The sequence below is a fragment of the Pipistrellus hanaki genome, assembly GCF_964339955.1.
Source record: "Pipistrellus hanaki genome assembly, chromosome: 4".
NCBI classification, from domain to species: Eukaryota; Metazoa; Chordata; class Mammalia; order Chiroptera; family Vespertilionidae; genus Pipistrellus; species Pipistrellus hanaki.
In genome coordinates this window covers 77883555-78026666 of record NC_140506.1, presented here as the reverse complement: position 1 = coordinate 78026666, position 143112 = coordinate 77883555, and the positions used below count along the sequence as shown (strand labels likewise).

Below are 143112 nucleotides of genomic sequence, written 5' to 3'. Positions count from 1 at the left end.
TTTGTTCTTTTTCAAGATTGATGGTCTTTTGTGATTCTATACATATTTTAGGATTATTTATTCTAGTTCTGTGAAATACACCATTGGTATTTGAGAGAGATTGTTTTGGGTAGTATGGACATTTTAATGATGTTAAATTCTTTCTATTCATGAGCACCATATATACTTCTATATATTTGTATCTTCAGTTTCTTTTTTTAGTATCATATAATTTTCCAAGTACAGCATTTATCAGTTCCAGAAGTTTTTTGATGAAATCTTTAGGGTTCTTTATATACCATATCATGTCATCTGTAAATAATGGACAGTTTTACTTATTTCCAATTTGGATGCCTTTTATTTCTTCTTGTCCTGTTGTTGTGGCTAGAATTTCCAATACAGTGTTGAATAAAAGTGGTGAAAGTGGACATCCCTGTCCTGTTCCTGATTTTAAGGGAAATGCTTTTAGTTTTTCCCTAATGACTATGATGTTAACTTGGGTTTCTCTATATTGTCTTTATTTTATTGACATATGTTTCCTCTATTCCCACATTGCTGAGTTTTTGTTGTAAACTAGAGGCCTAATACATGAAGATTCGTGCAAGAATGGGCCTTCCTTCCTCTGGCTGGAGCTGCCTTTCCACTCCAGCCTGGAGCCACCTTTCCACCTTCCCACGCTGCCCAGAGGCCTAGAGTGGCTGGTGTGATGCAGAACGCCTGTGTCATCACCATGGTGATGACACAAACATCATGGGTGCCTGTGTATGCAAATTAACCCACCATGTTTGTTGGGTTAATTTGCATACTCACTCCTGATTGGCTGGTGGGCATACAGGATGTTACTCTTTTATTAGGTAGATGGATGCAGGATTTTGTGAAATGCTTTTTTTCACATTGATGTGAAAATCTGTTGATATGATCATATGATTTTTATCCTTGATTTTGTTTAAGTGGTGTATCATATTAATTGATGTGTGGCTATTGCACCAACCTTGCATACCAGGAATAATTTCCATTTGGTCATGGTATATAATATCTTTAATGTATTGCTGAATGTGGTTTGCCAATTTTTTTTTATATGCGTGTGTGATAGAAAGGTTTATTTGCATGAAATTATATCCCTTGGTTTCCAAAGTCCCCTTTCCTAGAAATCAATCCCGGAAAATGTGCAGCTGTGGCTTCAGCAGAATTAAAAGCAAAGCCAGTGTCCAGAGTTTCCATTCTATAGTGGAACTGAGTACAGCAGAGCATCAGGCTAATGGTAAATTTTGTTGAGAATTTTTGTATCTGGGTTCATCAGGCATATTGGTCTATAATTTTCTTTCTTTGAAGTGACTTTATCTGTATTTGAAATTAGGATAAAGCTGGTCTCATAAAATTAGTTTGTGAGTCTTCCCTTTTTTTGAGTTTTGTGGAGTAGTTTGAGAAGTATAGGTATTAATTTTTCTTTGAATGTTAGGTAAAATTGACCTGTGAAGTCATCTTGTCTAGGACTTGTTTGTTGGGAATTTTTTTATTTGCTGCTTTGATTTTGTTCATTGTAATAAAACAAAAGTATGTTCAGATTTTGTTTCTTCTTGATTCAGTTTTCGAAGATTGTATGTTTCCAGGAATTTATCCATTTCTTCTAGGTTGTCCAGTTTGTTGGCATATACAGGCAGTCCTCGGGTTACGTCGAACTCGACATACGTCATTTCATGGTTACAACGCCATCTCCCATTTATTTACATTAAAAAAAAAGTTCCGTCATTTCAACATATGTACATATGTACTTTAGTTTTTTTTTAAAATATATATTTTATTGTTTATTTACAGAGAGAAAGAGAGAGAGTTAGAAACATCAATGAGCGAGAGACATCGATCAGCTGCCTCTTGCACACCCCCTACTGGGGATATGCCCGCAACCAAGGTACATGCCCTTGACCAGAATCGAACCCGGGACCTTTCAGTCCGCAGGCCGATGCTCTATTCATTGAGCCAAACCGGTCTCGGCATACTTTATGTTTTTTATTATTCATTTACCACAAGTAAAGATCAGAAATTGTTATCTTTTAAATTTTTTTTTTTACCATTTCACTTCATTACTGCTGTGTATGTGCTCCATGTGAGTGATGTAGGTGCTTGTGTAGGCGAGTTCTGACGTACAGTGAAAATCGTGGTACGTTGTGCTGTAGGAACGGATCTCTGACGTAACCTGAGGACCTACTGTAGTTATTTGTAACATTTTATTGTAACCCTTTGTATTTCTGTGGTACAGTTATTTCTCCTTTTTCATGTCTTATTTATTTGAGTCCTCTCTCTCTTTATGAGTCAGTTAAATGTTTATCAATCTTGTTTCTTTTTAAAGAACCAACTCTTGGTTTCATTGATCTTTTGTTTTGTTATTTTATTTTATTATTAGAGGCCCAGTACGTGAAGTTTGTGCACTGGGGGGAAAGGGTCCCTCAGCCCGGCCATTTCTCTCTCACAATCTGGGATCCTTTACTCCTTACTGCCCACCTGCTCGCTCCTTACTGCTCGGCTAGCTACTCCTTAAGGGCAGGCTCCTTACCCCTCAGCTTGCTGTTCCTGAGCACTGCCACAGAGGGGGGGGAGGTTCCCGCCACCGCTGCACTAGACAGCCGTGAGCCCTGCTTCTAGCTGCGTGGCGCTCCCCCTGTGGGACCACATTGATTACTAGGGCGCAGTTCCTGAGTTGAACGTCTGCCCCGGTGGTCAGTGCGCATCATAGTGACAGATGGGTTGTTCTGGTCATTCCGCAATAACGGTTGCTTAGGCTTTTATTATATAGATTTTTTATTGATTTCATAGAGGAAGGGAGAGGAAGAGAGGTGGGAACATCAGTGAGGAGAGAGAATCATTGATCGCTGCCTCCTGCACACCCCCTCCTGGGAATCAAGCCCACAACCCAGACATGTGCCCTAGACGGGAATCCAACTAGGGACCCTTCAGTTCCCAAGCAGACACTCTATTCATTGAGCAAAACTGACTAGGGCTTTTTTTTTTTTTTTTAAGACTCTATTTTGTTTAGTTCCACTCTGATCTTTATTTCCTTCCTTTTACAGTAAAACCTTAATATAACAGACTAACTCGGGTGAGAGGTTGTCTGTTAAAGCCAAAAGTCCAATATAGAATAAAGTAGATTTTCTGAATGTGTATGTTAAAAAGTGGATAAATTAGTTAACCTGTTTTTGTAGATTCACTTGTGTAATTAAAATTAAGTATATATGAGAAGTTCAATTTCACAGATATGTTTTCTATATGTATTAGTGTTTTTAATTCATACTGAATAGATCGAAATGTGTGCCTTCACCAGTCATCACGAGTAAACAAATGCACACGGGTGAAGAGTGACTTTGAAACATCAGCCACTACAGAGCCCTGGCTGGTTAGGCTTAGAGTGTTGGCCTGTGGACTGAAGGCTCTCAGTTTTGTTCCTGTCAAAGGCGGTTGCAGGCTCCATCCCCAGCCCTGGTGGTGAGGGTGTATGTGGGAGCAACCAATTCATGTGTCTCTCTTACATTGACCTTTCTCTCTCTGTCTGTCTCATCCCCTCCCTTCCACTCTCTCTAAAAGAATAAAACAAAACAGCAACAACAACAAAAAACTACTGCAGAAAGTTACATCATGGGACAACAGAACTAATTACCATGCACGATACAGTGTGATCACAAGCTAATCATTCGCCAAACGTTATTTATGAACAACGACTCTTGGATTTAAATATGTAGACTGTAGTTGTAGATTAGTGATATTTATGTCCACGAAACGACTACAGTGTTTTTTCCAGCATATGGCTTATTTGCTAAAATTTAAAATTAAAATAATCAATACCAAAAAAGAACTTGTTCATTTAATTGTAAACAAATCTTTTAAAAGCATTTAAAAATTAACAGCGTGTTACTTTTCACATATGACATACAGACTAGAAATTTTGTCCATTAAATCTGAAGTCCGTTAAATCAGGGTATATAAAATCTAAGATTTACTGTACTCACTTTGGTCTTTGTTCTTTTTCTCATTACTTTAAGTATAAGGTTAAATTGTTTATTTGAGATTATTCTTGTTTCTTAAGGTAGGTCTGTAAGGCTATGAATTTTCCTCTCTGGACTACTTTTGTTATGTCCCATAGACTTCCTGTTGTGTTTTTATTAACCCTTTGCACTCCGCTGTCCCCTCTCAGGGGACATTGGAATTCTAGCATATCACTCGGATGTCCCCTCTCAGGGGGGACATTGCAGTTAATTAGTGATTACGGGGAATTGAGTTAATTCAACGCACGTGTCTGCCGCAAAGTAGCGTCGAGTAGCTGGTAGCCAATGTCCAGAATGGTTCGGAGTGCAAAGGGTTAAAGTTTTGAGATTTTACAGCTCAATGCTAGACCATGGCAAGCGCACCAAACTAAAATTGGGGGCGTATGTGGCCCATTTATAAACCTTCAGATTTTAATTTTTGGCTGCTTATTAAACACTAAAGGCCAGGTGTACAAAATTCATGCATGGTTGGGGGGTCGCCTCAACCCAGCCTGCACCCTCTCCAACCCAGGATCCCTCTCACCATCCTGGACCATTGGCTCCTAATTGCTCACTTGCCTGCCTGCCTGGTCACCCCTAACTGCCCCCTCTGCCAGCCTAATTACCCCTCGCTGCCTCTGTGTGCTTGCCCAATTGCCCCTCAATGCCAACCTAATCGCCCCCAACTGCCCCCCCACCCCCCCGCTGGCCTGGTTGCTCTCACCTGTACCCTCTCACCCCCACTGGCCTGGTCACTCCTCATGGCCCCCCTGCCAGCCTGGTTTGCCCTATGCAGTCTGCTTCAGTCTTTTGATCGTCCCTCACTAACCCCCCTGCCAGCCTGGTTGTAGGCAGCCATCTTGTGAGGGTGTGAGGGTTAATTTGCATATCACCTCTTTATTACATAGGATAATTATCTGTGTGGCTCAGATATATGTGAAAATTCAACATGTTAAGCCGAAACCGGTTTGGCTCAGTGGATAAAGCGTCGCTCTGTGGACTGAAAGGTCCCAGGTTCGATTCTGGTCAAGGGCATGTACATTGGTTGCAGGCACATCCCAGGTAGGGGGTGTGCAGGAGGCAGCTGATCGATGTTTCTCTCTCATCGACTTTTCTAGCTCTCTATCCATCTCCCTTCCTCTCTGTGGAAAATTAATAAAATATATATATTTTTTTTAAAAGAAAAGAAAATTCAATATGTTAAAAGTAAGCTCAATCATCTATGGTTTCTTCCATGTTCTTTGTCTCATATATGGCCTCACAATCTACTCAGTCATTCTAGAATCCTAGGAGTCAGTCATCCTTCCTTCATAATTCAGTCAGTTATCAAATCTGCCTATTTTTAATTTTTTTAAGTAACCTCCCTACTATTTTCCTTAGTAGCTGCACCAGTTTGCAGTTCCACCTAAATCCCCTTTTCTCTACACCCTGCCAATACTTATTTGTAGATTTATTTATGACAGCCTTGCTGACGATATTTCATTGTGTATGATCTTTTTAATGTATAACTGAATTTGGTTTGCTAATATTTTGTTGAGGATTTTTGCATCTTTTCTCACCACTAATAATGGCCTGTAATTTGGGGGGATAATACCTTTGTCTTATTTTGGAATCAAGGTAATACTAGTCTTATAAAATAAGCTTGGAGTCTTCAAGTCTCCTGACTTTTTTGGAATAGGCTGAGGAAAAAAAAGGTATTGATTATTTGAACCTTTGGTAAAATTCGCCTGTGAAGCCATCTGATCCAGAACTTTTGTTTGTTGGGACTCTTTTTAAGAATAATTTTTAATTTTTTAATTACTGTTGACATATAATATATGAGTTTCAGGCTTACAATCCAGTGATTAGACATTTATGTAACTAATGAAGTTATCATCCCAATAATTCTAGTACCCATATGACACTGTGTATAGTGATTACAATGTTATTGACTATTTTCCCTATGCTGTACTCTACATTCTCATGACTATTCTGTAACTACCAATTTGTACTTTTTAATCCCTTCACCTTTTTCACACATTTCCCAAACACCTCTCCCATCTGGCAACCATCAAAATGGTCATTACTAGAATAACTTTTTGCACAAATAACAATAGTTTTTAAGGTGTTTATGACAGTTAATCATGTCATTTCTCTTTCTGTAGTGCATCCTATGGAAATAATGTAATAGACAGGCAGACTTTTGCACAATATGCTCAGTTAATGCTTTATAACGGGTGGGGGCCGTATGGCTCGTGGGCTGGATGAGGCCTGTGAAATCATTTGGCCTGGCCCTGCCAAGTCATTAGAGGTGAGTTAATTGTTTGACCAAATATAGCAGACTAATTTATAATTTTGTATGGCCTGTGAATGATGCTATAAATATACAAATGGCTCTTGACAGAAAAGGTTCCCCATACTTGCTTTATAATCATGAGGAATAGAAACAGCCTAATAGTCACCAACTGTTTTCCCACTACACAAATTCTTAAAAGAAATTTGCTACAAAATTAAACATTTTAAAGTATATATTCAGAGCTATCTAGTAGTACACTTGCAGTGTCTCACAACCATTGTTGCTCTGTGTATTCCCAAAATATTTTCATTACCCCCAAATGATACTGTACCCACTAAGCAGTCACTCCTCACTCACCTTCCCCAGCCCCTGGCAACCACTAATATGCTTTCTGTCTCTGGGTTTGCTTATTATGGACATTTCATATCAATGGAATCATACAATGTGTGACCTTTTGTGTCTGACTTATTTCAGCATAATGTTTTCAAAGTTCATTCATAAATCAGTACTTCATTTTTATGGCTGAATAATACTGCATTGTATGGGTGTAGGACATTTTGTTAATCCATTTTTCAGTTAATGGATACTGAGTTGTTTCTACCTTTTGCCTATTGTGAATTGTGCTGCTATGAACAAGTACTTGTACTTGCTTGAATACCTGTTTTCAGCTCTTTTGGGCATATACCAAGGAGTACAATTGCTGGGTCATATGGTAATTCTATGTTTAACTTTTTGAGAAATCATTAAATTGTTTTCCACAGCTATGGCACCTTTTACCCATCAACAATGTACAAGATTTCCAATATCTCCACATCCTCACCAACTTCTGTTATTCTGTGTTATTTTAAAAATAATATAATAGCCATGAAACCTTTTAAAAATATAATTTATTATAACACATATTGGTTAATTATTTTTAAAAGTTCTGCCTACTCTATCCCACCCCAATTTTTTTTTAATTTTATTTATTTATTTATTTTTAATATATTTTATTGATTTTTTTGCCCCCCTCCCCCTTCCTCCCATACATACCCTCCCTCCCCAGAGTTTTATGTCCATTGGTTGTACTTATATGCATGTACACAAGTCCTTCGGTTGATCTATTATCTCCCCCAGATCTTCCTCCCCTCCCCACTGTAAATTTGACAGTCTGCCTGTTGCTTTACTGTCTCTATATCTGTCTCTTGGTTCATCAGTTTATAATGTTCTTTATCATCCACAAATGAGTGAGGTCATGTGGTGTTTCTCTTTCATTGACTGGCTTATTTCACTCAGCATGATGTTCCCCACCCCAATTTTTAAAAGTGGTCTAATGTGTTCTTTGGGGGCAAATTGGTTGAAATTGATTTTCAAACTTTTGGGTCTCAGGACCCCTATTATACTTTTAATATTTCTAGATGAACAAACTGCAGGGACAAATACTATAAATAGTTTATATTTGTGTGTGTTATATCTTTGGTATTTACTGTACTAGAAATTAAAAACAGAAATATGAAAAATAACTTTTCCCAAACACATATACATACAAAATAATGAAAAGGGTGAATAATTTTCTTTTACCAGAAATTTCTTCAACTTCCGCCATAATAGAAGGCTGTTGGATTCTCACATCAGATCCTCATTATCACATGTCATCCATGTAGCCTTCGGGAAACTTCCTTATGCACTTAAGAGAGAATAAGAATGAAAGAGGCAAATAATGTCTTAGATTTATTCTCTGGGACCTAGGAGATTAGAGTTGGAGAAATGTTGGTTTTATGATGTGTTTCTGGCAAAATTAGGAGTGAATTTTCACCAATTTCTCATTCCGACCTTAAGGAAGTGGTGTTGGTTGTTTATGCCCCCAAATACAAAATATTCAAGGACAGTATTATTTGGGTCAGAGATGAAGAACCTTTTTTAAGAATCAAAAATGAAAAAGAGCCCTGACCGGTTTGGCTCAGTGGATAGAGCATTGGCCTTTGGACTGAAGGGTCCCAGGTTCGATTCCAGTCAAGGGCATGTAACTTGGTGCATACACATCCCCAGTAGAAGGTGTGCAGGAGGCAGCTGATTGATGATTCTCTCTTATCAATGTTTCTGGCTCTCTATCCCTCTCTCTTCCTCTCTGTAAAATAAATAAATTAATTAATTAATTAGATATATATTTTTAAAAGCTGAAAAAGAAATTCTTTTGTATAATCACTACATTGACGTTTCTATTCTGAAGCAAAATGAACATCTGTATAAATGTCAATAATTTTAAGAAAGCATTTTTTTTCAATTAGTTAATTAATATAAATAGGACAAAAAGAAATGGTTAGAAACTTAAGATAAAACTAGGAATAAAGGTTGCATATAAAATCTATAATATTAAAACGTAATATGCTAATTAGACCGGACATCCTTCCATATGACCTTCTGGACAAAGTGGGGCTGCCAGGGCCGAGGCAAACCACCAAGGTTATGAGAGCCAAGCCCCTTCCACAAATTTTGTGCATCGGGCCTCTAGTATATTTTATATACCCTGTTTCCCCGAAAATAAGACAGTGTCTTATATTAATTTTTGCTCCCAAAGATGCGCTAGGTCTTATTTTCAGGGGATGTCTTACTTTTCCATGAAGAAGAATACGGTACACATTTATTGTTAAATGAAAATAAAGGAAATTTATTACCTGTATACAGTACGGTAGTACGGTAGTTGTCAACACAAACCAGACAAACTGTGAATCCTACAGTATCAAGAATTTACTCATTTATTCAATGACAATCATGTCACCATCTTCTGGAACATCATCATAACAATCCAATTCCTGAATTTCCTGGTGAATTTCTTGTGACTCCATTTCTTTCAGAATCAGTGGACCAAATCTCTCATGTTTAGCAATAGCACTGTCTTTAAATGAGTACTTCTTGTCAAGGTAGCCTGCTCGCAGTGCATTTGCAATGCAACTGTCAGTGATTTTCTCCCATGAATTCTTCACCCAAGTCACAACTTCTTGCAGTTTAGGTTTCACAAAGTTTCTGAGACAGAGCCTAGGGGGAGCCTTATTTTCGGGGGGGGGGATGCCTTATATTTCACTCAGAAGGAAACCTGTAAGTAGGTCTTATTTTTGGAGGATGTTTTATTTTCAGGGAAACACGGTAGTTCCATATAGGTTTTAGAAACGGGAGAAAACTATAGTGTTTTCAAATGTTCCAGTGTGGAAAAAAATTTACTGAAATGTTTTTAACTAGAGGCTGGGTGCATGAATTCATGAGCAGGTGGGGTCTGGCTGGCCTGCCCAAATTGGGGCTGATTGGCCGGGCTGGCCAGGGGGAAGGGTTTGTGGGGGAGCCAGTTGGGGGCAGGGCCTGGAGAAGACCCACTGAGCTGGAGCTAAGCATGAGCCCCAGGCTTCCCAGGGAGGATAACCTCAGCAAGGATACAGAAATCACCAGCAGGCTCTGAAAACAGGCTCTGAGCTCCCTTTGGCCAAGAGGACTCAGAGCTGGTGTCTCTGTGAGTACATTAAACACAGCCTGTCACTCGCCTTTGTCTGTTGGTCAATTCCATTGCATCGAAAACTGTGTTCCCCTTCTTTTTGGACCCTTACAACAAACACAGGCCAATTGGAAGATGCGGGCCCCAGTTGCAGAACCAGGCCCCACAATCACCCAGAATTTAGGCCTAAGATAACTGGGTAGCAACCTCCATGGACCAGAATACACTATTTTAGAGTCTTAATTTTCCCCTAAAATGTGCCTAGTGCTCCTCTTTAGCTGGGATGGACTGAATTAAGGAACCAAAGACCAAGTTTTCTTTGATGTGGGATCCACTGGTAGCAAGACCCCTCGCAGGAGGCTGCCTTCCCCACAAGCTCAGTGTGCTCTGAGCTGGTCCATTTCTGGTGGTGCTGGGTCCTGGGCTGCTGGTTGGGCAGAAGGTCCACTGGGTTCCTCTCCACTGCCTCCGTGGAATCCCAAGCAGTATCCTCCGGCCCTGTGCTCCAGGTGGCTGTTGTTAGAGCTTGGACTTTGAGAGTGAAGGAGCTGGCCTGCGCCAAGAAGGACATGCAGGTGGACAGGCCAGGCCCCCACCCTGCTTCTCAGTCTTGCTCAGGCCAAAGCCCGCGCCTGAGACTGGCACCATGTGGGGAGGGTTGCAATGGAGATGTCCTGACCTGCCAGCCTTGGTAACGATGATCTTGTGGCCCAGCTGATTGAATTTATCCCACAGAACCTTCATCTCAAGCTGCATGCTCACACTGGCCTCCTCCGCATTCTTTACTAGTACCTTGGCGGCAGCCCCCCTGCAACTGGCCCTCGGGCCCTTGGCTCGGCAGTGGCACTAGTGGCAGCCAGAGTGTCCGCCATAATGGTTGCTGGGCTTTTTTTTTTTATATAGACTAGAGGCCCAGTGCATGAAAATTCGTGCTGTGAAGGGGGTCCCTCAGCCCGGCCTATCCCTTCTCACAGTCTGGGAATCTTCAGGGGATGTCCTACTGACGGCTTCGTGGGAGGCAACTGGGCCAATCAGGGGAAGGCGCCGCCCCATCACCCCGCTGCTCCTGCTGCCACTGCCAGCCCTGCTGCCACCCCTCCTCGGCCCTTCCAGCCGCTGCGCTTTGTTCGGAAGAATGTCTGGAAGATGTCTGGTCTATCGGTCTAATTAGCATATTACTCTTTTATTAGTATAGATTATCCCATCCTTAGCAATTTTAAAGTACAGTGCCATTTTTGAAAATCTGCTTAATCACCTTTTCAAGGAAAATAATCTTGTATGTGTAATACCAGTTTACTTGTGAATTGACTTGCTAACACTTATTACATCAACTTTATCAAAGTTTATTAAACTTTTAATACTTTTTATATTTATCAACAATTAAATGATTATTCTGATGGTTGAAAATGCTAGAATTTGCATTTTATAACTTAACTAGAGGCCTGGTACATGAAATTCGTGCAGGGGGGTGTGTGTTCCTCAGCCCAGCCTATACCCTCTACAATCCGGTACCCCTTGAGAAATGTCTGACTGCCCGTTTAGGCTTGATCCCAGTTGGACATCCCTCTCAAAATCCAGGACTGCTGGCTCCCAAATGCTCACCTGCCTGCCTTCCTAATTAACCCTAACTGCTTGCCAGCCTGATCAACTCCTAACCACTCCCCTGCCAGCCTGATTGATGCCTAACTGCTCCCCTGCTAGCCTATTTGTCCCTAACTTCCCTCCCCTGCAGACCTGGTGCCTCCCAACTGCCCTCCCCTGCTGGCCATCTTGTGGTGGCCATCTTGTGTCCACATGGGGGCAGCCATTTTTGACCACATGGGGCAGCTATTGTGTGTTGGAGTGATGGTCAATCTGCATATTACTCTTTTATTAGATAGGATAGAGGCCTGGTACACAGGTGGGGAGTCAGCTGGTTTGCCCTGAATGGTGTCCGGGATCAGGTTGAAGGTTCCCTAGGGGTGTGGGGTGGCCTAAGTGAGGGGCCTGAGGTGGTTTGCAGGCCGGCCACGCCCTCTGGTGACCCAAGCAGAGACCCTGGTATCTGGGATTTATTTACCTTCTACAATTGAAACTTTGTAGCCTAAAGTGGAGCCAAGCTTTCTGCTTGCTCAGTGGCAGCCGCCATTTTTGTTTGGATTTGTTTACCTTTTATAATTGAAACTTTGTAGCTTTGAATGGAGGCTTAGGCCAGCAAGGGCAGGTGGAAAGCTTGGCTTCCTCTGTTGCCTGGGAAACCGAAGCCTCACTCCTGTTGTCTGTGGCTGTAGCATTCTTGGTTGGGTTTATTTGCATACTCGCTGCTTGACTGGTGGGTGTGGCTTTGGTTGTAGCTGAGTGATGATTAATTTGCATATTACTCTTTTATTAGATAGAATTATTGTTATTGAATAATTGTAGTTAGTATAGACAGCTTGTCTTGTTCCTACTCTTAGAGTGTATGACACTGTCATATATAGCCTTTATTAAGTTGAGGTAAGTATGTTCTACCCACTTTATTGGAAGTTTTTATCATAAATGTGAAAGAAGAGACAGAGGGCTGAAGACCAGGACTACAGGCTTTATTAGAGGAGAGGGATCCCTGCCGGGCTGCCTTGCGAAAGAAGAGAGCACACATGCAGGAGTGAAGACACTTTTTTTTAAAAAATAAATTTTTATTGTTCATATTATTACAAATGTTCCTTCCCCCCTCCCCCACCTTTGCTCTCCTTCACCAGGTTCCCACCCCACCCTCTACCCTTTCCCCACTCTCCATTGTCCTCATCCATAGGTGCACAGTTTATGTTCAGTCTCTTCCCACATCCCCCTCTCCCCCTTTCCCCAAGAATCGTCAGTTCACTCCCCCTCCATACCTCTGATTCTATTATATTCAACAGTTAATATTGTTCATCAGATTTTTTTTTTAATTTCCTTGGTTTTTAGATTCATTTGTTGACAGTTACTTATTTGTTGTTCATAATTTTTATCTTTATTTACTTTCTCTTCTGAAAGAACCCCCTTCAGCAATTCATATAATTCTGGTTTGGCGGTGATGAACTCCGTTAGCTTTTTTTTATTAGTGAAGCTCTTTATCTGACCTTCGATTCTGAGTGATAGCTTTGCTGGGTAGATTATCTTTGGCTGTAGGTTCTGACTTGATTCTTGCGATCTTCACTTCTGTTTTTAGGACTCTATAATATTTTTTATTTCAGACAATGTATTCTTTATTTCTTGTTGATCCCTTATCATTTCTTGTTGATTCCTTATTAATTCTAGTTGATCTCTTTTCATATCCTCATAGGTCTTATCAATCTTTTCTAGGAAATTCTTGAAAAACCTTATAAGCATAGATTTGAACTCTATATCCAGTCGCTTTTTGTCCTTCATTTTTTTTTGTTTGTGATCTGTTTTGTTGTCGCATTTCGCAGCTACAGATGGGGCGGAGTTTCAGGGTGGAGCCTACAGCCTTGGCTTCCATCAGCCCCGCCCTATGCGGCTCCTGTGTCTCCGGGTCCTTCAGTACTCGCTGCAAGCGCCTCTGAGAGAAAGGTGCCCTCGATTTTCGCCTGCTACCAAATAGTCGAGACTCTCCCCCAATGAGCCTGGAACTGGGGTCCAGTTCAGTTGGTAGTGGGATTGGAGGTGGCGTTCAGAGCAGACTGGAGCCCCTGTCTCCTTCCCGCCGGGGCAATCCCGCGGCACAGCCAACTGTCCCTTCTCTTCGCGCAATGTGCGTGCTGCTGGGACCTCCTTTCGCCGCTCCCCCGGGGTTCCGCCTTACAGCCCAGCTCCCTCTGTTTGAGCCTGGGTCCCCGGGGTCTGGCCTAGAACTGGGGTTCAGAGCAGTCGGAACTGGGGCCCAACACAGTCGGAGCTTTTATCTCCTTCCTGCTAGGGAACGCCAGCCAGGCACTCAGCTGCCCTCCTCTCTGGCTCCATCCTCTCCGCGCGCGACACGTGTCTCCGTACCTTAAGCTTTTACAGCTCCTCCGCGCTTCCTTCTGGTTTTCTCCTTGCTTCTCGTTGTAGAATTTCCAGTCAGTCAACTTTCCTGTAGTTCTGGGTAATGTCCATTTTATATTTTAGTTGTATTTTATTGAAATTATTGTGTGCGGCTGCAGCTAGGTGTTTACCTGGGCAGCCAGCTTGGATTCTCCCCTGAAGACACCTTTTGAGGGGAGGAATGGGAAGGGATGGCTTAGGGTACTCGGCACACGATGATTGGTGGTTTCATATAAGGCACATGATTAGGCACTTAAGTACTAAGGAATCAAGGGCTTAGGTATTTGGCAGATGTTGATTGGTGGTTCATTGTACAGTCTATATAAGGTGCCTGGTTAGGTGCTCAGGGATATCCATGCTGCAGGTGCAGGTTACTTCATACTCGGTCCATCAGTTAGGGGAAGGGAGGATCTATCAAAATGGATGTTGAATTGTATGATTTTTATCCTTTTGTGGATGAGATGAGTAACATTAATTATTTTGTGGGTGTTGAACCATCCTTGTATATCTGGTATAAATCTCGAACGTGTTATGTAATCCTTTTAATGCATTGTTGAATTTAGTTTAATAGTATTTTATTGAGAATTTTTGCCTCTATGTTCATCAGGAATATTGGCCTGTAATTCTCCTTTTTGTAGTGTCTTTGACTTTAGTGTTGGATAATGCTAACATTGTAAAGTGAGTTTAGAATCATTCCTTTCTCAGCTTTTTTTTTTAATAGTTTGAGAAGGATAAAGTATTTTTTAAAACATTTTATTATTTATTTATTTATTAAAATATATTTTATTGATTTTTTTACAGAGAGGAAGAGAGAGGGATAGAGAGTTAGAAACATCGATGAGAGAGAAACATCAACCAGCTGCCTCCTGCACACCCGCCACTGGGGATGTGCCCGCAGCCAAGGTACATGCCCTTGATCAGAATCAAACCCGGGACCTTTCAGTCCGCAGGCTGACACTCTATCCACTGAGCCAAATCGGTTTCGGCAGAGAAGGATAAAATATTAATTTTTTAAATATTTCATAGAATTTACCCATGAAGCCATCTGGGCTTCTGATTGGTGGGAGTTTTTTGTTTTTTAAATATATTTTTATTGATTTCAGAGAGGAAGGGAGAATGAGAGAAACATTAATGATGAGAGAGAATCACTGATTATTGCTTCCTGCACGCCCTCACGGGGAATTGAACCCGTATCCCTTACTTTTTATTTGTCTGGGAAACACTATCTTTCCTTCAGTTCTGAATGATATAGCATTCTAGGTTGTAGGTTCCTTTCAACTCTTTATTTCCTGCTACTTCCTTCTGGCTTATAGAGTTGCTGCTGAGAAATCAGTTGATAGCCTATGGGGTTTCCATTGTATGTGGCTTGTTCACTCTGGCTGCCTTTAAGATTAACTCTTTATCCTTAACTTTTACAATTTTGATTATAATGTGTCTTGGTATGGGCCTCCCTTGGATTCATCTTGTTTGGAACTCTGCTTCCTTGACCAGGATGTGTATTTCCTTCCTCAGATTAGGAAAGTTTTTCAGCCATTATTTCTTCAAATATACTTTCTGCCTCTTTCTGACTCTTCTCCTGGAATTGCTATAATGTAAACTTTAGACTGTTTGATATATGTTATCACAGAGGTCCCTTATACTCTAATTAAAAAACTATATTTTTTCATTTTGCTGTTTTAGGTGGGTGATTTCCACTATTCTGTCTCCCAAGTCCCTAATCTTTTCATTTATATTAACTATATTACTGTTGACTCCTTCTAATGTATTATTTATTTCAGTTATTTTGTTCTTTAATTATTCTTTGTTACATTTTCTAACTTTTTAAAAGCTCTCTGGTTCCTCTATTCTATTCTCAAGATTGTTGAGCATTCTTATGACCATTTCTTACAATTTTATAGCAGGCAAATTACTTATCTCTGTTTCATTAGTGTTTTGTTAAGTGGGGTTTTTCCCTGTTCATTCGGGGCATGCTCTCCATCTCCCCGTTTGTTTTACTTTCTGTGCTTATTCCTATGAATTAGATAAAATAGTTTTCTAAATCTTGAAAAGTAGCCTCTGTGTAGACTGCATACAGATGGTTTTGGCAGGCTGGTTGTAGTGTGTGTGTGTGTGTGTGTGTGTGTGTGTGTGTGTGTGGTGCCTCACGTGCTGCCTGACCAGGAGTGGGTTTAGGGCGGGCTGTCTGGTATGGGCCTGTATCCTATTATCTGTAGCCCGATTGGGTCTGGGCCGGGCTGCTCTGAGTGAGTGCATCACACTGTCCTACTAGCTTCACATTTCTCTGGATGGAGCAATCCCCTGTGTGCAGCAGTGCCCACTCCTACCATAACGCTTTGCTACCTTCACACTTTCTCCCAGTGGGGCAACTCCGTATGCATGAGCAGCAGCACCCCACTGTCTCTGCAGTTTCTTTGGACAGGCAGCAGGTACCACAGCATTTTGCTAGCTCTGCTCTCTCCCTGCCATACCCACTGGCTCAGTCTGGGTGGAGGGGCCCCTGGTACGAATGCTCTGTTGCCTTCCTGTTGTGTTTGAGCTAGCTCTTGGGAGAGCTGGCTGGCTGGGTACATGCCAAGGCAGCACTGCAGGCTGGCCAGAGAGCCTGGATAGAGCTCCTCCTGCTGTCCCAGGGCAAGGGAAAGCAGACAATGGCTCTCACGGCTCCTCTGTTCCTGAACGGTCCCGCAACTGCTGGAGAGCTCCTGTGTTTCCCAGCCTTCTCCATGTGGTTTCTCTATTGTTTGTTTTGCAGAAGCTGTTCAGTTGTCTTTCAGGAGGAATTGATCTAAATATAGGTGTGCATTGGATGTGTTCTTGGGAGGGGCAAGCTCAGCATCCTCCGATGCCATTTTGGATCTGCCTCTCTGCCTACATACTTTGAATGAACAAACAGGACAACTTACATTAATGGCTTTCAGTTGGGGGTGTTTTTGCTCCAGAGGACATTTGGCCATGGTTGCTAAGCACCCTGTGATGCACGGAACTGCCCCTACCACAAAGAATTAGCCCAAAATGTCAATGGTCCCACTGCTAAGAAACCCTAGCTGAAATTGAGAGAGCTGGGCCCTGGCCAAGTAGCTCAGTTGGTTAGAGTGTCGTCCTGAAATGCCAAAGTTGTGGGGTTTCATCCCTGGTCATGACACATACAAGAATCAACCAATGTGCATAAATAAGTGAACATCACATCAATGTGTCGCGTGCTCTCAAATCAGTAAATAAAAACAATTTTTTTGAGAGTGTCCTTCTGTAAATACATTAGTAGCCATCAGAAAAAGAATACTTTGTCCTACCTTTTAGAAAAGAGGCTACATAGAAATTGGCAATTTAGAGATACGGATAGGTATATTGGCATAACATTCTCAGATAATTTTTTATATTTTCAAAATAGGAAAACTCAAATATAGGGTTACTGGTTTTCTTATTTTACAGATGGGGCCAAGGATTTGGTCTTTTGGGTTCCATTTTTGGAAAGGATGGTGCATTAAATCAGCCAAACAGTGTCTTTGGACTTATATTTTATATACTACAGTTATTACTTGGTAAGTATTATACAGCAATACAAAAATAAATTTTGTTATATTCCACTTAGTACTTTGTATCTTTGCTCTGATGCATGTGTCTTTATCTTAAATAAAAGCATATATTAATGACAGAACCAATAGTTTGTTTCACTTTTTTTTTGTGTTGTGAGACTTTGTTCACTCTAATTTTGATGAAGCTAATGCTAAACTTGGTATCTGCTGGTATTTAATTTAGTCAAAGATAGTGGCATCCCATGATGTCTATAAAAACCAGTCCTATTTAGAGAAATTATTACTCCAGTCTTCCCTATAAACCTTTCTCCTTACTATTTTATATACTTATTAGCTATTTTTAAATATATGCTTTGGGAAAACATTGATGGTTAATGATATTCATAATTCCACCACCTTTACCTTACCCACTATTTTCCATTGTCTTCTGATTTATTTTTATACAAACTCTTACATTTTCTACCCTCTTAAATGTTTTGTATTGTTGACATCAGGTTTCAAAGTTTTTTATGTCTAAATAATACAGATCAATTTTTAAGTCCCGTTCCCCCCACCCCCCACCGCCTTCCCTCCCCCCCCAAACCTCCCCCTCCACACCCACACACCCACAACCTTCCTTCTTTGAATTATTTCCGTGGAATAAATTTCCAAATGTGGGATGAATGAGACAAAAACAAGATTTTTAAATGGAGTTTTAGTAGGTATTAACAAACTGCTTTTCCCTCAATTGTCAGGTTTCCCAGAAGCTCCATCATCTTCATTTTAAGAAACTATTTTCTATAAAATATCTAATATAAGTTATATATTAGTAGCTATTATTTTTATTTTACTATATTTTAACTTTATTTTCAATTTATTATTGGGATCCTGATATAGTCCATTTTCATATTTGTTACAAACATTTAACCGGTTCTTTATCCTTTTATTATGTTAGTTTTGTGAATTTTGATTGTATAAAAGTTTTCACATTTTTAAAGTTAAATTCATTTATTTTTGCCCTTGCATTTCAATTATTATTATTTCATCCTATTATCTGCCAGCTCTTCTGTGAAGTTGATTTGTTATGAGGCAAACTGTGAATCTAAAGTTTTCTCAATGTCCTAGTAAGTTTTTCAATTCCATACTTATATGTTCTGTAGAAATAGAAAAACAGGCACAAGAATATTCATTGCAGAATAGTTTAAAATAGCAAAGAATTAGAAGCAGCTTAGCAAAACATAATGGTTGAATAAATTAAGTTACATCCATACGAGAAAACAGTGTAACCATTAAAGGAGAAAATAGGTCTACATGTGAAAAGATAAAGGCATAGTTTAGTGAAAAAAGCAAATTGTGGTATATAATATAATATATATATATATGCATGTAAATGTATAAGGGTGTAGTGGTTGGGGGTCAAGGGTGAGACTCTCACTTTTTATTCCATTTATTGGTTTTGTTTGGATTTCTAAGCCCAAATTAAAATAGCCTAAGAAATGTTTTTTTTGGAGATAGAGATGGTACACATTTCTATTATATTTAATATCATTATGTATAGATATTTCAAATCATGTATTATAAGTATTTTTTTCTATTTGCATTTTATGCTTTTTTGTTTAATCCTCACCCAAGGATATTTTTCCCATTGATTTTTAAAAAGTAGAAGGGCAAGGATGGAAGGGGAGGGAGGGAAAGAGACATCGATGTAAAAGACACATTAATTTGTTGCCTCTCTCCCAATCAGGGCCTGGGAACAAACTTATAACACAGGTAAATGCCCTTGACCAGAATCAAACCTGCCACACTTCGGTGCTGGGCTGACCTCTATCCATTTAGCACCACCGGCCTTTTTAATGTCAGGGTCTTTATCATTGGAGGCACATTTGAACTCATCTAGTTTTCAGAGCACATCATCTTCTAAGTTATTTGAGATACAGTATTTTAAATTAATTTATTTATAGGTAATTCTCATGATTCAAAAGGTTTTTTTTAAATGTATAAAATTCTACACAATAAAAAGTCTGTCCCACCCTTGTTCCCTTCTGCCCACTTCCCACTGCCTCTCATCCAACTGGTAGCTTCTTGTTGCTGCTGTTAGGGGATTTCTTTAGGCATATAATACAAGAAAACACGGATACATAACCTTAATTTTCTTTTTCTTTTTTTTTTAAAAAGGACAAATGCTATACACACTGTTTTACGTACTTTTTGTTTTGCTGACTGACATATCATGGTGATCTTTCCATAGCAGAACATTAAGTCTTCATTCTTTTTCACAGCTGCAGAATATTCCATTGCTTTTTATTGTACAATCCTCTATTCAGAGTTACAGCACATTTTAATTCCACTGGAAGTTTATCCCAAACCACCATTACATTACATTACATTAGAACAAGTTTGGTACAATAGTATTTAACTAATAGCTAGTGTTTATAAAGCATTCTGAGTATTTATACCTATTAGCTCTTTTAATCTGCACAATGGTATTAGTATGTAGTCATGATTATTATCCCAGTTTTACAGGTATGGAAATAACTTGAAGTGTTAGATATTTAGTTTAGATAAGATCACCAAACTTTTAGCATAGAGCTGGAAGAAAATAATTGAGGCACCTGGCCCATGTGGTTCAGTGGTTGAGTGTTCACCCATGAACCAGGAGATCCTGGTACGATTTTCAGATAGGATATATGGCTGGATTGTGGGCTTGATCCCTAGTAGGGGACTTGCAGGAGGCAGCGCATTGATGATTCTCTCTCATCTTTTGTGTTTTTCTCTCTCTTTCCCTATCTCTGAAATAAATAAAAACATTAAAAAAGAAAATAATTGAAGCTTTGCTAACTGTGTCATAACTACTCAACTCAGCCACTAGAGTGTGAAAGCAGCAATAGGCATTACATAAATCAGTTAGTGTAGTTGGGTTCCAGTAAACCTTTATTTATTTATTTATTAAATATATTTTATTGATATTTTACAGAGAGGAAGGGAGAGAGCTAGAGAGCTAGAAATGTCGATGAGAGAGAAACATCAACCAGCTGCCTCTTGCACACCCCCTGCAAGGAAATAATTTGTTCATGTTTCAAATAACATGAACCAGTTATTTCCTTACCTGTAAAATTGGGATAATAATCATGACTACATACTAATACCATTGTGCAGATTAAAAGAGCTAATAGGTATAAATACTTAGAATGCTTTATAAACACTAACATTTAGTTAAATACTATTGTACCAAACTTGTTCTAATGTAATGTAATGGTGGTTTGGGATAAACTTCCAGTGGAATTAAAATGTGCTGTAACTCTAAATAGAGGATTATACAATACACCCCCTATTGGTGCATGCAACCAATGTACATGCCCTTGACCGGAATCGAACCTGGGACCTCTCAATCCACAGACCGACGCTCTACCACTGAGCCAAACCGGTTTCAGCCAGTAAACCTTTATTTACAAAACCAAGTGGCCCATCAGATATGCTAGTCCCTGGCATTAATAATCCAACAGCATCTTAGTCCTGAAAGCTTCCCTTATTTTATAAAAATGTTTTTATCGATTTCAGAGAGGAGAGGAGAGGGGGAGAGAGTGCGAAACATCATTGATAAGAGAGAATCACATCACCTGAGCATGTGCCCTTGACCCTTCAGTCTGCAGGCCGACACTCTATCCACTGAGCCAAACCAGCTAGGGCAAGCTTCCCTTTTTAAAAAAAAAATGCTTACCTGCCCTGACCGGTGGCATGGGCAAGTCAGGCCCCTGTGGCTAGCTGCGTTCCTCAGGCCACTTCTCTTTAACAGGCAGCATGGATTTTAGCTCCGTAACTAACTTCTTCAAACCTACCGTCACCTTTTTTTTTTCCGTTTGTTATTCTGACTCATTAGTTGTTGGGTAAGAGGGTAGTTTAATATACTGTGCTATTTCTTTAAAAATAAATGCACGTGTTTTCAGTACTGTTGGATATAGGAAATTACAAAACAATACATGTAAAGATGTCTGATGGCATCAAGAATTCAGGCAAGGTTTTGTCAGGAGGGCCGCAACCTAGCACACATAACTGCCTTTTTTCTTGATCTGGTTTGACCCACATGTGGTCAACTGGCCAAATGTGGTTTCCTTATCCTCCAGGGTGAGCTCTTTCTGCATGATTTTGTTTGTTTGTTTGTTTGTTTGTAATATATTTTATTGATTTTTCACAGAGAGGAAGGGAGAGAGATAGCTAGAAACGTCGATGAGAGAGAAACATCGACCCGCTGCCTCTTGCACACTCTTTCTGCATCTTTTATTTTTTTCCTTCTTCAGCATGCTGGTGTAATCATCTCCCATTATGGATTTTTTACAAATTTGGTTTAAACATGAGAAAGCAAATTTTATTTCCCACATATGAGGAGCCTGTCGTGAGAAGGCCAGGGAAAATGTGTACTTCTTGGAAGAAAAGGTTGTGGTCCTAAGGTTACTTTACTCATTAAGAAAGGTGGCACTATAGTTTCACACATCGTCTTCATTGCATGTGATTGCAAGATTGCATATTTTCTTTGGTGCCATAACGAAGGCTAGTTTATGAAATAAGTGACGTCATCTAGAACAGCAGTCACCAACCAGCCGTCTGCTGGTGGTCCGTGAGCTTCAAAAGGTTGGCAACCGCTGGAAGATCAATATTTTCAACAGTAGCAAATCACAAAAGGCTACCTTTTAACTCAGAAACTTCCCATCGTCGAGGTCTGACTGAGCCAAGTGTCTCTTTCTCTTGCAGGCATGACAGCAAGTGCAGTTGCAGCTTTAATCCTCATGACATCCTCCATCGTGTCTGTAGTAGGGTCTTTGTACCTGGCCTACATTCTGTACTTTGTGCTGAAGGAGTTTTGCATCATCTGTGCTATCACATACATGCTGAACTTCATTCTTCTTATCATCAACTACAAACGACTAGTTTACTTGAACGAGGCCTGGAAACGGCAGCTGCAGCCCAAGCAGGACTGACGGCCTGATGAACTTACCTTCAAGTCCCTTCTCCATTAAGTTAATTTCGCAGCATTTTTTTATTCTTCACAACAGACACTTTCCCTAAGAATCTTAAACTGATTTTTTAAAATCTTGTAAATTAGAAGGGTATTTTTTGTGTCAATCTTCATTTTAAATATGGATACAAAAAAAAAAGCATACGCCGAGCCAATCAAAGACAAGCTTTAACTTTACTTTGAAGATGTTTCTGAAATAATTAAATGTAGCCCTCCGTTGTAAAGTGAGCAACCATTGCTAATAACTCTCCAATGTGTATAAATTCAATTTCAGGTATAACAAATGTGATCATGACATGAAAATATTTTAGAATAGATACTGTATTAAGTATTGCCATGTTTACAATATGTAATATGTTTTTAGCCAATGGATTTAAACATGTAGATTCAACTAGAATTCATTTCTGTGACATTTGTAAATAAAGGTAGAAATATTGGATCCATCCCTGCAGAACTTGCTGTACAGTTGAGCTGAAGTGTAGCAATGAAGAACTGTCAGCTCAACACTGACTGAAGAAAAAGTGAAAATAGTTCAGTGCATACAGAGTCTTGTGAAAAGTACTGACAGCCGTGGGTCCAGCATTGACAGCAAAAATAGGGTAGTTGGTTCCCTTTCATCTCCTTCCTCCCCAAGGAAGAAACTCTTTGGACATTCAAGTCAAACTTGTGTCTAGTCATAAAACTGGATCAGTTCTACCTTACAGAGTGAGTCATGTGACCAAACCATCAAGTCCAAAGCCTTCAGGACACTAAAGATGGGGAAATGGGTACATTTCTTTGGAGAAAAGCTGGAAATATATGAATTTTAAGGTAAAGTCTCCTAAAACAGTTGGATTTTATTTAGATACTTTTCCTTAACATTGGTGCCAACCCAACAGTATTATGGCTTTGAAATAATCAGTATAAGCCCATTCACTCCAGAGTAGGATTGCTCTTGGATAGCTCTCTGTTTCCTGTTTCTTTCTGCACTAACTAATCGGATTTTTAACTTAATGGTTTTAGAGTAAAATATTGGCTATGTAAACTTTAGGGATGATAACGCTGCTCAGTTAGCTTAATCGGGAGTATTTTAGGTAGAAATACCTGACGGTGAAATACTAATGTTGTCACTACTCTTTCTATAACTATACAAGTGCAGAATTTTTTAAAGTGGTTTGAATTAACCCAAATAAAATTGTGACAGTATGCTTCTAAGGTTAACATATCAAAATGTTAAAAGTGCCTTCTGTCTTAAATCTCAAACCAAATATTTTCTGTTGAACTTGGGCAGAAGTGTCCTTCCTTCCTTTCTTGGCATGAAGTAGATAACTTGCATTCTATATAAAGGTTCTGTATGATCATTTTATTCCTTAGATTGAGAAGTAGTAGCAACAATTTTGCTTTCAATTTGATTAATCATTATATTAAAAATAGACCGGTAATTTAAGTGCATATTTGCCTTTTTGAAGGAGAGGACAGGCTCTGCTCTGTAAACCTATGTGTAGCGTCAGCAACTGTTTCCAACTAACCGTCATAATTGATGCAATGTATTATTCTGGTCCAAGGCAGGTATAAAATCTGAATTGTAATGAACTATTGAGTTTAAACCAGTTTTATAAAAAGAGCTTAATTCAGATTTCATCCAGGCTGATGTTTTCCCATGAATGTGAATATTTCAATGCCTGTTTTATTATGTATGTATTATTCTTATTTCTATAGTTAAAGAACTCTAGAAAGCATTGATTAGATGCCCCGTGTGGATGGAGAAGCGAATCCTGATATTGAAGTGAACTGTACAATGAGGTCACGTCGCAGTGCTTCCAGTTCGAGCCGTTCACTGCTTCTCGTTTCCCAGCTACGGTGGCAATGGCTCAGCGGTTAAGACTTCTGTGGTACATACAACACTGGTCGTGCTAAAGTTCCTCGTGTCCCAATTTAAAATGTGGTGTGTTTTTTTCCTCATCATATTTTGTATCAGTCGGCAGAGTTTAGTTAAAGCTTGTCTTGATGTCCTCTTGGAAATATTTGTCTTCAACTCAGAGAGAAAATGTAAAAATGTTTAGCCAGACCCTTCAAGTTTTTCCTTTATTTTCCTACGCCTGGGGGGAAACACCACTGTTTCAGTTGTCTTAAAAAATGGCCACATTCCTATGACCCAGAACTACTAATCACCTTTTTCCCACTGAGCAGTGAACATGTGCTGCCTTCACTGCAGCTCGTAATGCCGACGACACAGTAAGCAACAGGGCCTACTGGGTGCTATTGGTACTTGTGCCCCAGAAGAGTGTGGGCTCCCTCCACAAGCTCTGCGGCACCCCGGAACAGGGGGAAGAAAGACACCATGTTTTAAAATCCCAGTATTGTTAGGACTATGGTAAAATTACTAGCCACTGACATTGAAGAACAGATTAGGGGGAAAACTGAATTTCTGGTTTTGGCAGTAATTCCATGCTTCTTGAATTTTGAAATGATTTGTATTATAAATGAAGTCTCTTATTAACTTGACAGTCACATAATTTGAAGAAATAAGAGAAGTTGTGGCTAAATGATAGGGAAGCTAGGTGGTTTGGAGAACCTCATTTGGTATTTCATTACAGCTAGTTGCTGTCAGTAAGGATACACTAAGTGAAATTACTCAGGTTTAACTAGCTGTGTGCCAGGAATTACTTTTACTTGATGTATGTGGCCTCTTCTTAAACCCATTACTTTTAAAGAGGTGAAAGCAGTGACTATTTGCTTTCTAAGCGACAAAGATCTTTTGGTACAAGAGATCTCTGGATCAACAAGATAGGATAGAGGACCAAGACTATAGTGAAATTAAAATGATTTGTTGCCTTTAGTCTGCTTATATTTCCTTTTAAGACTATCAGCAAAAGTGCAAGGTTACCTTCAACAATTACTTTGTAACTAAGATTGGTATCTCTGCCTGACTCCAGGGAATGCTGACAGATCGTGAAAATCAGTATTAAACAGATGCCAACAAGAAACCCACTACCTTTTTTGGTAACCTATTTGGGAAGAAGCACCTAATATGCAAACACTGGAAAAATCTCTTGCTGCTCAGACATATTAGGCAGCACTTAGGGCTCATTATGAGAACTGACCTTCAACAAAACAAAAGGGATTAGTGTGGTGGGAGCCCAGGCCAATTGGTTAAACATGTTTTTAACAAATTATCCCAGAAAAGATGAAATGTTTTCTTATAAAACTATTAAGCATGGCCGAAGTATGAGGTATAGTATGATCTGTATAGTATGCCCCATCAAAAATATTACTAGTGCTTTAAACTCCAGAGTACATTCTTTTAAAATGGAGTTCACTGGACAGATATCCCCTTTAATATTAGATAGGAATATTCTTTATCAGAGATTTAGGACACAGTTTTGTTAACTGGTAAAAAAAAAAAAAAAAATGTAAATATGTAAGAATGTTTATTTGTTGCACATAACTTTTTTGGTATAAAATAAATGTAGAAGTTACCTGTGGAAGTTGTGCTGCCATCATTCTTTTACTGCAGTATTACAGGTCAAAAAGAAGCGGAACGAATCCACTCATAAACTGTTCTTAAAGTAACCTCATAACTGGAACCTCACATCTACAGGTATACCAAGTTGGTTTTTTTCCTCTTAAATCATATATAACTTATAGAATACACAAGCAGGATTCTCAGAGATTCTAGTTCCTGGGATTTCTGTAGGTTTATAATTTATGTGGTTAAGCATGAAAAAGGTGTTACAGCCACGTGGTAGTAGTTCTTACTTTACCAAGTAAATGGCTCTTTCCCAGATACCATGGCCTCTCCTGGCGAGTGGTACCCTGACTCATTGGCAAGTTCCAGAAGCACAAAGAATGTAGGAACCAACTGTTTTTCCACTGCTCTATTTTAGCTCACCTTGAATACTCCATTTTTACAAATTTCTAAAAGTCACACCTGCAATTTGGAATGCAGTTTAGCCATATTTTATTGACTAGAACAAATGTGTTCTGTGCTAGACCCTTCGGACTTAAGAAATGGGCCTGACAGACACATCATTTGTTTTGATCATTGAAATGTTCTTTGTGAGGATACGTTCCCTCTACATGAAAGGCAATGTGGGAAGTATAGTCTGAAATTCAGAACCACTTTTTCAAAACTTACCCGTTTCCTTTGACCCAATTTGGATATTCATTTCAGAAAACAGAAAATAAAGGAAGACTAAAAGCCTCAAGTGAGCCTTAGAACTCTGATTAGAAGTGATGGTGATAAGGCATCAAAGTGAACGGGACACCTAGATTGGAGAAGATAAAATACTTTGGTCCAAGAATTGAAGTATATTAAGAATTTACCTAAATGTAATGATTTGCCTGCAGGAAAACAAAAAATGGCATACCCTGTCTGTAATTTGGAGACATCTCTCGAATGAAAATAATGTTCTACCAGTTGTATGAGAAAGTGGACGATCTAAATAGGAACAACACGGGGAGAATTTGCAGTGAATGACAGTGCTAAAGGGAAAAGCAAAAGGGTAATGGTCTGTTTTGGCTTTTAGAAAACAAAAAGGCTTGAAGATTAATTTTTTATTTTGCTTCATTTTTGTTAAGGACAGAAAAATCCCTGATAGGCAACAAATATCAAGTTTGCAGTTTTATTCCTTTGGTACAAAACAGTGGAATGCCAGGCTAGCAAAGCAGCCAGGCGCTCATTTATGATTAAACTTTTTTTATTAAGAAGGTACCGTCACCCTACCATAACTAGGTGGGTATTTCTTCCACTGTAATGATTGGGGGTTTGGTACAAAGCTGTTTTATGTGTTAGCCTCTTGCCCTCATCTGAGCAGTCCTGGGGGAGGTCACCCCTGAAATCCCAGAGCCATGTTTTCTACATGGTGTTACATTTTGGGGGAAGAAAAATGGAGATCGAAGTTAGCCACCTTGCTAGTGTTCTTCAAAATAAAGCTGCGACAGGATGACGCAATGTCCTGGAAGAGCTGGTTTACCTCTGAGCTCCCAATTCTGACATTCCTCAACTCTTACCTGTGGCAACTAGTACGAGTGTTCATTATTTCAGCTTATCACTTTCTGTAAATTTGTTAGGATTGCAGCTCTCATCTGTGGAGTTTTACAGGCTGGCCTGGTTTGGTACGTGAGCAGGACGGCCCTAAGGCAGGGGAGCAACTCCTACGAAGCAGTCTGTAACCAGCAACTCTGAACTTGTGTGAGTGTTGAAGCAAAAGTTTCTCAAAAGACTATACCCAGTTAAGGCTATGTAAACAACTTGACACAAAAATAACTTCCGATGCTTTTCAGCAGTACAGATCATCATTCAATTTATGGAATGGTCACTTCTGAGCCAACTCTTAATTCCCATACTACAAAATACTTTATTTTCACTTCTAATATTCCCTTCCAGCAAATGACTACAAAATCCAGACCAGAAACTCCTTTCTGCCACACATGGCCAGGAGGCACTTCCTCTGTTGGCTGTGCCACACCCTCACCTGGGAAGGAGGGGCTGACAGCTGGTGTCAGCCAAGAGGTAGTTCTTGCTTTACCAAGTACAGGGGCTCTTTCCCAGATACTGTGGCTTCTCAGCTGGTGGGTGGCACCCAGTCTCGTTGGCAAGTTTCCAGTATCTCTCTCGTAAAAGGAACGCTGCACCTTTTGGTTGTCTCTGGCGAGTGAAGATCCCCTTTTTATTTCCCAGAACTCTGAACGTTGCTAAAAACAAGCAAGAGACGTTTTAGATGACTCCAATGGGCCAAGCTGGAGCCCAGCTGGGCACTAAAAAATAGCCTTACAGTTTAGGGTTGTTGGGTCTGATGTGACCACTTAATGGGTTAAAGATTTACTACCATTTCCCCAAAAATACCTTATATTTCCCCCAAAATACCTTAGCTCCTGGGAGTCAATTTTTCATCCGTTAGGGGAAACTACCCAAAATGGTTTATCTTTTACTTGCAAACTAAGGACTAAAACATTAAGGTACCCAGATGCCTGGTAACTGGAGGGAGCAGAGATAAAAAGTGGGAGCCAGCGTCCTGACCAGCCTCGGTGCCCAGGTGGGACCTCCCAGCAGATGTCCATGTCCTCCCAGCACCTTCCAGCCGGACTCCCCCTCCTGCTGGCGGGCCTGCCAGAGCTGAAGCTGGGAGGGAGCGGAGCTGGCCACAGCCAGGCAGGACTGCGCTCGCAGCACACCTCCTCTCCAACCCTTCTGAAACCAGTTTCCGTAAAACCAAAGGAGATCTTTCCCACCAAGAAGTTCAGACAACAGGGATTTCTTCCACAGTAAGCAAATGGCAGGCACTGTACCAAGCACCTCATCAAATGGATCCCTACATCAACCTGCAGGGTGGTAGCTCTGTCCCACTGTACAGGTTCATGAAACTAGGTAACTTGTCCAAGGTCACAAAGCTAACTCGCACCACACAAAGCTGGGGCACCTGCTCAGGAAACTAGACTGCCATGCAGGGTATTTCCAGAAGCCGTTCTTCTCATTAGCCAAGCAGAGTAGAGGCTCATGTTCCCATTCTTCTGTTTAACTCGTCCCATTCAAACTTTAATTAAACTTGAACCTTCCAAAGACCTGTCTCTCCCCTTAAGTAATGCACTGTAATTGCTACTACTACTAAACCCTTCCCCACTCTCCAAATTGCCATCCTTAGTTTATGATCTGGAGCAGCCCTATCTATCCCACTTGAGAAAGGTGTACAGATGTATTCTGGAAGACGTTTGAACACTCCCACACTCAAAATGCTTGGACATGCCCACTGTGGACTCAATCCCAGTGTGGGGCATGCAAGAGGCAGCTGATCGATGATTCACTTTCATCATTGATGTGTCTATCTCTCTCTCCCTTCCTCTCTGAAATAAAAATATATTTTTTATCTGGGGGAGATAAGAGATCAACCGAAGGACTTGTATGCATGCATATAAGTACCAATGGACACAAAACTCTGGGGAGGGAGGGTATGTATAGGAGGGGGGGCAATGTTAAAATATGTACACATAATTTAATAAAAATATTTAATATATATATATATATATAAATATAAATTTTTTTTTAAATGCTTGGACCCTTCCCTGTGTTTGACAAACCTGCCTCGTACAAGTGAATATCTTAAATTTCTCAGGCTTTGTACCCTCCTCTGGAATAATGAGTGTATTTTACAATGCCCACTTTTTCCTCCGACTGTTATGAAACAGACATGGCAAGTTAGCCATTCTGCCTCCAGAGAGTAGGCTCTCCCATTTGCTTTTTTACTGTAAAATGGGGAAGCAAGCAAGCAAGCAATTATTGCTTATTAAAGGCAACTTACTTTTTCTACGAGACCTACATTGGTTAGATCCACTTTCTCCCTCTCCTTTCCAATGTTCCTACCACCAAAAGGCCTGAACTGAGAGACCGACCTGAAAAAATTAAGAATCAGTACATTCCATAAACCAAGTCACCACTTACATTGGTCAGTCATAAAATCGGCAAAATTCCAGATGAGCTCTCCAACCACATATTCTTTGCGTTTTTGATCCAGAACCAAATGATACTGCTCCAGCAGACTTTTCTGGTACTCCTCGCTGAACATCAGAGGTGGATCCTAGAATTCAAGGCAAAGAGAGAACTTAAGAATCAGAACTGGCAGAATTGTAAATGTCAGATAAAAATAAAGATCCATGTGATAAGGACCAAAATATCTGTCCTCAGGGTGGGCCGCTGGTGGTGTAGAGACAGCCAGGGTATGAAAAAAAAGATTTTTTTAAAAGAAACTTAATCAGTAACTACTTTATCAATATGATTTGCTTTATCTTTTCCATCTCTATTCACCAACTCAACTACACTGGAAGTAAAAATGTCTGACTAATTTAAAGCTCAGGTCTTCAGCAGCTGCCACTGTATAATTTGAGAACTAGTGACTCAGATTTACTCACCTCAGATTCACCTTTATCTGGTTTAGCACATTCATCATTCAACAAATAATCATTTAGTATGTGCTTATATGGCAGGTGTTGGACATGAAGTGATAAGCAAGAAAGATAAGTGGCCCCACCTTCACAGGCTTTCCAATCCAGTAAGAAAGACACAGGGAAATGTAACGAGGTGAGCGGGAGAGCAAAGGAGCCGCGGTGGTTTGGCTGAAGGAGATAGTGGACTCAGGGGCCACAGAAAACTCCCCTGAGGAACATCTAAGCCAGACCTGCCAGGTGAGAAGGCCACGCCAACAGACCCATCCAGCCTTGGTGAAGGGCTGTGTGTCCTGTACTAGGACAGAGATCTTTCAGATGTTCCTGGGTCTAAGTTTTCATCTCGTGGGAACCTGGGGCGGTGGGGGGTCAGGGAGGGGCTCTAGTGTTAGATGATGAGGGATGGGGGATCCAGTCATTTGTGAGAGCACGAAGCCCTGTTGGCTCTGCCTTTCTTTTCCAGTGAGAAGGATTAAAATGCTGTATACGAAGCACTGAGAATACAACTGTACAACTGAGGCACAGTTTTGTTTCCGGTCCAAAGTTGAATTTGAGGGCAGGGCAAGATGTAGATTTTCTTACTTTGCTTTAATGGAAATAACCTTGCATTGTCTACTATGAGTCACACGTGGCTGTTTAAATTTAAAACTAAATTAGCTGAAACCGGTTTGGCTCAGTGGATAGAGTATCGGTCTGCGTACTGAAGGGTCCCAGTTTTGATTCCGGTGAGGGGTATGCAGGGAGCAGCTGGTCGATGTCTCTCATCAATGTTTCTAGCTCTCTATCCCTCTCCCTTCCTCTCTGTAAAAAATCAATAAAATATATTTTTAAAAAATAAAAATAAATTTAAAACTAAATTAAACCCAATCAACTCGGGCAAACTAGTCACATTTCAGGTCCTCAAAGGCCAGGTGTTGCTATGGCTGCCCTTGGGGGCAGTGCAGACACAGAACACTTCCATCGCTGCAAAGGTTCTAGCAGACAGTGCTAACCTAGGCTCTCTCAGTTTCCTAAAAATTCAGAGTTGGCACCTTTTCAGAGAGGGAGAAAAATATGCATAGACACTGTCTTCATGAGCTAGTTCCCTCCTTTGCCAGTTTGCAGAAGTGTTATTCTGTGTAAGCAAGATGAATTTAAGGGTGTGAACAGAATAATACAGTTCATATGGGTAGCTGTTAGACATACCAAGAATCAGCCTACTAAGGATTGTGTGGCAACAAAGAATCCCAGTAGTCGTGATGGGAGTGTGAGGTGGCTGGGGTGGAGACGAAGGGTTGGCTGTGGTTGAAGAATCCCCGTGAAAAAAAGTCCCCACAAGATGCCAGAAGCCAATTCCAGCATGTTATGTATTCAGCAGGGCTGACTCATCTGGGAATGGCTAAAGGCATTTCCTTAAACCTGAAAAGGATACGTAAATTGATTGCTGGCTGCCAGACAGCTAAGGGCATCTTAATCTACATTCTATCGCCTCCTCCTGGCCAAACACCTGAACAGCCGAAGGCAATTCCCCAATCTGACAATGGATTCTGTACCTAACCCTACCCTTCAATGTGTATACCTCCACCTTTTCTTAGGACAAATTGTGTTAATAAATAGCAAGGGGTCCTGAGACAAGGAGAACTAAGACTCATCTGGCACCCCAAATGCCTTCCAAAATTATGTCTCATCTCTGGACTCTTAATTTACACACAGCGCCTTCTCCAGATTACAGAACCCTTCTAGATGCTGGATCAAGACCCACTGGCAACAAGACAAAGCAGCATATCTCTGGTGAGGAAATGGATAACACAATAAGAAAAGAGCTAGTGAGTAAAACTTGCTCCAAGATTTCGTGCATTCCCTTAGCAAACACTGTTTAGCACCCATGGTGTGCTGACCACTGCTTAGTGCTGGCAAAGCAACAATGAATAGGGTTCAGTCTCCCTCCTAGAGCTCACAGTCTGGTCAAGGCAGAGCCAAAGAAATGATGACAGTGCACAGTGAGAGACAGCAAGACGGAAAAGTCGAGGACAGGGCAGTTTCCTCTGCCTGGCAGATGGGGTAAAGGCCCCACAGAGGGGTCACTGGTTGGACTGTCATGCTAACAAGGGCATTCCAGGCAGAAGGAGGCCAAGAGCTTTAAAGAGGCTGCCTCTGAGAACCAAGTGAGGGGAGGCCTGCATGGCAGGCAGCATGCATGTGGAGGGCAGGCTGGGAGAGGCTAAAGAACTGCAGGGAGGTTGTCAGGGTAGGTGAGGTGGGGGAGGAAAGGAGGTACATTTCTAACCTAGGGCAATGAGTGACATCACTGCCCAAGACAGAGAAGGGACAGAATGTTCTGCATTACTTACATGGTGAAACCCTGAGATGGCGTCCGCCCCATACTCGCTCTGAATAATCGGCTTCTGGTAGGTCTTGTACCAGTTCTCAAACTGGGTGGCCAGCTGCAGCTGAATCACCTCCAGGTGCCCAAAGTCATGATACCAGGAGAAGTAGCTATTCACACAGATGACATCCACGTATGGTGCCTAAGACAAGAGCATGAAAGCTTGTCCCTGCACCCGAAGATGGTGGAAGTCAGGACTCTCCTGCTCAGGAGCCATTCTGACAGCAGGTAAAAAGGGGACATGGAAAATGACCTAGATGCTTACATGTGTAGTCAAGGAGTGACGGGAATGGACAAGTCTACACTCCTGGACCGACGCTCCTGACCTGGCTAAGGTTCTGGCGAGGGCTGAGGCTGAGGGAGCTGCCCTAAGTGGAAGCCTAGGGCCCATCCAACTGGATTCTGTTCCTCTCTAGCTAGTGAACTGGATTCTGCTCCTCTCTAGCTACGCTCCTGTCACTAGCTAGAGAGGAACAGAAGACAGGGCTGTAGTCCTCCCCCATCTGGCCCTGGAGAAATATTCCCAACCAAGATGCAGTTTTCCCCGGAATGTTTCTGAGCTTGTACTGTGGGCCCTAAAGTGGCTGGAAGATCCCCTCCTAGCAGGGTAGCCACGATGATGGAGCGAAACAGCCTGGAGTCTAACCAACAGAGCTCAGGAGTCGGCAGCAAAGACTGGAAAGCCCAACACTGAGTCTCTAATGCCAGGCTCGCCTCCAGATCCTGCACCGGGACCGGTATGGGCTGTCTTTCCCAAGTGACCACAGCCTCTTTGCAAACCGTGGTGGGGAATGCAGAGGGAGAGGAAGCTGGGGGCACCTCTGGGGGGACACGTGTACATGATCACACATCCCGCCAGGTGAGCCTGCAGCCCAAGGCGGCCCTGCTGGTGCTTCATCTTTGTGCCTCTGTCTCGACAGATGGCAGCGGAGCACCAGGGCTGTGAGCTTCTTTCCATTGGGCGATCACAATTTATGTTTCTATAGTGTTTTCTCATCCATTCTCTCTCTAGATGACTTCTCCTTCTGTGGCATTTCCCTCCTAAGTGCTGCTGTCAGTCCTCCAGGGGAGCATTTTCTTTGTGCCCATGTTTTTCAGCTTCCAGTGCAAGTGAACGCATTGTTTCTAAAGGGCTGCTGTCCCAGGGCACAGGAGCAGGGGGGGGGGGGGGGGACCACGGTGAGGGAGGCTGTTGGGCCAGCCAGCTTTGGGGTCCTGCGCTTAGATCCTCAATCTAGATCTAGTCAATGGTTCCCAAAGCTGGCTGATGACCGGAGTCACTGCAGAGCTTTTTACAGCTCAGATTCCCACCCTGGACTGACTCAATCAGCATCTCAACATCAAGACACCTTAGTGGTCCTGATGATCAGCCAGGTTTGAGAAACAATGGACAATGATGACTTGAGTCTCCCTTAAAACTTGGCCACTGTGTGAGCACAGTAAACAGAGGTGCATACAAGTAAACGGAGGCACCTAGAATCTGAAACGAGGAATTAAATCTCCGTGTGCCTGGCCTCCTTGGATTAGGAAGCCACACTGCCCAGTGAATAGCAGGCAGTTATCTTTGACCTACAGCCCGTCTATGAAAACGCTGGACTGGCCGTTCATGATTCTTCCCAGGAGCCCCCCACCCACCTCGAGGATTCTGCTGTACAAGGTGTCTCCCTAATGACCTGGGCCCACATCAGGAGGAAGGACTCGAGGACAGGAGAAATGAGAGGTGTGGGGAGCCCCCCGGCTCACCCCGAGGTCTGCGTCATACTTGGAGTTGGTCACGAAGGTCACGGGCCGGGAGGGGTCCAAGGCTTTGGTATGAGCAATCAGCGTCCTGTCGTGGAGGCAGAAGACGGGGCTGCTGACAACTGAGAGGGGCTGTCAGCCACCTCTCAATCCCTCCCTCTCATCCCGTCCCCACAAATCCACTGCTCCCCTCCTTCCTCTAAGAGTATTTCAGGTTTGAAAACACGTCCCTCTAGTTCCCTCATGCTCGCTGACATCATTCCTTCTCCCTCCCCACATCCGAGCTTCCCCTCCAAAGAGGCCGCCTCGCAGGGAGACCTGGGTCGTCAGGCAGGGCACTGCCAAAACCTTGGTTCTGAATCTCTGAAAAAGCTCTTGACAACAGGATTGGACGGGGTGTTGATTAGAACGGCGGTTAATTTAACAAATAATTAGGGAGTGGTGCTGGGTAGCAGGGTGTGTGCTGTGTGCAGGGCCCTCACACACGCTTCACTGCTGTGCCGTAGCTTGTGGAGCGTGGGAGCAGAGGCACTTGCAGGTGTGAGAAACTGCAACTGCACATGGTAGCAGGAAAGGGGGTTCTAGGAGACCATCAGTCCCAGGCCCCTCACTGACAGGGGAGTCAGCGCGGGCCTCTCTGAAGAAACGGCATCCATGCTGAGTCGCATGAACAGAGGAGGGAGAGCAAGGAGAGGCTTCCCAGCAGAGGAACCCGTCAGAGGTCTCCCAGGGCAGGTCACCCGCACTCCCTGGTTAAGCCCATGTTCCTCTATTCCTTCCTCACACCTTTGCTTTCCTTTACACCTTCTCCTCATAATCGCTTTTCTCATTCGAAGGCTCTGCTTTCCACAGGCCAGGACTGTACCCCTTACCCTCAAGCCTCAAATCCACGCCCCGAAAGGGCCCGTTTGTCCCCTGGGAAGGTTCAAAGCCCAGCTGAGCTCCTCCAGCCCGGGCGGCTCTACCCACGCCCTGCCCCATCCTGCTGCTCCCAAACTCATGCATCTCCCTCGCCCCGCCTCCCAGAAAAGCCCGCCTGGAACCTCAGGCGCCCGTTCCGGGGAGCCTATCCTTTCACCCTCACAACAAAAATTCTGTCCACCAGCCCTGACTCAACACACTACGGGGCCCCATGCACTCTGGGGCTGGTGTGCAGAGCTGTGGGTCACTGTGCCCAGGCGGGCCACTCCTCAGAGCCTTCTCCAGGTGTGGCTCAGCTGAGAGCACTCCATGAAACTGGCATGCAGTGTGCCTCAGGGAGTGTTTTGATAGCCTCTTGCAGCAAGTGAAATGATTTTCCTCTGCAGGCAAAGTTATAACAGGCAGGACTGTAAGGACGAGAAGGAACCCAAGTGCCGGCGCCAGCACCAGCCTGCCTTGCTTCACAGCTGGGCCTCGCCTGGGCACTTCACAAGCCCAGTATAAGTATCAACCATCTACAGATCTCTCTGTAGCTCCTGCCCGGTGGCCCCAGGCAGTGGCTGACTCAGAACCTCCTGGTAGGCTCCAGAGCCAGTGCACCAGGTAAACAGCTTCAGGTTATACCAGATTACAACTCTACACATCCACAAGCAACACACTCAAGGGGCACTCAGTGAGCACCAAAACCCCTCTGAAGCAAGTCCTGCTTCACAGGGAAATCTGCACAGCTGCTCTTCCACTGCAGTCATAGCTGGTCTTCACAGCCAATTGGGTTGGAGGTCAAGTCCTCCCAGTGATACTAATAGTAATCAGGGCATACCTAGAATGCCCAGCTCAGGTGACTGGGGAGGCTGAGCCACTGGGCTCTACAGGACACCTACTTACAAGGCCCCCTACAGATTCCAGGAGACATAGCAGCTCTACCCAATACATAGAAACAAATACAGGGAAGTAGCCAAATAAACATGTCAGAAATGGAAGCAAGCAAACTACTGGATATAGAGTTCAAAAGTATGATTTTAAGGTCACTCAAAGATCTTAATGAGAGCTTCAAGGGACTCAAAGAATGCTTCAAGGAACTTAGTGAGACTTTTAAGTATCTTAGTGAGAATGTTGAAAATATGAAAAAGGACCGGTCAGAAGTTAAGCCTACACTACTGAAATAAAGAATAATTTACAGGGATTCAACAGTAGAGGATTCTGAGAATCAAATCAATGCTTTGGAATATGAGGAAGCAAAAACACCCAATCAAAAGAACAGAAGAAAAAAAAATCCAAAAATATAAAAATAGTGTAAGGAGCCTTTGGGATGATGTCAAGCATACCAAAATTTGCATTATGGGGGTACCAGGAGAAGAGAGAGAGGAAGATATTGAAAACCTACTTGAAGAAATAATAACAGAAAATTTCCCCTATCTGGTAAAAAAAAATAGACTTAGAAATCCAGGAAACACAGAGTCCCAAACAAGAGGAACCCAGAGGCCCACACCAAGACACATCATAATTAAAATGCTAAAGACAAAGAGATAATTTTAAAAGCAGCAAGAGAAAAGCAGTTACCTACCTACAAGGGAGCACCCATACAAACATCAACTGATTTCTCAACAGAAACTTTGCAGGCCAGACGGGAGTGGCAAGAAATATTCAAAGCGATGAATAGCTACAACCAAGTGATGAATAGCAAGGAGCTACTCTATACAGCAAAGCTATCCTATATAATACAATAAAAGCCTAATATGCTAAGTGTCCCGTCCGTCCATCCGACCAATCAAAGCATAATATGCTAATGATATGCTAAGGCTGCTCAACCGCTCACTATGATGTGCACTGACCACCAGGGGGCAGGTTAGCTTCCTGCTGGGGTCCAGCTGATACCGTGTTTCCCCAAAAATAAGACATCCTCCGAAAATAAGACCTAGCACATGGAAAGATAAGACATCCCCTGAAAATAAGACCTAGTGCAACTTTGGGAGAAAAAATTAATATAAGACACTGTCTTATTTTCGGGGAGACAGGGTAGGAACTGAGCGAGACAGGTTGGACATGCCCTGAAGCCCTCCTGTGGTCCCTCCCCTGCTGGCCAACTTCCCGGGTCCCTCCTTGGCCCTGATCATGCATCGGTGGGGGTCTCTCGGCCTGGCCTGCACCCTCTTGCAATCTGGGACTCCTCAAGGGATATTGGAGAGCCAGTTTTGGCCCAATCCCGCAGGCCAGGCAGAGGGACCCCCTGGTGCATAAATTCATGCACTGGGACTCTAGTCATTTAGAACTGAAGGTCAGATAAAAAGCTTCACATAGAGGAGAAAGCTAAATGAGTTAATCATCCACCAAACCAGTTTTATGTGAAATGTTGAAGGGTATTCTTTATGAAGAGGAAGAAGAGATAAAAAATATGAACAATCAAATGGCAATAAATACATATCTATCAACAATTGAATCTAAAAGTCAAAATAAACGAACAAGAAATCTAATGAACAAAATAAACTGGTGAATAAAATAGAATCAGAAGCATGGAAACATGGAGCAAACTGACAAATCTCAGAGGAAAGCTGAGGGGGCCTGGGGGAGGAAATTAGCAAAAGATCTTACATGCATATATGCATTACCTATGGACACAGACAATAGAGCGTGAAGTCTGGGGTGGGCTGGGAACCGGGTGGAAGGTGACAATGGGAAAAACGGGGCACATCTATAATACCCTCAACAATAAAGATTTTAAAAAAGAGAGACAGAACCAAGGAAGACAGGGAAAGGAGGATCCCTCCCACTGTGGAAACACTGCCCCCAGTGTTCTTTCCATTGCAATGCAGGGAGAGGGGAGCAGGGAGGGAGGAGCTTCTTGGAACCATGAACTTTAGATGGCCTGGTCCTATCCAAATGTAATACTTTAGAATACTTAGACGTTGAAAAGCCTGTTTATAATTATGTGGGCAGATAAGCTGGTTTTATGAAGCCTAGCTCCACTTCACAGATGAGCCGAAGCATGACAAAGTGGATGGGTTTTTTTTTTAGTTTAATATACTAAGTTTCCCAGGAATGGACACACCATTAAAGGTGAGGGTAGATTAGCCCTAGCCTGTTTGGCTCAGTGGACAGCACTGGCCTGTGGACTGAGGGTCCACAGTTCAAATCCAGTCAAAGGCACATTCCCGGGGTTGCGGGCTCGAACCCCAGTGTGGGGTGTGCAGGTGGCAGCCAATCAATGATTCTCTCTCATCGTTGATGTTTCTATTTCTCCCTTCCTCTCAGAAATTAATAATTTTTTTTTTTTTAAGTGAGAGATTATACTTGGTTTCGTGTGGAACTTTACCTAGAGTGGTTCACCATTTTGGAAATGCGTGACACTGAAGGGAACTGCTCGGGGTACCAGCATATAAATGACTCCCCTTGATAGCACAGTTAGGCCATGCCACTATTTTTTTTTAACTTAAAGTTATATGTGTAAGTAGGTTAAGTTACCTCTGGATTTCATTTCAGGTGTGAAAAGCAGACTCTGAGTCTCACTGGGTTGAAATTACAACAGGTGGGAAGGGATCTGGTCCCCTGAACTGAGCACGTCTGGACGCACTCAAGTCTGGGCTGGGAGCTGGCTGCTGGCTCCCCGACAGCACACACCCTCCTCGGGGAGACCTCAGCTCTCCATGGCCGGCGGCAGGGTCACTTCCCCGGCCCAGGCCAGGCCAGGAGAGGGCACTCACTTGAAGTAGTAACCCGCAGGTCTCAGGGAGGAAGCGGGCTCGTTGGCCACGGACCACATCACGACCGCCGGGTGGTTCTTGTCTCTGCGCACCAGCTCCTCCATCACCTCCAGGTGGTGCTGCAGAGACTGGTTGTTGTAGCTCTGGCTGCGGGTGGGGAGAAAAGGGAGTGTGTCCTCATCACCTGCCCCGGTGGCCGGCGGGGCAGCCTGGCAGCGGGCACTCACCTCAGCACGATGCCCACGCCAGGGCTCTCGTCGATGACCACCACCCCGTACTGGTCACAGAGCTGCATCACCTCCTCTGCATAGGGGTAGTGGCTGGTCCGGAAGGCGTTGGCACCAAGCCAGCGAAGCAAGTTGAAGTCCTTCATCAGCAGCGGCCAGTCGAAGCCCTTCCCTCGGATCTAGAGGACAGCAAACTAGAGTGGTCCCTGCCTCCTGCCCCTGGTGCACTTCCTTCCAGAGCTGGGCCCATCGGCCCTCTACCCAGCCGCGCACGGACCCCATCAGGCAGCAGTTTTGAGCAGTTTGCTTAACTGCTCTGAGCTGCCCTCAGCTGCTGCGGGGGCACGGGGAAGGTAAAGATGAGGAACGGCCCCACAGGGACCCGGGAGCCCCAACTCACGTCTGCATCCTCATGCTTGTTGACCCCACGGAAATAGAAAGGCTTCCCGTTAATGAGGAACTGGTTCTTGGTGACAGCCACAGTGCGAATCCCCACGGGGAGCAGGTAGAAGTCAGACATGTACCCAGCTGCCGTCTGCACAGTCAGCCTCGCCTATGAAAGCCAAGCACTGGAGTGAGGCATCCTTAACGGCTGAGTCCCACACAGCCGCCCAGCAGCAGGACGGCCGGTGAAAACACAGCAGCCCACCTCTGGGACACACGCAGAGAGACTGGGAAATTACAGGCTCCTGCCATTGGCAAGGAAGAACCTTTCCCAACCCTTCCTGCCGGAAGCCAATTCCAGCCTGTCAGCAGGGCTGAATCATCTGGAGATTGCTGAGGGCATTTCCCCAAATCTGAAAAGGATGACTGCTGGCTGCCAGACAGCTCAGGGCATCTTCATCTACATGTTACTGCCTCCTCCTGGCCAAACACCTGAACAGCTGGAGGTAGTTTCAGCAATCTGACAATGGATTCTGTGAACTAAACCCAAGCCTTCGATGTGTATATCTCCACCTTGCCTTAGGACAAATTGTGTTAATAAAAAGCGAGGGGTCCTGAGACAAAGAGAACTTGGTTTCTTTAGCCGAGCTCCTCTGACTTCCCATGATGCCTTTCAAAATTATGTTTTGTCTCTGGACTCTTGTTTATTTACACACAGCGCCTTTTCCAGATTTCTGAACCCTTCTAGATTCTGGATCAAGACCACCGGCACCTGCCCCTCGAGCCTGCTCTTCAAATCTGGGCTGCCCCACCAAGGGTTGAAAAAAACTTGGGCTGAGAATGCTTCAGTCCAATTGACTAGGAAGCTCAGAGGCCCATGCCTGCCGGTCCATCTGTCCAATCACCTGCTAAAGCCAGGTAAGGTTGCTGGAAGAGGGCAGAAGGCCTCCCACAGCCTCAGCCTTAACCGCCATTACCTCCAATGTGTACAGGTAGGCAGGGTGCTCATGCATCAGGTATGGCCACCAGAGGTGCGCATTGGGCACCTGCAGCTGGCCGTGGCCTCCAGACCCCTGGGCCACAATATTGCCTTTCTCATCCCAAAGGAATACTTCCAGCTCGAAGTGTTCACTGCCCTGGATGGAAATCTGGTAATCCACCAGCCCTGTGGGAGACAAGAGATCAGAAAAGAGAGAAGGAAAGATGTGACCTGGGTCACACAGGTGGGAGGACCCTGAAGCCACCACCAAGACCCCAGCCAACAACTGTTTATTTTCTGAGCTTGACCTGCAGTGAGGGGACTGAGGGCAGCACACTGGGGAAGGGACATGGGATCCCCATGTAGCCTGAGTGATGTGATTTTAGGCAAGCCCATTTCTCAATGGGCTTTATTTCCTCATAAAATGAGGTCAGGCCAGATGGTATTTCAGAAGCCCTTCCCAGCTTACACAGGCTGGATTTTACAATAGCTCCTTAGGTAAAGGGGACCCTGTGAGGGTTAAGAAATGCAGGAAGAGCCTTTCTCCTGCAGCATCTTTCAAAGCTGGGAGCAGAGCCACTCTGAGGCCGGGGGAGGGAAGAGCCTGCCGGAGCCCTCACCGGTGCCTTGGTCCACGCTGGTGGTGACGTCGATGTCATCGATGTAGGCGGTGGGCGTGGTGTAGAGGATCACGGGCCGGTGCAGTCCCGCGTAGTTGAAGAAGTCAAAGTGTGTGTTCTGGACAAAGTAACTGTTGGGGTACCTAGAGGGGGAGGACAGTGGCCGACTGGGGTCTTGCCCTGAGGCAAGAGGGAAGGCAGGAGGGAAGGCCACGGGCAGGGTGGGGACTGGAACGGGGAGCAGGTTCCGCTCACTTGGAGGTATCGGTCTCGTAGACGATGGTCCCCGGCGGCAGGGTGTGGGGGGTGAGCGTGTTGTTGACGGCGATGGTGATGCGGCAGGAGGACATGGGCCCAACCTGGACCAGCTTGCTGATGTCAACCTCGAACGGAAGATGGCCCCCCTCGTGCTGGGCCACATGGACCCCGTTCACCCACTGCGGACACAGGAAAATAGGGGGGAGGGGGCCGGAAGGAAGGGCCACTGCCATCTCAGAAACCCCCTCACACAGCGGTGCCCTGCCCGCGTCTGCCCGCCTCACCAGCCTGACGGGAGGAATGGAGCGCCAATGGAGATCAGACAGCCCCCCCACCCACCCCAGAAGGCAGGCTGTCGGGTGACAGCTGGGAGTCAGGCACCCCAAGGTGGCCGAGCCTGCCCGCTCGCCCTGCCTGCCGCCCGCCGTACTGACCACGATGGCGTAGTAGTGGGCGCTGCCGACCCTCAGCACCACTCTCGTGTGCGTGTCCTGGGTCCACCGCTGGGGCAGCACCGCCTCTCGTTCGTACCACACCCAGCCGACAAAGCCACGCAGCCGCCCGTCCTGGCCCACGTCATTGAAGCTGGAGGGGACAGGCATGTCCAGGGTGGGACCCGACTGGGGAAGGAAGGGCCGGGATCAGGTCCAGACCACCCGGGAATCTGAGACCGGGGCCCACGCAGCCCCCTTCCCCAGAGGCCAGGCTCCCCGGCAGCCCTGTCTTCAGACCCCGGAAGTCCAGGCCACCTCGCCATTTGTGATTCTCTGCCAGCAACTGACCAATGTCTTTTACGGAGCTCATTTCATTCTCACAGCTCCATGATGTGGACACGAGTCACGCACTCACTCAGTGGACAGCGCAGGGAGCGCCTGCAGTGCTGTTCTGGGCACCAGGGAGACAACGGTGAGCAGGCCTCTGCGGGCAGGTGGTCAGCTCTCTGAAGAGCGTGCTGACAGGGGCAGGGGACTATCTTAGGGGTCGGGGAAGGCCTTTTGGGGCCAGGGCCAAGGGGATACGGCCTCAGGACGACCTGGCGGAACTGGGTGAGCCTGAGCCCGCCCGGCCGGGAATCCCATGGACACCTCGGGTCCAAGGCAAGGCAGGAGTGAGGCGGAGAGCTCAGTGAGCCGGACACAGCCTGGCTTTCCTAAGGACAGGGTGGATGTGGGAGGTGGGACGGCTAAGGAGGGGATTTCCTCAGTCCTTCACAGCTCTACCCCAGGGTCTGACACCAGCTCTGGAACCGGATAAATACTGGCTGAATGGCTGAATGGATGGATGGATGGATGGATGGATAACTTGCAGATCAGGGATCGCCTGCTAGGATGGTTTGTGTCCAAGGACTGGTGGGGCCAGTGCTCTCTCAAGGCCACCAGCACCAGGGTCTCCAGCACCAGGGAAAGAGGTGGCGCAGGACCACAACGCAGCCTGAATGAAAGGAGGATCGATCGATCGGCAGCGCCCAGAGAACAAGAGGAAGATAACTGACTGGCCGCCCCAGGAGGAAGGCGGGCCATGCAGGGGCTGCTTCGCTGGGGAAACTGTGAGTGGGGCACATGCCTGGCACCCAGCACCCCTCCACCGCCACTTCCTTTTTTTCCTTCCCTGCTGAATGCTGGGCTGCAACCCCCAAAATAGGATCTGGAGAGGCACACAGGCCAGTCCCAGCCCACTTCTGGCCGACCCGACTCCAGGCAGAGGGGAGACCTGGCTGGACCTCTACCTCAACCTGGACCCGCGGTCCTGCCGGCCAGCGCAGAGCTGGTCCCGAGGAGTCCGACGCCCGCCCTCCCCCCGCTGCCCTCCCTCCTCCCGGGGCCCGCCCGGCTCGGCCCGGCCCCCCCTACCCCACTGGCCGGGCTGGACCAGGCCCTTCCCGCCCCGGGAGGGTGGGCGCCCGCCCCGCAGACTTTCGGTTCCGGTCCGCCCTCCGCTCTTCAGCCTTTCCGCGACCGCAGATCCCCCTGCCCCCACCTCTCCAAGCCGGTTACCCTGAACCCCTCCGGGCCGCAGCCCCGCGGGCTCCCCGGGACTCCCCGCGCCCGGCGCCCGCACCTCGCGCAGCGGCGCCCGGTACCACTGCTGCTCGAAGCCCTGCCGCCGGTTCTCGGAGAAGTCGGCACGGAACTTCCAGAGGCCGCCGAGCTCCTTGCGCTCCCGCGACGGGCTCTCCCGCGGGTACAGCATCCCGCCCCGCAGCGCCAGCGCGCAGCCCCACAGCAGCGGCCCGAGCGCCCAGAGCCCCGCCGCCCGCCGCGCCATGGCTTCCGCGCGCCCTCCCGCCGCTCTCGGCTCTCCGCTCTCCGGGTGCAGGGGGCGCCGCGTGGGAGGCGGGGCCTGAGGGGGCGGGGCCGGGCCTAGAGGGGAAAAGGGGCGGGGCCTATAAGGGGTGGGGCGTGACCGGAACGGGACTTAGAGGGTGCGGCACGGGGGGGGGGGGGCGTGGGGCCTGGCGGGAGGGGCGGAGCCTGGCGGGAGGGGCGGGGCCACGGGTCCCGGCTTAAGCCTCAGGCGCGTTCTTGGCTTAAGGCGGTGCCCGGCCTGGAGGAGACCGGCGCTGCCCGAGGGCTGCGGGGACCCCGAGGCTGGACTTCAGGAAAGAGGAACCCCGAGCCTCCAACCCCGAAAGGTGCCCGCCCCGCCCCGCCCCGCCCCCCTCACCCCTCTCCGCCTTCCCGGGGACACTGCCTGCGCCCCGCCCTCCCGGACTGCTCCGCCCCGGGTGGCCGGGCCAGGGCCTTGGGCCAGAGCGAGACCTCGCAAAAGGCCGAGATCCCCCAACTCCCACCCGGACCTGTTTCTTCAGAGGCCGCCCTGAGGCTCCATTGCGTTTGCCTGCCAGACCCCAGTGAGCCCGGGCGAGGTCTTCCCAGTGCCTGGTGGGTCCCTCAGCGGGGACTCCAGTCCCAGGAAGCAGGGGCCCCAAACCCCTACCCTGGGGGCCAAGATTGCAAGGATAGGGGACTGATGGCCCAGGCAACCCAGTCTGGATATCATTGTTCGTACAATTACCTGACTTTTTTTTAAAAAAAAAATTACATTTCATTTGTGCTCTGATTTCATGCTTACCTAAGCAAGTTTCTGATAGTGGCCTTGATACTAGCAATGGAATCCCAGGGCAGTAAAAATAAAATATATTCTAGCAACTGCCAAGATTTAAAGGCTTTCCCCCAAATGCTTACAATATAAAGATAAGAGAACGTAGGATGCAAAAGTATATCCAGCATGATCCCCACACAAATACAGATGTAAAGTGTTATCATCTGTTATTATTGAAGTTGTATAGATTATTTCCATGTTGTTCTTCATACTTTCCTGATTTCTTAAAATCTATAATGAACATGCATCACCATCATCACTATTGATTTCAGAGAGGAAGGAAGAGAGGGAGAGCGGGACAGAAACATCAATGATGAATCATTGACTGCCTCCTGTGAGCCCCACACTGGGGATCGAGCCTGCAACCTGGGCATGTGCCCTGACTGGGAATCGAACCCTGACATCCTGGTTCATAGGTCGATGCTCAACCACTGAGCCCCGCCAGCTAGGCTATTATTATTTCGAGAGAACGTTTATTAAAGCTGGGGACAGTGAAACAAGGAAGGGCTAGGACAGGAGAAGCAACAGGAGAGAGGCTGGGGCTGCTTTGGCTCACTGAGAGCCATCACTGTGAAAGAAGTCAGCCAAGGCTGGGCTGCTGTCAGTCACGGGGAAGCCAGAGAAAAGGGGGCCTTGAAGACAGGTTCAGGGGGTTAGTCCCGGAGAGCTGCCACTTCCCATTGCTCCCTGGCGGCAAGTCTCGTGGGGTCCCTTGGAGTTTAGTGGGTCCACGCCTGTGGGGGAAGAGGAGCTGGGAGGCAGTGAGGGCATGCTCCCCGGAGGGAGAGTGTGCCTGGACATGCATTATTTTTATAATCAGAATCAAGCCGATAGGTCTTTAAAAACCACAAATAGCAAAATAAAGAAATCAGCCGAAGCTGGTTTGGCTCAGCGGATAGAGCATCGGCCTGCGAACTGAAGGGTCCCGGGTTAGATTCCGGTCAAGGGCATGTACCTTGGTTGCGGGCACATCCCCAGTGGAGGGTGTGCAGGAGGCAGCTGATCAATGTTTCTCTCTCATCGATGTTTCTAACTCTCTATCCTTCTCTCTTCCTCTCTGTAAAAAATCAATAAAATATATTTTAAAAATCAAAAAATCAATAAAGGTCTATCTGTCCCTATATTTTAATTTTCATTTACTGCCGGAAGCAGATCATTGTTTTAATAATAGGGAGCTGTGGACAGGGAATCCGGAGGGCTGGTCAACCTTAATTGCAAAGGGTCAGAGCTAATCACTAGACATTGGTAGTTGAAGCAGCCCCCACCTGTTAGTCCTAAAGCCACTGATTGGCTCTTATTGGGGTTTCCTGCCGAGGGGATATGGGTGTATCCTGTAGTTTTAATCTTAAGGAAAGGGATGGAAAAGCCAGAGCGAGGAGTAGTCTCCCACTGGAGGTGGACTACCGCCTGGCCCCCATTTCCCAAATCAGTGCTTTCAAGTCTTTTTTCATTTGTGTGCGGCCTTCTTCAGAACCGGAACCCTGAACCGGAACCCTGAATCACGAGGGATGTGAAAGGGGTTTCCACAATTACCCACAAGCCTTTATAGATTTAGTTTGTGCAATTTGATTTTCTTTTGTTGTTGTTGTTGATCTTTTAGAGAGAGTAGACGGGAGGGAGAGAGGGAGAGAAGGAGAAAGGGAGAGAGAAAGGGAGGGAAAGAGAGAGAGAGAGAGAGAGAGAGCGAGAAAGAGAAAGCATAAATTGGTTGCAACATACACACACCTCAGCTGGGGTCAGGGAAAGAGCCTGCAACTGAGGTACATGCCCTTGACCAGAATAGAGCCCGGGATGACCCTCCAGTTCGCAGGCCAGCACTCCCCTCATTAAGCCAAACCAGCTAGGGCTGAACAAGATGATTTTCTACTGAGGCAAGATTGAAGAAATGGAGTCATTATAGTCAAGCTGCTAAAAAATACTGAAGTTAAGTAGGTTGAGGCGTGAGGAAATTATTCTATTCTTGCTTTAACTAGCCTGGGAACTTACACTTTTGAACTTTCCAGTCTAGTCAATGCCTGGATGTACAGAAGACCTCCAAGTAACTCTCTGATTACCCTCTGGACTAAGGAACGAATATTCACATTTGCAGACCACCTGATGCCCAGGATCCAGACCAATCCGGAGGCTAAGAATGCAGGACTGGTTCGTCTCAAGTATGTACTTTTTATTATAAGAACTCTTGGCTTCCTTCTTCAAAGCACTCTGGGTATTGACAAATCGTTATCATTTATTTCAAGCCAAAGCCTCGGGACTCTTTTTGAGTTTGTTCCCCGCTCCTGCCTAATGGGGAGGAGGAGAATAGAGCACTGACGTCATAGTTTCCAAATTTATGAACCTGAACACCAGACCCTGGTGGGGAAAGTCCACCAGCCAGTTTCCTTCCCCGCCTGAGTCTGCAGCTGTGCACAAATACGTGACTCTGGAGATGTGAATGCGGGAGTTGTCGGCATTGAGAATGGTTGAAAGGCAGGTAGAGAACGGATGAAAATGTCATCGGCGAAGGGGTCTTGCTCCTCCTCAAGATAGAAATCAAGCTCTAACCGGTTTGGCTCAGTGGATAGAGCGTTGGCCTGTGGACTGAGGGGTCCCAGGTGATTCTGGTCAAGAGCATGTACCTTGGTTGCGGGCACAACCCAGTAGGAGGTGTGCAGGAGGCAACTGATTAATGTTTCTCTCTCAACGATGTTTCTGACTCTCTATCCCTCTCCCTTCCTCTCTGCAAAAATCAATATATATATTTAAAAAGATAGAGGAGGTGAAACAGATTCAAAAGAAGAGGTTTCCTGAAAACAAGGTGGAGAGAAAGGAGAAAGGGAAGGAGCGTGCGCATCCAGGCAGCACACCCTCATGCGGATGTGGCGCCCGCACTCTGCCAGGGCGGCTAGCTGGGCTGGGTGGAGCTCTTCGTCCAGAGGAGCGCTTCGGGGAGTGCCTGAAGGGAAACTTTAAATGTATGTGGGAGAGGCTTCAAAAATACCTGGAGAGCATCTCCATCCGTTGGAGAGGCTCAGCCTGCCTCAGGGAGAGATCTCTGAGACGCCCCCACTGGGAGTGCAGGATGGGGAGGAGGCAGGAGCGGGTCCTCCTCTCCTTGAGGGCAGAGCCACACTCCCAGCGCATGGTTTGTCCCGGCCTGACGCCCGCCCACCTGCGTGCCTTTGTGCCGTTTCCTCCCTGGAAGCCCTTCCTCCTTGACTAATTAACGCTTCCTCAAGAACTCTCATTCTTCAAACTCAGCTCAGACGTCTCTATCTTCCCATTCCTAGGCCTCCAGGGCACTGCCAACACACACACACACACACACACACACACACACACACACCTGAAGTTCACTGAGGAATTTGGCGCTTGGCTCAGGCCCTTCTCCATCCCACTTCACGGCCTGTGAGTGGCCTCCCGTACGGAGTCTTGACCTCTGCCACCTCAATGACCTTAGTCCTTTCCCTTCCTCTGTTTGCTCATTTCCACGCTGTAGACTTTCATTTTCTGAACCCCTCGCTACCCCTGAGATTTCTCCCAGCGACAGTCCTCTCCTCCACCATCCCCGCTCACCCTAAACCTGCTCCTTAACCATCCTTCCCTCGGGCTGCGTTCCTGTCCAGTGAGCGTGAAGTGAGGACAGTGCTGCTGACGCCTAAACACCACACGTGCCTCCCTGGCTCTCTGTCACGGGGTGCCATATTTGGAAAAAAATCAACAATAAACTTGCTCCTTTGCCGGACGGAGCTGCACTTCTCCCCTCCCTATTTTTTCTGAATAGAGCTGCCGCTCCTGGTTTCTCAGCCTGGAAGCCACTCCTCCACCCACTCCTCCACCGAAGCCATACAGCTCCCTGGGTCACCCGCCTCCCCATAGCTTCTCCTCTGCCTCCCCTTTTCTCTTCCTCACTGGCCAGCACCGGCCTATCCCTGCGGAATCTTCTCCTTCCCGGCCCCCAAGCCTTCCCTGGGAATGAGATCGATGACCTCTTTGGTTTTTTTTGTTTTTGTTTTTTGTTTTGGTTTTTTTTTACAGGGAGGAAGGGAGAGGGATAGAAAGCTAGAAACATCGATGAGAGAGAATCATCGATCAGCTGCCTCTTGCACACTCCCCACTGGGAATGTGCCCGCAACTAAGGTACATGCCCTTGACCGGAATGGAACCTGGGACCTTTCAGTCTGCAGGCTGACGCTCTATCTACTGAGCCAAACCGATTTCGGCTCTTTCTCTTCTCAGAGCTCACCTGCCAGTAACCCTGCAGGAGAAAGGAGGAACCAAGCTATCAGATATGGTGGGGAAGTTACCAAGTTCCGACTCTCACGGGGACTGGTCTATAGCTCGGCCTTTATTTTGAGCCTTTCCTCCGACTATCGGTCGGAGGCCTGGCCTGAGCTAGCCACTACCACCTCCAGGGAACAGTCTGAAGTCTGAAGTGGCCTGGAGGGACTACTTCCTCCCTGTTCTGGGATAAGCACCCAGGGCATTTCCTCCTGTGTGCATGTTGCTAACTCCAGCCTTTTTCATCTTCATTCTAGTTTATCTCACTGAGGCAATTGACACAGGATCTCTTAAAACTCAGCAACATCCCGATAAAGCCCATTCCGGACTGCCCTGCACCCCACCCACGGGATTCCCGAAGGCTGGGAAGAGGACCACGTAGGAAGTGCCTGAGAGAGAGAGAGACCCCGAGACTCCAGAGTGGCAGGCAGGGGACTAGGGGAGGAGGGCAAACTCTTGTGTGTAGAGCTGACTTGAGTGAAACATTCTTCCTCAATCATTCCTTCTGGGACCAATGTGAGTTCCCTGCAGAGGTAGAGCTAGAAGTTTAAGCGTTAGGGTCCCTCACTCACTTAGAGCTGCTTCTAAGGCCCTAGGAGAGGCGACAGGAAATGTTCACATGGTGTCGTGGGTACCTCTGGCACCCTACATCCCACGTCCCCAGCAACCTTTGATTTCAGCCAGAGATGAGCTCCCTGGAAGCTCAGGCTCAGCCCCTGCTAACAGCATCCCATTTCAGCAGGCTCTAAATTGCTAAATCCCGCTTCTTCAGTGGAGGTGAGAAGTGGGGGGTGAAATGGGTATTAATAACCTGGATACACCTCATCCAAAGGGACCCAGGAACCATCGGAGGAATGGCAACTCTGGGAAGACATGTACGATGACAGTGTGACCTTGATAATGCACTCTGCTATTGGCTATTCCTTCTCCGTTTTACTCTTCCTGCTACCACATTCCTGGGATCACTTCCTGTGTCTAAGGGCCTTTGTCTTAGGCTCTGCATTCGAGAGGACCCAACTGGAAGCATCTCTAGAAAGTCACCCCTCAGAATGAGATTCTGGAACTAGTCAACCTTCCAGTTAGTCACCAACAAGGACCCGGTTGTTGGGTTAGTAAGTACACGTATAGGGTGATGGTTCCTAGGATGTTGTTAAATTATAATTACTAAGACTACTTATTACCTGTTGTGAATTGAGATAAGATACAAGTGGGAGAGGAAACACTAGGTTGTGCAATATAACTTGAATGAAATTGGAGTTAAGGTAATTATAAGGAATTTGGAGTTAGCCAGTTTTGGTAGGTGCCCAGAGAACCTTGAAGAAAAAGAATCACAGGCTCCATTCAGCCAACTAACAATATCAGGCACAGTGTCAAAGCCTCTTTGGAACTGGTGTTGTTTTCTGTCTTTTTTAAAAATAGATTTTTATTGATTTCAGAGAAGAAGGAAGAGGGAGAGAGATAGAAACATCAATGATGAGAGAGAATTATTGATCGGCCTGGGGATTGAGCCTGCAACCCTAGGCATGTGCCCTTGACCGGAATTGAACCTGGGACCCTTCAGTCCACAGGCTGATGCTCTATCCACTGAGCCAAACCGGCTAGGGCTGTCTGTTTGTTTTTTTAAAAAAGAACATTTATTGCATGACTAATAATTGAAATCCTTCAGATGAGCTGGGTGCTGCAACAGCTTCCCCGGGTTTAGATGTTCCTGGGTGGAATCCGTGCCTGAATCTGCAGTGTACCATTTTTAGGTGCCTCATCTGACCAGTCCCGGTGGCATTTCATCTCTAGCCTTGGCACTCATAAGGTAGTAGGAAAATCAAAAGCCTAGGGGAGTGTTGAAATGAACAACCAAATCAAAGGTGATGCTTTCTCTTCTGCTTGGCAAGGTAGCCACTGTGGCCCAGGGAGACCCCTGAAGGGGGAGGGCTTAGAGCAGCAGCAGCGGCACATCAGGTGACTGATTGCGATGCTTTCTGAACGATGAGGTTCCCTATCTTCTCTCACCTCTGCAGCCAAAACCAAAGAGCTCCTTGGTGCTGTTTAAAGAAATCCATATCCTGCCGTTGCAGGAGGACATATTGAAAATTGGGCCACGTGAAAAAAGATTGGGAGAATCCAAGATGGCTGCAGCCTAAACACCTAGCCGCAGCCACACACAACAATTTCAATAAAATACAACTAAAATATAAAATGGACATTACCCAGAACTACAGGAAAGTTGACTGACTGGAAATTCTACAACGAGAAGCAAGGAGAAAACCAGAAGGAAGAGCGGAGGAGCTGGAAAAGCCTAAGGTACGCAGACATGCTGCGTGCGCGGAGAGGACGGAACCGGAGAGGAGGGGTGGCTGAGTGCCTGGCTGGCGTTCCCTAGCGGGAAGGAGATAAAAGCCCCGACTGTGCTGAACCCCAGACCCGACAGCTCTGAACCCCAGTTCTAGGCCAGACCCCGGGACCCAGGCTCATCCATAGGGAGCTGGGCTGTAAGGTGGAACCCTGGGGGAGCCACGAAAGGCAGAGCCCCCGGAGGTGCGCACATTGAGCGCAGAGAAGGGACGGTTGGCTGTGCCGCAGGATTGCCCTGGCAGGAAGGAGACAGGGGCTCCAGACTGCTCTGAACGCCACCTCCAACTCCACTTCCAACTGAACTGAACCTCAGTTCCGGGCTCATTGGGGGAGAGCCTAGACTGTTTGGTAGCAGGCGAAAATTGAGGGCACCTTTCTCTCAGAAGTGCTTGCAGAGAATGCTGAAGGACCCTGGGGAATACTGAGTCTCAGGAGCCGCATAGGGTGGGGCTGACGGAAGCCTGGCTGTAGGCTCCACCTTGAAACTCTGCGAAAATGCTGAGACAACAAAATAGATCACAAACGAAAGAAATGGAGGACAAAAAGCGACTGAATATAGAGTTCAAATCTACGCTTATAAAGTTTTTCAAGAATTTCCTAGAAAAGGTCGATAAGGCCTATGAGGATATGAAAAGGGATCAACTAGAATTAATAAGGAATCAACAAGAAATAATAAGGGATCAACAAGAAATAAAGAATACATTGTCTGAAATAAAAAATATTATACAGAGTCCTAAAAACCGAATGGAAGATCGTAAGAATCAAGTCAAAGATTTGGAACATAAAGAGCCAGAAGACACTCCTCCGCAGAAGCAAGAAGGCAAGAGAATCCAGAAAATTGAAGATAATGTAAGAAACCTCTGGGACAACTTCAAGCGAACCAACATCACAATTATGGGGGTCCCAGATGAGAGAGAGCAAGATATCGAAAATATACTGAAAGAAATGGTGACAGAAAACTTCCCCCACCTGGTGAAAGAATTAGACTTACAAGTCCAGGAAGCACATAGAACTCCAAACAAAAGGAATCCAAAGAAGACCACACCAAGACAAATCATAATTAAAATTCCAAGAGCAAAAGACAAAAGAGAGAATATTAAAAGCAGCAAGAGAAAAGCAGGTAGTTACCTATAAAGGAGCACCTATACCAGAGGTTCCCAAACTTGTTTGTGCCATAGACCCCTTGCCATGTTTTTCGGTTTTGGGTAGACCCCCTACTTACCTGATATTGATTTTTTTGTAAATTTTTAACTGTAGTGAAGTTTAGTGTTAAAATTTAATAAAAAATAATGTACCTACTTTTCTCCGGCATTCTCAAACAAAATAACACTGATTCACTATAATTTGTATGATAAACTACCAGTTTATATTTTTTTAAATATTTTCTCAGCACTTTCCTATTCAAGATTCAGGAAACGAATGAACGTATTTTTCTCACATTCATATTTATAGAGTGACGAATTGAACAAGTCGGTGCAAGTTCGCGAAGCTTTGAGACAAAAATTGGCAAGAATGTTTACTGCGCGTATGCTTGTAACAAGATGATACTGGTATATCATTATGTGCAGGTTTTTATCCTACAACTTACACAATTTTATAAACATATATAATAAATTTTTTACTTCATAGGTACTTTTATAAATAATTTATATGTTTTTATATTATAAGATAATATGATGTAAGTAAATAGGTACTATCAGTGTATGTTGAGATCCACTATCGTGGACCCCCATTTTCATTTCATGGACCCCCAAATTTTTTTTTCGCTGACGTAGACCCCTTGCAGGTTGTCATAGACCCCTGGGGGTCGATATAGACCACTTTGGGAATCACTGACCTATACGATTGTCAGCTGATTTCTCAACAGAAACCATGCAGGCCAGACGGGAATGGCAAGAAATATTCAAGGTGAATATTAAATATTCAATAGTAACCTACAGCCAAAAATAATCTACCCAGCAAAGCTATCACTCAGAATCGAAGGCCAGATAAAGAGCTTCACTAATAAAAACCAGCTAAAGGAGTTCATCACCACCAAACCGGAATTATATGAATTGCTGAAGGGGGTTCTTTCGGAAGAGAAAGTAAATAAAGATAAAAATTATGAACAACAAATACGTAACTATCAACAAGTGAATCTAAAAACCAAGGAAATAAAAAAAAAAAAATCTGATGAACAATATTAACTGTTGAATATATTGTAATAGAATCAGAGGTATGGAAGGGGAGTGAACTGACGATTCTTGGGGAAAGGGGGAGTGGGGGATGTGGGAAGAGACTGAACATAAACTGTGCACCTATGGATAAGGACAATGGGGGGTGGGGAAAGGGCAGAGAGTGGGCTGGGAACCTGGTGGAGGAGAACAATGGGGGGGGGGGAGAAGAGGAACATTTGTAATAATGTGAACAATAAAGATTTATTTAAAAAAAAAAAAAAGGTTCATCTTTGCCTTAAGCAAGCCCTGTCCATTGTTTTTGTGTGTGTAGGTTAACACACCTCTGAAATAAGTATAACCACCCTCAAGAGAGCACATAATTGTTAATTATCCTGTCATCCACTCCCCTTCTTGCCTTTTCCCACCTTCATGTAATTTTCCTTATATTCCATCCTTAACTTCAAATGCACAGAAGAAACTGCAAAACTGTCATTCTCTGGAGCTTTGGGGATCTTGCTTCCTGGCAATTGTCATCCGTTTTGGTTCAAATTCTCTACAGATTTGGATGTTCTTTTTTTTATTTTAATATATTTTATTGATTTTTCACAGAGAGGAAGAGAGAGGGATAGAGAGTTAGAATCATCGATGAGAGAGAATCATCAATCAGCTGCCTCCTGCACACCCCCTACTGGGGACGTGCCTGCAACCAAGGTACATGCCGTTGACTGGAATCGAACCCGGGACCTTCCAGTCTGCAGACCGACGCTCTATCCCAGGGGTCCTCAAACTTTTTAAAGTGGGGGCCAGATCACGGTCCCTCAGAGAACTGGAGGGCCGGACTATATGAACTACTAATTCCTACTGTAACACCTTGGCTGCGCTCACTGCCCAAAAAACCTGGCGGGCAGGATCAGACTCCCCTGGGGGCTGCATGTGGCCCGCGGGCCGTAGTTTGAAGACCCCTGCTCTATCCACTGAGCCAAACCGCTTTCGGCTGGACTTTCTTAATGTCAGTATAAGTCTGTCTTAAGCCACTTTTCTGTACCTTCCCCATCCCTCAGGGGGGTTCTAACTGGTGCACCTGCTCCTCTGGCCCAGAAACACTTTCCCAGGCTTGTCTCGTAGGCTGCCAGGCTTCCTCCCGCTCCCTGAGCCACCTTTCCAAGCTTAGTCCAGATGCCAGCTCTTTTGTCTCCTCAGTCAGAGGGAACCTCTCCCTTCTCCATCCTCCTGGTTCAGCAGCTGCTACCACATTTGTAGCAGGGGCCTGAGTTGGAGTCCTGGCTGCTTGTCCTGAGCCAAGCTGTGAGTCTCTGGCATCAGATCCTCCTCCTTGTTCTCAAACCACAATGACGTGGGCCCTCACCCCACCGGGTGTCACTTGGGTAAAGGTGATGTGGGGCACGTGGGGGCACCAACTGGATTTCTACTACTTGATGACAGTGATAACAGTAGCCCACATTAGCTGGCATCTACAGCTCCAAATGGAGTTATTCTTTCTCTGCCACAGATGAGGAAACTTAGAGAGGCAGAGTGACTTACCCAAAGTAACACATGCAAAACTACATTTACCATCGTTGATGGCGCATCACTTCTTCCCCAGATTGCCCTGCACTGAAAGGACCTTCTGGTGTCTAGGAATAGACCGTGCTCCCCCTGCTGGAGGGATGCAGCAAAACATAATGTCCCTGCAGAGATGGGAGGGTTACTGCCTTCCGCATCACAAGCAAGTCACAGGACGCTCAGCTGACTGGAAGACAAGTTTAGACTCCTTTTACAATTTTCCCAATAGAGAAATGTCATTGCATTTTTAAAATATGACAAGTAGGTTTTGAGAGTCATCTACCATCTTCTTTGCAGCTAGACAACTCTTAGATCTTATACATGGGCTTGCTGATTGGTTTCTTTTTCAGAGAGAGAGATAACATCTAACATTTTCCTGATATCCTTGGTGTTTAACTGCGGTGGCTTGCTGAATCTAAGCAGCTGAGGTTGATACAAGTTCAATGCCACTAACTTTCTGGGAGGGATATATTGAACGAACAATGCTTGGCCCCATGTGAACACTATAGGTAGATTTTATCTCCCCCCACCCCTAGACTTTTTTTTTTTTTATACAAAAAGTTATCAGATTTCAACAAGAGCCCACTCTCCTGAACAGAGACGTTGATAGGGAAGTGAGCATTCACCGACCTCATCCTGTCACAAAGGCTCAGTGGAGCACCCTCAACCGCGTGCCTTGACTACAGACTGTGTGAATTATGGCCGGTTTCTTTCTCTTCAGTTTGTCAATCGGAGCCTCTTCCTGTTATTTCCAACGAGGCTGAGTCCCTTGCAGAATGACCTCATCAAGAAACTCTGTACCCACCCAAACTGGTGCTCAGTGGTAGGAGCACCATCCCTTGAAGGGCTGAGGGTTTGATTCCCAGTCATACCTCATGCCTTGGTTGCAGGTTCAATCCCAGGCCCTGGTCAGGGCACAAGTGGGAGGTAACCAATGATGTTTCTCTCTTGCGCCCCCTCCCCTTCTCCCTTCCTTCTGCTCTACAAAATCAATGAAAAAAATATTCTCACTTTTCAATAAGGATAAAAACAACTCTGTACCTATTAGCTATCTATCTTTCTATCCCTCACACCCAGCCCTAAGCAACCACTAATCTTTTTGTCTACATAAATTTGCCATTATGGATGTTTCACAAAAATAAATTATATATGTAAGAGGTAAGAGACCATTTATGTGGTCTCTTACCTCTTACATATTTTGAAATTGTGTTTACATTGTAATTTTGCTTTGTACCATAATTAGTTGGAATCGGTGTTTTTAGCCTTGTGATTTTATACGTTTTTGAAGATTAGCAGGACATTACAGCAAATCCAGTTAAATTTTATTCTCCCTTCCCCGGAGAGAAGCCCAGGGGCTCTATTTCTCAAGGAAACAAAGTGAAAAGGAATGCAAATAACCACGGAGGGAGTTAGGACATTTTGAACTCTAATTGAAGTTTTTACCATCCAGGCCCCTGATCTCCAGGTCCTGCCTGCCCTGAGGTTGGAGCTCAGCTTTGAGATGCAAAAGGCTGGGCCTTGGATGGTCAGGGCTGTCTCTTGCCCCATTTCCAGACTGCAGGGCTGCCCTGTCTGTAAGAAAAATGCCCGAGGACCAGAGGTCACTCAAAGGGGCAGGAGTGAAGGAGAGGAAGCAGCTAGAGGAAGCAGCAGTTGTTTTTGGAGCAAAGACTAAAGATGAGGCATTTGCCTGGCTGGCGTGGCTCAGTGGTTGAACATCGACCTTTGAACCAGGTCATGGTTTGATTCCCTGTCAGGGCACATGTGGGCTCAATTCCCAGTGTGAGGCACGCAGGAGGAAGCTAATTAATGGATCTCTATCATCATTGATGTTTCTATCTCTCCCTCTCTGATATATATATATATGAGAGATTAGGCACTTGTCAACAGGCCGGGCCACCTCTTGAGGCTGCCTAGGAGTCACAGGTACTTCCTGTGGGGATATTCGGCAAGGTCAGCCACGGGACAGGCGTCTGCTTAGGTGGTATGTGGAAGCTCTGCTTTGTCAACTCGGAGCCTCTTCCTCCTTGTCAAGGAGGAAGCTCGTCACACTGACCCCCTCCGGAGTTCACATCTAGAGGGCAGCCCCTCTCCCAGCAGCCCCTGTCCCCAGCAAAAACCCCTTGTCTCAGATATTGGGGGGACTCCTACAGCTCCAGGACGTGACCCAGTGTGAGCTGTTTAGTGCCAATTGCAGCGTTAACCAAGTAGATGCTCTAAGTCAGAGGATGGCTCTGGAAACCTCCACGTTCTCCTTGGACAATTTTAAGTGAGTTCGGAGGGTGGGGCGGACGTGCTCCGGCTGAGCGGGCGCAGGAAAGAAGGCCCGGCGGCACGTGGAGACCTGGCTCAGAGTAAAAGGGCAGGAGCGGGAAAACGCAAAAAGGAGCTAAAATTATGAGTTTAAGTTGGGTTTGAGATAAGCCTACAGCTTGTTTTAATCCCATCTCATCTGTCCGGATTGTGCTCTTCAGGTTAGAAACGGAAGGGAAATGCCGGTAAAGGGATCGGAAAGCACGGCGTAGTGCGTGGAATGGCGCCCCCCCAAATCCGGTCACCCCTTATCAGATGTATCGTTGGCCAATATATTCTCCCACCCACTCAGTAGGCTGTCTTTTTGTTTTGTTGATGGTTCCCTTTGCTGTGCAAAAACTTTTTAGAGTGATGTGGTCCCGTTTGTTTATTTTTGTGGTGGTGGTGGTTGTTCTCCTTAACCAAGGAGACAGATCAGAAAACATATTAGTTAGAGCAATGTGAGAGTTTTCTTCCAGAAGTTTCATGTCTTACATTTACATCTTTGATCCATTTTGAGTTTACGCTTATATATGCTGCAAGAAGGTGCTTTCATGACTTTTTTTTTTTTTTTTTTAATGTATCTGTCCCGTTTTCCCAACACCATTTATTGACTAGAGTATCCGTGCCCCATTGGAGAAGGTGCTTCTTAACCTGTGTGTGAATCTTCGCACACCAACTATCCCCTCAGGACAACGATACCCTACAACTGTGCCCGATGGCCGGGGGAGGTGGGCTCAGCGGGGAGAACGGGAGTGGGAGCCTCGGGGACACCGGAGGAAGGAGATAGACAGGGACTGACTGGTGAACGAAGCCCGTCAGGTCCCAACAGGGCTCCAGAGAGGCCGGTCCTGCCGAGATACCCCGACAGGAGGTCACTGTGGTGCCCCTCTCCCCTGCCCCCCAGTGAAGGGAAGAGGGGACTGAGCAGGGCAGAGGCTCTGATGAGACGCCATGCCCACTGTGAATCGCCATCCTTGTCCAGTGTCTCCACCTCCTCGATGACCTCCACTGCCTCCCAACAGACCCCAGAGCGCCCCGGGGAGGGAGTCAGGCTCGGCAGGAGACAGGCGGCACTTTATTTGGGGGCGAGGTGGGTGGGGGGCCTAGGCCTGCTGTGCCCGCAGCAGCGCCCGCACCTGGCTGATCTGCCAGTCCACACTGGAGCGGGCGGTGCCGCCCAGGGCGGCATACTGCTCCACGCTGTGCCCGTAGTCCCACACCTGGCTCACGTCGCCCGCGAACAGGGGGCTGGGGAAGGAAGGAGATGGGCTAGCACTGCCCAGCCCCGCAGCCTCTGGGCTGGGGGGGGGGGGGGGGGGAGGGGAGACAGCTGGGGGAGGGGAGGGGCCGCACCTGATGGTCTGCAGCTCCTTCAGCGACAGCTGGTTCAGGGGGACCCCCTTGGTCTCCGCCATGAACACCGCTTTCCCAGAGGCCTCGTGGGCCTGGCGGAATGGCATCTGCGGGTCCGAGCGGAGGGCAGCACTGAGGCGGGCGTCCCGGCTCCCTGCCCTGCTGTGGGCACCCGTGCCTCCCTAACCACCCCTCCCCCGGGCCCCTCCAGCCCAGCCCTCCACACTCACCCCTTTGCGGACCAGGTAGTAGGCGAGGTCAGTGGCCAGCATGTCAGGGCTGAGAGCCTGCACCATGTTCTCACGGTGAATCTGGGGATGTGGGTGGGGAAGTGGTGAGTCTTGGGGGCCTGAAGCTGCCAGCTCCCAGCCTACCCCTCAGCCAGTAAGTCTCCCGCCCTGAGCAGAGCCACTCTTTCCCACCCTGCTGGCTCTCTCCGGCTCGAGCCGTCTTTTTGTAATTATGGGTAATTTTTAGGGGTGCTACAGGGGCTGCCGTTAGGTTTTCAGAGTCCTTGTCCTCAGTGCACACCAGAATCCCCTGCGGGATTTATTCCAAAGACAGACGCCGGGCCCATCCCCGGAGTCGGACCCTGTGTTACTGGAAGGAGGCCCAGCATCGCACTCTCCCAAGTTCCCAGGGGATGCTGACTGCGGGTCCCAGAGCCACCGCGTTAGACACACCCCAACTAGTTCGGGCGGACATGCTGCGCAGATGGGGATCTGGTTCAGCTAAGGGGGTGGGCGAAGACAGCTGCCAAACCAGGAACGGCCACGAGGGGGCTGTGGCTGAAGCCGGTGTTGGTGCACAGGGTCCCTTACACACGTTCCCAGCTGCTGCGTAATGGAATGTCCCATAGTGAAAAGGTCAGTGGTCAGCAAACTGCGGCTCGAGAGCCACATGCAGCTCTTTGGCCCCTTGAGTTTTTAGCAAAGGCCAGCTTAGGAGTACCCTCATTAGGTTAATAACAATGCACCTAACTATAGAGCTTAAGTTTTTAAAATTTGGCTCTCAAAAGAAATGTCAATCATTGTTCTGTTGATGCTTGGCTCTGTTGGCTAACGCGTTTGCCGACCCCTGGGCCAGGGGATGGGACTCCTTGAGTCTAACTATTTCCATGGTTTTGTCCCTCAAAGGCAGGGCCAGGCACTGCCCCCGCCCCCTGCCCCGGGGCTCCTGGACCGCCCACCGCAGCTCCTCTCATGTCCCCTCTGCCCGTCCCAGGGCTCAGGGGCCGGGAGAGGAGAGGCATGTCTCACCTGCAACGTGGAGATGACGCCCGTGGCCACCTGGAGGACGGCCCCCATGGTGTCCGACACCTCAAACACGGCTTCCTTGTCCTCCTGGGAGGGGGCGCATGGCAGGGGGTGAGGGCTCAGCTCCCCGTCCCTCACGGAGGCATCCCCACTCTTTCCACTGGGAGCCCTCAGCAGCCCACCCCCCACCCCGAGGGAGAGGAGAGCGCGCAGGGCGGTCAGGGTCGGGATGGAAGGGCCGGGGTCCAGAGAACCGGTCCGTGGCGTGTACGCAGAGGGGTCCCTCCGCCGCCGCCGCCTCACACCTGTAAGTCCTTGTTGTAGGTGCTCGGAAGTCCCTTGAGGGTCATCAGGAGCCCAGCACACTGAGGGCAGAGGGAGGGTCAGGAGGCTGGACCCCGGAGCCCGTCCTGCAAGCTTCCCAGGACCCCCTGGGTCAGCCGGAGGCCTCGCCCCGCTCCCCGCCCGTCTCACCCGTCCGAACACGCGGCCCGCCTTGCTGCGGATCAGCTCCAGGCTGTCGGGGTTTTTCTTCTGGGGCATCAGGCTGCTTCCAGTGCTGGGGACAGAGACGCTGGGCTGAGGGCGCTCCTCTGGCCCTGGCCGCCCTGCTGGCTGGGGCGCAGAGGGAGGAAGCCACGTGGGGGCAGAGCCGGGCTGCCGGCGTGCGGCCTCACCTGTAGGCGTCGGAGAGCTGCACGAAGCTGAACTCCTTGGTGCCGTAGAGGATGAGGTCCTCAGCCATCCTGCTGAGGTGGGTCATGCACAGCGAGGCCCAGAACAGGAACTCGGCTTGTGGGGGGAGACGGGGAGGGAAAGCAGGCTCTCGGGTCACCAGGCCTCCCTTGCTCTTCCCCCGCCTGGAGGGCTCCAGGGGCGCCATACGGGAGTGGGGGGCGGCCGGAGGGGACTGGGATGGGGGACAGGGGCGGTGCGCTGTGCAGGGGGTGGTGGGCTGGCCCCCAGGACTCACCCACAAAGTCTCGCTCACTGGTAGCATCCATGCTGTTGAGAGTGATGGCCCCGAATTTGAGTTCTGGACAAGGGGGAGAGGGGGAAGGCAGTGGGGCTGAGCTGTGGACCAGGACGGGCCTCCTCCACCCCGAACCAGGCTGCCCGGCCACCTCCCCTGTGAGAGCCCCACGTTTGGGCCCCAGCTGGGAGTGTCCCCCTGCCCCCACTGACCCGGGGGTCAGGGTGCAGGTTCAGGGTTAGGGTTCTGGGGGAGGCGGCACACAAATGAAAGAGACTAGAAAGTATTATTTTGTCGATATTGGGGGCCAGACGGAAGCTCAACTCAAGGGGGAGGTCTCGCCTTGCTCTGGCCTTGCTGTCCCTTTTATGGGATCCACCCAGGAATAGCCAGTCAGCAAGGATTTACGTAAGATGAAAGGATGGAGGTTGCTTTAGCTACCATTGTCTCAACCAGACAGTGGGTGGTTGGCTCTGACCTCTCAGACCTTCGAGGGTTCCTTGTCCACACTCTCTGCCAGTGAGGACAACGGGCGGCTCCCCCGTGGCCCCCATGAGGGAGGAGGAGTAGGGAGGGGCGGGGCGAGGGGAGGCCTCCTGTCCAGGCCCCAGAGGGAGGCAGGAGCCCTGCGAGCACCCAGGGCCAGGCCCCCTGCCACAGGCCTTCCCCTGCCTCTCTGACGTCAGCGCCCACAGATAACGGGTCCACCCAGGCCCCCGCCCTCTCTCTGCAAGGCCGGGGCAGAAGCTGACGGCGATCTCCCGAGGGCGGGCAGAGGGCTTACCTGTCCGGAGCAGCTCCCGGTCCACGCCCAGAGGATTGCCTGCAATGGCCCCACTGCAGGGGCAGGGGGGGTCAGAGTGACCGGGGCTCCCGGCAAGCAGGCCCTGGCACATACACACCCAGAGCAGCGCCCTGGCTGCCAGAGCCACGGCCAGTCAGCCTGGCGCCTGACACTTGTCCCCGTGCAGGGAACGGCAGGCTGGGGGTACCTGGCCGGCTCTCAGGGGCTTCTCCGGGAGCTCCGGCCCTGCTCTGGCTCACTTTCTAGCTTGGCTGTCCACCCCGCAGGGAGAACGGGGAGGCCAGGCCCCTGGGTCCTTGCCGGCTCCTCCCGTCAGTCCCCAGGGGCCACGCTCCCCATCAGGCACCCTGTCCCCACCCTCGGAGCACCAGGACCTCACTCACCTCCCCAGGGGCAGGACGTTGATCCGCTTCTGCACCTGCAGCAGCCTCTCGGAGTCCCTGGTCAGGGCCACGGCGTGGCTGCGGGAGGCCGGGCAGGGGAGGGTCAGGGCGGCCAGGGGGCCGCCCCGCCCTCCCACCCCTCCCTCCCCGCCCCTCCCTCCCCGCCCCTCCTGCCCCGCCCCGCCCTCCCGCCCCTCCCTCCCCGCCCCGCGCACCTCAGGATCCAGTGGCTCCAGCGGATGGGCTGAGCCCTCTGCAGGTGAGTGTAGCCTGGGAAGAGGATGTCGCGTTCCCTGTGGGGGGAGAGCGGGGGCAGGGGCCTGAGGGCCTGCAGGCCTGGCCCCTCCGGAGGGCGGCAGCAGGGCGGGTCTGCCAGGAGCTACCCACACGAGGGGTGGAGTGATCTCCCGGGGAGAAGTCGTTGTAAGGCACACGTGTCAAACACAAGGCCCGCGGGCCAAATCCAGCCCGCCAGGCCTTGCAATGTGGCCCGCACCGCGCTGTCATCACTGCACTCCGCTGTCAGTTTATGACATTGTCAGTTTATGACTGTTCAGTAAACCATTCGGCCCGCGATTTAGGCTGGATTTTAGATTTTGGCCCCTTCTCTGATTGAGTTCGACACCCCTATTGTAAGGGAACAGACCCAAGACCAAGCGTGGATCAGACCCTCAGCTCAGGGCTTTGCAGCTCACAGCACGGCGGGTGCCACCTGGCAGGGGGAGCCATGTCTGCGAGCGAGAAGCTCTCCCCAGGAGCCCAGAGGGCCGGGGGCACTTCTGAGCGGGCGGGGCAGGTGGATGGTGGTTCTGGTTTGCTTTTTTAGCAAACATTTCTGAGGTGATGGTTCACATACAGTTTTCTCATTTGAAGTGTACAGCCATCACCCCATCAATGTTAGAACCTGTCACTACCCCAACACAGAAGGCCGGCCCTCCTCAGCAGTCCCTCTTTAAGCCTCTGGCCCCCCCGGGTGATGGTGCCTGTGCCCGGGTGTGCCCCCAGGAGGTGTGGTCTGTGAAACGGGGGTCACAGGGGAAGAGGAGGGCTCAGCCTGGCCCTGACACCAAACAGGGGCTTCTCAGGGGCCCAGGCCTGGGGCTGAGGCCGGTGGGAGGCAGCCTGCGGCTCTGGCCCTGGCCAGCGTGCCGGGCAGGAATGGGGACGAGGGGCCCAGGTGGCTGGGGAGCGGCTGTCTGCCCCGGGCACGGCCAGCCCCCGCCCTCGGCTTCGGGGCATCTGCCCTGAGTGCTTTAGCTTCCTTACCTGCCGGGGGGTAAGGCACCTGCAAGAAACACCCCCTCCTGCTGCCCTTCTCATCAGTCCGGAGCTCTGGGACCCCCGGCACCCCAAGGCCTGGCTCCCCTCCCCGCTTCCCAGGGCCCCTGGGGCTGGCGTTCAAGCGGCCTGTCTCAGGGGAGCAGAGCCCTGGCTGCCCTCGTGCCCGCTCTGCCACCCGGCGTCCCCGGGGACTCACGCCTCTGCCCGGTCCACCATGGTCCTGATGAGCTCCCGCAGGAGGCCGGAGAGCGTGGAGCAGTTCTGCCGCATCCACAGCCGGAGGTCTGTGACCACCTGTGGGGGGAGGGGCGCTCAGGGAGACGGCGGACGGACGGACGGACGTGTGACTCCCCTGGGGAGCCAGGACAGCTGCTGAGCCCCAACTCTACCGTCGGAGCTCCCCGAGGCCGGGAAGCACAGGGCGGGGAGGAGGGCTGGCCGCACCTGGTCGTTCCGGCTTCGTCCGGTGTGCAGCTTCCCTGCGGTCTCACCAATGAGCTCCTAGGGGTGCAGGAGGCAGGGGTCAGGGTCTGCCCAAGCCCAGGGGGGTCCGCCCACGTGCCCTGGAGTCCTCCCTGCCCTGGAGTCCTCCCTCCCTGCCCCAGGGGCCCCGGTTCTGCCCCAAGTCTCTGCCCAAGTCTCTGCCCAGGCCTCCTGTTCTGAAGTCCCGCCCAAACTCTGCCACGGACGAAGTGAACAGAACTCTGGTGCTTACACTCCAAGAGGCCCAGGGCAAGGGGAGAGGCAGGCGGGGGCGGGGGGGAGGGGAGGGAGGACGGGCTCAGACCTTGAGGCGCCGCTCGTTGGCGGTGTGGATGTCCTCGTCGTTGGGGTTCAGCTTGAAGGTGCCCTGGGCCCACTCCTCCGCCACCTGTGGTCAGGGCAGCCACCCGGGGTCAGGCTGGCAGGCCCGGGCAGCCGGAGGGCCAGCCCTGCTCCCCCCTCACCCTGATCACCGGCTGTCCCTGGATTGGAGCCGAGTCCTGGCAGTGCTCCCCAGGGGGGGAGGGGAGGGCTGTGCAGCCCCCACCCACGGAGCCTCTCAGGCCCCTGCACCTTTGCCCTGAGCCAGGGGCCGCGGGGCATCGGGGATGGAGAGAGACAGGGAGCTCTGCGCAGGGGCAAAGGGCACCTCTCCAGGGGTGTAATCACCTCAAAGGGGTGTGAGGCTTAGGGTGACACTGCAGCCTGTGCTCGGGATTTCTGGGAGCCCGAGGCCACAGGAAGGGGCCCTCGGAAGGACCTCGGGCATGAGCAGTACCTTGTCCAGGCCCTGGAGGATCTTGTCCATCTCGGCCTTGGTGAGGAGGCCGGCCTTCTGCAGGCCCCGGCTGTAGGCCTTGCTGCCCTGCACGTCCACTTCCCACAGCTGCCGGTCGTAGGCGATGGACGCGTTGAACCTCTCCATGATGGGGTCCACGGCGCCCACGAACCGGCCGCCCCACAGCTTCCCGCTCTGGGGGGAGAGCAGCAGCAGTTACTCCCCCGCCCTCCAGCCCTCCCGGGCAGCGCCTCGCCCAACGGCCCTCGGGAGGGCTCAGTGTGATGGCAGTGGCAGCCGGCCAGCAGGGTTATTCTCGCTAGACAGGTAAGGAAACTGAGGCTCAGAGAGAGGCAGGCACGTGCCCACGGAGTGAGTGTGGGGCGGCGGCTGGACGGTGAGGTTAGGGCTCTTGCCACCACCTGGCACGGCTCCAGGGTGCAGGACCCCTGAGACCGCAGCGGGACTTCCGGGGCCTCTCCTGCCACCGACCAGGGGGGAATCCAGAGCCAGAATCCGCTCTGAGGCGCCAGTGATCATGACAGCAATCCTGGTAACACCTCCGTGTACCAGGCTCTGTTGTTGTAAATGCTGGGCACGCACTGGCAGCGACCCTCTGAAGCAGGCGCCGATCTATCCGGTACAGAGAGGGGGGAACTGAAGCACAGAGCAGCGATGTGTCTTTTGCCCTCGCCGGGGCTGGCAGAGCCGGGGCTGCAGGCCGGCAGCGTGAAGGCAGCCAGCCCGCCACACTCTGCACCTACGGTCCGCCAGGGCCTCTGCCGGCTCTGCTATTCAGAACTCCTGCGGCAAAGACAGGCACCGAGGGGCCCACCAGGCTCACGTCCGTCACCTGTGTCTCCCTCCCAGAGCTCCGGGCAGGACCTCCGGTCCCATCCCCGGAACTTCTTTGGAGAGCACCTCCGACATGACGCACCTGTCATCGCTGGCCTTCGGGAGGTCACGAGCTGCCCCTCTGCCCCCAGGAGCCAAGGGCAGAGAGGTGGGACAGAGGCATCTCTGTTTTGAAAGAGGGCATAGGCCAGGGCATGGGACAGGTGGGGGAGGGGTGCAGAACACGTTTGAAGCAGCCTGAGCAGCCCGAGTGCCAATGATGAAAAGGAGAGTGTGCCAAGGTGGAGGTGTGCATGGTACATCTCTGGCATCTTTCCCCTGGAGCGGGGTTTAAATGGCCACTGGGGACATGTCCCCCCCGTCCCTCTGCAATGTCTCGTACCTCTGCGAGCCAGCTGTCCGTGGGCACGTTATATAACCTCCCAGCCTCAGGATTGCCCCTCTATCGATTGGATAAAATTTGCCAAGTGCACACATAGCACGGTGCCTGCCTCTCAGGAGGGACGCAGTAAAGTCTAGGATTAGGGGTGTCGAACTCAATCAGAGAAGGGGCCAAAATCTAAAATCCAGCCTAAATCGCGGGCCGAATGGTTTACTGAACAGTCATAAACTGACAATGTCATAAACTGACAGCGGAGTGCAGTGATGACAGCGCGGTGCGGGCCACATTGCAAGGCCTGGCGGGCTGGATTTGGCCCGCGGGCCTTGTGTTTGACACATGTGGTCTAGGTGTTGCTAAGGGAGCAGCCGAGGGCTGCGTGGGCCAGGCTGTGCCTCGGCTTGGTTCCTGTGGGCGCCAGGGGGCCTCCGCCACGCTCAGGCCCAGGCGGGGAGCTGGCCCTCCGTGCCCAGCAGCCCTGGCCCCTTGCAGAAGCTGCCTCCGCCCTCCTCAGCCTTTGGAACTGGGCCCATCCCTTACCCTCTGCTGCCCCAGCAAACCTTGATCTCCACCAAAACATGGGGTCCCAGTCCTAACTGTTGGGGCCAGAGGGCCAGGGCCAGCCGGTAAGGATGGGGAGCCAGCCCGCCCCTCAGCCGGAGGCCTGGCACCACCTCTCCCAGCAGGTCCCTGACTCCCCGCCGGGTTGTTAGTAATAACAACTACTTAACAAGTGGGGCTGCAGCCAAACCAATTAGTCCAAACCCACAGGACGGCCTGGGGGCAAGCAGAGGTCACGTGGCACCCGGGTCTCCTGAAAGCAGCCTGTTCTGCTTTGGGGCCAAGCTCCCACCTCACCGGCAGGCTTAAAAGGACCCCAGGAAAATGCCAGAAGGAGGTGCCACAGCCTGGGCACCGGGAGAGCCCAGTTGGTGGGAGAGGGAAGCGCTAAGGCAGTGAACATCGGGGCCAGAGGATCCCGTTAGGGCCAGGGGCGGGGGCACTGGGCTGGGCTGAGCTGTTGCTGTGAGCACAGTCTGCCACCACGTGTTGAGCACCCCCTGCTCCCTGGCCCTGCCTAGGCATGCTGTGTGTGCTGTCACACCTCCTGTGAGGTGAGCACTGTCACTCCTGTTTTGTAAACGAGAAAAGAGGTTCAGGGAGGTGGAGGGACTGTTCAGAAACCAAGTCTGTTTGGTTTGGGCTCCAAAGTCCAGGCCCTGCCCCCAGCCCTCCACCGGGACCTCGAAGCTGGCATTCTTCTCCCATTTATTCAGATGCACAAACAGGCCCAGAGGAGGAAGTGATTTGCCAGCTAATGAGGGCCCGGAGGGGCTGAACCCCACACCTCCTGCTTCCCAGGTCCGATGACAGCAAGCAAACAGTCCCTTTTACCTGAAGGCTTCCAGGCCATGACCTCATAATCCAGTCCCTTCCTGAGGGAGGCAGACAACGACCAGTCCCCACATTTGCCAGACAAATCAACGAGGGCACAGAAAAGGAGCCTGTGCCTCAGACTCCTGCCGCTCTGGTCAGGAAGACAACCAGGAGTCCCCTGGCTCTAGGGCAGGGAGGAAGCTTGGGCACAGGGGCCACTGGGGCCACAGGGCAAGGTCCCCCACCTGCTGGCTCTTGCCACAGCCAGTCATGCGGATTCTGCTCCTGGGGGACAACTGCCTCGGCAGCAGGTGGGGTCAGGACCGCCTTCCCGGGCAGTGTGCTTTGGTGGGTTTGCCCCACAGGCTCTGGGGAGGGGCGCAGGGCTCTGAGAGCCAGAGAGGACCCTTCCCCGGACGGCGGCCGGGGCGGGGGCGGCGCCGGGAGACCCGCGCGCAGGTTGGCCCGCCGGGCGCCCCTCCCCCTCGCCCGGAGCCCTGCAGGACCGCGTCCCCGAGGGCCCCTCACCTCCGATGCCATGTTGGGTGGTTCCTGGTCTTCCGGGAGCCTCGATCCTCCGGGTCTGGAAGACAAGACGGGAGGGACAACCTCCTGAGCCCCGAGGCGGGTCCCGGGGAGGAGCTGCCCTGGGCTCCCGCACACACGTGGTGCTGGTGCGGCGGACGCGGGCCGCGCCTCGGTCCCGGCGTCCCCGCTCCCGCGCCCCGCCCGCCCCGCCCCGGCCGCCACGCACTCACCCGCCGGCCGCGCCGTCTGCGCCGCCCGCCAGCCCGCGGGGCTTTTCTGCGGAGCCCGCGTCAGCGCCACCGGCCTGTCCCCGCCTCCGCGGCGGTGGCACCAATCCCCGCCGCACCGCGCTGGGCGGGGCGGGCTCAGCCCGGCCTCGGCGCGGCCCCGGGTGCGGGGAGGGGACGGTGCTCCAGGCCCTGCAGACCGGAGCTGGGTTGGAGGAGGAGATGCGGGCAGGGCAAGATACATACAATGTGAAATGGCATGCCGATCGTTTATTCATTCAACAAACACGCTCTAGGACAGCGTTAGACACGGAAGAAAGAGCAAAGCGCATCAGAAAGGACGCCTGCCTCAAGGAGCTAATTTAGCAAAGCGCGGGCCAAGGTGTGCGGAGGGTGGGGGCATGTCGCAAGCCACAGGGGATGGCTCCTCGGCGTGATGAACTAATTATTCAGCAAAAGTAACGGGCTGGTTTCTAAGGGGTAGCCCGGACTCCTCCTGGAAGGGCTTCTAGTGGAGATGGCCCCTGAGTTGGGTTTTGGAAGATGAGAGGGAGGTAGCTCAGTGGAGATTAGAACATTCCCTGCAGAGGGAGCAGCCTGAGCCAAGGCCTGGAGGCCAGACCGAGAATGGCCGGTGTGGAGAACAGGAAACCATCGGAGTGGATGCATGGGGGTGGGGAGGAGAGGTGGAAAGTAAGGTGGGGCAAGATTGTGAAGGGCTTTGAATTCAAGGGAGAGAGTTTGGTCTTGGATGCCTTGTGGATTGAAGGTTTTTAGCTCTCTCAGGAGTGGACCAGGAGTGGACTTCCAGTAATGTGCTGGGCTTTTAAAAATATATTTTATTGACTTTTTACAGAGAGGAAGGGAGAGAGTTAGAAACATCCATCAGCTACCTCCTACTGGGGATGTGCCCGCAACCAACGTACATGCCCTTGACAGAAATTGAACCTGGGACCTTTCAGTCCACAGACTGACGCTCTATTCACTGAGCCAAACCGGTTTTGGCTTCAAGCTTTCTTAAATGCTCTTTTCTATGCCTGGAAGCCCTTCCCTCACTGTCTGTCTTGCTACCTCCCATTCATCCCTCAGTGTTCTAGCCTCGCATCATCAATGTCAGGGAGACTCTCAGCCGATCCAGGTGGATGCAGGGTCCATGTGCTCCCGGGGGGATCCTGATCATAGGAGCATCTGGCAGTCTTTCCCTGAGCTGGGAGCGCTGTAGTGTGGCTTCTGTGTCTTCTCCCCAGGCAGGCCTGAGCTCCTTGGAAGCCAGTTCTCACCCATCTTGCCTCTCTGACCCCAGCAGGCCACTAGGTGGACAGGAAAGCCCCCGAGGAAGCCACGTGGCCCTGAAAACTGAGAGAGCAGGTGGCAAGTCCCTAGGATCTACCTGCTAGTGTCTGAGGCCGGACATCCCTTCCTGGGAGGCCAAATGTGAAAGCCAGTGCCACTCTGCAAAAAGAGGTCACATTCCTGAATATCCAGCAACATGCAGGAGCCAAACCTCTCCGCAAATGAACTGAAGCTGGAAAGGGAGTTGGGAAAAATGTTTGAGGGCAGGGCCGTGACCACGATACCTAACGTGGGTAACTCATCAGGTTCCAGATTCTGTACTAAAGACTTCACATGGTCGAAACCGGTTTGGCTCAGTGGTAGAGCGTCTGTCTGCGGACTGAAAGGTCCCAGGTTCGATTCCGGTCAAGGGCATGTACCTTGGTTGCTGGCACATCCCCAGTGGAGGGTGTGCAAGAGGCAGCTGGTCGATGTTTCTCTCTCATCAACATTTCTGGCTCTCTATCCGTCTCTCCTCCTCTCTGTAAAAAATCAATAAAATATATTAAAAAAAAAAAAAAGATTTCACATGATTGCCCGACCTGGTCTGGCTCAGTGAATAGAGCATCGGCCTGCGGACTCAAGGGTCCCAGGTTCGATTACAGTTAAGAGCATGTACCTTGGTTGTGGGCACATGTCCAGTGGGGGGTGTGCAGGAGACAGCTGATTGATATTTCTCTCTCATTTATGCATGAGACTTTTAAAAATCCTTTAAAATTTAAATACAAATAACTATTTTATTTATTTATTTCTTTAATATATTTTATTGACTTTTTACAGAGAGGAAGAGAGAGGGATAGAGTTAGAAACATCGATGAGAAAGAATCATTGATCAGCTGCCTCTTGCACACCCCCTACTGGGAATGTGCCCACAACCAAGGTACATGCCCTTGACTGGAATCGAACCCTGGACCTTTCAGTCCGCAGGCCACCACTCTATCTACTGAGCCAAACCGGTTTTGGCTACAAATAACTATTTTAAAATAATACCAATATATTATTAGTTTTATAACAAGTGGAGAGGGATGCCAATGCAATTATACTGTTGTAAGGTTCTTATATTATACTAGTACATGAAGAGGTATAATTTTAATTCAGGGAACATTGGAATGAGTTAGGAATTTATATTGTAATTCTTAGAGCAACCACCAAAAAAAATGTGGATATAAAAATCCAAGATAGGGGATAAAATGGGCTTTTAAAATGTCCTCAATCCAGAAGAAGTCAGAAATAAATGACACAAGTACAGATAGAAAAAAATAACCAGATGATAGACAAACAACTACAGTTGACCTTTGAACGATATGGAGATTAGGGGCACCGAACCCCACACAGTTGAAAACCCATGTATAGTTTTTGACGCCCCAAAACTTAAATTGCTATTGACTGGGAGCCTTACTGATAACATAAACAGTCAATTAACACATACTTTGCATGTTATATGTCATAATATTTAGAGAACATGCCACCCAACAACTGCAAAATAAATTATTGTTGCCCTTTGCAAGCAAAGATAATGATAATCATTTTGTATTTTAAAATGACCCATAAAAATAAATTACAGTATAAGTATATACCACAGAATATAACTCAGCAGTAGAAAGAAATGAACAGTTTATACATGCTACAACTTGGCTGAATCTCTAGGAAATTTTATGCTTTGTGGAAAAAAAAAAAAAAAAAAAGCCGATCCCAAAGGAATACATCAATACAAATTGATTCTACTAATATGACATTTTTGAAATGACAACCTTTTAGAGATGGAGGACAGAATAGTGGTTGCCAGGGATTAGGAATGGGAGGGTAGTTATTATAAAGAAACATGCATGTACAAGTCTTTCTATGGACATATGTTTTCATTTCTCTTGGGTAACTACCTAGGAGTAGAATGGTTAGATCATATGTTTAACTTTTTATGTCAGTGGTCAGCAAACTCATTAGTCAACAGAGCCAAATATCAAAGTACAACAATTGAAATTTCTGTTGAGAGCCAAATTTTTTAAACTTCTAACGCCACTTCTTCAAAATAGACTCACCCAGGCCGTGGTATTTTGTGGAAGAGCCACACTCACGGGGCCAAAGAGCCGAATGTGGCTCTTGAGCTGCAGTTTGCCGACCACAGTTTTAGGACATTAACAAATAGTATTACAAAGTGGTACAATTTTACTTTTCCCACCAGTAGTATATGAGTTCCAGTTCTGTCCATCCTTGTCAACACTTAGACGGGTCAGTCTTTTTAACTTATTCACTCTGATAGGTGCATTATGGCATCTCATTATCATTTTAATTTGCATTTCCCTAGTGACTAATGCTGAGCATTTTCCCATGTGGTTATTTGCCATCCATATGCCTTTTTTAGTGAAGTGTCTGTTCAAACCTTTTGCCCTTTTAAAATTGGGTTGTTTGCTTATTGTTGTGTTTTAAGAGTTCTTTTTTAAAAATATATTTTTATTGATTTCAGAGAGAAAGGGAGAGGGAGAGAGAGAAAAACATCAATGATGAGAGAGAATCATCGATCGGCCACTCCTGCATGCCCCCAGTGGGGATCAAGCCCAAAGCTCAGGCATGTGCCCTAACTGGGAATCTAACCGTGACCTCCTGGTACATAGGTGGATGCTCAACCACTGAGTCATGCCAGCCAGGCATGGTTGCTTCTTGTATGTGCCCTGATAGGGATGGAACCTTGGCATATCCAGACAATGCTCTAACCAACTAAGCTCTGTGGCCAGGTCTCACTTGTAACATTTTATTTATTTACTAGAGGCCCGATGATAAATTTGTGCAAGGGCCTTGGCCCCGGCCCCTCCCACTGCTGTGGCTTTGTCCAGAAGGATGTCCAATCTAATTAGCATATTATGCTTTTGTTATTATAGATTTATCCATTGAGTTTTAGAGAGAGAGTGGAAGAGAAGGAGGGAGGGGGCAGAGAGAAGGAGAGAAATACCCTAGGATATTTTCCCATTGAGAGTGGTAAGGAGGTGGGGAGGGGAGAGAGAGAGGAGAAAGAGAGAAACATCGATGTGAGAGAGACACATTAACTGTTTGTCTCCCATTTGTGCCTGGATACAGGCTAGGGATCAAACTTGCAACCTAGGTAGTGCCCTTCACTGATAATCATACAATGAGGGCCTATGCTGTAACCACTGAGCCATGCTGGCCAGGGATGTCTGTTTTATTTTTCAATGTCTTCCAAATAATGAGAAGACTGAAATAATACAATAAGTACTTGTTAAATGGAAAAAAAAAATGAATCAATGAGCAAAAAGACCTAGTTTGCATGATTTGTCCTGAGAATTTGAGTTAATAATGCATATATAAAATTTCAAGATGGTCTGGCAGCTACATAATCAGCCTCCTTGAGTGTCCTGCCATTGCCATTGTTGAACAGAACACATGTGCGCTCAGGAAAAGGGGGAGACGGAGGGAAGGAAGAGGCTCTCACCTGATTATCCCTCCCGAGCACCATCCTGGGAAACCCCAGGCTCTGGCGCCTGCCTGAGGAAAGGAGAAACAGTGAAGGAAGACATGTAGAGGTAGGCTGAGGTGTCTTCTCTATGTCAGTAGGACAATCCATAAAATGACGATGATAGAGATATCACTGATGAGAGATAATCATCGATCAGCTGCCTCCTGCATGCCTTCTACTGGGGACTGAGCCCACAACCTGGACATGCTTGGCCCGAATGGAACCTGGGACCCTTCGATCTGCAGGCCGATGCTTTGTCCACTGAGCCAAACCGCCAAGGGCCCTATTCACAATTCCAACAACAATTCCTTGAGCTCTAACTGTGCCAGGCACTATGCCAAACATCTTATATAGGAGGTGATTATCTCCTTAAATCCTCACAACTACCCCTTGTGGTCATTACTACAATTGCTCCCATTCTACTGATGAGAATACTGAGTCTGGGAGAGATCAGGTGACGTGCCTAACAACACCCAGCTGGAAAGTGACCAAACTGGGAATTGAACCCCAGCAGTCTGGCCACAAAACCATCATTCTGTGCAGAGCAGCAATAACACCCATGTTTATCAGAAATTAATTACCTGAGGGTTCAAGTTAAGAACAACTGGCCAATATGATCCTTATTGACTCTCCCATGACAATCAACTGTCCTTCCAGTCATTGTGGCGAAAACGAAAGTTGGCCGAAACCGGTTTGGCTCAGTGGATAGAGAGTCTGTCTGTGGACTGAAAGGTCCCAGGTTCAATTCTGGCCAAGGACATGTACATTGGTTGTGGGCACATCCCCGGTAGGGGGTGTGCAGGAGTCAGCTGGTCGATGTTTCTCTCTCATCAACGTTTCTAGCTTTCTATCCCTCTCTCTTCCTCTCTGTGGAAAATCAATAAAATATATTTAAAAAAAGAAAAGGAAAAAGAAAGAAAACAAAAGTTGGACAATGAATCTTGAGGCCTGGGGGCTGCCGTATTCTTCAAATGCTGAATTAGGATCGACCCTACATGGTGTTGAGAGTGCAGAACCTGAATGAATGCCGCAGAGGATGGCAAGAGCCCCATCCAGTGCGTGATTAATGGAGACAGCTGGTGACAGCGTGGGCAGTGGCCTCACCACGGGCAGCACTTGGGAAGGGCTCATGCAGCAGTTACCACACTAGCATGTGTTTCACGACAGACTCTGAGAGCCAGAGGAGCCAGGGGCTGAACCTCAGCCCCTTCACTCTGTGGGTGTGATCTCAGGTAAGTGATGTAACCTTTGGGGGCTCATTAAAAAGAGGATAGTGTGCTGGGCATTGAGTGAAGAAGTTGTCTATGTACTATGTCTGATTTATACTAAGTAGTCAATAAATGGTTGTTGCTATTATTAATAAATAAAACCCTAGTGGACTAGGATATGCCGGTTTGAAATAATTAGAACTAGTATTTATTCGGTGCTTTTAATTTGGGATGGATCATTCTGGGGGGTGAACGGGTTCAGCTAAGAGGTTCTGGCAGAAGGTTTGTCATGCAGTTGTAGTTAAGCACTGGCGAGGGCTGGGTCATTTCAAAGGCCGCCTTTGTCACGTGTCTATGAGGCTGAGCAGTACAGTCTGCATGAAACAAAGGATTTGCATGGGAGTATCTGTCTCCTCTTGCTGCTGTAACAAATTATAACACAAAACCCCACAAATTTATTATCTCAGAATTCTCTGTGTTAGTAGTCCTACATGGCTTTTCCTGGGAGAAAATCAAGGTGTTGGCAGGACTGCAGTCCCTTCTGGAGGCTCCAGTGGATAATTCATTTATCTGTCTTTTCTGGTTTCTGGATGCCACCTATATTCCTTGGCTCACGGCCCCCTTCCTCCATCTGGTGACACAGTATCTTTCCGAACATTCCTTCACAGTCACACGTGACTGAAACCAGCTGGGAAAGATTTTCCTCTCGTAAGGACCCATGTGATGGGATTGGGCCCGTCCAAATGCCACAGGAAAACCTCCCCATCTCAAGGTTCGTAACTTTAATCACATCTGCAGAATTTAGGGTGTGGACGTCTTTGAAGAACCATTATTCTGCTTATCACATGGAGAGACTCCAGGAAAATGCTCCTGAATGGGGCTGGCCACTCTCCCTCCATCCCCAACAACCTCCCCCCCCCCCTCGCCCCCCCAGCCTGCACTGCCAGGGAACACATTGTCTTACTAACTGGAAGCCTCTACATTAACTCATGTCAACTGTTCTGAGGTAAGGGTGGGTAATCAAGGACTCCATGATTTTCCCAAGAAGATGGATAGTACATCTGCAATGAGATCTAGATGAAATGATATGCACACATCACCTTATACTTAGAGCTTTCTTTATTAAAAATCTTATTTCCTTGCTTTAGATACATAGGAGAATAATAGTTAACATTCCCCCCTCCGTGCTTCCCACTTGCCAAGTGTGATTCTAAGCACAACAACTCTATATTGTTTTATAGGGGAATTAACCGAGGCACAGAAAGGTTGTTAAACTTGCCTGAGGCCACACGGCTAGCGAGTGATAGAGCCAGCATTTAACTCGGGTGTCTGGCTCAGAACCCACACCTGTCACCACAACACTTGGCTGCCTCATTCCTGTGTGTCCCAGGAATATAACCCATAAGTAGATGTCACCAAGGGTCTACAATTCCTGCTCCTGGGGTGATAAAAAAGGGATCACAACCCCTGCTCAGTAGTGTGGCATGCTTTCACGTAATATGAAACAAAGGATTTGCATGGGAGTATCTGTTTCCTGTTGCTGCTGTAACAAATTATAACACAAAGCCCCACAAATTTATAATCTCACAATTCCCTAGTCCTACATGGCTTTTACTGGGATAAAATCAAGCTATTGGCAGAGCTGCAGTCCTTTCTGGAGGTTCCCTTGCTGGTGTTTCCTTCCAGGCCTTGATCATAGGCACACTTTCTGTGTCCATCCTCATTTTCAGCTTGGAGGTCCAGCTGAAGCAATGGGTGATGCCTGTTCTCAGCTGAGGGCTGTCCAGGATTCATCTGCCTCAGAAGTGTGAAAACTTTGGCCTCTCTCCTCTGAAATTTCCACCTGGGTACATCCAAATAACCGAGGAAGGGTGTAGTGCAAAAAAAAAGGGAGGTATCCCTAATGTTGGCGGGTCCTGAAACCGGGAGAGGTAAAGTTGGGGTGGTGCTGGTGCACATGGTGTTGGAGTTGGCCAGAGAAGAGTGAGAACCCTGGCTCTGCCACTTCCCAAATCCTCTCTGTGAAATGGGCTGATCTTTTTAATTGATTTCAGAGGGGAAGGGAGAGGGAAAGAGAGATAGGAACATCAATGATGAGAGATTGAGCCTGCAACCCGTGCATGTGCCCTAGACTGGAATCAAACCCAGGATCCTTCTGTCCGTGGGCCAGCACTCTATTCACTGAGCCAAACTGCCTAGGTCTGATCATAGTTCCTTTAGCTTCAAAAACTCTCGAAAGAAGTAAATGAGACTGGTAGTGCTGTGCCTGGCACACATCCTCATGGGAACTTTGTGAGAATTAAATGAGTACACACATGTGAAAAGCTAACCACCAAATAAGTCTTATTCTTCTAGCCTCTTCCTGGGTGACTTAACTTTAAGAACTTTATTTCTACTTCAAGAGCGCTATCTGCTGATTTTCTTCCGAGTCCTGGCCCTAATGGCTTCAGCGTACAACAGGACTTTCCACTTGGAAGACTTAGAAGGTTTGCTCATGTTCTGGGCTTTTGTGGATATTTGATAGCTCTGCCTAAAAAGCCAGCTGTTATTGGGGGGACGGGGGGAGCCTTTTACTTGGTTTGTGTGCTTTGGGTGGCAAAGAATAGAGACTCATTAGGCAGCCTCAGGTTAGAAAAGCTGCAGGAGGCCCGGAATGGGGCCAGGCCAGGCTGGAGTTTCAGCTTTGTTGGCTGGGTTCTCTTTCCTGCAGGCTCTTGGGCAGCCTTCCCCTGGGAGCAGGCCTCACTCCTGACTACTCAGCTGCCCCAGGGGATAAGTTGGGTGACTGCATATGGTCCCAAGGTCTTAGGGTGGCTTCCCTTGGAGCACCTGGAGCTCAGCCATTCGATGGTGGGCCCTCAGCGGCAGGAGCCTCTCTTCCGCGGAAGCTCCTTCCGGAAGCATTGGCTTTGTGTGCTCCTCCCCGCACCAGCTCAAACACCCTGGGCTTGGCGACGCCTCTCCACCTCATTAGTCATTTCCCTTTTGCTCCATCGCGTCCAAACACAACATATTGTAGTTGTTGATGTCCAGAGCTGGTTCTCCAACTCAGCTATCCGCTAGCCAGGCAGGGAGTATTATTCACATTCGTATCACCGCCACCGAATGAGCCGTCGTCGCTACGATTGCTGAGTGAATGGCACATGAGCATCTTCAGCACTTCTTGGTGGGGGTCATTCTCCTCCCGAGAGGTACAGGGGACTCTCCACAGGGTCCTCTCTCATGGATGTTCCTTTCTCTTTATCTCCTCTCCTTTATTTTCTAAAAATCAATAAAAATATTTAAAAAAGTAAATGAATAATATTTTTAAAAAATATATATTTTATTGATTTTGTACAGAGAGGAAGTGAGAGAGATAGAGAGTTAGAAACATCAATGAGAGAGAGTCATCGATCAGCCGCTTCTTGCACACCCCCTACTGGGGATATGCCCGCAACCAAGGTACATGGCCTAGATCGGAATCAAACCCGGGACCTTTCAGTCCCCAAGCCGATGCTCTATCCATTGAGCCAAACCGGTTTCGGCATGAATAATATTTTTTATAATTAAAAATAACATGGGCTTTGAAAAACATTTTTAAAATTCTGAATGTGTAGAGTTAAATATTAAATTTCGCTTACTTCTTTTCTAATCCAATACACATAGGCGAACACCAGTAAAATTTTAAAAATATTTTTATTGACATATAATTCAGATATTATACAATTCACCCATTTAAAATGTACAGTTCAGTGTTTTTCAGTATATTCCTAGGGATATGCAACCATTACTACAACCTAATTTTAGGACATTTTTGTTTCCCCAAAAGAAACTCTTATCAACTGTCACTTCCCATCACCATCTCTCTCCCAGCCCTAAGCAACCACTGATTATCTTCCTGTCTCTAGAGATTTGCCTATTCTTTGACATTTCATATAAGTTAATTATATAATATGTGGTCTTTTGTGTCTGGCTTCTTTCACTTAGCATGTTTTTGAGGGTCATTCATGTTGTAGTATGTATCAGTACTCCCTTTTTATTGGTAAACTAGAAGCCCAGTGCACAGATTCGTGCACTGGTCAGGGGTGTGGCCTGCAGGGATTGGCCTGTTGTGGGAGTGCCACTCATCCTGGTCAGCCTAGTGGCGCTCCCACTGTGGGAGCACACTGACCACCAGGGGGCAGCTCCTGCATTGAACGTCTGCCCCCTGCTGGTTAGTGTGTATCATAGCGATTGGTCATCCAGTCATTCTGGTTGCTCTGCTGTTGGGTTGCTAGGCTTTTATATCTATAGATAGCATTCTACTATATTAATAAAGCACATTTTAAAAATCCAATCACCTGTCACTATTAACAGTTTAATACAACTCACATATTTTTTTTCAGATTGGGTTTGAATCCCTGCTGAACAAGTTCCTAGATGAGTGACCTTAGGTAAATCATAATCTTTTAAAATATATATATTTTTATTGATTACAGAGTGGAAAGGAAAAGAAGAGAGAGAAAAAAACATCAATGATGAGAGAATCATTGATTGGCTGCCTCCTGCACATCGCCTATTGGGGATCATGCAACCTGGGCATATGCTCTTGTCTGGAATAGAATCTGGGACCCTTCAGGCTGCAGGCCAATGCTGTATCCACTGAGTCAAACCAGTTAGAGCAAAAATCATAACCTAAGTCTTCCTCTGTTTCCTCAATAGTAAATTTTGAATAACAATGGAATTTACCTCATATAATGTCAAAATTGTATTGTCACAGTAATTAATATTTGTTGAGCACTTAACTATATACTAGGCATGTTGTAAGGATTACCTAATAGCTCTGATTTTCAGATTAGGGAATTGAGATTAGGAGAGGTTAAGCAATCTCCCCAAATCAAACAGCCCCTATGAAAATGATGGCGGTAAAAAGAATCACAGGCTGACCAATTGCATAGCCTCCACAATATTCTGGAATAATGGAGTGCTTAGCAAGAACCTTGAAAAGAGAATGAGTTTAGTATATAATAACGGATAGAACTGTAACAAAGGAGAAAAAAATTACCAATTAACTCATCTAAAGACACCCACCACTTAATATTTTGACACATTTCCTTCCAGCCTTTTTTTTTTTTTAAACAAGCACCAGTCCTATTTTTTTTAAAAAAATATATTTTTATTGATTTCAGAGAGGAAGGGAGAGAGAGATAGAAACATCATTGATGAAAGAGAATCATTGATTGGCTGCATCCTGCATACCCCACACTGGGGATTGAGCCCACAACCTTGGCATGTGCCCTTTACCAGAATCGAACCCATGACCCTTCAGTTCCCAGGTTGACCCTTTATCCACTGAGCCAAACTGGCTAGGTCTTTAGGGAATATTTCAAACACACACACACACACACACACACACACAAAAAAAAAAAAAAATCCAGAAGATAACAGATATCAAACTTTCACCCCTGCTTTATAAAAATACATAAGAATTTGGTTAGGTAGCTCTACCTCCCAAACTCTTAAGTATTTTATTCCCTTTGTGTTATTTTTCTTTACACAATTAGGGTCACACCACATCATTTCCTACCTTTAAAAATCCTATCTTGAGCATTTCCTCAACATACCAAATATGCCCCATGACTCTTCATGGTAGCATACAATATTATATTGTATGACTGAAACATTATTTACTCACTACTGTTAGGCATTTGGGCTATTTCCGAGCAAAAACATATCACTACACGTCATCTTTCAAAGAACCTGATAATTCCCTTTGGATAAATTCCTAGAAAGGCCAGAAGGTCAGGGACTGTCTGATGTTAAAGGTCTTTATGCCTACTTTATTTTTATTTTTCCAAATAGCTCTCAAGGAAGAATGGGAACAGGGAGAAGGTAGGTTAGGATTATTATTATTATTATTATTATTACAATACCTTTTAAACCTTTTTATTAACTTATAACACACACACACATAAAAGCGGACATAAGTGTACATCTCACTGAATTTGCAGCAAAAAACACACCGAGTGCCCAGCAATCAGATCATGAAATAGAACATTCCCAGCAGCCCTGAGCCGCCTCTTTTCCAGCGCAACACTGCTCTCAGAGGGGCTGGGCTTTCACAGGACTATTAAGGAGATGACGTCTTTGGAACCTTAGTGTATTAACATTTTCCTAGACCACGGAACTATAAGCTAAGTCCTGCCTGCAAACGCTAGTCAAGCTGAAGTCCGGCTGAGCGAAGAGCAAGCCCAGGGGACAGCCGGGGAGGCGGGGCGCGCACCACCGCGATCCTGCTGGGTCCTCCAGACTCCCGGCGTGCAGCGCGGCGGTCCCGGCGTGCACCGCGGCGCTCGGAGGCGGAAGCGGCAAGGTGTGCTGCGCCGACGGCGGGAGCGAGGCTCGTGGCTCGCAGACGGCCGGAGGCGGCGCGGCGGGGTCGGCATGGAAGTGTGAGTCACCCGGTGCGCGTTCCGGCTGTCCGCCGAGCCTCACCGCGGGGGACGGGACGGCTAGGAGCTGGGAGCTGAGAGGCGTGGGCTGGGCGGCCTCGCGGGCGGCGGGTGGGGAGGGCCACGTGCAGGGAGGCGGGGCGGAAGGAGACGCGCTCTGCCCCTCGGAACCGCCGTCCGCACGCCCATCCGGTGCCCGGTGCCTTTCAGTGAGCCTTCTCCCCCCTCATTCATCTGCTGGCGTGCCGAGGTCGCAGGGGTGATCCCGGCCCGTCTCCGGGCCTTGGGCCCCGGAGGTTCCTGGAGGAGAGAAGGATCCTCTTGGCGGGGTGGGGGGCTCCTGGGAGCCCTGACTGAGGAGGTGCTCTCCCAGCGGGTGGAGGAGCCGGGAGCTCTTCAAGGGAAGGGGCGGGTTTTCTGGGAGGAAGACAGTGCTTGGGCCCCGATTGTGACCGCAGACCCGGAGGCTGAGTGTGTGCAGGGGGAGTAACAGTCGTTCCAGCAGTTTAACTCCACATGGTCTTTTCCATGTTGGCTCGTCGTATCGCCTGCAAATGGAAGTTTTTTTTTTGTTTTTTTTTATATAGGCACAACGATATTATGTTTGTCTTTGGCACTGATAATTGAATACTCAATATTTTATGTTCTTTTGCCTCATACTTAATGGTTGTATGCACTACTATTTTTCACACTTTAAAAAAATACACATCCAGCCGAAATCGGTTTGGCTCAATGGATGGAGCGTCGGCCTGCGGACTGAGGGGTCCCGGGTTCGATTCCGGTCAGGGGCATGTACCTTGGTTGCGGGCACATCCCCAGTAGGGGGTGTGCAGGAGGCGGCTGATCGATGATTCTCTCTCATCTATGTTTTTAACTCTCTATCCCTCTCTCTTCCTCTCTGTAAAAAAATCAATAAAATACTTTTTTTTAAATACACATCTAATATGTATATGTGCCTGAAGTGAAAGCTTCATGAAACAGTCTTACTGAACGCTCTGATGCTATCCTGTCAAACCTACGCAAAAAGAGGAGGCTTTGGCTAGAAATAAATGACAACGATTTACTTAAGGTTTTTAGAGGTTGCTAACTGGAAAACCTGGAAGGGCTCCCAAGAAGAAAGAAAAGTTAAATTCTTTTTTTTTTTTTTTAATATATTTTATTGATTTTTTTTACAGAGAGGAAGGGAGAGAGATAGAAAGTTAGAAATATCGATGAGAGAGTCATCGATCAGCTGCCTCTTGCACACCCCCCACTGGGGTTATGCCCGCAACCAAGGTACATGCCCTTGACTGGAATCGAACCCGGGCCCTTCAGTCCCCAAGCCGACGCTCTATCCGTTGAGCCAAACCGGTCTCGGCGAAAAGTTAAATTCTTATAGTAAAAGTCATATCCTTGAGAATAATCAATCCTGCATTCTTTTTTTTTTTTTTAAAGATATATTTTATTGATTTTTTACAGAGAGGAAGGGAGAGAGATAGAGAGTTAGAAACATCGATGAGAGAGTCATCGATCAGCTGCCTCTTGCATACCCCCCACTGGGGATATGCCTGCAACCAAGGTACATGCCCTTGACCAGAATCGAACCTGGGACCTTTCAGTCCACAGCTGATGCTCTATCTGCTGAGCCAAACCGGTTTCTGCTGTGTTCACTCTTTTATTATTGGATTTATTATACATAGTTACGAAAATGGATGGTATTTATTTCTGTAGCACCTTCATTTTATAGCTGGAAATACTGAGGTTTAAAGAAGTTAGCTAATAATGTAGGTTCTATAACACTTCAGTAACAGGACTGGAAAGAGGATATTTGTTTGTTAACTCCCAAAAGAATGCTACAAGTGAAATTGTTCATGGACTGCCACCCAGTTTTTTTGAACCAGACTTTAGTTTTCCAGAACATGACTTACATTGATAACATAGGTTGAACATAAGAGAATTTGAGCAATTCCATTCGTCACTGCTTTCATAACAGTTAACTATGTGGCAATCGGTAGCACTGTTTGCATGGGCTTTTTGTGTGTGTTTCTAAGGAAAGTCTGCTAATAGATCATTTTGTTCTGTTTTTCAGAATTTGGTTTTACAAAGTAGTTGTTTACATCCATTAAATTGACTCAGCAAGTTAAGCAAATTGTACAGGTTAAATTTCAAACAGCAAGTCAACTTCAGTCAGTTAATTCATTACTTAAGGAAATTAAGTGACTGCCTGCCTTTAAGTATAGATTTAGACAGTCTTTAAAATTCACTTGGAATATTTGCTTTAAACACCTGTAAATAAATTCAATAATATTCTAAGTCTGATAAGAGAATATGAAATTTTGTGTAGATGGGCATATTACATAATACTGAAATGTTAGCTATGGAGTAGACAATTCCTGCTCAGTAGGGATCAACAGCTTGTAAATATGATCGACAGGTATGGATTTTAGTTACCTTAAAAAACATTGGGGCAAAATGCATTTTATACCCTCAGTTATAAGTTATATTAATGTCTTTTTTTTTTTAACCACATGTAATTCTTTAGTTTTACATTTCCACTTTTCTCAACATGTTAACTTGAAAATTTTCAAACCCATAGAACAGTTGCAAAAAGAGCACCAGTCACTTTATATTTTTTACATAGTCATCATTTGTTAACATTTCGATACGAACCTCTGGTTTTGGTGGTACCAGTAGCACATGGATACTTAAACAGATACTGCATCCTGCAGACTCTGGCTGGCAGAAGATGACTTACTCATTAATTCTTTAATAATAAGATAATGTTTTTAAACTCAGCTAATAGAGTAAATGCTAATATATGTTAAGCACTCCTTTATTCAGTAAATTATCAATGAGTGTATAATATCTATCTTTTATTAAGTTCTTCCTAAATGAACTATTTACCAAGAAAAAAATTTAAGGCTTTTTTTTTTAAAATATATTTTATTGATTTTTGTACAGAGAGGAAGGGAGAGAGATAGAGAGTTAGAAACATCAATGAGAGAGAGTCATTGATCAGCTGCCTCTTGCACACCCCCCACTGGGGATATGCCCGCAACCAAGGTACTCGACCTTGACTGGAATCGAACCCGGGCCCTTCAGTCCCCAAGCCGATGCTCTATCCATTGAGCCAAACCGGTCCCAGCTTTTTTTTTTTTTTTTTCTGAAGAAGTTATTGTAACCACCACTAAGTGTCAGGTTGTAGGAAAGAGGACATAGTGAGATTTAACAAACATTAACTTACCAAGCTGTCTATTTAACAGCATCAATAATGATGAGTTTAAAAACATTATCTTACTATTAAAGAATTAATGAGTAAATCAGCTTCCAAAACCAGAGGTTCGTTAAAAAAAACACGAGAGAGGGTTTCTGTCCTTTGGATATTGGTTCTAGAATAGGCTGATGGTGTTTTTTGGATTCTTGCATTACAATGTTGACTTGGGCAATGAGGCATTAACTTGAAAGAGCCAGGAACAGATTTCCAAGGGGATGGACTATTTTGCATAATGATTTGGAAATGAAGTTGTAACAGGGGCACCTGGGATGGATCCATTACCCTTGAGGAAAATAACAGTTGTATTTTTCCCAGTCCAGTTTGTTCCAGGCAGTGATGGCATAGTTGCTGTGTATTTTAGGGCACTCAGGGAGCAGTAATTCAATTTCAAGCAAAGATAGGGCTGACTTCCTGACTAAGTAGGCAATGATGACATATGATTTGATTTGTCATTTTCAATTTTAAAAGAACCAAATCACATATATTGATTATGCATTGTCCTTCCTGTGTTCCATTCCTTTTAAATATGATATTTGTGAGCTCATGGTTATTTGGGCCAAGCAGCACTTTTGTGAAATCTCAGCTATTTGTTGAATGAATACTTACCAAAATGTAGCATTTGGTAAGCTTCACATGCTTATTTGATTACAGTGCTGACAGCATTGTGCTGATGACCAAGGCTTAAGTCAGATCCTTGTGTTAACTGCCTACTAGTTTTGCTTTACATATTGACTGGGGAAATGACCCATATGTTTGACCCATGTTTTTGAATTTTTGTGTCATCATTTTCATATATAGCCTCACTCCTGGTTTAAGAACATACAGTAGTCTTTGTTGCACATTATGTCAAGCCCACACTCCTTCCTGAAGTTTTAGGATTCTGCATTACTGGTTTCCATTTGTACAGTCCAGTCTTATTTTTCTTTCTATTTATTTATTTATTTATTTATTTATTTATTTATTTATTTTATTAATAAACCTTTATTGTTCATATTATTACAAAAGTTCCTCATTTTTTTCCCCCTCCACCAGGTTCCTACCCCACCCTCTGCCCTTTCCCCACCTCCCATTGTCCTCATCCATAGGTGCACAGTTTATGTTCAGTCTCTTCCCTCACCCCCCACTCCCCTTTTTCTGAGAATCATCAGTCCACTCCCTTTCCATACCTCTGATTCTATTATATTCAACAGTTAATATTGTTCATCAGGTTTTTTAATTCCCTTGGTGGTTTTTTTTTTTTTTAAATTGGCTTCCAAAGGGGAGTTTAAGGTCAAAAGGAGTTTCGGGTGTGCCCAGATCCTATTCATCAAAATCTGGGTAAGCTCCTTATTTTTAATTTATTTTTAATTTTTTAATTTTTTAAAAAAATATATATTTTATTGATTTTTTACAGAGAGGAGGAGAGAGGGATTGAGAGCTAGAAACGTCGATGAGAGAGAAATATCGACCAGCTGCCTCTTGTGCACCCCCTACCGGGGATGTGCCTGCAACCAATGTACATGCCCTTGTCCGGAATCGAACCTGGGACCTTTCAGTCCACAGACCGATGCTCTACCACTGAGCCAAACCAGTTTCAGCAGCTCCTTATTTTTTAGTGCAAGATTTACCATATCGAGACCTGGATGAGTCAAGGTCCTATTTGTTCCTCATTCCAAGCACATGGATTAAGAAATCAGTACTGATAAGAGGATTCTGCCAGAGCCCTCGGGCTCAGCTGATACGAATTAAAAGAATGTCCATATGCCTTCTCAGGCGGCTCTCTACATCTCACCTTTTTTACTAATTAAAACAAAATTTAAACATCAATAATAGGGCTCTAAAATTAAAAACAATTGCAAACAATGCCAATGCAAAAACTAAACCACATACATGTTATTTTCAAAACTTGAATGTCAAGAGCAAAACTCTGGCTATTAAGTAATAACAACAATGCACCGAAACTGGTTTGGCTCAGTGGATAGAGCTTCGGCCTGTGGAATGGAAGGTCTCGGGTTTGGTTCCAGTCAAGGGCATGTACCCTAGTTGCGGTCACATCCCCAGTAGGGGGTGTGCAAGAGGCGGCTGATCGATGTTTCTCTCTCATCGATGTTTCTAACTCTATCTCTTCCTCTTCCTCTCTGTAAAAAATCAATAAAAAAATATATTAAAAAAAATAACAATGCCAATGCCAAACAACAAAATGAGAAATCAGAATTATGGACATATTAATATTTTTAGCTACTAAATGAATCTCTTTTGTTGCTGGTGTAGATTTACTCAGAGTCCTTGGACTTGCTGCACAAGACTTTGCAAATGACTGGAAGCTAACAGATGCTAGAATGAGCAGGAACATGATTAAAGAAGTAGCTTCCACTTCAGTCTTTAATTTCTTCAGAGGACTCCATGTTGGCACCTAAGTCCCTTGCGTAACCTTCTGTTTTCTTCTCGCACTTTGCTGTCGTCTGGGCAACTCTCAGTCCTTTTGGGTGAAGGGACACAGGAGCTTCTCTGAGTCCATTGTGATGACGGACATAACACTCTGGTACCCAAATTGGCTGCATTGCTCCTTTTTTCCTTTCATTTTGAACCCAGGGTTCGACCCCACAACACTCTGGGCCTGGCTGCTGCTGCTCCAGGCCTTGCTGCTCCGGGCCTGGGCTGCTGCTGCTCTGGGTGTGGCTGCTCTGGGCCTGGCTGCTCTGGGCCCAGCTGCTGCTGCTGCTCCAGGCCTGGCTGCTGCTGCTCTGGGCCTGGCTGTTCCAGGCCTGGCTGCTCAGGCACAGTCAGTTAAGCTTACTACTGTGTGACCTTAAGCAAATTTTAAAATCTTTGAGCCTCAATTGAATCTATAAAGAAGAAATAATAGCTCCTGTATCACAGGTTTTTTAATGAGAATTAAGTGAAATAACATTTGTATTTTTAAAATAATAGCCTCCATTTAGGGAGATCTTAATAAGTATCCAAAGTATGCTATACTTCTAAAATTTGTTGTCTCTTTGTAAAAGGCGAAAGATTTATGCGATCTGAAGAGAAACCAGAGTATTTTTGTTGTCTCTTTGCAACCTTATCATAGCTTTATGGCGTAGGATGAAGTGGTGGTGGTGGTAGTAGCACAGGTAGCGGTGATAATAGATGGCATAAAGTACCTCTGTTCCAGGTTCTTTACATATTTCTATTTAGTCCTATTAAACATTCTTATGAGATTGGTACTATAATTGCTATTTTATAGATGAGGAAATTTAAGCACAGAGAGAGGCTTAGAAACTTGCCTAAGTTTATAATGTACATAGTGAATGTATAGTGGAGCTGCACTTTTAGGTACCAGTTTATCCTTATTTATTTATTTATTTATTTATTTATTGTCTATTTGTTTTAGATGAGGAAACCTTAGAGGGGTCGATTAACTCACTAAAACTCATATACCTTATAAGTAGCTGGGCCATAATATGAATCCAGATTTGTCTGATTTAAAAACTGTTTATAATTATTATACTAGACTTTCTTTAGATTATTAAAAACAATAAATACTTTCTGTTGTTGTATCATAGAATGGATCAATTTAATTCAAGTCACATCGCTGTGCTCATTCATAAATGAAAGATGACATTTTGCCTTGACTGTTACACAGGGGAGCCAGGCTTTTGACCTCTGCTTAACACATGAACTGTACCTGTTGACCTGAAATGGAAAATGAACATCTTTATGTAGTTTTGTTGATATCTGCCAAGATTTCTGACATGCTGGAATTCCCAGCGGTGATGCTAGTGTTAAGGATCCCGTTTCTGGCGATTCAGCAGGAGGACTTGGGCTGCCCAAGATGTCAGTAGCTGATGGAAGGCAGATGGTACTGGGAAGAGGCCATGGCTGTGGGATGAGAAGCACGTAGACTAGGGATAAGTTGAGTATTTTAATCACCTACCTGGTGATGGATGTGTGGTATACAATGGCTGTAAAAAGGAAAGTATGCTCTAAAATCGTTCATTCTCAGTTAAACCAGTGGGACTTGGGGCATTTCTCCTAAAAGTTGTAGTCCCTAAATTCCTGAACTGGACTACTGTATTTTTAAAAATTAATAAAATTTTAAAATTCTTACCCTAGGATATTTTTTCCATTGATTTTTTTTTTTCTTTAGTGAAAGGGAGGAGGGAATGGGGGAAGAGGAGAGAGAGAAAGAGAAAGAGAGAGAAAAGAACATCAGTGTGAGAGAGCTACATCTACTGGTTGCCTCCCACACCCAACTGAGGCTGGGGATCAAACCTGCAACCAAGGTATATGCCCTTGACCGGGAATTGAACCTGTGACCCGTTGGTCCTTGGGCTAATGCTCTAACCATTGAGTCATACCCGCCAGGGCTGGACTACTGAATATTGACAGAGGAATTATTACATAGATATTTAATTTACACAAAATGATTTGAACCCAGACTGTGATAATTTACTTTTCTTTTGCAGGAAGGATGCCAATTCTGCGCTGCTCAGTAACTATGAGGTAAATAGCTTTGAAGTATTTTCCTCTTTGATGGTTTTGTTCTTTGCTTTCGAAGATTATTGAATTAACTGTAGTTAGAAATGACTGAATTAATTTGGATTTTCCACTTTAAAAAATGACAGATGTCACTACCTTGTAACATCCTAAGCTTGGTAAATTACATTAATTCAGAAAACTGGGAAGACTTTAGTGTACAGTAGGCAATCTGAAATTGGGAAAAATATCCTCAGATGAGGATTAACAAAAAAAAAAGGGGGGGGGATGCTAGGACTTAATAAGTAAAGTATCCCCACAGGAGGAAAACATGTGTATTAGTGTTAAGAAGCACATCTGAAAATTTTAGATCTTTATAGGGAAGGCTTCATGAAGAATAGAAGCATCTATTTTGGAACTCTTTCAGCAAATTTCTATTAAAATATATATACTTTTTCTTAATTACCACTCTTATAAAATACTTCTATGTCATTATTTTGATCCTCATAATAGTCTCATAAATATTAAAATCTTCATTTTGAAAGTGAGAGCTTAGTTGACTCACAATTATCATCAATACTTTAATAAGAACTAACAGATTGGGGATTTGGGGGCTGAGGAGTTAGATTGGGGAAAGGGAGGAAAGAAGGAAAGAGGTTGGTGAGGGGGAGACATAAAATTATTCTGCCTACCTTCCATTTTGTCTGGATCTTGTTTGGTACTAGTAAAATCATTTGATAGGTTAATTCCCGGTGTAGGAAGAGCCATTCATACGTACATTCATTGTCTATTTTTTATATGTCAGAGTCTAAACTCAAAGACTTGTAGGAGACTTGGGTCTCCACTGTGTGATATATTAGTTAATCGAAGGTAGTTGAGTTAACACAGTTGGCCATATTCCTCTCTCCAAAGATTCATCTTAAATGGTTTTTTTTTTTTTAATATATTTTTTTGATATTTTACAGAGAGGAAGGGAGAGAGAGATAGAGAGCTAGAAACGTCAATGGAGAGAAACATTGACCAGCTGCCTCTTGCATACCCCCCACCGGGGATGTGCCCGCAACCAATGTACATGCCCTTGGCTGGAACTGAACCTGGGACCTTTCAGTCCGCAGACCGACGCTCCACCACTGAGCCAAATCGGTTTCGGCCATCTTAAATGGTTTCTGCTCATAACAGGAAGAAATAGTAGTTGTTGGTTAAGCCATTGGCTTTTAGGAATTTCCTTTTCCATTTTGAACTCTGCTATGTGTTTGGGTGTTTTATCCATTGGAGAAATATTGATTGCCTTAATTGGGTCTCATGCCACTATTTCTGAAAATGACAGGCAGGCAAGGAGTTGCATTGTATCTAGTAATGGCCTATGAATCTGTGAACCTATACTACTTCCCTGAATTTTCTGTAAAATCTCTAAAACAGGAGAGAGATATACTCTCCACACCCTTCTTAACACTAATACACATGTTTTTCTCTTGTGGGGATACTTTACTTATTAAGTCCTATAGCATTCCCCCCCCCCCTTTTTTTTTTTTTTGTTAATCCTCATCTGAGGATATTTTTCCCACTGATTTTTACTGAGAGTGGAATGGGAGGGAGGGAGGAAGAGAGGAAGAGAGAGAGCAAGAAACTGGGAGGTAGAGAAGAGAATTAGAGAGAGGGAGAGAGAAAAAGGAAGGGAGAGAGGAAGACAGAGGGAGAGAGGGAGGAAGGGAGGGAGAGGAGAAAAACAGCGACATGAGAGAGACACATCAATTTGGTTGCCTTACGAATGGGGCTAGAGATCAAATCTATAACCCAGGCACGTGCCCTTGACCGTAAATCGAACCTAAGACCCTTCAGTGTGCAGGCTCACACTGTATCCACCAAGCAACACCAGCCAGGGTCCTCCTCCCCTCTTTTTTGTAAACAATATTTTGGCACTTGCCCAAAATAAAGTATACTAGATTTTCATATTAGAGAGGTAGAATCCATTTATTTTTAATTTTTTTAAAAAAATTGATTTTATGGAGAAAGGGAGAGGAAGCGAAAGATAGAAACATCAGTGATGAGAAAGAATCACTGATTGGCTGCCTCTTGCATGTCCCACACTGGGGATCCAGCCCACAACTCCGGCATGTGCCCTGAACTGGGAATTGAACCATGACCTCCTGGTTCATAGGTTGATGCTCAACCACTGAGCCATGCCAGCTGGGTTAGAATCTGTTCTTTTAAAAATTATTTATTTTAGCAAAATTTACATTTAAATACTCAAAATATTTTTGAGATCAGAATATGGTAGGAAACATTGAAATATTTTAAGTAAACTAATGAATTTGAATTATTTGACTTAGATAAAAATATTTTTCAAAGATCACATATTTCTTGGATTCATATTTGCTCTAATAGTTGCAAGAGTTGGGGCGTACTATTTTGTTTATCTTCAAAATCAATGGCCTTGGAAGAGATTTATTTCTTAAACTTCTCTAATTTAAAAATCTTTTGTATATTTCTCCCTAGGTGTTCCAGTTACTAACTGATCTGAAAGAACAACGTAAAGAGAGTGGAAAGAATAAACACAGTACTGGACAACAGAACTTGAATACTATCACCTATGAAGTAAGCCTAGGCTTTTGGAGGGTCTACCTGAACTATCTTTTTTGTTTTTGTTTTTTTAATATATTTTATTGATTTTTTACAGAGAGGAAGGGAGAGGGATAGAGAGTTAGAAACATCAATGAGAGAGAAACATTGATCAGCTGCCTCCTGCACAACCCTACTGGTGATTTTCCCACAACCAAGGTACATGCCCTTGACTGGAATCGAACCTGGAACCCTTCAGTCCCCAGGCTGACGCTCTATCCACTGAGTCAAATCAGTCAGGGCTCTTCTTTCTTTTTAAGATCAGAAAAGTTTTCTTCTGAAATTTCATTATTCTTTCTGTTCCAGTTACTGGTTTACTTTTTGAGGAATTCCTATTATATGAAGATGGACTCTCCTGAAGGCATTTGTTTTACAGAAGATTTTTATAACAAAATTGTAGAATACTAAATTATTTCTCATTTGGATTTGATTTTTCCTTTTTTTTTGTAGACATTAAAGTACATATCAAAAACACCATGCAGTCACCAGAGTCCTGAGATTGTCAGGGAATTTCTCACAGCAATGAAAAGCCACAAGTTGACCAAGTAAGTAAAAATTATCATAAGGAGGAAGAATGACTCACAATGAAAATAACTTACAAAAGCCCCCTCAGAAACTATTTATATTTAATTGGGTCTTGAATTCTAATTAACTGTGTTCTTTTTTATTTTATTTTTTATATATTTTATTGATTTTTTTACAGAGAGGAAGGGAGAGAGATAGAGAGTTAGAAATAAACCTACCAGGGATGTGCCCACAACCAAGATACATGCTCTTGACTGGAATCGAACCTGGGACCCTTCAGTCCGTAGGCCAACGCTCTATCCACTGAGCCAAACCAGTCAGGGCAGTATGTTCTTTTTTTTTTTTTTTTTTTTTTTTAAACTGATTGAAGAGAAAGAGAAACATGGATTTATTATACCACTTATTTATGCATTCATTGCTTAATTCTTTTGTGTGAGGGAGTGTGTGTGTGTGTGTGTGTGTGTGTGTGTGTTAATCCTCACCTGAGAATATTTTTCCATTGCTTTCTAAGGAGGGTAGAAGGGAGAGAGGGAGGCAGAGAGAAACATCAGTGTGAGAGAGAGATATTAATTGGTTGCCTCTTGCACATTCCCTGACTGGGGCCAGGTTTCAAGCAACTGGATAGGGCTCATTGGTTGATTCTTACATGTGTTCTTTTTTTTTTTTTTTTTAAATAAGTTTTTATTTATCATATTATTACAAATGTTCCTTTTTTCCCCCCCACCATTGCTCTCCTCCACCAGGTTCCCACCCCACCTTCTGCCCTTTCCCCTCTCCCCATTGTCCTCATCCATAGGTGCACAGTTTATGTTCAGACTCTTCCCACGCCCTCCTCTCCCCTTTTCCCCAAGAATCGTCAGTTCACTCCCCTTCCATACCTCTGATTCTATTATATTCAACAGTTAATATTGTTCATCAGATTTTTTTAATTTCCTTGGTTTTTAGATTCACTTGTTGATAATTACGTATTTGTTGTTCATAATTTTTATCTTTGTTTACTTTCTCTTCTGAAAGAACCCTCTTCAGCAATTCATATAATTCTGGTTTGGTGGTGATGAACTCCTTTAGCTTTTTTTTATTAGTGAAGCTCTTTATCTGGCCTTCGATTCTGAGTGATAGCTTTGCTGGGGAGATTATTTTTGGCTGTAGGTTCTTGCTATTCATCACCTTGAATATTTCTTGCCATTCCCTTCTGGCCTGCATGGTTTCTGTTGAGAAATCAGCTGACAATCGTATAGGTGCTCCTTTATAAGTTACTACCTTCTTTGCTCTTGCTTCTTTTAATATTCTCTCTTTGTCTTTTGCTCTTGGAATTTTAATAATGATGTGTCTCGGTGTGGTCCTCTTTGGATTCCTTTTGTTTGGAGTTCTGTGCGCTTCCTGGACTTGTAAGTCTAATTCTTTCACCAGGTGGGGGAAGTTTTCTGTCACTATTTCTTTCAGTATGTTTTCGATATCTTGCTCTCTCTCATCTTCTGGGACCCCCATAATTCTGATGTTGGTTCGCTTGAAGTTGTCCCAGAGGTTTCTTACATTATCTTCAATTTTCTGGATTCTCTTGCCTTCTAGCTTCTATGGAGGAGTGTCTTCTGGCTCTTTATGTTCCAAATCTTTGACTTGATTCTTGCGATCTTCCCTTCTGTTTTTAGGACTCTGTAAAATATTTTTTATTTCAGACAATGTATTCTTTATTTCTTGTTGATCCCTTATCATTTCTTGTTGACTCCTTATTAATTCTAGTTGATCTCTTTTCATATCCTCATAGGCCTTATCCATCTTTTCTAGGAAATTCTTGAAAAACCTTATAAGCGTAGATTTGAACTCTATATCCAGACGCTTTTTGTCCTCCATTTCTTTCGTTTGTGATCTATTTTGTTGTCGCATTTCGCAGTTACAGACGGGCCAGGGTTTCAGGGTGGAGCCTGCAGCTTTGGCTTCAGATTCTTACATGTGTTCTTACCAGAGATCAAAACTGCAACGTTGGCCTATCAGGATGACATCCTAACCAACTGAGCTACCCAGTCAGGGCATCAATATGCTCTTTTAAAGTAATATTATGGTATTGGAGATGAGACAGCTGAAAATTCAATATAGGGATCCTTTTAGAGCCAGCAATAGAACATAGTGGGGTTTTTTAATCTCAAAAAAAATTTTTTTTAGTCCCAGTTCTATGATCTGTTCCATTACCCCTGTCAGTATTCAGACCAAATTGATTGAAAAATGGGGTTCACAGATTAAACTGCTTTTTATAAAGTTTATCAATTAAGGCATTTGACATTTGTTTTTTTGGCTTGGGGCAAAAATGGCTTAATAATATTCTGTCTGCTCTTCTAGAGCCCAGTTATTTTTCTTGGTGGTTTTCTTAAATAAGATAGGCTTGTAGGACTTAAAAACAATAATTAAGCCCTAGCTGGTTTGGCGCAGTGGATAGAGTGTTGGCATGTGGACTAAAGGGTCCCAGGGTCCCAGGTTCCATTCCGGTCAAGGGCACATGCCCGGGTTGTGGGCTTGATTCCTAGTTGGGGGTGTGCAAGAGGCAGCCAATTGATGATGTTATTTCTCTCCCTCTCCTTTCCTCTCTGAAATCAATAAAAATATATTAAAAATTTTTTTTTAAGGAATTAGATCAAGATTTTACATGAGAAGAAAACTACTCTTAGTCTTTTAGAATTAATACCAGAGCTGATACATTCCAAAAGTGTTTGTTATTTCATTTAGGACAATAAAAAATTTTCTTTTGGAGGAACCATTTGGCTCACAGTTGTAAGCTAAGTGCACTTTTTTACTTCAAAGAAAATATATTTCAAATGTGTGTATATACATCTGTGTGTATGAATGTGTGTGTATATAGTTTGTCTTGTTTTCAGCTGTAAAATACATAGAATATTAAATTTATCACCTCAGCCCTGGTCGGGTAGTTCATACATTGAAATAGTACTTAGTGGTGTTTTAATATAATTTTATATATTCCTATTTAATTTAGGAGTACAAAAATAGTCTTTTATGTTTCCCCAGAATTTTACCATTTCTTTTGCTCTTTATTTATTCCTGATGTTTCATGCTTACTTTTTACTATGTACTTCATTCAGCCTGAAGAACTTCCTTTAGCACTTCTTTTAGAACATGGCTACAAATTTTCTTTCAACAATGAATGTTTTCTTTAATTGCTGAAGGATAATTTCAGTGTGTTGAGAGTCTTTCAGTGCTTTAATGATGCTAATAAAGTGGCTTCTGACTGTCATGGTTTCTGATGAGTAATCTGTAATCATGTAAATATGTAATGTGTTGTTTTCCTCGTACAGCTTTTAATATTTTTTCTTGTCTATTTCTTACCAAATTTGTGAAGTCTGGGTCCATTATTTCTTGAAATATTTGTTCTGCTTTAATCTCATTCTCCTTTCTTCTCAAGCTCCAAAGGTGCAACTGTGAGAACTTTGATAATTGTTCTTACAGGTCCCCAAGGCTCTGTTCTCTCTCTTTTTCTTTTCTCTTCTTTTCTTTTCTTTTTTTAATATATATTTTATTGATTTTTTTACAGAGTGGAAGGGAGAGGGATAGAGAGTTAGAAACATTATTGATGAGAGAGAAACATTGATCAGCTGCCTCCTGTATACCCCATACTAGGGATGTGCCTGCAACTAAGGTACAGGCCCTTGACCGGAATCTAACCTGGGACCCTTCAGTCGCAGGCTGATGCTGTATCCACTGAGCCAAACCAGTCAGGGCTCTCTTTTTTTAAATATGTATTTTTATTGATTTCAGAGACGAGATGGGAGGGAGTGAGATAGAAACATCAATGATGAGAAACAATGATTTGCTGTCTCCTGCACAACCTATACTGGGGATCGAGCCTGCAACCTGGGCATATGCCCCGACCGGGAATTGAACCGGCGACCTCCTGATTCCTGGGTCTACGTTTAACTGATGAGCCACACTTGACTGGGCTCTCTCTTTCTTTTTTATAGAAAAGGAAACTTTTTATTAACATTTTCCAAACAATCTATATGCTTATCACTCTCATTCTTAGTTGGAGCATGTGTGACCACATTGACACAAAAAGCTTTGGATAATAGAAACACAAGGCAGGGATCAGGACTTAGGGAAGGGAGCAGGGAGGAAAAAAATGATGCATCACCTTCTAAATGTACTTTGTCACAAAGATAGAGATCTCAGTCTACAGAAGTTGCATGTAGTTTGAGCTGGACTGCATCTTCTCATGTGACAGTATTTTCTTTCAATTTGCGGTTCTTTTATAGACTATCAGAGATTACAGAGCAGTCCTGTCCAATAGAACTTTCTGTGACAGCCGAAACCGGTTTGGCTCAATGGATAGCCGTAGGGGTGTCGAACTCAATCAGAGAAGGGGCCAAAATCTAAAATCCAGCCTAAATCGTGGGCCGAATGGTTTACTGAACAGTCATAAACTGACAATGTCATAAACTGACAGCGGAGTGCAGTGATGACAGCGCGGTGCGGGCCACATTGCAAGGCCTGGCGGGCTGGATTTGGCCCGCGGGCCTTGTGTTTGACACGTGGGTTAGAGCGTCAGCTTGGGGACTGAAAGGTCCCGGGTTCGATTCCGGTCAAGGGCATGTACCTTGGTTGCGGGCATATCCCCAGTAGGGGGTGTGCAAGAGGCAGCTGATCGATGACTCTCTTATCGATGTTTCTAACTCTCTATCTCTCTCCCTTCCTCTCTGTACAAAATCAATGAAATATATAATATATATATTTAAAAAAAAAAAAACTTTCTGTGATAATGGCAATATTTCTCTGCTCTATCCTACACTGTAGCTTCTAGCCACATGTAACTGTTGATAATTTTATTTTTTTAAAAATATGTTTTTGTGGGGTTTTTTTGAGAGGAAGGGAGAAAAATGAAGAGATAGAAACATCAATGAGAAAAACATCATTGATTGGCTGCCTTCTGCATGTTCCCTTTCTGGGGGTTGAGCCTGCAATCCAGGCATGTGCCCTGGACTGGAATCCAACCAGTATCTCTTGGTTCCTGGGTGGATGCTCAACCACTGAGCCACACCGGCTCAATCATTTTAAATATGGCTACAGAGGAGTTTTATTTTTAGTTTTATTTAATTTTAATTCAATTTAAGTATTTTAATAAAAGTTTTATTTATTTCAGAGAGGAAGGGAGAGGAGAGACAGAAACATCGATGATGGAGAATCATTGATCAGCTGCATTTTGCATGGCCCCCACCGGGGCTTGAGCCTAAACCCAGGCATGTGCCCTGACCAGGAATTAAACTGTGACCTCCTTGCTCATCGGCTGCCACTCAACCACTGTGCCACACCGGCTGGCAAATTTAAGTATTAATAGTCATATATAATCAGTTGCTGACATGTTGAACAGGGCATTTATAAAACAGAGGTATGTATAATACCTCTTTGATTGACTTCATCTCACAGCCATATGCAGAATTCAAGTGCCCTTTACAAATCGTTTGCTGAATGATTCTAAAGTTTTATGGCAGCCCTCGCCCCAAAACCAGACAATTCAATTCCTTTCTGTATGTTCATGTTGCTGTTTAAGCTGGGGCCCCAGCACTGGAGCTCAAAGCAAGTAAGTCTCTGTGGGCCCTTTAAGAGGAACCCCTAGGACTTCAACAGCTCTCTTCTTTTTTTAAAAAATATATTTTATTGATTTTGTACAGAGAAGAAGGGAGAGAGATAGTTAGAAACATCGATGAGAGAGAGTCATCGATCAGTTGCCTCCTGCACACCCCCTACTGGGGATATGCCCACAATCAAGGTACATGCCCTTGACCGGAATCGAACCCGGGTCCCTTCAGTCCCCAAGCCGATGCTCTATCCATTGAGCTAAACCGGTTTCGGCAACAGCTCTCTTTCTTACTCAGCCATAATCCCTGCTGGTTTTCAAAGCCAGAAGTTATGGGGACTTCTTTCTGGCTCTGGAATCCTGGGCTGGAGGGCATGGTTTGGAGCTGGGATACCTCATTCTTCAAAGGGGACCTCACAGCTGTGATGCCCTTCCCCATTTTTTCCCCTTCGATTTATTATTTTATTTTTATTTAATTTTTTTATTAAGCTATCACATATTTGTCCTCAACCCCCCCATTCCAATCCCCCACCCCTTCCCACTCATGCTACCACCCCCCTATTGTCCTTGATCACTGATTAGGCTCATAAGTGTGCACCTAAGTCCTGTGGTTGATCTCTCCCTTTTATCCCCACCCTCCCTTTGAGGTCCAACAGTCTGATCCATGGCTCCTAATCTCGGTCTGTTCTTGTTTATCAGTCTATGTTGTTCACCATTTCCCCTAGATGAGTGAGATCATGTCCTACTGGAAATATAAGAATAAAAAATGAGACAAGCAATAATGGTTATGCTGAGAGGCATATGAATCAGTCTGTAATGAGTTTCTTTCTGGGCCAACAGTTCTTTTGAGATCCAATTTCAATGTCAAACAGTTCCTTCTGTGTATATGTCAGCAACGATATTTCAGTTCTGGATGGTGGGCAAATGGTGGTAATGCAGGTCCGACCCTCTCTGGTTTGGTCCTGGGCAACCTGCAGTGACACACAGCTGCTGACTGCTATTATGGCAAGGCGTCGTCAGCGTCTTCCATCTCTGGGCTGCTTCTCTTCTGTCTTCATGGTTGGAGTAGTCCTGTCAATTCCTCTCTGTTGCCAGAATTCACATGGTCTCGGAGTTGTTTTCTGAAAATATACAAACATATTCTCGACCAAAAGTTAATAAAGGAATATTTTCTATAAATTTGACTTGGGATCCTTTTTCATTTTTTGCCCAAATGATTTTCCTCTGACTTGTTTTGACACCATCTGTGTTTTTCATAGATGTTTTGCTGTTAGCATTACAATTAATTTTCTAAAGTACAAATTTTCTAGATGTAATTTACTTACAGGATATTTTTCCTTACATGATATTCTTCTACTTTCTCCCTTTTTTGATTTAAATATTAGGAGGCTTTTGAAAATTTTATAACGTAGTTTTGATAGCTTTTAAATTTTAATTTTTTGCACTATAATATGACTGCTTTAGGTTCACTTCCTATTGTGAGATTTTTATCATGAGATGAACTACCAATAAAAGTTTTAGTTAACACTTTAGGAACAGCTTTTTGTCCAGTGCAATTAATTTTTCTAGAATATTTGCTTATTTCAGTTAGCCAATTTAAATTATCTACTTGTCTACTATTTTACTATCAAATTTATTACTCTAAAACAATCTTATTTTACTGTGTAAATATTAGTGGAAAGGATTTATTTGCCTTCTTGAGTAGCCCTGACCATTCCCGGTGGTAGGCTGGATTTAGATATCAAAAACCCACTTCCCCACACTACGGGTACAAGACAACTCAAACAAGTCTTATTGTAGTGAGAAGGCAGCTGCTGTCAGCCAAGACTTCGTCTTTTACCCGGGTCCCGATTTGAGCTGGGCATGGGAAGTGAAGCAGCCATGGGGGCAGGAGACTCCCTCAGCAGGGGTGAGGGTTCAGGCCCCTGGCTCTTCCCCATTTTTAACTGCAACAGGTAGATTGGGACCAGCTTGCTTGTTCCATGTCTCTGCGCTTCCTATCAGTCTTTGCATGGCTGCTTTTTTATATCCTTAGTTATAGGACTTATGGTCAGCTAGACTTCAGGTGGTTCTCAGTGATGGTTGTTCTGTAGTTTAATTGTAATTTTGATGTGATCCAGGGAGAAGGCAAGTACAGCATTTATCTACTCTACAGTCTTGACTAGAAGCCTTTCCTAATTTTTCCATTGCTGCCCTTCTAAGTTTCAACCTTCTCTTGATTTCATGACTGTAGTCTCCATTGGGAAGGCAGCTATGCTCACCACTATAGCACCAACGCTATAGTCTCCATTTGAATTGATGACTGAAACAAAGTAATCAAAGTTTTTTTTTAACAGTTTCATGTCTACTTTTAATTAAGTGGTTGATTCCTAGATCAGATTAACATGTACATAAGTTATTCATGACTGTCAGAAGCAAAAGCTGCAGGCAGTGTTTTTCTAAAACCAAACACTAGAGGGGACAGTCAGGCTTCTTTCCCTGTGGCTGGGGCCTGGCTCCTCTAGGAGGGAGCCAACCATTGCAGCCCACTGGAATTAATTGGCCTCAGTGCCTGGTGATCCAGGTGGCTGCTTGCCATATACCATTAAGACCAGAACCATCTTTTTTTTATTTTTATTGATTTTTTTACAGAAAGAAAGGGAGAGGAATAGAGAGTTAGAAACATCAATGAGAGAGAAACATCCATCAGCTGCCCTCCTGCACACCTACTACTGGGGATGTCCCCACAACCAAGGTACATGCCTTTGGAATCGAACCTGGGACCCTTCAGTCTGCAGGCCGACGCTCTATCCACTGAGCAAAACTGGTCAGGGCCTGAACCATCTTTTGCTAGCTAGTGAAGTTCAAAGCAGGAATCACATTTATAATAGAAACTGTTGATGTGCTCTTTAATCCTTATAGGGGAACCAGAGGCCTGATGCACAAAATTTGTGCACTGGATGGGGGTGTCCCTCAGCCAGCCTGTACCCTCTCCAATCCGGGACTGTTGGCTCCTAACTGCTCGCCTGCCTGTTGCCCCCAACCTCTTCTGCCTGCCAGCCTGATTACCCCTAACCACTCACCTGCTGGCCTGATTGATGCCTAACTGTTCCCCTGCCAGCGCGATCGCCCCCAACTGCCATCCCCTGCTGGCCTGATTGCCCCCAACTGCTCTCCCCTGCCAGCCTGGTCGCCCCTAACTGCCCTCCCTTGCCAGCCTGTTCGCCCCCAACTGCCCTACCCTCCTGGCCTTATTGCCCACAACTGCCCTCCCCTGCAAGCCTGGTTGCCTTAACTACCCTCCCCTGCTAGTCTGGTCGCCCACAACTAACCTTCCCTGCCGGCCATCTTTGCGAGGGCATGATGGCCAATTTGCATATTACATAGGATAGGATATCTCAATCGAGTTTTTCTCTACCATTATATAGGATAGGATATCTCAATCGAGTTTTTCTCTACCGTTCTTTCATGGAAAGGAGATGAAAGATACTAGCCCTTAACTGGTCCAGATCTAGTAGTGCAAACTGGAGTTTCATTAATTTGGTTAAGTACTTCCATTACTAGAGTCGCTGAGGATATTGTAGGAACTATTCTTTATTTTACATCACAACTTTATTCAGCAAAATGGTAGTATTGAGACTCAACTTGAATTCACTTTGACACTAAGTCCTGTGTCATATTTTCTTTAGCATGTTAATTCTCCAAAGCATTTGGTTATTTAATCATTTTAATTTTTTGCTTAAGGTATTTAATCCTCAAGAGCTACACTCTGGCTTACAGCCCAGGTCTCTTCCTTAGGTCACTCAAAGATGTACAGCTGTGACTACCAGGCATAGAGGAAGGACTTGCCTTTAAGACCCAGCCAGGCAAGCCTGTAAATAACTTTGGGTCCCTAAAAGGGACTCTTCTGTGCACAGATTACTCTTGGGATTTGCCACCATATTTGGAACATGACCTCTGGAGCCAGCACAGCTCAGGGTGGAAGGGTGGTCAGGTTTTCCTAGTACCTGGAAAACCTATGTGGTTACCGTGACTGCTTTCAGAACATGGAATCCTGACTCATGTCTCCCCAGTGTTCAATAGCTGTCTCTCCCTTGAACTTCTGTAAGTTAGTGCTACCCTAGCCTTTTCTTTAATTTATTCTCATACTAGAGGCCCAGTGTATGACATTCAAGCACTGGGGTGGGGGGTGGGGGGTCCCTTAGCCCAGCCTGCACTCTCTCCTTACCGCTCGCCTGTTCACTGCTCCTTACAGCTCGGCTCGCTGCTGCTTAATGCACCACGGAGGCAGGAGAGGCTCTCGCCGGCTTCTGGCTGAGCAGTGCTCCCCCTGTGGGGAGCACACTGACCACCAGGGAGTCAGGGTGCATCGTAGCGACCTGTCGTTCAGTTGTTGGGGATACAAAGATATGAACACAGTGTAATTGCTGTGTAGTGGGGACATAGTAGAGAGATACTGAAGTGTCAGAATTTGAGAATTTGTCTTAGGAAATTACAGTGGGTTTGATGTAAAGGAAGAGTTGGCCAGATGCAGGTAAGTTAATGCTGTCTAAGTAGAAGGATCATGTGCTGAGGCATGGAATCAGGAGGTAGCCTGACACTTTCCTGTGTAGTGTTTGCAGTGTTGTTTAAGGCAGTCCCCCCTTATCCATGGGACATTCGTTTCAAGACTCCTAGTGGATGATTGAAACCATGGAAAGTACCGATCTCTGTATATACTATGCTTTTTCCTCCTCCTCATTCTCCTAAACCGCATTCTCTCCTGGCCCTTTAAATGGAGGTGCTTTATGGTGTTGTCCTTGTTCTTCACTTACCCTGCACTTGGTCTCTGGGCTATGCTATCCACTGTGATGGTTTTAGATAACTCCTTGAGAATAAATCCAGCTCTGGTCTTTTTCTTTCATTTTAGAACAAATTAAGATTAAAATTACACAGTCTGCTTGATAGAATTTGTGTGTGTTTTTTTTCACAGTACCACCAACTTGGCCCTGGCCAGGTAGCTCAGTTGGTTCGAATGTCATCCTGATACTCCAAGGTTGTGGGTTCGAACCCCAGTCAGGGCACGTATCAGAATCAATCAGTGAATGCATAAATAAGTAGAACAATAAATCGATGTTTCTCTTTGCCTTCCTCAAACCAATCAATCAGTCAATCAATAAAATTTCAGTTAAATATTTTCCAAACAGGCTAAAAACCTGACAATAAACTTTAATTCTTCCCTTGCCTTCCCCCAGCCTCACCAAACTTAGGCAGTTGTTAGGTCTGTTAACTGATAGACCTGGGGTGACCAAGAGCATTTCACATGTCCAGACTCTCTTTGCCATTCCTGCTGCTGCTGCTGCTGCCCAAGTTCACCACTTTGTTTTCTCTCACCTGGGAGTATTACAGTGTCTTTGCCTCCACTTTCTCAGGTCTTCCAGAATTGCTTCAATATCAGCTTGAGCATGTTAGTTCTTTCCTTGGTTACTCTCCGTGAGTACGGAGTAACATCCAGCCTCTTGGTAGGCAGGACTCTTAGCAATCTTGTCCCAGAAGACTCTCTGGACCTTGTGTCCCACAACCGCTCTAGGAGCCATTTCCTAAAGCTCCATGAATGTTTGTACTTCTGGGCATTTACTTGTGTGTTCCTGCTTGACTGCCCATTCTGTTTCTCCTTTCTGCCCAGAAAGTCCTGCAGAGTCCAGTGCAAGGGTCTTCTCTGTGAAGTCGTCTTCAAGTTTAGAGTAAATGTTTGGGGGATTACGAGGAATAGAACTGTGCTACAACTCTAATAGCAATGACTATTTATGGAGAAATTACTGTGTGACAGCCACATTATGAGCACTGCGAACACTAAAAGCAAATGATTAAGAACGTGAGCTTTGATGATAAGAGTTATTTATTATCTCAGTATCAGTTAAGTCTGACAGTTAAATGTGCTTCTCTTAATGGAAAGTAAGCAATAAATGATTGTTGCTGCCACCATAAATGGTAAGGTTTTCATCCCTTTTCACTCCTTGTGAGATAGTAGATATATCATTATGCATGTTTTACAAATGATGAAACTGAGGCGTAGGGAGTCTGGGTAACTTGTACTGCTTCCCCAAACACACGACTGTGGGATTTGTGGCTTACTCATCTATTTATTCTATAGTATCTTTAAACTCAGTAAGTATTTATTGAATTTAAGGTTGTATCTGGAGTTCCAGGGTCAGATGATAGAAAAATTTAGAAATTGTTACCTGTACAGAGTGGTAATTTAAGTTGTTCTCTTAAGTCTTGTCGTCTTTGAGAGTCCACACATTTCAACCACACTTCAGCAGTGAGCTACATAGTGCCATGTGACATATGGCAGTGATCCTCAACTGTTACTTAAACCCTTTTTATTTATTTTTTATTTTTACTGATTTTTTACAGAGAGGAAGGGAGAGGAATAGATAGTCAGAAACACCGATGAGAGAGAAATAAAAATCAGCCGCCTCCTGCACATCCCCCACTGGGGATGTGCCCGCAACCAAGGCACGTTCTCTTGACCAGAATCGAACCCGGGACCCCTTAGTCCATAAGCCAACGCTCTATCCACTGAGCCAAACCGGTTTCAGCAAACCTTTTTTAAAATTTGTTTGTATTTGTCTTTTTCCCCAACTGGTTTGTAAACTCTGAGGGCAGAAGATCCGTACTGTGTACTACTATATTAACTCCTGCTCCCTTAAAATCATTGTTTACTAAGATAATAGGTCAAACTTGAATAAGAGTTCATCTTAATCTCAAAAAGGAATTCTCAAGCAGTGACCAACCAATATTATTTTGTTAATCTTTACTTTCTATTATCTGAATTAAGAAGACTTGTTTTACATTTTGCAAATAAAATTTATTAAACTTTCATCTCTAATATTTGTTGCATTTATAACAGTCTAAGTCTTTATGACCTGTAAGATTCTAATACACATTTGTACCCTTGAGTTTCGTTTTACAGTTGAGGAAGTGGAGGGCCATATTCCAAGTTGTTCTCCCACTTGTCTTGCAAACTGTTCTCTAAACAACTTGGTAAAGAATCAAGATCCTTAGGGGTGTGAGAGTTTTCAATGCTTTGTAATTTCTTTTTGTTTATTTTTTGACAGAGCTGAAAAACTTCAGCTGCTGAATCACAGGCCTATGACTGCTGTTGAGATCCAGCTGGTGAGTGAAGGAGGGTAGTGTGTGTGTGTGTGTAATGGGGGTGGGTGGGTTGATTTATGGGTATGAGATGTACTATAGAAAGGGTGATATAAAGGCAGACAACAGCCAAGCCAGGAACTGGCATAACTTGGAAAGACTGTCAGGCCACTACATTTTATGAGTGAAATTTAATCCTACTTAGTATGGGCTTAGGTAAAGTAGAAGACGAAATTTAATTCCCTCTACAGGTTTAGGCCTATGATTTGGTAGCTCTTTTCTCACCTGATGTTCTACGTGATTCTGGCCATTGCTCCCCTGTAGGGTTATTGCCAACCCAGATGTTGCATACAAACATTAGACTCGCCATGACTGCTGGAATACATCTCCCCCACGCCTACCCTTTGACCTGCTCTTCCTGAATTTCTTTTCTTGGCTAATGGAGCATATGTGCACTTTCCCACATGCTCTCTTTCTTACCCTCCTGGCCCAGTCTCCTAAGCTAGAAACCTGGAAGTCATTCTCTTCTTTTATCACACTCCGTCCTCAGGTTCTGTTGCTTCTGTCTCTTATTCTTCCTTTCCCTACTGCACTGAACTACTCTCTGTCATCATATCTCAACTCGGCTCTTGCAGTTATCCTCTCACCATTCTCCCTGTTCCAGTCTGGCTCCTTCAGTCTATCTTCCATAGCATTATATAGTTCATTTTCTAAAACCACAAATTTGATGATCTTATTTCCCTGCATAAAACCATTCAGAGGAGCCTCATCACATGGAAAGTCTAAATTGCAGCCACAGCATAAAGCTTCGGAATTGTGGGAGGCAGCTGGAGTAGAAAGCTGAGGTGGTGTAAGGAGACTGTGAAACAGGTCCAGTGATACAGATGAGTGGTTGCTATATTGACTTGCTGTTTCCTTCAGTAGTACAGAGCAAAGAGCATCATTAAGCTACAAATATTAGGCAGGCTATTCAACTGCCAGAGAGAAACTTTGGCTGGAGAATTAACAAAATGAGAATAAAACTGTTTCCAAAATCAGTTTTAGAAGTATTTAGCACTTTGTCAGATTTCCTTCAGAAAAGTGTGGAAGAAAATGGCCAGTAATACCTATGATCTCTAAAATTGTTTAAAAAACAAAACAGAAATACTCTTTCCTTAAAGAGTCATGGGATATTTAATTTTTGACTAAAACTTATTGTCTTTGTAGTGTTGCTTCTGCCCTTCAGAATGTACTCAAAATTTAGAAAAGTTCCTTCCACAAAGGGTGCCTTTCTGGGTAATTGGCCTTCAGGATCACAAAGGTTCATTTAAAACCTCATTGTTCTTATGCTTTCGACTGTGTATGTTGGAGATTCAACTTGGAAAAGAGAAAAAACAAACAAAACAGCAAGAAACTAATTCCTTTCCCTCTGGGTTAAAGATCACATGTCATGTCTCCTCCAACTTTAATCAGCAACATATGTTATTCATGGCTTCAGAACAGATGGAGAAGAGATGAGGAGGATTAGTGTGACCTCATCCCAGAGCCTGTAGAAAGCTCTATCATCCTTTGTAAAATTAGCTGCTATTAAATACCTATTGTCTGCCAGACGTGGTGCTAAGGCTTTGTAAAGGTCACCTTTAATGCCTCCACCATAATCTTGGCTAGTGAGAGGCTGATTTGAGTTTGTCTCATTCACAAGTCTTACTGTGTTCCCCCAAGCCACGTACTTTTGGATCCCCTCAGACTGTTCTCCTCCTTTCCTTGGTGAAAATTATGTGTGTTGTTTTCCAGTAATTGGACCATTTTATATCCAGAGTTTTCCCAGCTTGGGATTTGGCTGTAAAAGATAGCAAATCATTTACCAAGGCTTGTAGCAGTATCTCTTCTCACCAGAGTGGAATAAGAAGTTGGATTTTCACAGAGAATGGAAACTGCAGAGGACTTGAGACTTTCCTCATTTAAAGCTTACAACCATTTTGAAGTAATCCCAGCATCTAACATTTGTTAGTATTCAGTATTAGGGTCTGAAGCTTCTCTTTTTCAATTGCACCTCAGCCATGATTTGTTGGAATCCTCAGACCTGTCTGAAGAAGAGGAAGCCACCAGCTTCTATGACTCTGCCTCCCCTTTGAGCCCTCTGATCTGAAGATAAGACAGTGAACCCATGACCTCACCGGCCATGGCCCTGAGCAGCACTGCCATCTATGCCTGTTATAATGAGTGACTATAAAATGTCTTTTTTTTTTTTTAATATATTTTATTGATTTTTTACAGAGAGGAAGGGAGAGGGATAGAGAGCTAGAAACATTGATAAGAGAGAAACATCGATCAGTTGCCTCCTGCACTCCCCCTACTGGGGATATGCCCACAACCAAGGTACATGCCCTTGACCAGAATCGAACCTGGGACCTTTCAGTCCGTAGGCTGACGCTCTATCCACTGAGCCAGACCGGTTTCAGCAAAATGTCTTGAATTATGTAGAGTTTTATGGCTTACAAAAGACGATAGTTTTTGTTCTTATTTGGTCCTGACTATACACATTACTTTCTTTCTATTTTTAAATATATTTTATTTATTATTATTTTAAATATATTGATTTTTTCACAGAGAGGAAGGGAGAGAGATAGAGAGCTAGAAACGTCAATGAGAGAGAAACATCGACCAGTTTTTCTGCACACCCCCTACTGGGGATGTGCCCGCAACCAATGTACATGCCCTTGACCGGAATCGAACCTGGGACCCTTCAGTCCACAGGCTGATGCTCTATCCACTGAGCCAAATTGGTTTTGGCTATACACATTACTTTCATTTTATAATAGAGAAAATTGAAATTACAGAGGTTGTGTGAACTGTTCCTGGGTCAACTAGCTAAAAGTGTCAGTGACTATTAGATTTTGAGATGTTTGCGTAAAGTAAGAGGTTAGGCCTGGCAGCTTAAAATGAGAAACAGTTCATCAGCTTAGTTTGACAGCTCCTGGCCATTGATATAATCTTTGTATATGATTAAAGACATGTGTGATGTATGTTGACCCATCTGCAAATACTTTGGATTTTAAAATTTCATTTGCCTTTATATTCTGAATAACTTGAAACCTTTGATTTCAGAATGTTGAGATGGTGCTTTGCACTTCTTTATTTGGGCCTGAGAGTCTTGGGTTGAAAAGAAAACTTCCTGATTATAATTATCCCTGAGGATCATTTGCGAATCAAAGCTGCTTCTGGAAAATTTGGCTAACTGGAAAGCTCATCAGCCCTTTTGCCAAGAACACACCTCCCTGACACCTGATCTTAGTGTTGCATCTACCAAACCCAGAGATTGGGATGCAAGAAGGTGGCCTATTGAGGTTCTCTCTGTTTGGTTTTCTGAAAGGAAAGGCCTCTCAGAGGTCACATAACCAAACTCTTAACCAGTGGACTCTATAGTAGTCTGCTGTACAGCAGAGCATCTCTCAGAGAGGAAATGATAGAACCTCCTCGTAGAAGGCATGGTGTTCCAGAAAGCTGGGATGGAAAGTCAAAAACCTTGCCCCACTTGCTTTGAGACCCAGGTCAAGTTCCACTTACCGGTAAATTTGTCCTGCCTTGATGTGCAGTGCTCTTGAGAAGCTCTGGGGCGGTGATTCTGTGACAGCCCCTCACAATCTGTGGAGCACTGCACAGATACTAGTGGAGACACTCACTCTTTTAACAGTAGTTCAGAACTCCTTCATCCTCTCACCTGAGGCCGGAAATAGTTCACCATCAACTGCATATGCCAGTTATTCATAAACTTGGAGACATTCTTCTCAAATGGAGATCATTTTTTCTCAAGATTAAATCAGATTGGCTATGTCCCTCCTTCCTCTTACTTCATTCTTTGGAGGCAGTCTATGTTAGTCCTTTCATAGACCCCAGTTTTGCATGTCTGATTTTAAAAATGGGCTTGGGGATTGTTTCTTGTTCAGTTAAGAAGTTACAGCTGAAACCGGTTTGGCTCAGTGGATAGAGCGTTGGCTTGCAGACTGAAGGGTCCCGGGTTCGATTCTGGTCAAGGGCATGTACCTTGGTTGCGGGCACATCCCCAGTAGGGAGTGTGCAGGAGGAAGCTGATTGATGTTCTCATTATTGATGTTTCTAACTCTCTCTTCCTCTCTGTAAAAAAAAAAAAATCAATAAAAAATATTTTTTTAAAAATAAGTTACATTTTATTATGCCTTTGAATCATTAGACAATGGACATTTTAAAATATATGTATTTTATTGATTTTGGCCGACGCTCTATCCATTGAGCCAAACCGGTTTCGGCTAGACAATGGACATTTTATTTCACAGTGTGATGGGAATTAATTTCATTGGTTCACTTGGTATCTTCCCCACCCTAGACTACTTGGGGTTATTTTCTAGTTGTGGAAACATTTTTGGACTAAGATGAATGAAGAGACTAATGTTTTGTCAGGAGTTTGCAGAATGATCTTGGATGTGTCACCGGACTTCTTTTGTTTCTATACCGTTATTTGTAAAGTGAGGCAGTGGACTGATTTCAGGATTGTAAATCTAGCTTGCCATCTTCCTTTATTTAAATCTGCCGGATTTCTTTCTAGAATTCCTTTTGGTCTTACTTGCCAGATGTCAGAGATAGGGTGTCAGCTGTGTGCTCAGATTTCCAGGACTGTTGGAAGCCAGGCTTTAAGTAGCCCTGTGAGGAGGCAATGTAGGGTTGCTTTCCGGCGTCACTCATCAGACTCCTGTTCTGCTTTCTCAGGAGGAGACTTAAGGCCCAGTGGTGTGTGTTTGAGTTGGATAGGCCTGGCTTGGATTTCTAGTTCGTCCCTTGCCAGGATTGTTCTGAGGCTTAAAAGAAATAAGGGATGTAAAGTGTAAGGTGCAGCGCCAGGCACATAGCTCCCTAAAGAGCTGTTCTTAGGCAGTGGGGTTAATGAGGATTAGAAAAAAATGTATAAACCATTTGGCACCGTTGGTGAGGCAGTGTGGGATTGTTTTCCAGGGGCACTCATTAGACTCCTGCTGAGTCATCAGATGAGTTGTTGCTAGTTTGTAAGTTACAGATGAACTTGTGAAATATAAAAATATATAAAGCACCATGCACTCCCAGAGGTGATTTTTTTCTTTGCATGTACAACATATTCACATGTGTATATAGGGACAGAACTGTTAGGGTTTTCTTTTTTTTTCCTTTTTTTTTTCTTTTTAAGGTATTTTATTGATTTTTTTACAGAGAGGAAGGGAGAGGGATAGAAAGCCAGAAACATTGATGAGAGAGTAACATCGATCAGCTGCCCTCAACTCAAATACATGCCCTTGACTGGAATCGAACCCGGGACCCTGGAGTCCGCAGGCCGACGATCTATCCACTGAGCCAAACCGGTTTCGGCTTCTTTTTCTTAAAAGAAAACTTCCCCCTCCTGTGGAGCCAAGGTGGAGCGGACCCAGAGACCGGAGGGTGCTCGGGACTGGCCCTGAGCTCTGTGCTAAGAGGCTGGGCTGGGACTGGGAACGACGTGGGTGCCCAGCTAGCAGGCCCATTGTAACCCTGGAGGTTTCCTTCCTTCTGCAGATGGTGGAAGAGAGTGAAGAGCGGCTCACAGAGGAGCAGATCGAAGCGCTCCTCCACACGGTCACAAGCATTCTGCCCGCGGGGCCAGAGGCTGAGCAGAAGAAAACTGCCGGCTGTGACGTGACGATGGAGGAAGAGGACCCGGCGTAGAAGAGCACCCCCGGCCAGGCATCTCAGGAACCTCAGAGGCCAGCGCTGCTTTTCAGACACAGAGCACTATTTGTCTAGTTCTATCCTCTATCCCAGCAGACCTGATTCCATGGTTAGTTGGGTAAATGACAAAAATAATTCTTTCTCAAAAATAAGTGGAAGAGAGAGAGAACTGCATCCGGGAGAAGAAACATGGTGAAGCCAGGCTGACGTCAGCACAGAGAGCTGAAGAAAGGAGGGCCTAGTCAAAGAGGACAAGGACTGGGGAACCCTCTGTGGGAAAACATTTCTTTTGTGGCCTTTGCCACAACTGTGGGCAAGTCCTTTATACGCCGCTAGTACAGTACTGAGTTGCCTTTGATGGGCTGGCCTACTAATTAGCTCCATCTACTTCCTTAGGGACTTCCCAAGTGGGGGCGCAGAGTGCTGCTGGGATGAGAACTTCGTTAGCAGAATCCAGTTAGCTGGCTGATCACTCCTAGAGCAGCTCTAGGCCAAAGTGAGCCGCTGAACTTGGCTCACCTTAGGGGAATCTTTTCCTCGAGAACAGCAGAGATGAGAAAAGAACAGGTCTGCCAAGCCTTCATCGGGTCTAAAGGCCCCTTTCCTCTATGGCATGGGTTTTGTTTACCGGCCCACGATTTGGCCTTAAACGTTTAGGCACAGCTCATTCCAACTGAAAAGCCACTTCAAACTGAATGACTGGCAACAGAAGTCAGTGTAGGTTGCCTTTCTGACTGCCCTGGGCAGGTGCCTCCTTGGAGACCAGGTGAGCTTCATTTGTACAGCAGGCAAATTATTTGCATCTTTAAAAGGGGTACAATTATGCACTCTTTTAAAATAGAATATATAAGAAATAGAGGTTGATTAACGAGAATTTGAATTTATTGACTATTGTAGGATTGTTTCAGTTTTTAAAATATTTTGATAATTATGTGAAGAACTTGTTAATATTCAGGCATTAGAGAGTTTAGTAGCTTCCATATGTGGTTGCTTTTGGTCCTATTGAAAGTAAATCTAATTTCCCACATTTATTCTTTTCCCTATTTGGGGAAGAAAATGCCCATAAACATTACTTTTCCAAATTGGCACTCATTTGTTGTAAGATTACATATTTTCAGTGCTGCTGTTAATTGGATTACTTCTTATTCCCTGTGATTTCTAGGTTTTTATTTTCTCTACCTCCTTCCCTCTCCCAGTTGTAATTATTTCAGTCTTAACCTTATCGTCTAAAGATCAGGGAGATCTGCTTACAGGCAACATTAAATGAACAGGACATTTATTTTTAAATCTTCCTTGAGTATTGGGAATTTTACCATGGGCTGTTTTTATTAGTCAAGGCATACATGTGCTTATGTATTATTTCATCTTAACCATGAGTGTGTTAGATTCTTTTGCTTGATGGATTTAGGGCTTAATCCATTTAATAATAAATTGTTTCCAGGTGACTGCCAACTTGTGTTTTTTTTTTTTTAAATATATATTTTTATTGATTTCAGAGAGGAAGAGAGAATTATTGATTAGCTACCTCCTGCATGCCCCCCCACTGGGGATCGAGCCTGCAACCTAGGCGTGTACCCCTGACCAGAATCAAACCTGGGATCCTTCTGTCCACACATCTATCCACTGAGCCAAACTGGCTAGGGTCAACTTGTGTTATTTTTATAGATCTTGAAGAGTTTGTTTTGCCATGGATAGAAAGAAATCTGACTTGGAGTTTAAAATGTGTGATTAAGAAAACAATTGAATCTACTTAGATTAACTAGTGTGTTGGATTTCAGGAAAGTTTTTAATTTCTACCTTTGGGATCTGAATGTAGCCTCAGTTTCTGATGAAACCACACAGACTCTGGAATACTCACCTTTCATCAGAACCATATTCTGTATAATATTCCTGTCACATTAATAATGAACATTTTAGAAAGAAAAAGTCATAATTTACACAAACATCTGGGAAGGAACTGGGGAGTCTAGGAGAATCACTTTTCATTTTATATTCAATATGATTTCAGTCTTTGACCATGGGACCATTTTATTCTTTAAAAAGGAAGAAGTATGTCCATTTGCATGTAAAAGTTGTTGAATGTGTAGTTGACAGTTAAATCTTGTCCCAAACATGGAGGCGGAAGCCCAGCTCGGTCACTAGGAGAGAAGGCACTCAGGGAAGCTGGTACAGGCCCTGCAGCCTGGCAAGAGCAACATTCTGAAATGTCCTCATTAATTGCAGGCCAGAGAGTGGGTGAGAGAGCAAGGAGGCTAATCACTTAACAGAGCCGAGGGCCAAAGCCAACAAATGTCTGTTCATATTCCTGAATGTATGTTGAGATTTTGAATCAACTTCCAGGCTGCACTTTGTACTTTTATCTAGAGAATAGACAATGCCACCACATCTTGTTTCTGGGCTGTTGCCCACAACCAGTACAAAAGTAGCAAGTACTTCTTTTTAGGGATTGTGCACCTATTTCAGAACTTCTCTGGTTTACCTCCCAATCCCTTTATAGCCATTAGATTCTTCCAAAACAACCTGTCTTTCTTCCCCAAACTTACTGTATAAAGGAGCACTGCCAGCTCCAGGATGGTGGACATGCTTGTCTCCATCTACCCCTGCAGGAACTGGTGCTTTTTCTGGCTAGCATTTGGCTCAGTAAACCCTTTCAGAAAAACTTTCGGCCTCAAAGGTTACTGTTTAACAAGCATATGAAGAAGGTAAGGTTTTTGAGAACTAATGCCAGCCTCTGGCCTAATGACTATATTTTTAGGTCTACCAGCCCTTGTTATTTGACTTTTTTTTTTTTTTAAATATATTTTATTGATTTTGTACAGAGAGGAAGGGAGAGAGACAGAGAGTTAGAAACATGAGAGAGAGTCATCAATCAGCTGCCTCTTGCACACCCCCTACTGGGGATATGCCCGCAACCAAGGTACATGCCCTTGACCGGAATCGAACCCGGGACCCTTTAGTCCCCAAGCCGACGCTCTATCCATTGAGCCAAACCGGTCTCGGCTGTTATTTGACTTTTGTAGGCTCTCAAAAATTGGAAGCAACCAATTGATGTGTTTCTCTCACGTCATTGGTTCCCTCTCTCCCTCTCCTTCCCTTCCACTCATTCTGGAAGTCAATGGAAAAGATATCCTCTGATGAAGATTTAAAAAAAAGGGGTGGTGGTGAGGGGTGTTTGTACTCAGGTACAGAGGGAAGACAGTGTGAAGAGACACATGCAGGACATGGCCATGGACGGCCAAGAAGAGAGACTTGAAAAAAGCTCTCGGAAGGAACCAACTCTGTTGACACCTGTAATTGGTGAATATGAATGATTTTGGACTTCTAGCCTCCAGAACTGTGAGATAATATATTTATGTTGTTCAAGTAAAAAAAGAAAACAATGAAAATCTAAGTATTCTAGAACTGTCATTCACAGTCTGGCCACCTGTAAAATTTCCAACTTTATTAGTCTTGTACAATTCTCCATTCCAGCCAAATGGGTTCCCTCATTCCGTAATCAACAAATTTTTATTCACTGTGTACCATGCAAAGCCAAGGGCTGGGCAGTGGGTATATGACTGTCATCTATTGTCCCTGCTTTCAGAAAGCTTTATATTCTAGGGGGAGAGATGCTAAATGACCGGTTTCATAGTTCATTATTTAATTACAACTACAGTTAGAGTTGGAAATGAAAATTAGCTAAGAAAGTACTAGTCCTATATAATAAAAGGTAATATGCAAATTGACCAAACACTGGATCCACTGGTCACTATGACGTGCACAGACCACCAAGGGGCAGACACTCAAAGCAGGAGCTGCCCCCTAGTGGTCAGTGTGCTCAGCCAGAAGCCCAGAAGCTGGCCTCATGGCTGGGGAGTGCAGTGGTGGTGGCGGGAGCCCCTCCCACCTCTGCACTAAGGATGTCCAAATGACAGAGTAGGCCTGCTCCCCAGGGGTTCCCAGGCTACAAAAGGGTGCACGAATCTCATGCACCAGTCCTCTAGTATATAAATAAAAAACCTGACCTAGTCTGGGAGAATGAATGAGTAGAAGGATGAGGAGAAGTTAGTAAATGAAAGAACATTCCTTGAAGATATTTTTATGTTTTCCTATCTCTGTACTTTTGTGTATACTGTGCCATCTGCTTGTACTTCATGCCTTTTTCAAGTATCCAAATTTTAACTTCTTTCTAGTAATCTTCTGCTGAAGTATTCTCTCCTGACTATAAACTAGACACATTTGTTGGTTTTTAGCTGCCATATATGCATGGACTTACTATATTTTTGCAATCCTCACCTTGCCCTGTTACATAAATTTAGAAGTCACCCTTGACTCCAACCTCCATCTAATCCATTAGCATGTCACATCTCTTTTAGTTCCATGCAGAATTTTTTGAGAAAGCAATGATTAAAGGACTAATCTTAACCTTTTTACCTTTTTTTAAATTGTAAAATAAAACAGATATAAAAACTCCCCACATCAAACATAAATTACAGGAGCTGGATTGTAAAGAGAATTTATGATTCATAGCTTAATGAGTTAAAGGAGAATATCCTTAAAACCACTACTCAGTTCAAGAAATAGAACTACCCAGCAATACCACTTCTGGGTATTCAAAGAAAACCAAATTGGAGCATTATTTACCATAGCCAAGATATGGAAGCAACCTATGTGTTCATTGATAAGCTAATGGATAAATTTTTTAAATATCCTATATAAGCCAAAACCGGTTTGGCTCAGTGGTAGAGTGTCAGTCTGTGGACTGAAAGGTCCCAGGTTTGATTCCGGTCTGGGCGTGTACATTGGTTGTGGGCACATCCCTGGTGGGGGATGTGCAGGAGGCAGCTGGTCGATGTTTCTCTCTCATCGACGTTTCTAGCTCTCTATCTCTCTTCCTTCCTCTCTGTAAAAAATCAATAAAATATATGTTTAAAAAAAAATTCTATATAATAAAAGGGTAATATGCAAATTGACCCTACTGGAGGAACAACCAGAATGACCACTGGACCAATCACTATGAGGCGCTCTGACCACCTCTTGGTTTCTTTCCCCGGCCAGCAGGATCCAATCACCCAATGGTGAATGGGGAACCAGGGGCGGCTGGTGGGGGACATGGGTGGCTCCAGGTCAAGGCCCCTGCCCTGCTGGTCGAACCACACACACAGGGCCACCTGTAGCAGGGGGCGGGGCCAGCCGCAAGCAGCTGGGGAAGATGGTCTTGATTGCAGGCCAGGCCTAGGGACCATACTCGGCACAAGAATTTTGTGCACCAGGCCTCGTAGTACCGTGTTTCCCTGAAAATAAAACATCCTCCGAAAATAAGACCTACTTACAGGTTTCCTACTGAGTGAAATATAAGGCATCCCCCTGAAAATAAGGCCCCCCCAGGCTCTGTCTCAGAATGAAAATTAATTTACCGTAAACTGGTCGCTAGGGCCGCCCCGACTGGCGTCTAGCAACCAGTGAGTGACCTTAGGCAGAGTCCTGGCGTCACTGCTGTGTGGAGGCGGAGCGGAGGTCGGAGTGAGCGGGGTGAGCGCGGGGCAGGAGAGAGGAGGAGACTTTCACAGACGCGTGTAGATAGAAGAACAGGAGGATTAGAGCGGACAGGACGCGGTGAAGGTGGTGAGTGCTGGTCTGTCTCTGGTGACACTACCTGATGCTCGCGGACGCCCTCATGATGACTGAAGGTTCTCAGTCAGTGGCAGACCCTGCTCCAGCCCAGATCCAGGCCCCAGCAATCCCAGTGACAGTCCCCAGAGGGTAAATGTCTGATAAAGGGGTAGGGGGGATGTCTGGTGAAGGTGTTCAGTGGCACAGGGGTGGGGGAGGGGGATCACTTAAAATGACACAAGAGGATCAGAGGGGGCAATCAAAATGACAGGAGGATCAAAAGGGGTTACTAAAATGGTAATCCCCCCTCTGATTCTCCTGTGCCATTTTGATTCCCCCCTCTGATCCCCCCTGTGTCATTTTAAGTGATCCCCCTCCCCCCACCTTGATACATGAGAGATTTGGTCCACTGATTCTGAAAGAAATTGAGTCAGAAGAAATTCACCAGGAAATTCAGGAATTGGATTGTTATGATGATGTTCCAGAAGATGATGACATGATTGTCATTGAATAAATGAGTAAATTCTTGATACTGTAGGATTCACAGTTTGTCTGGTTTGTGTTGACAACTACCGTACTACCGTGCTGTATACAGGTAATAAATTTCCTTTGTTTTCATTTAACAATAAATGTGTACCGTATTCTTCTTCATGGGAAAATAAGACGTCCCCTGAAAATAAGACCTAGTGCATCTTTGGGAGCAAAAATTAATATATGACACTGTCTTATTTTCAGGGAAATAAATAATGGAATATTACTCAGCGATAAAAATGAATGAAATCTTGCCATTTGGGACAATATGGATGGACCTAGTAGGGGTGTCGAACTCAATCAGAGAAGGGGCCAAAATCTAAAATCCAGCCTAAATCGCGGGCCGAATGGTTTACTGAACAGTCATAAACTGACAATGTCATAAACTGACAGCGGAGTACAGTGAGGACAGCGCGGTGCGGGCCACATTGCAAGGCCTGGCGGGCTGGATTTGGCCCGCGGGCCTTGTGTTTGACTCATGTGACCTAGAGGGTATTTTGCTAAATGAAATAAGTCAGAGAAAGACAAATGCTATATGATTTCACTTAGATGTGGAATTTGAATAACAAAACAAATGAATAATCAGAAAAAGACCCATAGATAAAGAGAATCCCCTGATGGTTGCCAAAGGGGAGGAATGGGAGTGGGTGAAAGGGAAAATAATAAATTAGGAAAGAAAAAAAAAATTTTGAGTCACAAATTTATATTTCTAACACTTTAAATAGCTGTAAGATTTTTATTAGATCATCATAGTGTGGAAACTTGTCCACTGGAAATTATTATTGAGTTTTCAGAACTATATATTAATACAGAAATGTAATTAGGTAAGGTCTAGGCTGATTTCATTCTTATTAAGTCCTAGTCCAATGGTAGTTTATTTTAAAAAAAATGAAAGTGTGTAGTTAGCATTTATCATGTCATTCTAATTAATTACAGTGGAACTTTGTTTCTCAAACGTCTCCCATCTCAAACAATTCAGTTCTCAACCTGGCAACCCTTTCATGTATGACCAGTCATGCATCTCTCAGGTGACAAAGGAACGCTGTTAAAATCTCAGGCTATTGTGCTGTGAATATTTTTGTGTGTGTGTGTGGGGGGGTTTTTGCTTTTGTTCCTGATTTTATTTTATTTTTTTATTATTTAAAAAAATATATATTTTATTGATTTTGTACAGAGAGGAAGGGAGAGAGATAGAGAGTTAGAAACATCGATGAGAGAGAGTCATCGATCAGCTGCCTCTTGCACACCCCCTACTGGGGATATGCCCGCAACCAAGGTACATGCCCTTGACTGGAATCGAACCCAGGACCCTTCAGTCCCCAAGCCGACGCTCTATCCATTGAGCCAAATGGGTCTTGGCTTGTTCCTGATTTTAATTGTTACATTTTCATTTTTTACTGTACATTTTCTTTTAAGTTTTCATTAACATTTCATGTCCTATTTGTTTTTAAAGTGTTTGTTTATAGAGTAAACAGTATAATAGACATGTACTTTATATAAGAAAGGTTAAAACGGAATCATTTGGGGGTCTGGCACAGATGATTTCAATTTACATGATTTCTAATGGGAAAAAATGATTCTGTTTTCACATGGCCTTCCGGAATGAATTACGTTTAAGAAACAAGATTTCACTGTATTGTGAAACAGTTTAGAATTTATAGCACAGTATAAGTACTGTTGCTAAAGAAAAAGAAAAAAGAAATAGAACTTTGCCAGCCGCCCCAGAAACTCTCCTTTTGCCCGTTCCCAGATAGAGTCGCATTCCTTACACTTGAAATACCCTCAATTGTGACTTTTATGGTAACCACTTCTTTGGGTTTCGTATGGTTTTATTAAGTGTTCATCCCTTACCACAATAGTGCACATTTCAAGGAGATGGCTCGTAGGCCTTCGGAAAGACAGTTCTGGCATGAAAAACTGGCAAGAAGTCAATTTAACTTTTTTACAGATTTACATCTCAAAAGAGGCAGAAAGCATTTGTAATTTCAAGTTCTTTAAAGGAAAGCCTGGGCAGAAGGAAGGTGGGCGGGGGGACTAATAGTTCTCCAGAGGTGACCAATAAATTTTGTTTGTTTTAAATAGCATTATTAACTCAGACAATAATAGATGAGCTTCACTCTATGTAGTTATTCTTAATGCAGTTCAAATTGTCTACTGGCCAGGAGGAGCCTCTTCAAAGTTGGCTCCTGTGTCCTTTTGACTCTGTAAAGGCTTTGAGCGCTACTTTGCGGTCTGGTATGAGAAGAGGTACAGGCCATCTTGTACCTTTCCTACCCTGAAATCATCCATTTTCCCCAAAAGCCCTGGTTTCAGGATCACATCTGCATTGCTTCTGATGGATCATTGTTTCTAGGCCTTTTCAGTCAACCGAGTTCATATATACAAAGTCATATCTCTCTTGTTTGGGTTATGTTACGTTCTTATTCCTCATTTTGGTTACCTGAAACTTGTTATTTAGTATTTTCAAAAATTCATATTTTTTATTGATTTCAGAGAGAAAGAGAGACACGTCAATAATGAGAGAATCATTGATTGGCTGCTTCCCACATGCCCTTCGCTGGGGATTGAGCCTGCAACCTGGGCATGTACCCTTACTGGAATTGAACCGGTGACCTCTTGACTGGTAGATCCATGCTCAACCACTGAGCCACACTGCTGGGCTGTTTTTTTGTTTTATTTTCATAATAGCTGATATATTAGGTGTGTGGTGGTATCTCTTTGTGGTTTTAATTTGCATCTCCCTAATGATTAATGATTAATAACGAGCATCCTTTCATGTGCCTATTGAGCATTTGTAAATCTTCTTTGGAGAAATGTCTCTTCAGTTACTTTGAATTGCATTGTTTTTGTTGTTTAGTTGCAGAAAGTCAGTTCTTTTTATATTTTGAATATTAAATTCCTTATCAGATATACAGTTTGAAAATATTTTCTCCCATTTATGGGTTGTATTTTCACTCACTAGAGGGTACCCTTTGATTATTTCCCTCCCCCCATTAATTAGCAATTTATAGGAAGATCATAAAAATAATCTTTAAGGTTATATAAATATTCTCTTCCTCATCAAATTTTCACTTACTAGTGTAAGCATTTATTGATGATTCTCAAATCAACAGCTACTATTTTTGAGCACCAACCTTGTTCCAGGTACTGCCTAACATGTACCATTTCTGTGTCTCAGATCAGGAGGCTGAAGCTGAAGAGGTGAAACAATGGCACAAGCAAGCATGGAAATGGGGGTAGACTCCAGGACCGTCTGCTCCAAGCTCACATGCTGCAGGTTGGGAAGCAAGTGCTGGCTGGGAACAGGGACTCCAAGCATCAGGTCTACGGAGCAAGCCTGTTTCTGACGTTCCTCCCTGTGCTTCCCATACACTCCCTGACTTAGAGCAGGTAGGGCAGGCGGACTTCTGGGCTGTGTGCTACAACTCGCTGGGTGTGTTCTGCAGTCGGTAGGCAGTTCCCCAAATAGAGCCATTCAGACTGACCCCCAGTTTGCAGCCTCATGTGTCACTGTATCTACAGTGCCCTGCAGGCATGGCTGGGTTCACACAACCAGAAGCCCCAAGCTGTTCGTTCACAGGACGGGCATGGCAGGTCCTGGGAACCTGGCAGGTTCTGGGTTAAACATCCTCATTCTTCCCTCTTGTGGGGCCTTAGCTGAGAGGACCAGAACATAGGCAGGGTGGGTCCTAGGGCTGGGAGCCAGAGCCCTGAGTCATAGGGAGAACGAAGAGTCAGGGCCAGGGCACGACATGCTGAGCCAGAAAACCTGGGGTAATGCCGCGGTTTGAATGCTGGGAGGAGGGAGAAGTCAACAGATGCAGGCAAGATCACAGGAGGGGACTGAGTCAGAACCGGAGCCAGAACAAGCTCCAGCAGGTCAGGGTCACTCAGGGCTGCTCTAGGAGATCCTTAGTCTCCACGGCTGACAGTGGTCTAAGTCTGGTAGACTGGCCCCGGCTGGGGAGGTACGGAGCCAGGAGTGTGCATAGTTGTGATGCCCTCCTGGATCAGGCTTCAGGATAGACGTCTACCTCTTCAGTTACAATAGAACATCTCTAACGGGCCCCTCAGGCCTAGACCCACTTCTGCTACCTGGGGCGCAGCTCTGTGTGACCTAACAGCTGGAGTCACCCAGCTCCGTGCCTCATCTGCTGTGATTACTCTGTCAGGCCTCCACCCTCTTTGGATGAAAACTGCATTCTTCAAGAGCTTTACTCTCAGAGACTTTCCATATAGTGGCTCTTTTGTCTTTAAACTATCTGGAAATAATTTAAAACTTCTAAAAGTTGCAAAAATAAAAGCAGCACAATATAAAAAATGCTTATTTCCTTCCTGAACCATCTTAAGGTGAGTTAAGTACATCTTGGCCCTTTCTTTACCCTTTAGTACTTCACTGTATAATTACTGCTGGTTTTTCCTCTTCTTTGCAACTAATAAGCAGTGTGGGGAGACCATGCAAATATCATGTTCTTTATCAAAATTGCCTCCTAGATTGAGCATCCACTTATGATTCTTGTCTATGCCAGTCCTTACCATGATGGCTGCAAAATAGTGATTTGCTAACTCCAATAATCCTTCCATGCTTTCCATTCTCCCCTCAGCATTCTGTGAATGAGAGATGTTCTCCCATTTATGTATTGATGGACTCATGGTATGGGCTCATGAATTCAAATTTTTTCCATGGTTTACAATTTAATTCTTAATTATTTTGGCATTCAAATTGCCCCTGATTTGCTAGTGGGAACTCTTTTGACTCTTTTTCTCGTCCTTCTATTATTCCTCCTCGTTTTTTTCTCCTCCTCCTCTTCCTCCTCCTCCTCCTCCTTTTCTTCCTTCCTTCTTCCAGTTCCTCCTCCTCCTCCTCCTCTTCTTATTCTGATTCTGATTCTTCTTATTCTCATTCTCATTTTGTTAATCCTCACCCAAGGACACTCCCCCCCCCCCCCCTTGATATTTAGAGAGTGAAAGGGTGGGGGAGAGACAGAGAGAGAAACATTGATGTGAGAAAGGCAACCATCAATTGGTTGCCTCTCACATGAGCCGGGGATTGAGCCTGCAACCAAGGTATGTGCCCTTGACCAAAATCAAACTCACAACCCTTCAGTCTGCAGGCTGACACTATCCACTGAGCCAAACTGGCCAGGGCATTATTATTATTTTTAGCACTTCCTTACTTTCTGTTATAACGAGGGGATTTCAAGCATATCTTGCACCAGCCCTGGACTTGGTCATTCCTCTAAGGAGCCTGCTTCCTTTTAGTGGTGAAGGATAGAGATCAAGTTCTCTGGTGAAATTATCACAAGGCCAAAATTAAGATGCTGGCTGAGCTCTCACCTGAAGGCTCTGGAAAGAATTCACTTCCAAGGAAATTCAGTGGCAGAATTCAGTCCCTAGGACTGAGTTCCCATTTTGTTGTCTGCTCTCAGCTTCCAGTGGCTGCCCCCTGTTCCTTGCTACCTGGCCCCCTCCATCTTCAAAACAGCCAAAGCGGGTGAGATCATTCTCGCCTGGAATCTCTCCAAGGTCTGTCGGAGACACACAGAGGTGGTGCTAGCTGAAGTGTTAAGGACAGAGATTAATCATTAACAGCTATTGCAATAGGGAAAAGGGTCCAACGTGAACTGGACTGAACATCGATTTGTACAGAGTTGATTAGGTTTTTATTTTAAAATATATTTTTATTGATTTTTTACAGAGAGGAAGGTAGAGGAATAGAGAGTTAGAAGCATCGATGAAAGAGAGACATCGATTAGCTGCCTCCTGCACAACCCCTACTGGGGATGTGCCCGCAACCAAGGCACATGCCCTTGACCGGAATCGAACCTGGGACCTTTCAGTCCTCAGGCTGATGCTCTATCCACTGAGCCAAACCAGTGATTGGGTTTTTAAAGGGAGAAAGAGGTGGAGTGATGGGAGGGGAGAGGGTAAGCGGGGTTCAAGTAGAGTCAGGGAAGTGACAAATTGTAGAGGATCAGTTAATGTAAATGCAATTAGGCCAGCTCTGTTTGCTAGCCAGCAATTATTGAAGTTAAGATTCTATCCTCCCCAAAAGACTGGGAGAAAGAGGCCCTACTCTCTGGTATTGACAGGAACAAATAGTTAATTCTTTGGCAGTCTTGAGCTTTCTGGGGCATGTACTTTTAGGGGGCTAGGGTAATCCTACAAATGTGTCCTTGAGCAGTTAGAAATTATGTTCGGGTTTGTTCAAGTCTTTATAGGCCAAGATGAATGCCTGCTTGATAAGAGGCTCAGACGAGTGTGGCTAGACCCACCTGGATAATTTCCCTTTTGCCATATAACATAGCGTAACACCAGGGGACTAAAGTTATAGGGGCCATCTTAAAAGCCCCAGCCCTCCTAGCAATTGTCCTGGCCAGCCCAGAATAAGCTCTGGGCAATGCCGAAGCTAACTCAGTCTCTGGTCACCATGAACGGAGGAGCCTTAGGGTCCCAAAAACTCATAGTGTGGGAGCAGCGATGGAGACTACATATCCTGTGTCTTAGAGAGCTAAGGGTAGCAGCACCCCCGTGAGTTAACTTGAGTAAAGAACAGCTGCAATAGGGCAGGTTCCTGTGGCCGAATCCTGTCCGTGCTTTTGAGCAAGAACATACACCCAGCTCCCATGCCCTTTAGCGCTTGCTCTGGTTTCAGCCTCATTTGATTGACTTGGCCCTTGCTTTTGGAAGCCACGCCAGTGCAAGTGGTTGATAGGAGCACAAGCTCTAGGTCACATGAGTCGAGGCTCTGCCCTTTATAGGCCGTGGGACCTTGAAATTAGTTAACTTCTTTGTGTCTTGAATTATTTCTTCGTTTTAAAAAATGTGAATAATAGGAGCTACCTCCCGGGATAGCTGGGGGGATCACAGAGTGCTGATGCTTTCCCAGCGCATAGTAGGTGTCCAACAGAAGACAGTTGTCTGAAGGCATCACTTTGCCTTGCTCGTTTCTGGCTCTGTACCCCAAGTTGTTCTTGGCTTTTTGGTGGTCCTTAGTGTTAGTCTGTAGATCAGGGGTCTTCAAACTACGGCCCGCGGGCCACATGCGGCCCGCAGAGGAGTCTGATCCGGCCCGCCAGGTTTTTTGGGCAGTGAGCGCAGCCAAGGTGTTACAGTAGGGATTAGTAGTTCATATAGTCCAGCCCTCCAGCTCTCTGAGGGACCGTGATCTGGCCCCCACTTTAAAAAGTTTGAGGACCCCTGTAGATTCTCTCAGCACAATGGCTCTTGGTTCCCAAGTGTCCTGTCCCGGAGTTTGCCCTACTCTTACACCTGCTAAGGGTAGAAGCTGAAGAAGAATGTGCCCTGCATATCGGACATCTGCCTTAAGATACCCAAACAAGAAACAACCTTCCACCCCTCAGGAGCCTTGCATGACACTGTCTTTCTGTTAATTCGGTTCAAACGGCAAGTCTCAAGAAAAGGCATCTCTTCTGTTTATTTAGTATCATGTGACAAAGTACTCCAAAACTTGGTGGCTTAAGCCGAAGCCGGTTTGGCTCAGTGGTAGAGCGTCAGTCTGTGACTGAAAGGTCCCAGGTTCAATTTCGGTCAAGGGCATGTACATTGGTTGCAGGCACATCCTCGGTAGGGGGTGTGCAAGAGGCAGCTGGTCGGTGTTTCTCTCTCATCGACGTTTCTAGCTCTCTCTCTCTCTCTCTCCTTTCCTCTCTGTAAAAAAAATCAATAAAATATATTTAAAAAACAAAACAAAAAACGTGGTGGCTTAAAATAAGCATTTTATATTGATCATTTTGTGAGGCACGAGGGGGCTTGGTTGGGTGCACCCCCAGCCCATACTGGGGCAGCAGGGGCTGGAGGATCCACCTGCGAGATAGCTGCTTCACTCCCCGGGAGAGCACCTCCGTGGGCTCTCATCCTTCTGGGCCCTCAGGATGCTGTCAGACTTCTTACATGGCAACTGGCTTCCCCAGAGGAGCATTCCAAGAGGCCCAGGTTGAAGCTGCAAGGCTTCTTATGGACTATGCTCCAAGTTGGAGAACATCATTTCTGCATCCTTTAAAATATATATTATTGATTTCAGAGAGGAAGGGAGAGGGATAAAGAGATAGAAACATCAATAATGAGAGAGAATAATTGATTGGTTGCCTCCTGCATGCCCCCTACCAGGGATTGAGCCCATAGCGCGGGCATGTGACCTGACTGGGAATCAAACAATAACCTCCTGGTTCATAGGTCGATGCTCAACCTCTGAGCCATACCAGCCACACCAGTGTGAGTGGCTGGTTGGAGCACAAGCTCTAGGTCAGATGAGTCCAGCTCTGCCATTTAGAGGCTGTGGGACCTTGAAATTGCTTCAATTACGTACAAAGCCAGATAGATTTCTAGGGAGGGAATTAGATTCCACCATTCAATGGGAGGAGCAGCAAAGAATGTGTTCAATCTTTAATCGACAATAGCACCTGATGAGTGGAAGCAAAATCCCACCGGGAACTCCGCTGCAATGAGGTCTGGGAACTGTAGTTTTAGGTTTTTAGTTGCGGCGATTAGGAGGATGGGACACTGGAAGGAGGGTGAGGCAGTCAGCCTGCTGTATGCACCATGGGCTCTCAGCATGCAGTCATGTCTTAGTGATTAGGTTCTATAACCAGTTTCCCTTCATCTTTGGCACCAGCATCCTTGAGTTCAAGTGGGAACTGGGAGCATTCATCTCCTCAATCTAGCCTGTCCTCTAGATAAAGGTTTGAAAAATGTGTTTTTTTGTTTTTTTTTTAAATCAATCTTTATTGTTCATTTTGTTACAAAGGTTCTTCATTTCTTCCCCCCTCCACCAGGTTCCCACCCCACCCTCCGCCCCCTCCCCATCCCCCATTGTCCTCATCCATAGGTGCACAGTTTATGTTCAGTCTCTTCCTCCCTCCCTTTCCCTGATAGTAAATCCCTTTTCAGATAGTAAATCAGTTACTTAGCATTTTCTCATATCAATAATACCATCAAATGCCCAATGATACATTTCACACAAAAGACATTTCCAAATAGGTCAACCAGCCTCATCCAGGCCCCACCCAAGGCACTCACAGATCAACCCCCCAGCCCTATACTAACTCAACACATCCAGATCTAAGCCTTCATCACTTGATTCAGCAGACCCTCAAGTTCCCACAAAAGTTTCCAGCCATGTCTGAGAGGCAGCCATGGGGCAGGGGCAGGCGAGGAGCGAGCTGTTCCGGGCCTGGCTGCTCCGGGCCTGGCCTCTGTTGCTCTGGTTCATTCCACAATCAGCTGCTCCGGGTCTGGTCACCGCTGCTCCCGACCTAGTTGCTCTGGACCTGGCTGCTGCTGATCCGGGCCAGGCCGCACCCGACCCGGCTGCTCTGGGCCTGGCTGCTCCGGGCCCGGCCGCTCCGGGCCTGGCCGCTCCCAGCCTGGCAGCCGCTGCTCCGGGCCTGGCCGCTCCCAGCCTGGCAGCTGCTGCTCCGGGCCTGGCCGCACCCAAAAATGTGTTGTTTTTTTTTTATAAAAATATATATACTTTATTGATTTTTTTACAGAGAGGAATAGAGAGTTAGAAAATTGATCAGCTGCCTCCTGCACACCCCCTACTGGGGATGGGCCCACAACCAAGGTACATGTCCTTGACTGGAATCGAACCTGGGACACCTCAGTCCACAGGCCGACGCTCTATTTACTGAGCCAAACTAGTCGACTGAAAAATGTTTTTTACTGAAACTCAACAAAAACTATAGTTGATATCATTATGGAATATATATGTAATTGAAGCAAAAGTTTCATGAAACAGTCTTTATCTTTACCATGTGCAATGCTTTTAAAACTATATATTTTTATTGATTTCAGAGAGGAAAAGAGAAGGAGAGAGAGAAATAGAAACATCAATGATGAGAGAGTATCATTGATTGACTACCTCCTGTGCGCTCCACACTAGGCATAGAATCCGCAACCAGGACACGTGCCCCGACTGGGAATCGAACCATGAACACGTGGTTCACAGGTCGACACTCAACCCCTGAGCTATGACCCTGGGCTTATAATTTTCTCTTCTATTGTATTCTATTTTATTGTATTCTGTTTCTTTTCAACAAAAATTTAGTGGTGTGTCTTCACTAAATTCATTTTATGACTCACTAAGTTACCACCCATATTTGAAAAGTACTGCTGAAGACTTGTGTCTCTACATTTAAGTAGGGAATCAAAGACTGAAAAGAAAAAAGTGAGTCAATAAGAACAAATTATATAAGAGCAAAGAAATATTTTCTCAAATTTGCTTAATTCAACAAAAGTATAGTAAAGTATATCCTTGTTTTACAATTACTCATTCCCTTCCCTATACCCTGGTTACACATACCCTGTCACTAAGTCTTCCCTTGTGAGGCATGGCTATGTGACTTCTTTGGCCTCTAACATGTGAACAGGCATGGCCCAATCAGGTCGGAGCAAAAAGCTTAAATGCAATTATATAGTTTGGCCTGATCTCTAGAAATTCTGCCCTTTGCCAGTGCTCCAAACAGGACTGGTCCTTTGGCCTGCGTCTCAGAGTGAGAAAATACTTGAGCCAAAATGCAGCTTACCTCCGAAACCGGTTTGGCTCAGTGGATAGATCATCAGCCTGCAGACTGAAAGGTCCCAGGTTCGATTCCGGTCAAGGGCATGTACATTGGTTGCGGGCACATCTCCAGTAGGGGGTGTGCAAGAGGCAGCTGATCGATGATTCTCTCTCATCGATGTTTCTAACTCTCTGTCCCTCTCCCTCTCTGTAAAATAAGATATATTCAAAATGCAGCTTATCCTCTGCCCTCAGGTAACATAAGAAACAAATATTTGCCGGCACTGGTTTGGCTCAGTGAATAGAGCGTCGGCCTGCAGACTGAAGGGTCCCGGGTTCGATTCGGTCAAGGGCATGTACCTTGGTTGCGGGCACATCCCCAGTGGGGGGTGTGCAAGAGGCGGCTGGTCGATGATTCTCTCTCATCGACGTTTCTGGCTCTCTGTCCCTGTCTCTTCCTCTCTGTGAAAAATCAATAAAATATATTAAAAAAACAAAAAAATCAAATATTTGTTGTTATGAGGCACTGAGATTTGGGCTTGTTTGTTACTGCACCAAAAGCTGACTAACTTAAGAGGCCACTTATGAAAAACAAAACAAAACTGTCAAACACTCTTTCGAACATTTAATCAGTACAGAAGTATATTAGCAAAACATAACGTCCCTCCTGAGCAGCTGCCTGCTCCTCAGTAGTCATTATCATTGATAACATTTTGGTGCATTATCTTTCAGAGACGGAAATTGCCGAAATGACTCTTTTCTAATTTTAATGTAATAAAATTTGTACATAATTTTTCATAAACGCAGCTTTATTGAAACACAGGCAGATCGATTGTGTACTTATCATTGACGGATGCTGTCACACTAACACAGCAGGGTTGAGTATTGCAACAGAGATTGTACTGCTTATTGCATTTACTATCTGGCTCAAGAGTCTGCTGACCCTTGATGGAGGATTCTAAATGTTAACATTTGGAGATTTTGTAATATAAAATTACACATAGGTGATATTGTGTTCTGATTATTAGGAGGCTCATAATGTCACTTTGCCCAATTATTTGCGATGTTTTCTCATTTGTTTATGTGGTCTCTGCCAAATTTCTCTGCTGTAAAGGTCACTTACCCTTTTGTAATTCCTAAGTGATCTGTGGGGAAATTCTGAGGTTTTAGGCTTCATTAATGATTCTTTTCTGAATCAATTGTTGTCATGGAGGATGTAAATTAACATCAATATTTTTTTAAATGGTCCCCAAATGATTTTAAAGTACAACCAGGGTTGGGAATCTAGACCAGTGCTTCTCAATTTGTTCACACATCCCCTGGGGATCTTGGTAAAATGCAATTTGGATTCAGCAGAACTGGGGTGAAGCTGAGATTATGCATTTCTAACAAGTTCCCAGCTGCTGCAGGTGCTGCTGGTCTGCATGGGTCACACTGGATCAAGGGTCAGCCTAGAATCCAGACAACACCTACAGTTCATTCTACAATAGATACAACACCTGTCTTGCCTTGATTTAGGTTTGCCTAGTTACAAACATCAGGACACATTCTAGCAATTCTGCACAGGAAAGGCAGATGTGCCCTGACTGGGAACCTAACTGGCAACCTTTTGGTGCACAGGGCGGTACCCAACCAACTGGCCAGGGTCCCAATGAAATATTCTTATATTAGGTTTTATATAAGCTTGTATGTAAGTCAGCTTTTGCCGTGTAACTAACCACTCCAAATGTAGTGAGCTAAGCAATAAGCACTTATTATTTCCCTTGTTCTGTGTGTCTGGGTGTTTTGTGTCTGGGTATAGATAGTCCAGGATGGCCTCCCTCATATGTCTAGTGATTGCCATTAATTTAATCAAGCATATTCTTGGAATATCAGGAAATATGAAGACTAGAGAAATGTGGTAAATGTCATCATAAGAATACAATCAACCAAATCCAGTTTATGGGAAATTTATAGGAGCAATAAGTTAAGACATATACCAACCAAAACCCACTTTGAATCATGATTTGAAAAGATCAGTATAATTTCAGACAATCAGGGAAAATTAATATGGACTAAACTGTGGCAGTCATGAATGTATTATTTTTAAAATATATATATTTTATTGACTTTTTACAGAGAGGAAGAGAGAGGGATAGAGAGTTAGATACATCGATGAGAGAGAAACATTGACCAACTGCCTCTTTCACACCGCCCACTAGGTTTGTGCTCCCAATCAATGTACATGCCCTTGACCGGAATCGAACCTGGGATCCTTCAGTCCGCAGGCTTATGCTCTATCCACTGAGCCAAACCGGTTTCGGCGAATGTATTATTGTTAATGCTGTTAGGTGTAATAGTGAAATTGTGCTTATGTTGTTTTTTAATCTTAACCAGTTAGAAATACATACTAAAAATGTCTGGGTTAAATAATAGATTAAAATACTTAAGGAAGAAAAGAGGTTGGGGAATAGATACAGGAAATAAGAACGGCAAAATATGATAATTGTTGAAGCTGGGTGCTGGTATATAGATGCATCCCACTCTTCTCTTAGATGTTTTCTTTGTTTAAGTTTTTATATTAAGAAGCTAAATAAAATTAGCTTTGACTCTGTAATTCTACTCCCAAGGGTGTATTCTTAGAAAATAATATAAAATATAGAAAAATCTTTAGGCATAAAGATTCCAACAATATTATGAGTGCCAAACTTAAGAACTATATAAATAGGGGGACAATTTTGTAAACTATATTCCTCATGGGATTATAAAGTGACTGTTAAACACAAATGTTTATGAGGAGTTGTAATCATGACAAAGTGCTTATGTTAAAATATCAAGTGCCAAAAATAGGCCATAGGATTTTATATAAATTCGTATGTAAGTCAGCTTTTGCCGTGTAACTAACCACTCCAGATGTAATGGGTTAAGCAAAAAGCACTTATTATTTCCCTTGTTCTGTGTGTCTGGGTGTTTTGTGTCTAGGTGTAGATAGTCCAGGATGGCCTCCCTCACAAGTCTGGTGACTGTCTGGCTAACTGGGATAGAGGGCAAAGTTTTTCTCATCGGGGAAAGTCCATTTCTGTTTCCTGTGATCTCACAACTTCAAAAAGGCTAGCCCAGGCTTCTCATAGCAATTTCATGTTTCCAAAGAGCAGCAAAAAGCAAGCATCAGGTGCAAGCTCAGGCTTGTTTCAATTTACTAATGTCCCATTGGCTAAAAGCAAGTCAGGCAGACCAAGCCCAGAGTCAGTAAGAGAGGGCATTGGACAGTAGGTTGGCTAGAGCAGCTATTTTCTTTTAAAAAAATAATTATTTTTTAATATATTTTTTATTGATTTCAGAGAGGAAGGGAGAGGGGGAGAGCGATAGAAACATCAATGATGAGAGAGAATCATTGATTGGCTGCCTCCATTATGCCCCCCACTGGGGATCGAGCCCACAACCTGGGCAGGTGCCCTTGGCTGGAATCAAACCTCAGACCCTTTAGTCTGCAGGCTGATGCTTTATCCACTGAGCCAAACTGGCAAGGGCTAGAGCGGCTATTTTCAACCTTTTTCATCTCATGGTACATGTAACCTATTACTAAAATTTTGTGGCACACCAAAAAATATATTTTTTTGCTGATCTGACCGAAATATAGCTGTAATTTTGATTTATTTATACAGGATGGCTATTGTGTTGGCTGTTGTCATTTTTTAAATTTGACAATCTAAGGGGAAAAAGGTCAGAGCCCCTGACTAAATAGTCAGGTATTGATCTTTTAAAAATTCTTGTGGCACACCAAGAATTGCTGAGGTAGAGGGAAGCATGAATAAACCAGAGGTCTCTACTGCAAGAATCTACTTAAAAAATGTTCTTAATTATGGTTTTTAAAAACTACATTATTAAACCAAAAGGAGTTATCAAAATGTTTTTTAATGAATTTATTTATTTTAAGTTACAGTTTACTTTCAAAATTATTTTGTATTGGTTTCAGGTGTATGGCCTAGTGGTTAGACAATCATACAATTTACAAAGTGTTCCCCTTAATATTTCCAGTACCCATCTGGCACCACAGTTATTACAATATTATTGTCAGTATTTTCTATGCTGTACTTTACATTCCCATGATTATGTATTTTCTAGCAATTTGTATTTCTTAATCCCTTCACCACTTTCACCCACTCCCCCAACTCTCCTCTCCTCCGGCAACCATCAATCTGTTCTCTGTATCTATGAGTCTGTTTCAAGGCTGCCTGTTCATTTATTTTGTCCTTTAGATTCCACATAATAAGTGAAATCAAAATGTTAGTAATAGAGACTGTCTTTGAGGTATTTTACATTTTACTACTTTGCTGTGTATTCTAAACTGCTCATGGTAAATAAGTATATTTTTTTATCATTGGAAAAATAAAGTTAGAAGGAAAGAGGAGAAGGGAAGAAAAAGGGAGAGAGAGAAGGGAGGGAGAGACGGAGGAAAGGAAGAACTCCTGAAACTGATTTGCAGCTGGAAGGCTGGTTGCTTTCCAGGGGCTGAATTTTCCAGAAGAGCGAAGCTGGGAAGTGCAATAAAAATCTAAGTGGCCTCTTTCTCTCGTCTTCCTCAGCTCTCCCGAGTTGTTGGATGTGCAGAGGGCCACAAATAGCATCCAGTCCAGTTCTCGTCTTCAGCAGCCTCTTGAAGAGACTTCTGCTCAAAGCTTCTATGTGTTGGGGCTTTGGCTTCCCCTGGAGCTATGGATGGACTATGTCAATCCAAGCTCCGAGGCTCGAGGACTGTGCTGATAAAACAATCCTTTGGTTTGGAGCTGGGCGTGGCGAATGCACATCTTCTCCTATAAAGTTCTCTCCCAGAACGTATCTCCTTCACTCCCTCTGGGAGTAACCAGTTGAAAATCAAGTAATTACTTTTCAGAAAACTTATAAATTCTGCATTTGGTGTAAGTTCAGGGTTTCTCAGCCCCAAGGCCTCATTTTGGACTGGATAATTCTTTGCTGTGGGGGCTGTCTTGTGCACTGTAGAATGTTTAGTAGATGTCTGGCCTCTACTGGCTATATGGTTAAACCTTTCCCTTCCCCATTTGACAACCATATGTGTTTCCAGGCATTTCCCATTGCCAAATGTTTCCTCCGGGTGATGGTGAAGAGTCACTGACCTAGCCCCCTTGCTAAGTATGGACCATGGACAGGCAGCACATGGGAACTAGTTAGAAATGTAAGTTGTCAGTCCCCACTCCAGATCCACTGAATCAAGATCTGCATTTTCACAAAATGTGATTTGTATGCTCACTAAGCTGAGAGGCCTGGCCTAGCCCGCCTTGTGGAGGATGGCCTCTAATGTATTTTGTTGACTCAGGCAAAACTGACATTTTTTTTTTAACACAATAAGAAAAAATGTCAAGGCCATGGTCTGGCCTTATTGACACCATGTTCTTTCCCACCGTCCCTTAACCCAGGGCTTGCACTAGAATCTCCATAAACTTTCTCAACCCTACGTGAGTCTAGGCCTCAGACTTTCTGATTCTGTGGGTCCAGAATGGGGATCTGGTCTATGGATTTTGAACTGTCTCTCCAGGTGACGTACTCCCAGTTGAGAACTCTTCATCTCATAGTCCTGGGTGCTTTGCTGCCTCACACCAGATCAATTATTCAAATTGTACAGTCTCCTCATAGAGTAATTGGATAAGAAGTGAGCCCTGGCCCTATTTCAGAAGCACAGGGGAAATGGGTCACATTTGGATTTTGGCGGCGGATTCTATTCTGTGGCCTCCAAGCCTGGAAGATTGTGGCCTCTGGGAGTGGCCAGTTGCTGAATCCCCTCTCTTGCCTGGAGCTGCTCTCTCTCTCATCACACCCTGCATTGCACATACCCCACCAAGCTCAGGCACAGTTTTCCTTTCAAGAATACCCAAGCTTGCTTATTTTCCTCGGGCCTCAAACAAGAATGGCTGGAAAAAGTGACAGGGCAGGGTTTCTTGGAAAGCAATCTGGCCTGCATCAGCATTAATGATTAAAATGTGTCCTCATGTGCCTATTCCCCAACGGACAGTGCATTCCTAAGCTGTTCTAACTCAACTTTCAGAAACTCTAGAGTTCCTTTACTCAGTTCTCAAGGTTTAAATCCTTTCCCCCCTGAAGAATCAGACCCAGATCCCACTGATTAAAGGATTCTGTAAGTCCTATAAAATATCTACCTACCTATCTATTTATCTATCTCTATTTCTATCTATCATCTCTCTCATTTATCTATCATCAGCATCATCTCTCTATCATCATCTGGATATAGATAGATAGTTGTAGAGATATTTATATTACAAAGAAATATAACCTTGATCTAGAAAGTCTGAAGCATAATAAAGCTTTTACAATCCTGTTAAAGTTTAGTGGCTCGGACATTCTTGAAGTTGTCAGGGTAACATAGAAAATGCCAAGAACACACTGCCTTGTGGAATCTTAGGAAACTTCACTGGCTCTATTATGCTCTCAGGGTCATGGAGGCAGGCTGTAAGATATTTCAGGTCCAGTCCAAAGGAATGCATTTTCCTAGAATCTACAGGGGCCTCCATTGTATTACATAAGTTGGTTTTTCCCTCTTCACAAGTAACTACATAATTAGTTTCAATATGATGAGACTTTAACTTAAAGGTAAAGATTCACCAATTTAAGCACAGCTAATCATTCCCATGTATGTGTCAACTTTGTTAAGTTTATGAGACCTTTGTTTCTTATCACTGAACAGTACCTTCATTGCATATATTCTATTAAATATTTACATAATGACATCAATTGCTATACTGATAATGGTGACAATTGATTACTAAAGTGGGACTTTTGGCAGCTACACAGCACCTCCATGAGCCTGAAATCATCTGGAGCCTGCTGAGAGTTAAAAGTTAAAATTCAGCCTTTGAAAAATTCACTGGGAAAGTGGAAGGATGGAAAAGGATATTTCATGCTAATAGAAACCAAAACAAAAGCTGGGGTAGCAATACTTATATCAGACAAATAGACTTTTTTAAAGATTTATTTCTAAATTGATTTTAGAAAGAGGAAGGGAGAGAGAGAGAAACATCAATGTGAGAGAGAAACATCCATTGGTTGTCTCCTGCACTCACCCCAACCTAGGATCAAACCCCAAATTTGGGTATGTGCCCTGACTGGCATTTGGGCCCACCAATTTTTGGTGTATGGAATGACCCTCCAACCAACAGAGTCACACTGGCCAGGGCCAGACAAAACAGACTTTAAAACAAAGACTATATATGAGACAAAGAAGGCCATCATATAATGATAAAGGGACTAGTCCAACAAGAGGATGTAACCCTTATAAATATTTACACATCCAACACAGGAGCACCTAAAATATATAAAGCAAATATTGGCTGCCATAAAGGGAGATATCAACAGTGATACAGTTATAGTAGGGGACTTTAACATCCCTTTGACATCAATGAATATTAGGGGTGTCGAACTCAATCAGAGAAGGGGCCAAAATCTAAAATCCAGCCTAAATCGCGGGCCGAATGGTTTACTGAACAGTCATAAACTGACAATGTCATAAACTGACAGCGGAGTGCAGTGATGACAGCGCGGTGCGGGCCACATTGCAAGGCCTGGCGGGCTGGATTTGGCCCGTGGGCCTTGTGTTTGACACATGTGGAGTAGATCATCCAGATAGAAAATCAAGGAAAGAGTGGCCTTAAATGACACTTTAGATGGATTTAGTTAATATTTTTAAAACATTTCACTCAAAAGCAACAGAATATACATGCTTTTCAAGTACACATTAAACATTTTTCATGATAGACCACATGTTAGGGCCCAAAACAAGTCTCAATAAATGTAAGAAGACTGAAATCATATCAAGCATCTTCTCTTATCACAATGGTATGAAACGAAATTAATTATGAGAAGAAAACTAAAAAGCACACAAGCACAAGATTTTATTTTGTCTTCAAAACTTCTATTCTCCTCAAAATTCAAAACATTACTCTCCTGTCACTATACCACCCCTGCTTCATGGTATTTGTAAAGAGAAGCAGAAGTGGTGGACATTTTTAGTATTTCTCTTGAAGTACCATCTTGTGCTTACATCTTATTTCGAGGAAGACTTGACATAGGTAGCACTTGCAAGTGAGGCCTCTAACAACCTTAGAATGATCATTTGTGCAATTTTAATGACAAATATGGTAATTAAATTCTAACAAAAGGTTTGAATCCAAACATAAAAACAAGACAAGTATTTACATTAGATAAAGCCTGCATTTTAAAAAGGACAAGGGCGACCACTTCCCATTGTGTATCCCAAGCAGATAAAATTCCTGCAGAAAAAGGGAACGAAGATTGTCTGCCAGCTGCTGGCCTGTGTTAGGGAAGGCTCTGGCTAGGGGCACCGAAGGGAGAGTAATCCAAACTGTGGGCCAGGTAAAGCCAGGTGTCCAGGCTGGTTCAACTGAAATCTATCTGAGAATACTGGTTTTAAAGCTACTCAACTGCGGACTCTTGGTTGCAAATGATAGAAATCTAACTCAAACTAGTTTAAGTCTAAACATGGATTTATTTATAAAAACAGTGGACTCTTGGAATCCACATAGCTCTTGGATCATAGGTCTCTTGGAATGCAGGAACAAGAATATTAATTGAGGTCTCTGAGTTGGTCAGACTCACCATGCAGGCCTCCCATAAGCTAGTTGGGTTCAGTATGTGGCCTCTTTTTTGTCTGGTTTGGGCCCTAACATAAAATGAGTGTGTTATGAAGACTCAAGTCGTATTAAGCTGGTCAGACTTATCTCCAAGTTGTTTCCCCTTTCTGGTGTAGGTGGGGGGCACCTTTGTGCTGCCTGCCATTGAGTTAACTCCTGGTGAGTCTATGATTGATGTCCACAGTGTCCTGTCCTCAACAGCCCTGCTCAGCTCCGGGAGACTTGTGCCTAAGGCTCCTTCTATGGAGTCAGTCCTCACATTGGGTCTTTTTCTTTTCCTGCTGCCTTCTATTTTCCCAGCCCTATTGTCTTTGCCAAAGAACCCTGCCCTCCTCTGATGGTCCTCAAGTACAATAACATCAGTTTTGTCATGTTTGCCTGCAGTGGCGTTTCAGGCTTAATTGGTTTCAGGATCACTCGTCTCTCTGTTGGTTCAGGTAACCATAGAGCTCCCGTCCAACACCATATTTCCAATGAATTTTTATTTTTTCTTATCAGTTCTCTCCACTGTCAAACTTTTGCATCTGTTCAGAGTAAACTGGGGCTATGAGGATGTGGGTGATCTCAGCATGTAAGGACACATCTTTGCTCTGGGTGATCTTTTCTAATTCTTCAGAATCCCAGTCTTCTCTTGACTTCTTGGCTGCAGTCTCCATTTGAATGGACTGAGCCAAGGTAAGGAAATTCTTTAACAATGTCAGTCTCTTCACTGTCTGTGTTAAAGTTGTGTATGTCTCCTGTAGCCATGAGTTTTGTTTTTCTTGGTGTTCAAACGCAGTCCTGCTTTGACACTTTCTTCTTTCACGTTCATCAGAAGTTGTTTCAAATCATGGCCACTCTCCGCCGGGGAGATGGTGTCATCTGCATATCTAAGTGACTGGTATTTCTTCCACCAATTTTCATATGGAAACATGTCTTTTACAAAAGAGAAATTTATGCCTTGCTTCAGGCAGAAAGAAAGGACAAAGAATTCCTGTGTTTTCTGTTTCTTAATTGCCTTCAGCTCAAAAGATTCGCTATGCCACAATGGCACATTTTTGAAGTGGGGAATTCTAATCTCCTTCAGATGTAATTGGGTGTCAGGCTCCACATGAAGCTATAAACTCATCAGCGCAGCAGGGACAGATCTGTTCACTGATTCATCCTTAGTGCCTAGAACAGCGCCTGGCACAGGACGCTGGGAGATCTCACCCTGGGAGTCACACAGATCCCGCTGGGAATAGCATAGAAGCTGCCTGCCCTGGGAAGGGAACCCAGAAGGGTGGCTAGAATTTAATTCCCTCTTTAACCAGGGCGGGAGACAAGCCACAGGAGGAAATTACCTTTTTGAATCAGGCAACACGGGGGCCTAAATTAGCTCTGTCCTCGTCGTGCAGGACAAGTCACAGGCTTGGCGGCTGTGTTTGGTCCACACTGGTCACTGGTCAGCATCTGCGGGCAGAGAAGGGCTCCCCGGAGCACCTCCCTTCCCCATCCTTCCCCTCCCTGAACCTTTCCCCTTGTCGGCCAGCCACTTGCCAGGGAAGTTTGCAAATACCCATGGCAATTCCAGCTCATACTCAAAGCACCCAGCATTGTTTGTATAATCCAAGACTCTCACCCTGGACCTCTGACACAGTGGTTCTAAAGCACAGCAGGGGAGCAGAATTCACCCAGGAGATGTGTGTGTGTGTGTGTGTGTGTGTCCATATATATATATATATATATATATATATATATATATATATATATTATTGATTTTTTTTTACAGAGGAAGGGAGAGGGACAGAGAACCCGAAACATCAATGAGAAAGAAACATCAATCAGCTGCCTCCTGCACACCCCCCACTGGGGATGTGCCTGCAACCAAGATACATGCCTTTGACCGGAATTGAACCTGGGACCTTTCAGTTCACAGGCAGATGCTCTATCCACTGAGCCAAACTGGTTTCGGCTGTGTATATGTGTGTGTGTGTGTGTGTGTGTGTGTGTAATATATATATATATATATATATATATATATATATATATATATATATATATATTAATATATTAATATATTATTATTGATTTTTTACAGAGAGGAAGAAAGAGGGATAGAGAGTAGAAACATAGATGGAAGAGAATCATCGATCAGCTGCCTCTTGCACACACACACCCCACACCCCCCCCACTGGGGATGTGCCTGCAACCAAGGTACATGCCCTTGACCGGAATCGAACCTGGGACCCTTTAGTCCGCAGGCTGTTGCTCTATTCATTGAGCCAAACCTGTTTCGGCTCAGCTGCATATTTTTAAGTAAAGTATAACAAACACAGAAAAGTGCACATGGGTCAATAGTGTGATGAATTCTCACAAAGTGAACAAACCAGGTAACTCCCAGGTCCGGACAGAATCTCACCAACTGGCCTCTCTGGAGTCCCTTTCCTGCCACGTCCCTGTCCCCCCAGAGCTTCGGACCAGAGGCCTGGTGCTGCACAGGCGGCCGGCACGCAGAGCGAGGCTTGGAACCCCTCCCCGCAGCCATATGACCTCCTTCATCACAAGTGGAACTAGAGGATGCTTTGCTGTCAGTCTTCGACTCAGCACCAGTAGCCGCCTGGCTGTGTTTACCCACCGAGCAGCGGGCATTTCCTGTAACCGGGGTCTGCAGAGCATGTGAGCGCGGCTCCGGGGCTCAGAGAGCCAGTTGGTTGGTTCCAGCCTGGGCATGTGGCCCTCTCTCCCTGGCAGGAGTTGCACGCGGAGGTATTTTTGGAAGGTGCAGGAATTCCGTAGCCATTTGGAAAACGCCTGCTCATAGGCTGGATTCTCGTTTTAAAATGCTGATGTGGCCGAGGGGCCTGACCTCGCCAGCTTTCCTGGATCTAGAGGTGGGGAAAGTGAGGAAGCGTGCTCCCTTTCCCCCTTTTCTTGGAATTGTACCCCCGTTTTATTTTTGTCTCAACTCCCTCTGTCCCACAAGCTTCAAGAGAATTGTGAGGTGCCTCCTGCAGCTCGCTGGCTCTCTGATGCTGCCTGCAGGTAAGTGTTTAACTTGTCCCAGGTAAGCCAGGGCTTTGGGGTCATTTTAAGTCAAGAAAACGTTTTCCCTCAGTTCCCTCTCAAGGATCTTTGGCCCAGAAGCCCTTACCTGGAGTCTGTCTCCCTCCTTTCCAGGTAGGACCCTGAGCTCCCTCTTACTCTCTTTCCTGTGTCCCCCTCTGCTTTGCTCTGGTGGCCTTCATTGATAACCACAGCGTTTGCTAACCGTCTAGCCATTCATTCTCCCATCCATTCATTCATTTAGTGCCACGCCTCATGCAGGGGGCAGGGTGGAGGATGGGGCAGACAAGCTACCTTCTGTCCTCCTCATTTCTGCCCTTACCCTAAGAACTTCCTTTGCCGAAACCGGTTTGGCTCAGTGGATAGAGCATCAGCCTGAGGACTGAAGGGTCCCAGGTTCGATTCCAGTCAAGGGCATGTATCTTGGTTGCGGGCACAACCCCAGTAGGGGGTATGCAGGAGGCAACTGATCGATGTTTCTCTCTCATCGATGTTTCCAACTTTCTATCCCCTCTCCCTTCCTCTCTGTAAAATATCAATAAAATATATCTTTTTTAAAAAACAAACAAACAAAAAACTTCCTTTGTCCCCACTTTTTCACTTCCTCCCACAGCCTGTCTGTGCTCTCTGAGAGCTCTCTGCTCCTGCACTTGCTTTTCGAAGGTAGCCTGTCCTCTCCTCTTTCTGTGTTCAAATCCTTTGCTTCTTTACCTTCAGTTCTAGCTCCTTGGGTCTGGGATAGAGAAGAAAAAAGTAGGACCCTGATGTTCTCTTCCCCAGTTTTCTTTTTCTGAGGTCGCCCCTACCCCCTCCACTTCCCATCTCTGCAGCAGCCTCTCTCCAGGCCAGCTCCGGGAATGGAAATGCCACGGAGCGAGATGTGCTACACATCTGTCTGTCCTTCCAAAAGCCAAAGCACAAGGGCGTTGGTGGTATAGTGGTGAGCATAGCTGCCTTCCAAAAGCCAAAGCACAGCCAACCGCCCTCAGAACGCACGTGTGGGGGGCTGTGCTGCTCTTCAGGTCCCCTCAAAGCCTGAGCACTTCCGGGTGTGATGCACAGACTTCCCCTCCAGGAGGCGAGGTCACTGCCGTGAGGGGTCCCCGCTTACCCTTGGCTGGGCCTTTGTCCTGGGGGATGAATCCCCGAGGCAGCGGCTTCTGGGCTCTCACTGGGGTGTCAGCACGTGGCCCCTCCCTCTCTGTCCGTGGCCCCTCCCTCTCTGTCCGTGGCCCCTCCCTCTCTGTCCGTGGCCCCTCCCTCTCTGTCCGTGGCCCTCCTGGGGCTGCCCGGGCTGTTTGGGAGAAACAAGCTCTGAGCCCTTAGAACGGCCTACTGGTCAGCGGGTACAGTGTCTGCGCCCTCATGTGAGGTTATCTGAGTCTGAGCTCCATCACCTGGAGGCGGTAAGCCTGGGAGGAGAAACAGATGCAGTGTTCAGAATGTGTATTCAACATGAGGCGCATTAAATTACACAGAAACATAGAAATGTCACGTGAACCAGATGTTCATATGTGCTGAGACAGTGAGAGTTCTTTTCGTAAAAGGTTACAAATTTATTCATTTTGAATAGGTAATCCAAGCACCTGGCACAAAATTTCACAATATAGAGTGAAAAATAAATCTTTTTCCCAGTCTTGTGCCCAAGTCCCTCCATTTTCCTCCCAGACACAGCACTGTTGCTAGTTTACTGTGCATCCTTCTGGAGATTGTCTATGAAAATCACAAAAGCACAACGGGGCCCTAACTGGTTTGCTCAGTGGATAGAGGCCTGAGGACTAGGGAGTCCGGGGTTTGATTCTGGTCAAGGCCATGTACCTTGGTGGCGGGCACATCCCCAATAGAGGGTATGCAGGGGGCAGCTGATAGATATTTCTAACTCTCTATCCCTCTCCCTTCCTCTCTGTAAAAAAAAAAAAAAAAAAAAAAAAAATCAATAAAATATATTTTTTAAAAAACATACAAAACACAATGGGCATATTATATATGCTGTTTTTAACTTTGTTCTTTTCATTAAGAGTATATTTTGGAGTCTACTTTAAAAAGCTTTAAAATTGATTTTTAGAGAGTGAGGGAAATGGGGAAAGAGAGAGAAACATTGATGTGGAAGCAAAACATCCATTGGCTGCCTCCTGCGCGCCCCCTACCAGGATGGAGCTTGCACCCCGGGCATCAAGTGCACAGGACCACACCCAACCAACTGAGCCACACGGTCCAGGGCTGGAGTCTTTTTTCCTTATTAGTTCTGCGAGGGAGACATGAGACAGATTAACAAGAGAAAATAGTCAAATTTAATTATGTGTGTACAAACGAGAGCTTCCATAAGAACGTAGGGCCCTGGACAAACTGGGCAGTTGAGGCTAGTTTGCCATCTTGAGTTAGCTGATGGTGGTGATGGGGGTGTGGCTCGGGACTTCATAGGGGAAGAAGGCAATTCAAATGTTTGGTAAACAAATGCTGGGCCATCTTTGCCCAATGACCCACAGCGAGGACTTTGAGCGAAGCTCCCTCCCTTACACACCAGTTCATATTGCACTCTAGTTATTGATGATGACAGCTCTTTTTCTGGGGTTATCTAAATTCGTTTAGGCAGTTAGGGGGAAGGTCAAAGTCCTACCGGAGTCTTTGCTTCTTAAAAATAGCCAGCTTAAAATAATCAATATCCCCCCAAAGGCATGTTTTGTAGTGGCAGGACCTGGCTCCCCTCAGTGCCTATCCTACAGGAGTTGGGGGTAGATTGAGAAAGCTTGTTTCCACGTGACATGGGCTTTGCTTCAGGTGGAGCTTCCGGCTGCTTGCCACAGACCGTGTGTCCCTGGGGCCACCCGAAGCTGTTCTGCTCAGGGAGACAACCTGCCATGTGACAGACAGGGAGCCAGCCTCTCTGCCAGACGTGACTGGAGGGATGTGTCCCCTTCTTGCCCTTGCCTGGAATTTTTTTTCACATTTAAAAAAATATATTTTATTAATTTTTTACAGAGAGAGGAGGAGAGAGGGATAGAGAGCTAGAAACGTTGATGAGAGAGAAACATCGACCAGTTACCTCTTGCACACCCCCTACCGGGGATGTGCCCGCAACCAAGGCACATGCCCTTGACCAGAATCGAACCTGGGACCTCTCAGTCTGAAGGCTGACACTCTATCCACTGAGCCAAACCGGTTTCAGCCCTTGCCTGGAATTTGTTCTCGGAGTTTAATATGTGAGGTACAAGTGCCAGCACTTCCCCCACCCCCAAACCTGGCTACTCAGTTCTTTTTTGCGGTCGGGTAGGTGGTGAGGATTTTCTGAGCAGTGCGTGGTCACCTCAGAGCTGCGTTTCTGGTTTGTGGAGAGAGCCCGGCAGGGGCTGTGTTGGAGGGATGGATGCCCAGTGGTGCTGGCCGTGGCTTCAGCTTGCTCAGGTCATGGTGAACTCTCTTCTTGAAGGGCTCTGGAATACAGCAGGTGGAATGGGGCGTAGCCCTTGATGTTCAAAGCTGGTTGAGTGACTTTGGGTCTATCCACAATTACCTTATAGAGTGCTACCTCCTTCCTTCCCTTTCTTTCCCTTGCTCTGCCTGCTCATATTCTTTTAATGAGCTTGTAATCCCTGAAACAGCTTGTATCAAATCATCTTAATTTGATTTAGATGTTCCAAAGAAAAATATCATTGTGGTATTTCTTTAAATTTCCTCAGATCAAATTACTTACAAGATTTTCCAATTGAAAGAGAAAAAGATCAAGTTAGATATCTTGAACCCTTGTTCTTAGGGAGGCACCAAAGGCAGGGGCTTTCAGCGGTTTGTTCTCTCATCTGATATATATTTTTAAACTTTTTAAACTTTTTAAAAATATATTTTTTATTGATTTTTTACAGAGAGGAAGGGAGAAGGATAGAGAGTTAGAAACATCGATGAGAGAGAATCATCGATCAGCTCCCTCTTGCACACTCCCTACTGGGGATGTGCCCGCAACCAAGGTACATGCCCTTGGCTGGAATCGAACCTGGGATCTTTCAGTCCTCAGACCGACGTTCTATCCACTGAGCCAAACTGGTTTCGGCTCATCTGACATTTTTTAAATTATAGCTTTATTGAGATATAATTCACATACCATATAAACTCACCTACTTAAAGTACACAATTCAGTGGTTTCAGTATATTAATACAATTGTGTAGCCATCACCACAATCAGTTTTAGAACATTTTCATCAATCACCCCACAGAAACCCCATACCCATTAGCAGTCACTTCCCATGTCTCTCCAATCCTCTCAGCCTAAGGCATCCACAAATCTACTTTCTGTCTGTATGGATTTTCCTATTTTGGACATTTCAACATAAATGGACTTATATAACATGTGGTCTTTTGTGACTAGCTTATTTCACTTAGCATAATATTTTCAAGATTCATCCACATTGTAGCATGGATCAAAACTTTATTCCTTTTTATGGCTAAATAATATTTCATTGTATGGGTATAAAACATTTTGTTTATCCACTAATCAGTTGATGGACATCTGGTTTGTTTCCATTTTATTGGTTGTTATGAATAATGCTGCTATGAACATTTCTACACAAGTCTTTGTATGACCTCATTGGATCTTTACAGTAACTCTCTAAGGTACATGTTCTATAGATCTCATTCTATAGATAACAGAACTTCCAGGATGGTAGACAGGAAGTTTGAACACAGCTGTTCGATTCCTAAGTGCATGCTTTCTCCAATCTATGTTCATGGAGTTGAAATAATTGCTTTGACAGAACCTGGTATAGATATGCCTGTAGGAGGTGTCAACCTTAAAAATAAAAATGTTACTTTACCAGCAAAATGGGCTTATTCAGGAATAGTAGAGGAATTGCAATTCAGGACATGCAAGCCATGGCAAACCACAGGCGAGAGAACGAAGGAGATGTCCCTTATGCTGTGAAGGAAAGTCCATCAGAAGAGAGCCAGAGTTCAGGGTGATGGATGTTCAGTGGCTGGGCTGTTGCTGGGCAAGGGGAAAATCTTCCTCCCGCTGGCTGCAGTAGTAAAGTGTGCTTCTTCCTTGTGAGAACCATTAGCTCCTTCCTCTGGGAGTCTGCAAGGTGCAGTGAGTGGCTGGAGCCTGAGCACTCTCTCTTCACGATCCCACTACTTCAATTTAAGAGAGAGAGAGAGAGAAAGAGAGAGAGAGAAAGAAAGAGAGAGAGAGATCTCGACTTGATGATGTCCCACTTATTTATGCATTTATTGGTTGATTCTTGTATGTGCTTTGAATGGGGATGGAGCCCACAACGTTGGCGTATGCTGGTGACAGTGCTCTAACCAACTGAGCTATGGCCAAGGCTCCTTTCATTCATTTTCACAGAAGGAACTGCAAACGTGAACAGTTAATTTTCAGTTGTCACACTTCAGCCCTTTCCCCTACCTCTCCCTTCCCTCTCTGC

General features: G+C 45.3%; 4 protein-coding genes and 1 long non-coding RNA gene across 8 annotated transcripts in view; 2 read left to right on the top strand and 3 right to left on the bottom strand.

Moving 5' to 3' along the window:
* VKORC1L1 (vitamin K epoxide reductase complex subunit 1 like 1) overlaps positions 1-25701 on the top strand; it is a 56907-nt gene extending 31206 nt beyond the window's left edge. The window contains exons 2-4 of one of the 4 annotated variants that reach the window (XR_014794772.1): positions 17141-17250; positions 21970-23044; positions 23933-25701. Coding sequence is in view for 2 of the 4 variants with exons in the window: in XM_084880745.1 (XP_084736871.1) it covers positions 17141-17250; positions 21970-22196 (337 nt within the window). In the remaining 2 variants the exon portion in view is untranslated. Of the gene's footprint in view, positions 1-17140; positions 17251-21969 lie in introns of all 4 variants that reach the window. The other 3 variants (XR_014794771.1, XM_084880745.1, XM_084880746.1) reach the window with 3 other exon arrangements.
* Positions 25702-27553: 1852 nt separating this feature from the next.
* Positions 27554-43672, bottom strand: GUSB (glucuronidase beta). The gene is made up of 12 exons (XM_084880692.1): positions 43402-43672; positions 41778-41963; positions 41341-41522; positions 41086-41228; positions 40464-40651; positions 39503-39655; positions 39103-39281; positions 38876-39022; positions 34260-34344; positions 32482-32658; positions 29652-29787; positions 27554-27910 (listed from the first exon to the last, which is right to left on the bottom strand). Exons 1-12 carry the CDS (start codon positions 43606-43608, stop codon positions 27741-27743), a joined length of 1953 nt encoding a protein of 650 aa, XP_084736818.1. The 5' UTR covers positions 43609-43672; the 3' UTR covers positions 27554-27740.
* Positions 43673-58120: 14448 nt separating this feature from the next.
* Positions 58121-67921, bottom strand: ASL (argininosuccinate lyase). Its single transcript, XM_084880478.1, has 17 exons — positions 67747-67921; positions 67517-67571; positions 64378-64572; positions 63904-63987; positions 63561-63617; positions 63313-63410; positions 62051-62128; positions 61836-61913; positions 61432-61484; positions 60648-60710; positions 60352-60466; positions 60149-60233; positions 59980-60039; positions 59678-59761; positions 58649-58729; positions 58419-58525; positions 58121-58313 (listed from the first exon to the last, which is right to left on the bottom strand). Exons 2-17 carry the CDS (start codon positions 67526-67528, stop codon positions 58169-58171), a joined length of 1395 nt encoding a protein of 464 aa, XP_084736604.1. The 5' UTR covers positions 67529-67571; positions 67747-67921; the 3' UTR covers positions 58121-58168.
* Positions 67922-79924: 12003 nt separating this feature from the next.
* Positions 79925-110824, top strand: CRCP (CGRP receptor component). The gene is made up of 6 exons (XM_084880752.1): positions 79925-80159; positions 87843-87879; positions 90349-90447; positions 90922-91016; positions 103651-103708; positions 109220-110824. Exons 1-6 carry the CDS (start codon positions 80152-80154, stop codon positions 109367-109369), a joined length of 447 nt encoding a protein of 148 aa, XP_084736878.1. The 5' UTR covers positions 79925-80151; the 3' UTR covers positions 109370-110824.
* A 1327-nt stretch (positions 110825-112151) lies between these two features.
* Positions 112152-117931, bottom strand: LOC311620980. Its single transcript, XR_014794777.1, has 2 exons — positions 115981-117931; positions 112152-115773 (listed from the first exon to the last, which is right to left on the bottom strand). It is a non-coding gene; the product is annotated as an uncharacterized lncRNA (long non-coding RNA).
* Positions 117932-143112: the final 25181 nt, after the last annotated feature.

Excerpts from the sequence above, each read along its gene's own strand:
- ASL (XM_084880478.1), bottom strand. Across the intron at positions 58,526-58,648 it reads ACTACCTGGTCCGCAAAGGG|ATGCCATTCCGCCAGGCCCA; the intron begins GTGAGTGTGGAG and ends TCGGACCCGCAG. Across the intron at positions 58,314-58,418 it reads AAGGAGCTGCAGACCATCAG|CCCCCTGTTCGCGGGCGACG; the intron begins GTGCGGCCCCTC and ends TTCCTTCCCCAG.
- GUSB (XM_084880692.1), bottom strand. The coding sequence starts at position 43,608 with ATGGCGCGGCGGGCGGCGGGGCTCTGGGCGCTCGGGCCGCTGCTGTGG. Across the intron at positions 39,656-40,463 it reads CCTACCTGTACACATTGGAG|GCGAGGCTGACTGTGCAGAC; the intron begins GTAATGGCGGTT and ends TGGCTTTCATAG. Across the intron at positions 39,023-39,102 it reads GGCGTGGGCATCGTGCTGAG|CCAGAGCTACAACAACCAGT; the intron begins GTGAGTGCCCGC and ends CCCCACCCGCAG.
- CRCP (XM_084880752.1), top strand. Across the intron at positions 90,448-90,921 it reads TGAATACTATCACCTATGAA|ACATTAAAGTACATATCAAA; the intron begins GTAAGCCTAGGC and ends TTTTTTTTGTAG. Across the intron at positions 103,709-109,219 it reads CTGCTGTTGAGATCCAGCTG|ATGGTGGAAGAGAGTGAAGA; the intron begins GTGAGTGAAGGA and ends TTCCTTCTGCAG.